We start from the raw sequence: 139,209 nt of genomic DNA on the forward strand, positions 1-139,209 counted from the left end.
GGCCCCCTGCCTTGGATTCTTCCGCAGTGACTCCTGCATTGCAGCGGGTTGGGCTAGATGACCCCTGGGAGTCCCTCCCCGCCCTACAGTTCTATGAGAGCGGGTGAAGAATCACGCAGGCTTCCTTGGGGGGAACGATGGGCAAGAAAGCAACGAAGACTCAGGTCTGAGTGCTACTTACACTCGCACGGACACCCGGGGTCGCGCAATTGTCATCTCTTGCGTTGAGCCAGGACCACAAGGACGCACTCATGACCCCCCTCGACCCTTTTCGACGTTTCTGCGATGTGGGGCGGGGGGGGGTTAAGTTCTGAAAGTCCTTTCCAGGGCGAGAGAAGAAAGGCAGCGCCGGACAGGCGAGCCCCAATTCCTCTCCCCCAAAGCGCGTGCAAAAAAACCGCGTCTGCAAGAGCCCTTCTAGATCCCGCGTTTCTAAAGAGGAAAAGGAGGCGGGGAAGAGGAGCTCCTAAACCTGCCCAAGCTCCTCCCCCGCCCCGCCCTTTCATTCCGAGCAACCGGCAGGTGAAGCAGCACCTGGGTGGCGCCGCCCACAGGTGGTCGGGCAGGAGAGACCGGCCGGGGAAGCCGAAGAATTAACCCAACGTCCCAGCAGGCCGCTTGGTTTGAGGATGGGCGCTCTCGCCTCTGTTTGCGTGGATTTGGCAGCAAGAGAGGAGTTCGCCTGGGACTTGGGATTCCTGCACTGCAGCGGGTTGGACTAGATGACTCTTGGGGATCCCTTCCGACTCCACAATTCTAGGATTCTATGAATCCAAATCATAGCCCCAAGTTTGGGCAAGTGCTGCGTTGCCCACTGTTATGTACTGAGTTGAATAGGATCCAAACTGCAGCAGTCTGATTGGTCCTAGAACAATAGGATCCAAAAGGCAGCAGTCTGATTGGTCCTAGAACAATAGGATTCAGAATGCAGCAGTCTGACTGGTCCTAGAACAATGCAGCAGTATGATTGGTTGGCAGGAACTACCCAATCATGCTCCAGATAGAAGTGAATCCACAACCTGATTGGCTTACAGTAGAATTCCGGAATTAGCCAATCATGTGCAGCCCATTGTGTAAATAATGTATATAAAGCAGATACTTTGAGGGGACTTTCATTCATTCCTCCCCACCACTATGAGCTGAATAAAGAGCATGAAATCACTTTGCGACTTTGTGAGTATATTTCACCCACAGTGGTGCAAAAGCTTCAATACACGCTGACAACTTGCCCCCCTGGCTTCTGAGTCTCCCAACCAGGTGGAAAACACCCTCCACCCCAGATCTCTTCTCTGGCAATCCCTTGAGTGAGGAAGATGGTCTTCCATAAACACGGTCTGAACAGTGAGTCCAATTGTGGTTGCCAATTCTGGATCCACACGTCCTTCGACAGTGGGGAAATAGGTTTCCAGGCGGGAGTTGATCCTGGTGTGGAGTTGCCACGCCTGCCTCCCTCTTTGCATGTTTCTCCCTTGCGTCCTGAGTTTGAGTGTCTTCAGAGCCCATGACACCGTTGGTAAAGGCTGTTCTCCAACTGGAGCGCTCGCAGGCCAGTGTTTCCCAGTTGTCAGTATTTATACTACATTTTAAAAGATTTGCCTTGAGACAGTCTTTAAACCTCTTTTGCTGACCACCAGCATTACGCTTTCCATTTTTAAGTTCAGAATAGAGTAGCTGCTTTGCAAGACGATAATCAGGCATCTGCACAACATGACCAGTCCAACGAAGTTGATGTTGAAGAATCATTGCTTCAACATGGGTGATCTTTGCTTCTTCCAGTACACTGGCATTAGTTTGCCTGTCTTCCCAAGTGATGTGTAAGATTTTTCAGAGACACCGTTGATGGAATCTTTCAAGGAGTTGAAGATGGCGTTTATAAGTGGTCCATGTTGGAAGAATGGCAGATGAAAGTGATAGACTATATGGAACTGGCGGAAATGACTGGCAGAATCCGAGACCAGGGAGAAGAGTTGGTGGAAGAAGATTGGAAGAAGTTTAAAGACTATTTGCAGAAACATTGTAAAATTAATGAATGCTAAAATGATGCTGGATTGAAATGAAGTGGCTTTAGCAATAAGGTTAAAAAGAATATGTAAAAATGGACTGATAATTAGATGAAAATATAAAGTTATAATATGTTAAGATATAGAATTAAGATAAAAACAAAGAGGGAAAGGATTTGCTGAATTAACTATGTGAATTGGAATACAAAAAAGGGAGGTGTGAGGAGGTCAGGAAACAAGTAATTGAAATATAAGATACGAAAAGATTGATCTGTTTTTAATTGTTTTTTATTTTTTCATGTATTTTGTATTTTTCTTTGCATTTTTGTATCTTTTTTCTTTTTCTTTTTCTTTTTCTTTCTTATTCTGTAACTCTCTTTTGTCTGTAAAATTTCAATAAATATCTTTAAAAAATATATAAGTGGTCCATGTTTCACAAGCATACAGTAAGGTTGGTAGGACAACAGCTTTGTAAATGAGCACACCCCCCCCGCAAAAGACCCTCATAAAATCACAGAATTGTAGAATCCTGCAATGCAGGAATCCCAACTCCCAGAGGAGCTCCTCAAGGGCTGCCCCATGGGAGATGGAGCAAGGCTCTTCTGCTCTGGAGGGTGGGACTCGAATTCTTGGTTCAAGTGACAAGAAAGGAGATTCTGACTAAACATCAGGAAGAACTTTCTGACAGTCAGAGCTGCTTGAGAGTGGAACAGTCTCCTTTGGGAGGTTGTGGAGGTTTCTAAGCAGAGTTTGGATGGCCCTCTGTCAGGGATGCTTGAGTGGAGATTCCTGTCTTGCAGGGGGTGGACTAGATGGCTCTTGAGTGCCCTCTCCAACTCTGCAGATCTATTATTCTGTGACTTGGAAGGTGTGGAGCAGAGCCTTTTCCTCAGTGGCCCCTGGGTAGCAGAGCTCTCCATGCTGGGAGGTCCTTGGCCTCTCCGGGAGGCCAAGGAGAGGCAGTGTGGTGCAGCGGTTAGAGGGCCGGACCAGACCTGGGAGACCAGGGTTCGAATCTCCACGTGGCCATGCAGCTCACTGGGTGACTTTGGGCCAGTCTCTGCCTCTCAGCCTATCCTACCTCACAGGGTTGCTGTGAGGACGGAATGGGGAGGAGGAGACTCACGTCCGCCTTGAGATCCTTGGAGAAAAAGGTGGGATATGATTGCCATAACGACGAAGGAGACCTGCGACGCTTCTGACACTCTCAGCTGTTCCCAACACTTCTGGATTTGGGGCCTGCCTCCTGTTTCCTTTGATTCTTATTACTACTGGTGGGGCTGTTTGATTTTAAACTGTCCCATTGTTTCCAGCGTTTGATATTCTGATTGCGAGGCTCCCACTGGGATGGAAAACGCGCGCTGTGAATACTTGCAAAAATAAATCCCTCTGATGACCAGCCCCCCCCCCCCCGGCCGCAGCCTGACCTTCCTCCTCTGTGCCATCACAGCGGCTGGACCTCCTCTGCAGCCTCCAAGGCCTTTTGTCCAGTCAGGGGTCAGGATCCACTTGGGGTCGTGATGCTGGTGGCCAGTTAGGGGGCTTTCTCACAGCTGGCCTGGGAGCCCCCTTCCCAAGAGGGGCTTGAGGTTGGGGCTTCTGGACTCCCCCTCAGCCAGGCCCAAGGCCTTTACCTTCTCCCACCCCCAAGAGTGGGCAGGGGAACGGTCACTTTTCTGTGGAGGAGAGAGTTCTGGCCACCAAGCTTGCTGATTCCTTTGAGGATGGGGTCCGTGGTGGATGTAGCCTGCAGCCTGTTCTCACAGAAGCCCGCAAGATGCCTGCATGGGACGCCTGCAAGGGGGGTCCAAGCCGGAGAGCCCTCTCCCCTCCTGGGGTTTGCAGCAACTGATAGTGAGCAGCATGGCTGCCTTCAGCTGCGAGGAAGGAAGGGCACAGCCATCCCGGCTAGGAGCCCTCCAGAGCCCCCTCCCAGTCCTCTTTCAGGTTGCTGGCCCTGGCTGCCTCCAGTGGCAGGACAGAGGATGAGGTGCCAGGAGAGCCGGTGCCAGCCCTTCCCAGTCCTCTTTCAGGTTGCTGGCCCTGGCTGCCTCCAGTGGCAGGACAGAGGATGAGGTGCCAGGAGAGCCAGTGCCAGCCCTTCCCAGTCCTCTTTCAGGTTGCTGGCCCTGGCTGCCTCCAGTGGCAGGACAGAGGATGAGGTGCCAGGAGAGCCGGTGCCAGCCCTTCCCAGTCCTCTTTCAGGTTGCTGGCCCTGGCTGCCTCCAGTGGCAGGACAGAGGATGAGGTGCCAGGAGAGCCAGTGCCAGCCCTTCCCAGTCCTCTTTCAGGTTGCTGGCCCTGGCTGCCTCCAGTGGCAGGACAGAGGATGAGGTGCCAGGAGAGCCAGTGCCAGCCCTTCCCAGTCCTCTTTCAGGTTGCTGGCCCTGGCTGCCTCCAGTGGCAGGACAGAGGATGAGGTGCCAGGAGAGCCGGTGCCAGCCCTTCCCAGTCCTCTTTCAGGTTGCTGGCCCTGGCTGCCTCCAGTGGCAGGACAGAGGATGAGGTGCCAGGAGAGCCGGTGCCAGCCCTTCCCAGTCCTCTTTCAGGTTGCTGGCCCTGGCTGCCTCCAGTGGCAGGACAGAGGATGAGGTGCCAGGAGAGCCGGTGCCAGCCCTTCCCAGTCCTCTTTCAGGTTGCTGGCCCTGGCTGCCTCCAGTGGCAGGACAGAGGATGAGGTGCCAGGAGAGCCAGTGCCAGCCCTTCCCAGTCCTCTTTCAGGTTGCTGGCCCTGGCTGCCTCCAGTGGCAGGACAGAGGATGAGGTGCCAGGAGAGCCGGTGCCAGCCCTTCCCAGTCCTCTTTCAGGTTGCTGGCCCTGGCTGCCTCCAGTGGCAGGACAGAGGATGAGGTGCCAGGAGAGCCGGTGCCAGCCCTTCCCAGTCCTCTTTCAGGTTGCTGGCCCTGGCTGCCTCCAGTGGCAGGACAGAGGATGAGGTGCCAGGAGAGCCGGTGCCAGCCCTTCCCAGTCCTCTTTCAGGTTGCTGGCCCTGGCTGCCTCCAGTGGCAGGACAGAGGATGAGGTGCCAGGAGAGCCGGTGCCAGCCCTTCCCAGTCCTCTTTCAGGTTGCTGGCCCTGGCTGCCTCCAGTGGCAGGACAGAGGATGAGGTGCCAGGAGAGCCGGTGCCAGCCCTTCCCAGTCCTCTTTCAGGTTGCTGGCCCTGGCTGCCTCCAGTGGCAGGACAGAGGATGAGGTGCCAGGAGAGCCAGTGCCAGCCCTTCCCAGTCCTCTTTCAGGTTGCTGGCCCTGGCTGCCTCCAGTGGCAGGACAGAGGATGAGGTGCCAGGAGAGCCGGTGCCAGCCCTTCCCAGTCCTCTTTCAGGTTGCTGGCCCTGGCTGCCTCCAGTGGCAGGACAGAGGATGAGGTGCCAGGAGAGCCGGTGCCAGCCCTTCCCAGTCCTCTTTCAGGTTGCTGGCCCTGGCTGCCTCCAGTGGCAGGACAGAGGATGAGGTGCCAGGAGAGCCAGTGCCAGCCCTTCCCAGTCCTCTTTCAGGTTGCTGGCCCTGGCTGCCTCCAGTGGCAGGACAGAGGATGAGGTGCCAGGAGAGCCGGTGCCAGCCCTTCCCAGTCCTCTTTCAGGTTGCTGGCCCTGGCTGCCTCCAGTGGCAGGACAGAGGATGAGGTGCCAGGAGAGCCGGTGCCAGCCCTTCCCAGTCCTCTTTCAGGTTGCTGGCCCTGGCTGCCTCCAGTGGCAGGACAGAGGATGAGGTGCCAGGAGAGCCGGTGCCAGCCCTTCCCAGTCCTCTTTCAGGTTGCTGGCCCTGGCTGCCTCCAGTGGCAGGACAGAGGATGAGGTGCCAGGAGAGCCGGTGCCAGCCCTTCCCAGTCCTCTTTCAGGTTGCTGGCCCTGGCTGCCTCCAGTGGCAGGACAGAGGATGAGGTGCCAGGAGAGCCGGTGCCAGCCCTTCCCAGTCCTCTTTCAGGTTGCTGGCCCTGGCTGCCTCCAGTGGCAGGACAGAGGATGAGGTGCCAGGAGAGCCGGTGCCAGCCCTTCCCAGTCCTCTTTCAGGTTGCTGGCCCTGGCTGCCTCCAGTGGCAGGACAGAGGATGAGGTGCCAGGAGAGCCGGTGCCAGCCCTTCCCAGTCCTCTTTCAGGTTGCTGGCCCTGGCTGCCTCCAGTGGCAGGACAGAGGATGAGGTGCCAGGAGAGCCGGTGCCAGCCCTTCCCAGTCCTCTTTCAGGTTGCTGGCCCTGGCTGCCTCCAGTGGCAGGACAGAGGATGAGGTGCCAGGAGAGCCAGTGCCAGCCCTTCCCAGTCCTCTTTCAGGTTGCTGGCCCTGGCTGCCTCCAGTGGCAGGACAGAGGATGAGGTGCCAGGAGAGCCAGTGCCAGCCCTTCCCAGTCCTCTTTCAGGTTGCTGGCCCTGGCTGCCTCCAGTGGCAGGACAGAGGATGAGGTGCCAGGAGAGCCGGTGCCAGCCCTTCCCAGTCCTCTTTCAGGTTGCTGGCCCTGGCTGCCTCCAGTGGCAGGACAGAGGATGAGGTGCCAGGAGAGCCGGTGCCAGCCCTTCCCAGTCCTCTTTCAGGTTGCTGGCCCTGGCTGCCTCCAGTGGCAGGACAGAGGATGAGGTGCCAGGAGAGCCGGTGCCAGCCCTTCCCAGTCCTCTTTCAGGTTGCTGGCCCTGGCTGCCTCCAGTGGCAGGACAGAGGATGAGGTGCCAGGAGAGCCGGTGCCAGCCCTTCCCAGTCCTCTTTCAGGTTGCTGGCCCTGGCTGCCTCCAGTGGCAGGACAGAGGATGAGGTGCCAGGAGAGCCGGTGCCAGCCCTTCCCAGTCCTCTTTCAGGTTGCTGGCCCTGGCTGCCTCCAGTGGCAGGACAGAGGATGAGGTGCCAGGAGAGCCGGTGCCAGCCCTTCCCAGTCCTCTTTCAGGTTGCTGGCCCTGGCTGCCTCCAGTGGCAGGACAGAGGATGAGGTGCCAGGAGAGCCGGTGCCAGCCCTTCCCAGTCCTCTTTCAGGTTGCTGGCCCTGGCTGCCTCCAGTGGCAGGACAGAGGATGAGGTGCCAGGAGAGCCGGTGCCAGCCCTTCCCAGTCCTCTTTCAGGTTGCTGGCCCTGGCTGCCTCCAGTGGCAGGACAGAGGATGAGGTGCCAGGAGAGCCGGTGCCAGCCCTTCCCAGTCCTCTTTCAGGTTGCTGGCCCTGGCTGCCTCCAGTGGCAGGACAGAGGATGAGGTGCCAGGAGAGCCGGTGCCAGCCCTTCCCAGTCCTCTTTCAGGTTGCTGGCCCTGGCTGCCTCCAGTGGCAGGACAGAGGATGAGGTGCCAGGAGAGCCGGTGCCAGCCCTTCCCAGTCCTCTTTCAGGTTGCTGGCCCTGGCTGCCTCCAGTGGCAGGACAGAGGATGAGGTGCCAGGAGAGCCGGTGCCAGCCCTTCCCAGTCCTCTTTCAGGTTGCTGGCCCTGGCTGCCTCCAGTGGCAGGACAGAGGATGAGGTGCCAGGAGAGCCGGTGCCAGCCCTTCCCAGTCCTCTTTCAGGTTGCTGGCCCTGGCTGCCTCCAGTGGCAGGACAGAGGATGAGGTGCCAGGAGAGCCGGTGCCAGCCCTTCCCAGTCCTCTTTCAGGTTGCTGGCCCTGGCTGCCTCCAGTGGCAGGACAGAGGATGAGGTGCCAGGAGAGCCGGTGCCAGCCCTTCCCAGTCCTCTTTCAGGTTGCTGGCCCTGGCTGCCTCCAGTGGCAGGACAGAGGATGAGGTGCCAGGAGAGCCGGTGCCAGCCCTTCCCAGTCCTCTTTCAGGTTGCTGGCCCTGGCTGCCTCCAGTGGCAGGACAGAGGATGAGGTGCCAGGAGAGCCGGTGCCAGCCCTTCCCAGTCCTCTTTCAGGTTGCTGGCCCTGGCTGCCTCCAGTGGCAGGACAGAGGATGAGGTGCCAGGAGAGCCGGTGCCAGCCCTTCCCAGTCCTCTTTCAGGTTGCTGGCCCTGGCTGCCTCCAGTGGCAGGACAGAGGATGAGGTGCCAGGAGAGCCGGTGCCAGCCCTTCCCAGTCCTCTTTCAGGTTGCTGGCCCTGGCTGCCTCCAGTGGCAGGACAGAGGATGAGGTGCCAGGAGAGCCGGTGCCAGCCCTTCCCAGTCCTCTTTCAGGTTGCTGGCCCTGGCTGCCTCCAGTGGCAGGACAGAGGATGAGGTGCCAGGAGAGCCGGTGCCAGCCCTTCCCAGTCCTCTTTCAGGTTGCTGGCCCTGGCTGCCTCCAGTGGCAGGACAGAGGATGAGGTGCCAGGAGAGCCGGTGCCAGCCCTTCCCAGTCCTCTTTCAGGTTGCTGGCCCTGGCTGCCTCCAGTGGCAGGACAGAGGATGAGGTGCCAGGAGAGCCGGTGCCAGCCCTTCCCAGTCCTCTTTCAGGTTGCTGGCCCTGGCTGCCTCCAGTGGCAGGACAGAGGATGAGGTGCCAGGAGAGCCGGTGCCAGCCCTTCCCAGTCCTCTTTCAGGTTGCTGGCCCTGGCTGCCTCCAGTGGCAGGACAGAGGATGAGGTGCCAGGAGAGCCGGTGCCAGCCCTTCCCAGTCCTCTTTCAGGTTGCTGGCCCTGGCTGCCTCCAGTGGCAGGACAGAGGATGAGGTGCCAGGAGAGCCGGTGCCAGCCCTTCCCAGTCCTCTTTCAGGTTGCTGGCCCTGGCTGCCTCCAGTGGCAGGACAGAGGATGAGGTGCCAGGAGAGCCGGTGCCAGCCCTTCCCAGTCCTCTTTCAGGTTGCTGGCCCTGGCTGCCTCCAGTGGCAGGACAGAGGATGAGGTGCCAGGAGAGCCGGTGCCAGCCCTTCCCAGTCCTCTTTCAGGTTGCTGGCCCTGGCTGCCTCCAGTGGCAGGACAGAGGATGAGGTGCCAGGAGAGCCGGTGCCAGCCCTTCCCAGTCCTCTTTCAGGTTGCTGGCCCTGGCTGCCTCCAGTGGCAGGACAGAGGATGAGGTGCCAGGAGAGCCGGTGCCAGCCCTTCCCAGTCCTCTTTCAGGTTGCTGGCCCTGGCTGCCTCCAGTGGCAGGACAGAGGATGAGGTGCCAGGAGAGCCGGTGCCAGCCCTTCCCAGTCCTCTTTCAGGTTGCTGGCCCTGGCTGCCTCCAGTGGCAGGACAGAGGATGAGGTGCCAGGAGAGCCGGTGCCAGCCCTTCCCAGTCCTCTTTCAGGTTGCTGGCCCTGGCTGCCTCCAGTGGCAGGACAGAGGATGAGGTGCCAGGAGAGCCGGTGCCAGCCCTTCCCAGTCCTCTTTCAGGTTGCTGGCCCTGGCTGCCTCCAGTGGCAGGACAGAGGATGAGGTGCCAGGAGAGCCGGTGCCAGCCCTTCCCAGTCCTCTTTCAGGTTGCTGGCCCTGGCTGCCTCCAGTGGCAGGACAGAGGATGAGGTGCCAGGAGAGCCGGTGCCAGCCCTTCCCAGTCCTCTTTCAGGTTGCTGGCCCTGGCTGCCTCCAGTGGCAGGACAGAGGATGAGGTGCCAGGAGAGCCGGTGCCAGCCCTTCCCAGTCCTCTTTCAGGTTGCTGGCCCTGGCTGCCTCCAGTGGCAGGACAGAGGATGAGGTGCCAGGAGAGCCGGTGCCAGCCCTTCCCAGTCCTCTTTCAGGTTGCTGGCCCTGGCTGCCTCCAGTGGCAGGACAGAGGATGAGGTGCCAGGAGAGCCGGTGCCAGCCCTTCCCAGTCCTCTTTCAGGTTGCTGGCCCTGGCTGCCTCCAGTGGCAGGACAGAGGATGAGGTGCCAGGAGAGCCGGTGCCAGCCCTTCCCAGTCCTCTTTCAGGTTGCTGGCCCTGGCTGCCTCCAGTGGCAGGACAGAGGATGAGGTGCCAGGAGAGCCGGTGCCAGCCCTTCCCAGTCCTCTTTCAGGTTGCTGGCCCTGGCTGCCTCCAGTGGCAGGACAGTGGATGAGGTGCCAGGAGAGCCGGTGCCAGCCCTTCCCAGTCCTCTTTCAGGTTGCTGGCCCTGGCTGCCTCCAGTGGCAGGACAGAGGATGAGGTGCCAGGAGAGCCGGTGCCAGCCCTTCCCAGTCCTCTTTCAGGTTGCTGGCCCTGGCTGCCTCCAGTGGCAGGACAGAGGATGAGGTGCCAGGAGAGCCGGTGCCAGCCCTTCCCAGTCCTCTTTCAGGTTGCTGGCCCTGGCTGCCTCCAGTGGCAGGACAGTGGATGAGGTGCCAGGAGAGCCGGTGCCAGCCCTTCCCAGTCCTCTTTCAGGTTGCTGGCCCTGGCTGCCTCCAGTGGCAGGACAGTGGATGAGGTGCCAGGAGAGCCGGTGCCAGCCCTTCCCAGTCCTCTTTCAGGTTGCTGGCCCTGGCTGCCTCCAGTGGCAGGACAGTGGATGAGGTGCCAGGAGAGCCGGTGCCAGCCCTTCCCAGTCCTCTTTCAGGTTGCTGGCCCTGGCTGCCTCCAGTGGCAGGACAGAGGATGAGGTGCCAGGAGAGCCGGTGCCAGCCCTTCCCAGTCCTCTTTCAGGTTGCTGGCCCTGGCTGCCTCCAGTGGCAGGACAGAGGATGAGGTGCCAGGAGAGCCGGTGCCAGCCCTTCCCAGTCCTCTTTCAGGTTGCTGGTCCTGGCTGCCTCCAGTGGCAGGGAGTTCCCCCCTCACTGCAGGACAGAGGATGAGGTGCCAGGAGAGCCGGTGCCAGCCCTTCCCAGTCCTCTTTCAGGTTGCTGGCCCTGGCTGCCTCCAGTGGCAGGACAGAGGATGAGGTGCCAGGAGAGCCAGTGCCAGCCCTTCCCAGTCCTCTTTCAGGTTGCTGGCCCTGGCTGCCTCCAGTGGCAGGACAGAGGATGAGGTGCCAGGAGAGCCGGTGCCAGCCCTTCCCAGTCCTCTTTCAGGTTGCTGGCCCTGGCTGCCTCCAGTGGCAGGACAGAGGATGAGGTGCCAGGAGAGCCGGTGCCAGCCCTTCCCAGTCCTCTTTCAGGTTGCTGGCCCTGGCTGCCTCCAGTGGCAGGACAGAGGATGAGGTGCCAGGAGAGCCGGTGCCAGCCCTTCCCAGTCCTCTTTCAGGTTGCTGGCCCTGGCTGCCTCCAGTGGCAGGACAGAGGATGAGGTGCCAGGAGAGCCGGTGCCAGCCCTTCCCAGTCCTCTTTCAGGTTGCTGGCCCTGGCTGCCTCCAGTGGCAGGACAGAGGATGAGGTGCCAGGAGAGCCGGTGCCAGCCCTTCCCAGTCCTCTTTCAGGTTGCTGGCCCTGGCTGCCTCCAGTGGCAGGACAGAGGATGAGGTGCCAGGAGAGCCGGTGCCAGCCCTTCCCAGTCCTCTTTCAGGTTGCTGGCCCTGGCTGCCTCCAGTGGCAGGACAGAGGATGAGGTGCCAGGAGAGCCGGTGCCAGCCCTTCCCAGTCCTCTTTCAGGTTGCTGGCCCTGGCTGCCTCCAGTGGCAGGACAGAGGATGAGGTGCCAGGAGAGCCGGTGCCAGCCCTTCCCAGTCCTCTTTCAGGTTGCTGGCCCTGGCTGCCTCCAGTGGCAGGACAGAGGATGAGGTGCCAGGAGAGCCGGTGCCAGCCCTTCCCAGTCCTCTTTCAGGTTGCTGGCCCTGGCTGCCTCCAGTGGCAGGACAGAGGATGAGGTGCCAGGAGAGCCGGTGCCAGCCCTTCCCAGTCCTCTTTCAGGTTGCTGGCCCTGGCTGCCTCCAGTGGCAGGACAGAGGATGAGGTGCCAGGAGAGCCGGTGCCAGCCCTTCCCAGTCCTCTTTCAGGTTGCTGGCCCTGGCTGCCTCCAGTGGCAGGACAGAGGATGAGGTGCCAGGAGAGCCGGTGCCAGCCCTTCCCAGTCCTCTTTCAGGTTGCTGGCCCTGGCTGCCTCCAGTGGCAGGACAGAGGATGAGGTGCCAGGAGAGCCGGTGCCAGCCCTTCCCAGTCCTCTTTCAGGTTGCTGGCCCTGGCTGCCTCCAGTGGCAGGACAGAGGATGAGGTGCCAGGAGAGCCGGTGCCAGCCCTTCCCAGTCCTCTTTCAGGTTGCTGGCCCTGGCTGCCTCCAGTGGCAGGACAGTGGATGAGGTGCCAGGAGAGCCGGTGCCAGCCCTTCCCAGTCCTCTTTCAGGTTGCTGGCCCTGGCTGCCTCCAGTGGCAGGACAGAGGATGAGGTGCCAGGAGAGCCGGTGCCAGCCCTTCCCAGTCCTCTTTCAGGTTGCTGGCCCTGGCTGCCTCCAGTGGCAGGACAGAGGATGAGGTGCCAGGAGAGCCGGTGCCAGCCCTTCCCAGTCCTCTTTCAGGTTGCTGGCCCTGGCTGCCTCCAGTGGCAGGACAGAGGATGAGGTGCCAGGAGAGCCGGTGCCAGCCCTTCCCAGTCCTCTTTCAGGTTGCTGGCCCTGGCTGCCTCCAGTGGCAGGACAGTGGATGAGGTGCCAGGAGAGCCGGTGCCAGCCCTTCCCAGTCCTCTTTCAGGTTGCTGGCCCTGGCTGCCTCCAGTGGCAGGACAGAGGATGAGGTGCCAGGAGAGCCGGTGCCAGCCCTTCCCCTCCTGCCCTGCCCACTGCAGGAGGAGGGAGTGGCAGGGAGTTCCCCCCTCACTGCAGGACAGAGGATGAGGTGCCAGGAGAGCCGGTGCCAGCCCTTCCCAGTCCTCTTTCAGGTTGCTGGCCCTGGCTGCCTCCAGTGGCAGGGAGTTCCCCCCTCACTGCAGGACAGAGGATGAGGTGCCAGGAGAGCCGGTGCCAGCCCTTCCCAGTCCTCTTTCAGGTTGCTGGCCCTGGCTGCCTCCAGTGGCAGGACAGAGGATGAGGTGCCAGGAGAGCCGGTGCCAGCCCTTCCCAGTCCTCTTTCAGGTTGCTGGCCCTGGCTGCCTCCAGTGGCAGGACAGAGGATGAGGTGCCAGGAGAGCCGGTGCCAGCCCTTCCCAGTCCTCTTTCAGGTTGCTGGCCCTGGCTGCCTCCAGTGGCAGGACAGAGGATGAGGTGCCAGGAGAGCCGGTGCCAGCCCTTCCCAGTCCTCTTTCAGGTTGCTGGCCCTGGCTGCCTCCAGTGGCAGGACAGAGGATGAGGTGCCAGGAGAGCCGGTGCCAGCCCTTCCCAGTCCTCTTTCAGGTTGCTGGCCCTGGCTGCCTCCAGTGGCAGGACAGAGGATGAGGTGCCAGGAGAGCCAGTGCCAGCCCTTCCCAGTCCTCTTTCAGGTTGCTGGCCCTGGCTGCCTCCAGTGGCAGGACAGAGGATGAGGTGCCAGGAGAGCCGGTGCCAGCCCTTCCCAGTCCTCTTTCAGGTTGCTGGCCCTGGCTGCCTCCAGTGGCAGGACAGAGGATGAGGTGCCAGGAGAGCCAGTGCCAGCCCTTCCCAGTCCTCTTTCAGGTTGCTGGCCCTGGCTGCCTCCAGTGGCAGGACAGAGGATGAGGTGCCAGGAGAGCCGGTGCCAGCCCTTCCCAGTCCTCTTTCAGGTTGCTGGCCCTGGCTGCCTCCAGTGGCAGGACAGAGGATGAGGTGCCAGGAGAGCCGGTGCCAGCCCTTCCCCTCCTGCCCTGCCCACTGCAGGAGGAGGGAGTGGCAGGGAGTTCCCCCCTCACTGCAGGACAGAGGATGAGGTGCCAGGAGAGCCGGTGCCAGCCCTTCCCCTCCTGCCCTGCCCACTGCAGGAGGAGGGGATCCTCGGGGCTTCTGGGAAATGGATCAGCTTTGCCAAGAAACATCCTGGACACCCTGCCGGGGGGAACGCCCTGCCTGGCCCCCCAGCTGAACACAAAAGGACAAGGACCTCTGGGCGAGGCAGGGGTGCCGCAGGGGCAGGATGTGGGGCTTTGCTTCATCTGCTGTACCACACCTTATTTTTCTCCACAGCAGCCCTGCAAGGAAGGCTAGGCGGAGTGGTTGGCCCAAGGGGGCCTTCATGGCTGGGAGAGGATTTGAACCCTGGTCTCCAGGTCTTGGTCCAATGCTCTAACCACTAAGCCACGCTGGCCCTGTGATTCCTCTGGAGCAAAGTGACAGGTGTAATGGCAAAAGGGTCACGCACGGACAATAAGAGCAAGAGAAAGCTGGTTTCTGAAAGCTGAGATGGGGCCATGCGAAGGAGAGAGGAAGGGGCTTGCGAGGAAAGGCCAAGGTTTTCCTGAGGGAAACTCTCTCTCTGCAAAAGGCAGGGGGCCAATATTAGCTCTGATTCCCATGCGCCTTGAGGGGTCCCTTCCAACTCTGCAGTTCTGTGTTTCAAAGTGGTTTGCAAGGGGCCCCAGAGCACAATCTGGAGGAGGTGCGCCTGCCCCACGGAGGGAAGCAGGACTGGGGCTGGTTGGCTTGAGGGGATGAGGCTCCCAAGGCCACAGGCGCCACCTGGAGTCCCGCAGGAGAAGTGCCGGGAAAGAAGGATGTGGGGGGGAAATTGGGGGGCAGTAGCGAACTGGGGCCCTTCCAGGATGGGCGGGTTGTTGTTTTTTAATATCCTTTATAAATGTTAGTTTAGAAAGCAATAAAACGCAACAGGGGAGAAATGGTGAATCACATTTTGATGGACAGTCGATTTAAGTGATATGAAAGAGTAGCGCATCTCATGCTTCACAGAAGGAACACAAACATAGGAAATGAGCCGAGAAGAAGGAAGAAGGAAGATGCACTTTAAAATGTCAGTATAGCTCCACAAAAGTCATGCCACATTCACATGGTCCATCTGTCTGTGAGACTGCAGCCAAGGAGTGTGGCAGCTGAGCCCTGTTAATATTGGTATAAGTTTGGGGGATGGAGTCTGAGGGTGCAAGTCAGCCGTAAAGCCTGGAATTTGTAAAAGAGCAAAATTAATTGAGGTTTGGCAAAACCCTGCCAAACAGGAAATCCCTGGATTTAGCTGAGGCTAAGGAGCCATGCCAGCCGGGAAGAGCTAGCCAGACGGGGGTCACTGGATGAACAAAGGTCAGTGATGGCCAGTCCATAACTCATAAAGAGGGCCATTAACAGAGAAATGGGGAAATCCCCTCTGGACCTGAGAGATGGCAGAGGCGAAAGGCCAGAGTTTCAGGAGGGAGGGGCAGAATTGCAGTAGGCAATGAGGTCAGCAAACAGGAAAAAGTGTCCCTTTTGCAATCAGACACGGTGTTTAGGATTTCTTGGAGCCAGAGGCTGCAGCAATGGGGGGAGCAGGACCCTGTGCACTCCCTCCATCTAGACACAGGTTGTATATATGTGTGAAAGAACCATATATCATAAAGACCCCTCTGTGCCTCATTGTCCCCAAAGGGAGCACAGACCCTGCGACTCCTGGACCCTCACATCGCTCGGAGACTGGGGTTGCATCATACGAGATCTCTTCACATTGCACCAGGCAAGACTCTTCCACACCATGGAAGCTTTTCCTGTGCAGCTTTGCTCCAGGCTGGGTGTTTTTGTTTGTGTGTTTACAAGCGCATTCTGCAACATGTCATGGATTTGTGTCTTTGTTCAATTTATATTCTGTCCTTCTTCCCAAAGGAGACCAAATAGCAAGTGCCAAGCAATCAAAACACCGTAGAAACAACTGCAGACTGGGAATGTCCTTCGCTTAAAAGGCTTGTTGAAGGAGAGGGGAGGGGTCTCCCATAGACACCAGAAAAGCAACAGAGGCGGCACCTGCCTAATACGCCAGGGGAGCAGAGGAGCCACCACCCAAAAGGCCCAGTTGGCACAATAGCAGTGCATCAGGGTAGATTTGTAATGGACAGGCCACGCTCCACACAGCTTTCTTGGTTGTTCTGTTATGCTTCCCCAGAACCACTCCATTCTTGCCCTCTTTGGGGCATTTTTGTGCTGCAGCACAACCAAAGGTGCAGGGGGTGGGTTGGATGACTCTTGGGGTCCCCTTCCAACCCCTCAATTCTATTATTCTTAGTGGGAGGAAAAAAACCACCACCCAGAGCATTTGTGGTATGAAAAGCTGCCGGATGTTGATAGGACGTTGCAGGACATAAACTGACTGGAAGCGAAGCAGTCCGTTTGCCCCAAAACCTTTGCAGCTGCAAACGGTATTGAAACCATCCAGAATGCCCTGGCCAGCCCGCCCCTGAGGTAAGGGGAGGCGACTGGCTCAGGTGGCAAGATCCCTGGGGGCAGCAGAACCCGATGTTGATCTTTATTCCCCCTTCTTCCTGGTGTAGATCTTTACTCACCCTTTCTTCGCAGGTGCTAAAATGTCTTGGGTCAACCCCATTAATTGCACAATACAAAGGGTCCAATAGTCACAGGTGTGTAAGGATGCTTACTGTTAAATTCTTGCCCAAAGGTGTGCAGTTATTGCTTCTGGCAGCAGAGCTGCCTCACCTGAGAGAGACTTCTCAGAGGAGAGGCTCTGTAGGATCATGGAATTGTAGGGTTGGAAGGATCACTTAGAACTCAGCTGCGTTAGTAAGGAAACACTCTTTGGAATATATTATAAATATGCAACACCAGGTGGTGCCAGAGAGTAAAATAAAAATTCTCTGTGATCTTCCATTGCATTCGTTGTTGTTGTTATAATGATTTAATTTCTGACTTATTTATAGCGTTTCTCCCCCTGTGTGTAGATCTACCCATAGTCTAACCCGCGCAGTACAAGACAGTGCCTATTTGGCTGCCAGCCGTAAGATAAATGTAGTATAAACACCAACAACTGGGAAACACTGGCCTGCGAGCGCTCCAATTGGAGACGGCCAAGAGAAGAACAACTACCAGACTTTTAGAAGACATCTGAAGGCAGCCCTGTTTAGGGAAGCTTTTAATGTTTGATGGATTACTGTATTTTAATATTTTGTTGGAAGCCGCCCAGAGTGGCTGGAGAAGCCCAGCCAGATGGGCGGGGTATGTATGTATGTATGTATGTGTATAAACAAACAAACAAACAAACAAATAAACAAATAAATATTATTATTAACAGCCTTTACCAAAGGTGTCTTGGGTTTTGAAGATGATTCCAGTGAGGGTTTGCCAAACGTGCCTTCCTCTTAGCACGTTTCTCCCTTTTGTCCTGAGTTTGAGCATCTTCAAACTCAACTCCTGCCCGGAAACCAATGTCCCCACTGTGGAAGGACGTGTGGATCCATAACTGGTCTCCACCGTCGCTTACGGACCCACTGCTAAAACCATGTTCATGGAAGACAATCTTACTTGGCTACGGATGATGGCCAAAGAAGAAGAAGGCGGCTTCTAGGCGTCAGAGAGCAGAGCTCCCAGCGGAGCCGGCACTGCAATCGGATGCCCCAGTTGCCTCTCTTCCGCTTGGCAGCTGCCACTGCCTTTGCCAAATTAGAAAAGAACTTGGAGGAGGAGGAGGAGAGGGTTTTGGGGGGCCAGGAGAGGGCTTTGGGGGGCCACTCGCCAGGATGGTTGTGCTTTGCCTCCTCAGTCAAGCAGCAATGCTTCTGCATGCTGGTTGCTGGAAGATACAGGAGGGGAGAGGGATTTCACGCTCAGGTCCAGGAAGGGACCCCAAGGGTCATCTAGTCCAACCCCCTGCAGTGCAGGAACCTCCACTGAAGCATCCAAGACAGGTGCCCATCCAACCTCTGTTGGAAAACCTGTAAAGAAGGAGAGTCCCCCGCCTCCTTCCCCAAACGGGTCTCCTTTGGCCAGATCCGGCAGGGTCTTCTCAGGTTCCCACTTTTCCGCCCCACCAGACGCTGCCCTTGTCTCCAGAGACAGGCAGATGCCAGCCAGATGGTGCAAGAGGGCAGGTGCCAGCGGGCTCTCCTGTGACGGGCACCTGCCCTGCTCTCCCAGCTGCTGCTGCTTCTGCCAACACACAGCCAGGTCTCCGGGGAGCTGCAGACAAAGCTTTCCCTTAGCAACTGCCTGCCTTCGAGAAGCCCATCACCTGCCCTTCCCCGGACAGAGGGGTTCGGGGGGGGGCAGCCAGGCCTTCAGGGAGCCCAGGGCTCCTGTTCATCCTCAGTTCATGGACCCAGCTCAGTCTGGCCCAGCCCAGCCCAACGATCAATTGCCCAGATTCAGGTAGGTAGCCGTGTTGGTCTGACGCAGTCAAAATAAATTAAAAAATTGTCCAGTAGCACCTTAGAGACCAACTAAGTTTGCTCTGGGTAAAAGCTTTTATCTGAAGAAGTGTGCATGCACACGAAAGCTTATACCCAGAACAAACTTAGGAGGGGGAGAGAGGCTCTGCTGTTGGCCAGGCAAGGCTTTTCTCACCTCCCTCCCCCCCCCCCCCCCGCCCTGGGAGCCTTTCCAAGACTATGACTTTGAGAACAGCAGAAGCAGTTGGGAAGAGAGAAGAGAAGTTCAGGGATACTTAAAAAAATATTATGTGGGCCCTTGTTTCTCAATTTTACATGGTTTTGTATCCCCACAAAACCCTTTGTCACAGTTTCTTCCTATCTATTCAAAGGGCCTTTGCTGCACGATACCAAATGTAAGAATTCACTGATAAATGTTATCTATGTACTGGCTCACTGGGAAAACTTCAGAAATTCATCTAGACATGTGAGCTCAGCTCCTCATCAGCCCCTCTGCCTGAGGGATAATCCCTGGCATCCTGATACCTGAGTGCCAGACAGGTAGCCATTCCAGAAATAACAAACCCAGATGAAGACAAAAGGGTGTGATGAACTTGGCTGGGAAACAGGGAAATGTAAAGATCTCTTTTGTGACACTTGATGGGTGTTTGTTGGAGGGCAAGGGGAACCATGGGGCAGGGTCCAGGATGCTCAGATTATGGCCACCACACCTCCCCTTTCGTGATGTAACCGTGATGTATTAGTGATGTAGTTTGGGGGGTTGTAACATGGGGATTAGCAGCTAATAAAAGTTTGGGTTCTCTTTTGTCCGGGGCTTCCATCTTGTTCCACCTGGTAGGAGTCCTGTCCCGACAGTCTTCAATCAAGACCAAGCCTACTGGCTGCTGTTTTGCTCTGGTCTTCCTGGCTGGTGGCCTTCGTTTTTTGTCCAAGGTAGCCCTCAGATTTCTCCGTTAAGACCCTGCGCCCAGATTCCCACTGGGTCCTGCCTTTGACAGGGATGATGGTGGCAGACCAGTGCCAGGCCGGGCTGGGTCTGCCGGATCAGAAGGGAGCGCCTTCTTGCCTGCCTGCCTGCCTGCCTGCCAGGACTCCTTGCAGCTCCTGTCCAGCAGCCAGAGCCCGGCTTGCTTGGCCATCTGCCTCCTGCCAGCCCCCTGCCAGCCTGCCCCCCCCCCCAGCTCTGCTCTGACGCCCTCCTGCCAGCTGCTCTGGCAGCAGCGGCTGTAATGAAGACCTGCTAAGCCGCTCTGCCCCTCCTCCAATCGCTGCATCCAAAGGGGCCGCAAGGAGACCAATTAAGGGGGAAGGAGGGAAGGAGAGAGAGAGACCGCAGGGGACGGATTCTGACAAGGGGTGGGGGCAAAGGAGGGCCAAGCAGCTGGCAGAGGCTCAGCAGGGAAATGTCCAGGCCTCACCGAGCTGAGGGAGGCAGGAGCCCAGCAGGTGTGAACAGGCGCCCACAAGTGTACATGCAATCACAGCCATGCGCCTTTAGTGCGCAAAAACAGTTGGAGGCAGCGATGCTTCTGAATCCTGTTGCTGGAAAACTCAGGAGGGGAGAGTTGCTCTTGTGTTCGAATCCTGCTTGCTGGTTTCCCAGTGGAGGCATCTGGTTGGCCGCTGTGAGAACAGCAGGCTGGGCTAGGTGGGCCATTGGCCTGATCCAGCAAATGCCCTTCTGATGTTCTCATAGAATCATAGACTGGCAGAGTTGCAAGGGACCCTGAGGATCATCTAGTCCAACCCCCTGCAGTGCGAAGGGACACGGTGCAAATGTTCCCCAGATCTGTCTGCATTAATAACAAACCCACTTGAATGATCTAGGAATCCATCTTGTAAGAGAAGGGTGCATTTATTTAATACACAGAAGGCATCAAAGTATTTCTTTTAACGCAGCCGTGACTGAGGGTGGCTCTGGGAAGATGGAGATTTTGTTTTTTAATATTGTGTTTTGAAATTGCTGGGGTCCTCCCAGGGAAGAGGGCGGTAGCAAAAACAAATGTAGTCTAGACTAGATTCATAGAATTGAAGGGGTTAATGTAGAGGATTTCCAGTCTGCAACCCAGGGGGTCCTGCCCTCTCCCAAGTGGGTGGGTGGGTGTTTGTGAGGCCAGAAGCAAAGGTTTCTCTGCCCACTGGACCTCCCTCTCCGTCGTCCCTCCAGCCAAGGAAGACGTATCCTCAGAGAAGGGCAGAATTCTACCCAGGCAAGGCCATCCAAGGACGGTCGAAAGAGGGCCAGAGAGGGAGGTGGGCGAGGGAGATTCCCAAGGGCCGGAGAGGGCTGCATGTGGCCCCCAGACTTAAAGTCCCCCAGCCTTGATTTAAACCAAGAAAACACCTCACCAAATTTAAAAGTAGCTGCAAAAAAAGTGCAGCACATTAAAATTAACCAAACCCAGACCGGAATGTCTTCCAAGATCTTCTTGAAGCCTGGCAAAGGTGGGAGCCACTATATATAGGAGGCATCTAAATACCTAAAGGATATTGACAAGCCGGACGTGTGCAGAGGAGGGCGGCCAAGGTGATCAAGGGTCTGGAAACCACATTTGAATGCTGAATCGCCTTGGCACGCCATTCGCACCCAGAGCTCACCATGGCCGCTTCCCTGTCCTGGGCAGAGCATCCTCCAGCCTGCTGGCCTTGCATCCCTCCTCCCTCTGCCCGCCATTTATCTGGTACCCTGAAAAGCATCAAGGCCAATGCTGCTGGTAATGAGAATGTGATGAGACAGGAGGAATGAAGGGTGGGGAGAGGGAGGGGGAGAGAGAGGGAGGGAGGGAGGGAGGGAGGGAGGGAGGGAGGGAGGGAGGGAGAGGGCTATTCCTGCAACCTGACAAGGAGCAGAGCAGCAAGTGAGAGAAGGCAAATCGTGGCTTGTGGAGATTTCTCCCTTCTCCACCTCTTCCTCTAATGAAAGCATTTGTTAAACCAGCCCGGCTTTTCCCAGGCATTATTGCCCGCAGCTTGTAATTTTGATTTTTCTCTTCCCAAATGCACCCAGCTTCCTAGCTACACTTTCTGAAAAGGGATCTCCCAGAAGCCAGAGCTTAGACACAAATCTTTCAGGGCTCTCTGGGGATATTGTGACACCGTGTCCCGGTCTCTGGGCAGAGAGAGACTCGGAGTTTTCCAGCTTTGGATTCCTTGGAGACTGTGGCACTTTTAGGATATCTGGTTTTATTTACACATATGTACAAGCCGAGCATAAGGTGGAGGGTTCACGGCATTGACACCCAAACAAATCTTGCTTCTCCTCCTCCTCCTCCCCCCTCTTCCTCTATATTTATATTTATTCCCCACCTTTTCCCCTGACAGGGACTCAAGGTGAAGAACTGCTGAAAAGATAGGGAAAAAACATAATTAAAAAACAATGAACCATCAATAGAATTAAAACTAGATATTGTGGTTGTTGCCCCCTGTCTGTCTCAGGAGACCCTGGAGGGGGTTCCTCTTTGGGGATGAAGTCAAACTGTGGGAAGGTTCCATAGCCTGCCGTGGTTGGAGATACGCTCTGTATAAATAATTACAATAAAAACAGCACAGCACCAGCCCTCTCGTTAAAAGCCGTCGGCTCCCCAAACCCTGTTGGAACAGGAAAGTCGTCACTTGCCGGCAGAAGGACAGCAAGGAGGAAGCCAGTCTGGCTTCTCCAGGGAGGGAGCGCCAAAGTCTGGGAGGAGCCACCACTGAGAAGGCCCTTGTTGCAGCCCAGAGCAAGCAGGTCTCTCTATCTCCGGCTCATCGGCCCTTGATCTCCTACCTAGCAGACAGGTGGGGGTGCAGGAAAGGCCCACGCATTAGCCTGGTGAGCCCCATCACTTGGCTGTAGCTCTCGCCAATTTGCATGCCACCTTCCCATCGTCAAAACCCTGCTCAAGGCAGCTTACAACACAACAAGATTTACATAGCTACAAAGTAGTCATAAATGAAAAACACATCGACAAGTGCACAACCAAATCGAGCAATTCCAACCTAAATCATGATTCATCGTAAGATGTAAAAATAAAGATACAAAAAGGTAATAAGAAGAGCAGCAAACGCCAACCCCCGGCCACCAGTATCAATCCTCCAGCCCAAGGGATGCTGACGAGGATGAGCTTAGTGGCCGGATGAGGCCCCTGTCTTACCAAGAGGCTTCTCTGACCCTCACTGGGCACAGGACCCCCCCAAATTGGAAGAGAATCAGGGCATCACCCAGACTGCCCACCCCTAATCCACAACATCACATCCATCTCTCTCTCTCTCTTATCTCGTGTGTGTGTGTGTGTGTGTGTGTGTGTGTGTGTTGGCATCCGTCTGCCTCAAAAGACAATGGAGTGTGCCTCCGAGGGTGAAATCACACTGCTGGAGAATCACAGTGCCTGCTGTGGCTGCAGAGATTGGTGACTTGCAACTGCTGCCTCCCAGGACTTTTTTGTTGCACTAGCAGCACCAAGGTCACCTCCCTGGGGCACAAGCCTGGGCCATGTGTCTGGGGGTCCTGGGCTGCCCAGATGACAAGACCCTGCCCCCCTCAGCCTCCCTGAAGACGTTGGGCACCAGCTTGGCTGCAGGAGTTGCCGGAAGGAGGAGTACAAGGCAACATCCAACTGCCTTAGGGACTCCACTCCCGCTTTCTGTAGGGTTTCTTCTCCTGAAGATGGGAGCAGAGGTTTAGGATCAGAGTTCTCCTTCTCCAAGATGGACTCCCTTCCCAGGTGGACGAGCCCCATCTGTCCCGTCCCCCCCACTCCTATCTGTGGCTGCCAGGTCCAGCAGCAAACCTCCAAAGCTGTGTGCCCCATATTGAATTGTGGGGTGAGCCAACTGACCCCTGAGCATGGGCCCACATAGGCCCACATGCTCTGGGTCTCAAGGAAGCATGCTGAGTAAGACTGGGCCACCGGCAGGTAACACAAGTAGCAGAGAGTGTGTGCTTGTGGCGGGGTGGGTGGGTGTGGTGTTGATGGGGAGATGCTGTGAGAAAGGAAAGGGAGGGGCACTTGCAGCCTTGGGGAGACTTGTGACCCCCCCTTGTGGGATTTAGCCACGGTGACACATTCAGAGGCTGGATACTTTGCACAGCCAGTTGGTGGGGAGGGAGAAGAGCCTTCAGAGGTCTCTCTGCTTGTGAGATTTCCAGAGGGATCTACCTGCCTTCTGTCAGGGACAGAAGAGCCTTTGATGGGTGCCAGCAAGAAACACCGCTCTGGTTCTCTCTCTCGCAGATGCAGCATTTTTGAGCAAGTCTTGGCTGCACGCCTTTCAAACTGGGCTTCTGAAGTGCTAGAAAATGCAGGTGAGCCAGGACTCTGGGCTCTCTCCATGTCCCTGTGAGGGAGCCAGCTACTCAAAGGAAGCTTTGCCTCTCCACACAAATGCAGAGCCTGTAGCTGGATCAGGCCAAAGGGGGCCCATCTGGTCCAGCATCCTGTTCTCCCAGTGGCCAACCAGAAGCTCCCCATCAATGGAGGTTTTTAAGCAGAGGTTGGGTGGCCATCTGTCAGGGGCGCTGCAGTTCCTGGATTGCAGGGGGTTGGGCTGGATGTCCCTCGGGGGTCCCTTCCCACTCTGCAGTTCTGTGCCTGTGAAGCACTGCTGTCTCCAACTGCAGAGGCAGAACAGAGCCACCCAGAGTCCTCTCCTCCTCCAGGAATTTGTCTCGCCCTCTTTTGAAGCCGTCTAGGCTGCCTCCTGGTATGGGACGCGGGTGGCACTGTGGGTAAAACCTCAGTGCCTAGGACTTGCCGATCGCATGGTCGGCGGTTCGAATCCCCGCGGCGGGGTGCGCTCCCGCTGCTCGGTCCCAGCACCTGCCAACCTAGCAGTTCGAAAGCACGTCAAAGTGCAAGTAGATAAATAGGGACCGCTTACTAGCGGGAAGGTAAACAGCGTTTCCGTGTGCGGCTCTGGCTCACCAGAGTAGCTTTGTCACGCTGGCCACGTGACCCGGAAGTGTCTGCGGACAGCGCTGGCTCCCGGCCTCTTGAGTGAGATGGGCGCACAACCCCAGAGTCTGTCAAGACTGGCCCGTACGGGCAGGGGTACCTTTACCTTTTAGGCTGCCTCCTGAGGGAGGGAGTTCCATAGCTGAACTCTGCACTCCCTCAATTCCAGACCTTGTGGGCATGAGTTCCTTACAGAAAAGGGGAAACTGGGATCTAGAGAGATGGTGGCCCCAGAATGGGGTTTTATTCTTTGCTGCTGGCACCGACAATCAGGAAGCAAACCCAAGACTGATGGGTGTCAGAGTAATAATAATATTATAATAATTTATTATTTATACCCCGCCCATCTGGCTGGGTTTCCCCAGCCGCTCTGGGAGGCTTACAGTGAATATGAAAAACAATACAGCATCAGGCACTAAAAACTTCCCTAAACAGGGCTCCCTTTGGTTGTCAGAAAGGGGTGTTGCTTCTGCTCCTCCACCCGGCTCTGGCTCAGGGAGGGAGCAGCAGCAAGAGCAGCTCCCCCAGCCATGGAGGCCTCTTTGCAATGGGATGGCTCAGGTCTTACTCCCTAACACAGGGGTCAGCAACCTTTTTCAGCCATGGGCCAGTCCACTGTCCCTCAGACCTTGGGGGAGGCAGACTATATTTTTTTGGGTGGGGGGATGAACGAATTCCTGTGCCCCACAAATAACCCAGAGATGCATTTTAAATAAAAGGACACATTCTACTCATGTAAAAACATGCTGATTCCCAGACTGTCTCCAGGCCGGATTTAGAAGGCGATTGGGCCGGATTCGGCCCCCAGGCCTTAGGTTGCCTACCCAGGCCCTAACACCTGAGAGAGACTTCCAGGCCAGGCCTCCTCCTTCTGACAGGGAGAAGATGAAACTGCAGAACACCTCCTTCGCCTCTGTCTTCACGCAAAGGGAAAGCAGCGCCCAACGTGGTGATCACAGAATGAACAATGCAAGTGGGGAGATACGAAAAGGAGTGGTAAGGGAACACCCAGCTTCTTTGAATGAATCCAGTCTCCAGGGCATGACTGTTAAAGTTATAAGTTTAATGCAGGCATAGGCAAACTCGGCCCTCCAGGTGTTTTGGGACAACAACTCCCATCATCCCTGACCACTGGTCCTGTTAGCTAGGGATGATGGGAGTTGTAGTCCCAAAACATCTGGAGGGCCGAGTTTGCCTATGCCTGGTTTAATGTATATAAAATGCTGTGATTGAATACCTTGTATTTAAAATGCTACAATGGGAAGTTTACCAAAGGCAAAAAAGGTTGCACTCTGGCAAAAGCGTCAACACAGAAGGCTGTTATTTTTCCATTAAAAAGAGATAAGCTACCTGATGACTCAACTCTGGAAAGGGGAGCTGCAGTGTTCTCACAGCAGGAAGCTGAAACTCCCGCCAGGCAGTCAGAGTTCCCCTTCTGCTTAGAGAAGAATTGGTCAACATTTGACAAATACAGATTAGCCGGCAGGAGTTTTCACAAAAGGAAAGAGATCACAGACAAAGGAAGGTGGTTAATTAGCTTCTGGGCTACGTTTTTGCTCCGCTGGTCTCTCTCTCCTTCCCTGGCCCTCTTTTCTCCTTTCACTGACAAGGCTGGCTGTCATTTATCTTCTAACAGCAAACAGGACAAATCAGGCTTTCTATAATTAACACGGGGATGCAAGCAGGCTCTTTCTCTGTGGCGGAAAATGGGCTGCGAAAATGAAGCTGCACTTTAACCGCTGGGAAGAGGGAGGGGAGGGAACATCCAAAGAGCCCTTTTCTCACGGAGGCCAAGCAGGATGCAAGCACAAGAGCCTCTCTCCTCCTGGGGCAACTGGGATTCAGCAACTGGAGGCAGAGCAGAGCCACTGAGCCTAGGAGACATCAGTAGCCCTCTCCTCTATCAATTCCTCATTTTGCAGGGGGCTTTTTGCACATCCCTGACATCTGTGGCTACAATGAATCCAGGTGCTCCGCAAAGAACGCCCCGAGAGGTGAAAAAAGGAAATAAATATTTTAGACCTTTAAAAGAAATAGCAATAAAGATTAATTTTAAAAACACACTTTGGGTACCCCAAACAAGCAGAAATATATATATGTATTTGTATATATTTATATAACACAGTCATGTAAGAAATACATGTCTGGCAGTATATAAAAGGAGATCAGCACCTGGAATGCTCCCAATTGCATCTGTTGCGGGAGATGAGAAATTTAATCCAGCAGGTCAGTTGGGGACACTCGAAATTTGGAACATAATCAAGGTTTGGGACTCTTCAGGGGCTGGGCGCAAATGAGCCGGCAATTAGGAGAACACAAAGCCTGCTCCCTTCCTTCCAGTCTGTACTCATAAGGATGTTTTTAAAGTAGGGTGGGTCAAAGGCAAACAATAAATAGAGAACAAATGGATTAAAAAAATATTAATGGGAGGAAAGGCCCAAGATGTTTGCAAAAATATATTGGGATACTAATGGTTGCAAGATCTAATTTACAACGCTCACAAGATACTGGATGTTCTGGGACCAAACGCTGCAAAATACCACGCTTTTTTAATCAGCAGAGGAACCACCTCCTCAAAAGCTACTAATTAAAAAAGAATTGCTTCAAGGTGATTTATCAGCAGCTTTGGACTACTTGGAAATCCTACTGCGCCGGAAAAAGGGGAGATGCTGGAAGGGCAGTTTCCCTCTCCCTCTCATAATGCTGGAATTCTTGGGCATCCAGTGAAGAGCCAGGACAGACAAAAGGAAGGGCTTGTTCACACAGTGCACAGTTAAACTGTGGAACTCCCTCCCACAGGAGGCAGGGGGGGCTACCAACTTGGATGGCTTTAAAAGAGGATTGGACAGACTCATGAAGGCTCCCCAGGGCTGCTAGCCAGAATGGTTCTGTTCTACCATAGGAGAGAGAAGAGGGGAGGGGAGGGGAGGGCTCTTGTGCTCAGATCCTGCTTGCAAGTTTCCCTTTGGGGCTTCAGGCTGGCCACTGGGAGAGCAGGATGCTGCACCAGATGGGACCCTGGTCTCATCCAGCAGGACTCCTCTGAGGTTCTTTGTGTGGACAAGGGAGATTTTGTTCACCTATGGTGCAAGAAAGGGAGGGGAGGGGAGGGGAGGTCTTGGGCCACAGTAGCCACCCAAATTGGTGAAATGTACCACGGACTGCAAGAAGATCCAACCTCTCCATTCTGAAGGAAATCAGCCCTGAGTGCTCACTGGAAGGACAGATCCTGAAGCTGAGGCTCCAAGACTTTGGCCACCTCAGGAGAAGAGAAGACTCCCTGGAAAAGACCCTGATGTTGGGAAAGATGGAGGGCGCAAGGAGAAGGGGAGGACAGAGGACGAGATGGTGGGACAGTGTTCTCGAAGCTACCAGCATGAGTTTGACCAAACTGCGGGAGGCAGTGGAAGACAGGAGGGCCTGGCGTGCTCTGGTCCAGGGGGTCACAAAGAGGCGGACATGACTATATGACCAAAGAACAACAACCAACATGATATTCTGCTAGATCCCTTTTTCTGTTTGATTAATTATGTAAAGAACTGGATTCTGACTAACCATGAAACTCATCCTGTGTGTCTAAATACTGGCTAAAAGCTGGAAAGACAATAAGAAGCCAAATAAAAGGAACTTTCTTTGTAGGCACAACCAAATATTATAAAACTGGCTGCTACGAGATAAAGAAAGATTTACCCAATAAACATTCGAACCTTGTAACATAACTCATGCAAAAATAGCTAACATTTTCGGGAGGAGGAAGAGACTCTGAGCCGTTTTAATTTTCCTTCCAGCTGAAGTATTGTTTTAATCTCTCCGTCTCTGTTTTCCACATTATTTTGGTTGCTTTCGGCGCCACTTGCAGTCCCTTTTTCTGGTAGTAAATTTAGCACAAAGCCACTTGTCTCCCTCTTTCAAAAGCCCCGTCTTCTCTTTCAAGAGATGGGCTCTGCACAGTCCCCCTCCCGGCCACGGCTGGCCTCAATCCAGAGGAACATTTGGCCCCAGTCACGTCTAACCACCAGGCAAAGGCTTCCTGTGAGCAGGAGGCAAAGTCCTGGGCAACAAGGGGAGGCAGGCAGGAGAGATGTTTCACCTGCCAGGCAATCAGGGCAGCAAACGGACCCTCCTGGCTCAGGAAAGGGAGTGAGAAACATAGAATTGCTCCTTCTTCCCCATGGAAGCCCTTGAGATATTTGAAGATGGCCCTCCTGTCTCTTCTCAGTCTTGTCTTCTGCAGGCTCCATGTCCCCGGCTCCCTCAACTGTTCCTCATAAGGCTTGAAGTGACAAGGAGGCAGCCTTCTGAGTTTAGCATGTAGAACTGGCTCAGAGAAGAAGGTAGGAAATAATTATGCAGAGGATGCAAAGCTATTTCTTTTCCTTTGATGGGGTTTCCAACTCATGTTAGGAGTTCCACGGTTGCTTATGCTTTTAATTAAAAGTGACCTTAGCATTTCACTTGGCTGAAGATCCCTTCTTAAAGCTCCATGCATTTTGCAAGTTGAACCTTTGCATTCTGAAATAATAAAAACTACCCATCATTTATTTATTGTGTTTCTTCCACGCCTTTTCCTCCAAGGAGCTCAAGGTCACATACATGGTTCTCCCCCTTCCTCTTTCAGTCCCCACGACAACCCTGTGAGGGAGCTTAGGCTGAGAGACGCAGTGACTGCCCAAGGTCACCCAGTGACTTTCCCGACCTAGTGGGGATTTGAACCCTGGCCTCTCCCAGGTCTTAGTCCAACACTCTAACCACTACACCTTGCTTCCTGGGGAATCACTGCCAGCCCTCTGCACACACACGTCTTGCCTTTCCCTTACCTGCCTTCCTCTACTCACCTGAGCACAGAGACGCTTTTCCTGCCCCCACCTGCCTCTCCCAGTTGGGGTGGGTCACAGCCCCTACTTCTGCCCTGGGGGCTACCAGGCCCCTGACCCCACCCTGAAGAGTCCCACCTGGCCAAACCCGCCCTTGACTGCAGAGACGGGAAACTGAGAAGCGGCTGGCTGCTCTTCTATTTGGGGTGGGACCTGAGTTATGGGTCCATTTATATGCTAATTTATATTCCATTTATATGCTACCTGTTCCCACCAAGGAACTCACGGCGGTTCACATGCTTCTCTCCCCCGCATTTATCTTCACAACAACCCTGCGAGGTGGGTCGGTGGCTGCCAGTGGAGCGGGACTGGGAGTCCCTCCGTACTGAGAGGGCATCTCTACACCCGTGCGTCGGTCAGCCGAGCCCAGAGTAAAGGGACACCCCCGGCCCCCAGCCCTCCGGGTCCCGAGCGGAGGCTTCGTGCCGGAGCTGGGACCCTTTCCGACGCCGGCGGGGCTCCAGGCCCGGGCAGAAGGCGCCGCGCCCGGCTCCGCACCCCGCCATCCGGCTCGCCTTTCAGCACCTTGGAGAGAGGCGCGGGGCCGGGATCCAGGCGCCACTTCGGCTCGCCGGCACCTGGGCGGAAGGCACTCTGCGCGGGCTCAGAGGCGCGCTCTCCGCCAGGCGCTCTCCAGAGTCGAGCTTTCTACGGGCGCCGACCCTTCTCGCCTCCGGATCCTGGGCGTCCCGGGCCTCCTTGCTTGAGGACCCCCGGACGCCCCCCTGGCCAGTCCGGGGGTGGTCAGCAGAGCCCGTCGCCCGGGAGGCCGCCCTGCGCTGGTCCCGGCAGCCGGCGGGGCTAATAGTACCAGGCGCCCTGGCCAAAGGCGAAGGCAAGAGGCAGCCCGACTGGGCCGTGAGAGCCACGCTGGGCTGGTAGACAAAGCAGGCAAGGCGGGAGGAGGAGAGGGGCTTGAGGCGGGGGAAAGGGTCGATCCCTGGGAGAGGCTGAGCCCCAGCTGCAGGGGGGCAAGGGCCGGACTCACCTCAAACAGGACATTGTAGAGTTGGGGAAAGTTCAGAAAGTTCATAGGGGGTGGAGCGGCTCCCCTATGAAGAAGCGTTGCAGCCTTGGGACTTTTTAGGGGAGAAATAATAGAATCAGAGAACCAGAGAGCTGGAAGGGACCCCAAGGGTCATCTAGTCCAACCCCTGCAAGGCAGGAATCTCAGCTTAAGCACCCAAGAGGTGGCGTGAGAGACTTTATAAAATTGTGCCAACATGAAGAAAGTGGAGAGAGAAGAGTATCTCTCCTCCTCCCATAACTCGAGGACCTCCAATGAAACTGCATGTTGGAAGATTGAGGGTGGATAAAAGAAAGTCCTTCTTCAGCAGTGCAATTAAACTGTGGAACTCCCTCCCACAAGAGGCAAGGGTGGCCATCAACTTGGGTGGCTTTAAAAGAGGATTGGACAAATTCATGGGCTATTGGCAGCTCCTAGCCAGGATGCCTGGGCTCTGTGCTCCACAGTCAGAGACAGCAAGGCTGCTGGAGCCTCAGGAGGGGAGAGGGCTCTTGCGCTCAGAGCCTGCTTGCTGGTTTCCCACAGGCTCCTGGCTGGCCACTGTCAGAACAGGATGCTGGACCGGATGGTCACTGACTTGATCCAGCAGCCTCTTCTCATGTTTTTATATTCCTGTGTTCCTCCATCCTAAATTTATGTATTTCAATCACGTCTCTCTTGCATTAGTCTCTACAGCCAACGGCAGGCGCTGTAACCTCCCAACGGTTTGACTTCTCCCTGAAGGTGCCCTCCTCCCTTGTCTCCATTGTCTGCACATCCAGCTAGTCCACATGAGGTTTAGAGAGCTGCCTGAGAGTGCAGCTTGTTCAGATTTGGTGGTGGTGCTTCTGCAAATGTTACAAGGCTTGGAAAGCCTAGAAAGGCCATGATAGAACCATAATGTAGGAGAACAAGGAGAGAATCCAAGGAGGCCAGATAGCAGCTTGGCTGGGAGTCCTGGAAGACCTGCTCCCTGCCTTGCAAGCCCTTTCCTACCTGGCCTGGGAGGGCCCAGGCTGAAGGACTGACTCCAGCTGCAAAGGCTGAGGCTGCTGAAGAGACTCTTGGGCTGGGGGATTGCTGGGGGGGGGTGTTGAGGGGGGTGTTGCTGCTGTTATTGATACCAATTTTGTTATTTATTTATTATGATTTATGTTGAAATTGTTCTATTTGATTGTGTGCCTTTTGGAAGTTTTGTTTATTGTTTATGACCACTTCTGTTATGCTTTGAATTGTGTAATTTCTTTCATGTTGTAAGCCGCCTTGAGCGTGCTTTTACCTATGGAAAGGCGGAATACAAAGAGAAGGGTGTCTGTATGGTGCCTTCGTGTGATGAGGTGAAGAGCTTGGGGAAGCCGCTGGCCTTGACCTGCTTTGGAGGTGGGTGCGAAAGCAGGATGGTGGCAGCTAAGAATAGAAACCCAAAGTAGCCCAGCAGCCCAGAAACCAAAAGCGCTGACCAGGTTCTCAGGAAACGGACGGCAACAGATTGTTTCTTGGAAAAGAGCAGCTTTGTGCTGCTGTTTGGATTGGGTGAAGGTTGAAAGGAGGACAGCAGGGTCCTCTAGGAAAGTTGCTAGAGAGAGAGGGCAAAGAGGCAGAGCTGAGTCTCTTTGCAGAGCTTTGCCTTATCAGCAACTATCTCAGCCAGCAGAAGGCAGATAGGGAGCCCAGGACACACACAGAAGCGTCTCCACAGCATTGGACATTGTGCATCATGCAAGATTTCAGAGGGGACTGGAAATATCTAAGGGCAGACAGGGCCGGAGAGTATGCCAGCTGAAAGTATTAAGGTAAATACCAGTATTATATAACCTGAATGAAAGGGAAAGCTGGGCACAGAGAACTACGTATCAAAAGCAAATCCCCTACCAGGTGTATTTAAATCTGAGCTGTTTACATAATGCTAGACCCCTATGGAAAGGGAGGACTTCAGGCGTGATAATATGGGGCCAAGAGCATTTTGCAACGCCTGGCTATCTAAATATTATGGAATCATAGAGCAAGGGTCATCAAATTCAACCTCCTGCAATGCAGGAATCTCTGCTAAAGCATCTTTGACAGATGCCCACCCAACCTCTGCTTCAAGACCTCCAAGGAAGGGGAGACCACCACCTTCTGAGAGAGTTCATTCCACGGTCAAACAGCTCTGGCCATCAGAAAGTTCTTCCTAATGTTTGGTTGGAATCTCTTTTCTTTGTCTGGGGCTTCCGCTCTGGGGCAACAGAAGACCAGCTGACTCCCTGTGCAAAGTGAATCCTCATTTGCAGGAGGTTTTGTTGGTGTGAACTTCTTCTGTCTTTCCCAGTCTCCCCCCTCCTCTGCCTCTCCCGCGTTCTGGATCAGCTGCACAAAGCCTCTCTCTCAGCCAAGCGTGTCAGTCAGCAAACTCCTTCCATTAGGGATTGCTGATCCATCCAGGCAGGTCAGCAAACTTCCCTTGATTGCTTTCCAGGAGAAAAGCTTGAAGGTGAGTCAACATCTTCTCCCCAGATGCTTCTCCGGAACCCAACAGCATCTAGGAAGGGGGCAAAGGAGGAGTGATGGCTGAGCTTGGGGAAGGCACCTGCCTTTCCAGACCCCAAATCCGAGGAGGAGACAGTGCTGGACCATGTGGACCACTAAGAACATGGGGTACACACAGAGGAGAAGCAGGTCTCATGGCACTTGGAATCCTAGAATCCTAGAGTTGGAAGGGACCCCAAGGCTCATCTAGTCCACCCCTGCATTGCAGGGATCTCAGCTCAAGCAGCCATGACCAATGGCCACCCAACCTCTGCTTAAAAACCTCCAAGGAAATAGACTTCACTACCTTCCGAGAGAATCCGTTCCATGGTTGAATGGCTCCTACTGTTGGAAAGTCCTTCCTGATGTTAGTTGGGGTCTCCTTTCTTGTAACTTGAGTCCATTGGTTCAAGTCCTACTCTCTGGAGCAGACTAAGCATATCCAGCTCCTTCAACCGTTCCTCATAAGGCTTGCTTTCTAGACCCATGATCATCTTGATCTCCTTCCTCTGCACACATTCCAGATTGTCAATATTCTTCGTAAATTGTGGCGCCCAGAACTGGACACAGGACTCCAGGTGTGGTCTGAACAAGGCGGAATAGAGTGGGACTATTATTTCCCTTGAGCTCCACATTGGGCAAACAATTCCTGCATTGCAGGGGGTTGGACTAGATGACCCTTGTTGTCCCTTCCAACTCTATGCTTCTATGACCCTGGGGAGTCCCTATCAGTGGCGATGAGGCGGCAGGACTGCAAAGTAGAGGAGGAGGCTTGAGAGCTGGGGTCTGAGGCTGGCTGGGCACAGGGGCAGCCACGATGTCCACTTCAAGAAGTGACTGCAATGGCAGTGGGCACCCAGTAGCCCCCTGGAGGAAACCGCTGGGTGGAACTGGAACCCTCCGTATCTGCTGCACAGGAACATCCTTCTGGTCAGAGGAAGAACAACTTGGTTCTAACAGGCTTGCCTTATATGTTGTAGAATAACGGAGACGACGGGAGGTTGAATGCAGGTGAGCTGTGCAGAAGCACGCTGGCAAGGATGCTCCAACAAGCTGCCGACTAGCTCTGCCACGGCTTCTTTTATTAGCAGAAGTTAACAATTGGAAACAGTAGTGAAACCACCCTGAACTTAACGTATTTCCATCTACGCACATTTCCAGCGTTAGCAAATACACATGTCAGCAGGTGTTTCCCTGAAATGTTTTCCCCTGATACTTGATTATGTCTGTGTCCCTGGTCATGCTCCAGCCAAGCGATATGTCTAGCAAACAATTTGTAAGAGGACAAATGGTCGGGGGGGACACCTTGTTTCCTAGCCAAGAAGGCAAAAGGTCAGGGAAAGCAGGTGCAATGCTCCTTGAGAGCCAGTGTGGTGTAGTGGTTGAAAGCGGTGGACTCGTAATCTGGGGAACTGGGTTCGCTTCCCCGCTCCTCCACCTGCAGCTGCTGAATGACCTTGGGCCAGTCATACGTCTCTGAAGTCTCTCAGCCCCACTCACCTCACAGAGTGTTTGTTGTGGGGGAGGAAGGGAAAGGAGAATGTTAGCCGCTTTGAGACTCCTTTGGGTAGTGATAAAGCGGGATATCAGATCCAAACTCTTCTTCTTCTTCTTGACATACTGCTGCATGTCTGGTGCGAGGTTTGCCTTTGCAAAGTGGAGCGTTACCTCCACAGTCTGTGTTTATCCAGGAGCAAATCAGTGATTCCTGCCTTGCAGGGGGTTGGACTAGATGACCCTTGGGGTCCCTTCCAGCTCTACAATTTTTCATTTTATGAAGTCCTGAAGAATTAAGCAGAACTTGCTGCCAAGTCTGTCTGCTCTGGTAAGTGGTGTCCCTCCAGCAGAAGTGTTGGGGCTCTGATATAAGATATACATGCCATGGAAGTGCAGATCCTGTTCACAGCACCAGTCGCCACACAGAAGCAGAGTGAGGTCCAAACCTTTTGCTGCTGTAGAAGCAACAGGCTGGGCGAGCAGCTTGGGATGAAGTTGTACACAGAAAGACAAGTGCCAGCATGTAGGCTTTTCTGATACAGATATTTAGAGATATAGAGAATCACTGTTGCTCTGACTAACACCAATGAACCAAAACAGAACACAACACAACCGACACCCATCAATCACAGCTCTCGTCAGGGCTGTGAGCCGTTACCACGGCAACTGGCACACTTGACCTGGCACCTGTGATTACCTCGTCCAGGGGGTGATTGATGCTCATGAAGGAAATTAGCCCTTTCCAGTGTCCAGCTACTCCAACCAGCCTCTGTCTGGCCCTCTTCTAGCTCAGAATACCATTTCCATGGAGCAGGCCTGAGCAGCTTTGCAGGGAACCCCCTTGTTCTGAACCCCAACACCTCCCAGAGACAGCTGGGCACACAGCAGCCACGGAAAAGGCTCTCTCCTGCTTTTACTCCCGTAGCAGACTGGTTGTGTGGCTCTGCCGTTCCCAGGGCAAACTAGGATTCTGCACACAGTTCTTGACTCCCGTCTCAGATGTGTGGAGCCACACACACACACATACATGTGGGAGGGAAAATGAACTAAGCGACACCTTAGAGAAGAGCAGATTTATGGGGGCCCTGTGAGCTTACAGAAGCAAGGGCAGCATCTTATGAAATAGCTCTTGCCGAGATACATTCACGATGCCATAAATCCGGCCGTCTTTAAGGTGCCTCGGGGCAATTACAGTTGCTGCAATGGACTCACATAGGTACGGTATTCCTCCAGAGTTCACCCCCATGGAAGGAAATGAACTCTTCACATGCACAGGGGAAGTCTATTCTTTATTGTTATTATTTCAGGTGTTATGTCTTAGGCCTGGCTGAAGACAAGCTCTGTATGAGAGATTATTATTTTGAAGAAGAAGAAGAATAGTTTGGATTTGATATCCTGCCTTTCACTCCCTTTAAGGAGTCACAAAGCGGCTCACATTCTCCTTTCCCTTCCTCCCCCACAACAAACACTCTGTGAGGTGAGTGGGGCTGAGAGACTTCAGAGAAGTGTGACTGGCCCAAGGTCACCCAGCAGCTGCATGTGGAAGAGCGGAAACGCAAACCCGGTTCCCCAGATTACGAGACTACCGCTCTTAACCACTACACCACACTGGCTCTCTTTTGGCTGATATGCATAATGGATTGGATTTTATGATGAAACATGTGTGCATAACTGTATCATCTCTCTCAATATCTATTCATGCAACTCTTTCAACTGTTTAATATGTGCAGATGCTTCTGTGTGTTGTCTGTCTGTTTGGGATGCCTCCTGGGAAGCGACTCATACTAATCCCACCATCTCACAGGAGCTGCCCCTGGAAAAACCTGAGGTTCCATTGATTGCAACGTCCCTCTTTGTATTAGAGGAAATGGAGCCAGGCCTGCAGGTGGCCAAGGCAAGAGCCAGTCCCTGCTGGCATCCCAGGCTGAAAAGGAGGCCGAGGGCAGGGCTGGGAAAGTGAATCCAGACAACGTCATTACAGAGGGGGCAGGTTTAGTCGTTGTCTGAGGACTATTCCTGCCTCCGGGTCTGGTCCTGACCGGATGGATACTAGAATCAGCAAGGGATACCCACATGACCTGAAGGTGCTGCTGTGCAATGCCAGGTCAATGATTCATAAGACCACTGCCATCCATGACTTGATCATGGATGGAGGACTTGACCTGGCATGTGTAACAGAGACTTGGTTGGATGAAGCAGATGGGCCTGTCCTTGCCGCTGCTTGTCCACCAGGTTTCTCTTACGCACAGCAACCCAGGTCATGTGGGCGGGGAGGGGGGGTTGCAGTGATTTTTAGGAAGTCATTAGTTTGCACCAGGCGTCCTATTGGGAAGACCCAGTTTTCCGAGTGCATGTTCTGGAAGTTGGGCAATAGGGGCAATACAGGATTCCTTTTGGTGTACCGACCTCCCCGCTGCACCAAGGATTCCCTGCCCGAGCTGCTTCAGGTCGTGGCGGATGTTCTCCTGGAGACACCTAGCTTGGTCGTCCTAGGGGATTTTAACATCCATGCCAACACGACCTTACAAGGGGCCGCTCGGGACTTCGTGGAAAGCATGGCCTCCATGGGGCTGTCCCTGAATAAGTCTGGCCCAACCCATAGCTGCGGACATGCCTTGGACCTGGTGTTTACCTCTATGGATGTTGGTGATCTGACACTAAGTAAAAGCGAAACGAAAGAAGTGCCATGGTCAGATCACTTCCTGGTGCAACTGGACTTCTCTGCAACCCATCCCCTCTGCAGGGAGGTGGGACCAATTCGGATGGTCCGCCCCCGCCACTTAATGGATCCAAATGGTTTCCAGAGAGTGGTAGGGGATGCTTTATCCCATGTTGATGGCCTTTCAGCTGATTCCCTGGTGGCCCGCTGGAATGTGGAGTTAACCAGGGCTATTGACTGTTTGGCTCCGAAGCGCCCTCTCCGATTGCATGGAGCCCGGACAGCCCCGTGGTTTTCCACGGATCTGAGGGCAATGAAACAATCGTTGAGACGGCTAGAGCGCCGGTGGCGGATAACTCATTCCGAATCTGACCGGACACAGGTTAGAGCTCAACGTCGAGCCTACCAAGTGGCGATAGCGACGGCGAAGAAGAATTTCTTCGCCGCCTCTATTGCATCTGCAGAAAACAGCAGCAGGAGACTTTTTCAGGTGGTTCACAATTTAGCGGAACCACCTGCAACATCGGGGCCCAGTACGGGCCACATGTTCTCCTGCAATGATTTTGCAAAGTTTTCTGCAGATAAAATCGCTCAGATTCGGGAAGAAGTAGACTCCACCGTGGGAGCAGGGCCGGGGCGGGAGAGTGCTAGAGTTCTGTCTAGTCAAGTTGAGTGGGATCAATTCCAATCTGTTACCTCCGAGGATGTGGACAGGCTGCTTGGATGAGTGAAACCAACCACCTGTCTCCTGGATCCTTGCCCATCCTGGCTTATAAAAGCTAGCCGGGAAGGACTGGGCGATGGGCTTCGTGGGGTGGTGAATGCTTCCCTCCGTGAGGGAGCCTTCCCAGACCCGCTGAAAGAGGCGGTTATTAAACCGCTTCTTAAAAAACCATCTTTAGATGCGGCCACGATGGCCAACTATCGCCCAGTCTCAAATCTTCCATTCTTGGGCAAGGTGATTGAGCGAGCGGTTGCCGAACAACTCCAGGCACGCCTGGAAGAAGCGGACCATTTGGATCCCTTCCAGTCGGGATTCAGGCCTCATCATGGGACTGAAACTGCCTTGGTCGCACTGGTTGATGATCTCCGGCGGGCTAGGGACAAAGGTGAGAGCTGTTTCCTAGTTCTGCTGGATCTCTCAGCGGCGTTTGATACCATCGACCATAACATCCTTCTGGACCGTCTTGAGGGGCTGGGAGCTGGGGGCACTGTCATACAGTGGTTCCGCTCCTTCCTCCTGGGCCGTGTTCAGAAAGTGGTGGTGGGGGATGAGTGTTCAGACCCCTGGGCTCTCACTTGTGGGGTGCCTCAGGGTTCTGTCCTCTCCCCCATGCTTTTCAACATTTACATGCAGCCGCTGGGAGAGATCATCAGGAGGTTTGGGCTGGGTGTTCATCAGTATGCGGATGATACCCAGCTCTACCTCTCTTTTAAATCAGAACCAGTGAGGGCGGTGAAGGTCCTGTGTGAGTGTCTGGAGGCGGTTGGAGGATGGATGGCGGCTAACAGATTGAGGTTGAATCCTGACAAGACAGAAGTACTGTTTTTGGGGGACAGGAGGCGGGCAGGTGTGGAGGATTCCCTGGTCCTGAATGGGGTAACTGTGCCCCTGAAGGACCAGGTGCGCAGCCTGGGAGTCATTTTGGACTCACAGCTGTCCATGGAGGCACAGGTCAAATCTGTGTCCAGGGCAGCTGTTTACCAGCTCCATCTGGTACGTAGGCTGAGACCCTATCTGCCTGCGGACTGTCTCGCCAGAGTGGTGCATGCTCTGGTTATCTCCCACTTGGACTACTGCAATGCGCTCTACGTGGGGCTACCTTTGAAGGTGACTCGGAAACTACAACTAATCCAGAATGCAGCAGCTAGACTGGTGACTGGGGGCGGCCGCCGAGACCATATAACACCGGTCTTGAAAGACCTACATTGGCTCCCAGTACGTTTCCGAGCACAATTCAAAGTGTTGGTGCTGATCTTTAAAGCCCTAAACGGCCTCGGCCCAGTATACCTGAAGGAGCGTCTCCACCCCCATCATTCTGCCCAGACACTGAGGTCCAGTGCCGAGGGCCTTCTGGCGGTTCCCTCATTGCGAGAAGCAAAGCTACAGGGAACCAGGCAGAGGGCCTTCTCGGTAGTGGCGCCCGCCCTGTGGAACGCCCTTCCAGCAGATGTCAAAGAGATAAACAACTACCTGACATTCAGAAGACATCTTAAGGCAGCCCTGTTCAGGGAAGTTTTTAACGTGTGATATTTTACTGTATTTTTGGTTTTTATGGAAGCCGCCCAGAGTGGCTGGGGAGGCCCAGCCAGATGGGCGGGGTATAAATAATAAATTATTATTATTATTATATTATAAGGCTAAAAGAGAGGCTCCACTGTCAGAGGCAAAATGCCTTTTGAAATACCAGTTGCTGGAAACTGCAAGAGGGGAGAGTTACTCTTGCGCTCGGATCCTGTTTGTTGGTGTCTGGTTGGCCCCTGCGAGAAGAGGATGCTGGACCAGATGAGCCTGGGCCTGATCCAGCAGGCAGGCTCTTCTTACACTCAGGAAGGAAGGTCTACTGAGACTGGCTGGATAATCTACTTGTGTTTCACTCCTGCGATTGGCTCTGTTTACAAACATGAACTCTGGATTGTTTTCACCCAAGACATTTTATTGTTTTTACAGATAAAGAGTACAAATAAACACAAATCGATAAAATCATACTGCATGTGCAGATTCTCCGAATCTCGAGACTTCCCCCTTATCCCATCCATGGAGTCTTATTTCTGAACTCTGGATTTCTGTCTACAGCCAAAGCCTTGAGGTGATGGAGGGAGCTCCCTGGTCAGCTACTGGTTCCCAGTGGCCACCAAATAAGCTCCGTCCTAGGGAGGTGGGAGAGTCACCCAGGGAGGCTGCCTGCCTGTGCTCAGCTGTTGTTTCCACTGCTGGGCTGCACTTGCCGCTCTCCTTCTGATTCCAGGCCGCCCACTGCTGCTGTTTGGAGCTGCTGCTGGGCTCCATGGCAAGGCCAGGAGGGGCAGAAATGCTGGCAGGTGAGCAGGACCTTGGAGCGCCTCACCTGGACTCCCTGCTGTGGCAAAGGCAGCATCCTCCTCTTTTCTCCCTTCTTCTCTCCTCTGGCTTGTTTGCTGTGAGCACGCCTGACATTTTGCCCTGGGTGGCTCTCAGGGGACCCGGCGCTCCTTCCAAGTCCTAAAATACCACCAGCCTCTGCGCCCTTTGAGGTGGAGCAGAGGGACAGAGGGCAGCTTGGAGAGAGAAGCCGGGAGCCCCTGGGCCCAGACTTCAGAGGGGAAGAAGAAGGAGGAGGGAGCCCAGAACCCGGCAGGTTCCAGGTGCTTCCCTGGATGTGAGCCAAGAGGAGACCTGGCGGCAGAGAAAGGTGGGAGAGGGAAGCAAGCAAGTGTCTCTTCCACCCACCCAGATAGGGGCAAGAAGGGGGGGGCAGGAAGGAACGCTGCTCCTTCAGCCTCTGCAGGATCCACAATTCAGTGAACGTAGAATGGATTCAGTATCGCAAAGGGACAGTTTAGACTTAATGCCTTTGAACTGAGTACATGCAAAGGTACATACAGTATTCATTTATGGCAAAGTCAACCCATCATTTGAGTCAATCTGCATCAGTGGAGATGCATTCAGAAGCACGAAGACCAAGGTGTTGGTGCCCAGGTGCTGCCCTGGGCAGAGTGGCAGGCTGGCACCCCCAGAGAAGACCAGAGATGGTGGCCCCAGAGGAGGCGGGGGGGGGAGCCTTCCAGGTCATCCGGAACTACAACTCCCATCATCCCTGGCAACTGGCCATGTTCCTGGGCTGCTGGGATTTATAGTTCAGTCACTGAGATAATGCTGATAAAACTGTATAATGCTGTTATACAAATCTATGATGAAACCGCCTTTGAATATTGTGTATAATTCTTGTTCACTCACCTAAAAAAGGACATTGCAGTTAGAAAAGGTCAAGAAATGGACAACCAAAATGATCAAGGGGTTGAGCGACTCCCCTATGAAAAAAGGCTGCAGCGCTGGGGACTTTTCAGCTTAGAGAAAGGGGAGGAAGAAGAGACAGGAGGGAGGTGGATAAAATCAGGCAACGCTCCCAGAAAGCGGCTGGAGAAACGTTTTCCTTCCTCTTTCAAGAGACTGGAACTTCCAGTGATGCTGAACGGTGGAATTTCCCCCAACTCGGACGGTTTTAAAAGAGGGTTGGACAAATGAATGGAGCAGGAGAAGGCTGTCAATGGCTGCTCGCTATGCTCTGCCTCAACAGTAGGGGGCAGCAATGCTTCTGAGTCCCAGCCGCTGGAAGCCCCAGGAGGCGAGTTCGGATCCTGATGTGGGTTTTCCTTATTTTTCAAATAATTTTTATTAACAAACCAATCAAATCACATTAATTCCAAATTACAAAGCCAAATTTTTAATTTTTTGTTGGGGTTACCCATACTTCGAGCTCAGAAAGGGATCCAAACATCTCTCTTGCTGCTGCTTAAATAGTATTCACAGTTCTGTCCAAATAGTATTCACAGTTCTGTCCAATCTTCTCTCTATTGTGTTCTTCATCTTCTTGTTGTTATCGTATATTCCTTTTTTGTGACCTCTGATAGTCTCCACAAGTGGGTTAAAAACAAACGTTGTGATGTGGGTTTTCCTTTAGGGTTTCTGGCTGGTCCCTGTGAGGACAGGATGCTGGACTAGCTAGGACCCCTTTGGCCTGATCCAGTCCCCTCTTCCATCAAAAGCTCCTCACACTCTGCTCTGTGGGGCACATTTCCTCAGCTAAATGGGGGTGCTTTTTCCTACAGTAAATATTTTTTATGTCTGCTGGCTGGTTTATGTGTGTTTGGGGAGGAATTCTTTTTTGTTGACTAAAAGTTGTCAATCAGTTGACGGAACCTATGAGAGCTGGACCATGAAGACGGCTGATCGCTTTTGAATTATGATGCTGGAGGAAACTCTTGAGAGTCCCATGGAGTGCAAGAAGATCCAACCTCTCCATTCTTAAGGAAATCAGCCCTGAGTGCTCACTGGAAGGACAGATCATGAAGCTGAGGCTCCAAGACTTTGGCCACCTCATGAGAAGAGAAGACTCCCTGGAAAAGACCCTGATGTTGGGAAAGATGGAGGGCGCAAGGAGAAGGGACGACAGAGGACGAGGTGGTTGGACAGTGTTCTCGAAGCTACCAGGATGAGTCTGACCAAACTGTGGGAGGCAGTGGAAGACAGGAGGGCCTGGCGTGCTCTGGTCCAGGGGGTCACGAAGAGTCGGACACGACTAAATGACTAAACAACAACAACAAAATTGGTTGATGCAACGGTGATTAGCTGTGACTTCCTGCCTGGCAAGCGGTTGGACTAGATGACCCCTGAGGTCCCTTCCAACTCTGCAATGCTAGGATTCTGTCAAACGCTGCAGCCCTGCAGGAAGCGCCCTTCCGAATGATGGAGGTTACCAAGTGGGGCGTGAATTCCCCCCGCCCCAAACACGCCAACACCAACGGGCGAGGAGGAAAGTGTTGACCCGGCTCCCGAGGCCAGCTCCGGGAGGGGCCTCCCCCCGACCTTGGCCTTCGAGCTCCGGGGACGCCGCTTCCTCGACTTGCTTCGGAGCCCGGACAGCGCCTCGGGCTGGGACTCCGTCGGGGGACCCCCACCCAGGGACTCAGGTTGGGGGACGCCCCTCTCCAGCGCAGAAGCACCTCCTTGAAGGGGGGTCTCCGAGGGAGCGGGCACTCCCGGGACGCGCTGTCCGCCCCACGCCGATCTCTGCGCGCTCACCCGCCTCCCCGCGTCTCCACGTTCGCGATAGGTTCCGGGGCTGCGCGCCCCGCTTCCCCCTCTCCCCCAGCCGCCTCTCTCTCTCCACCCTCCCCGGTCCGTCCGTCGCGGCGCTGGGCGCCTCCATTGGCTGCGCGGCGCGCTCTGGCTCCGCCTCGGCCGGGCTCTCCCTCCGCCGCCGCCGAGCCGCCGCGCATCTCTCGCCCGGCCTCGCCGCCGCCGCCGCCGCGCTCGGAGCCTCGCCTGCGCGGACCAGAAGGCGGAGACGCACCCCCGGGGCCACGCAGCAAGCCGGCCCGAGAGACCAGCGGGCGCCCGCCGCCTCCCCCCCTCGCCTGCCGTCCCTCCTCCGGTCCCTCCCGCCGCTGCCTTCGCCTTTGCCTAAATAAGGGCGCTCCTGCTGCCTCCGCCGCCGTCGAGCCAAGCCGGGCCCGTCCCGTCCAGCAGGAGAGGCGCGCGGGGCGCCGGGCCGGACGGCGGCTTCCCTCGGCCCCGGCGGGGCTCCCGGGCCAGCCGCTGTCGGGCGCCCCATGGGGCTGGGCGCCGCCCGGAGACGCCCCCTGCCCGCCGCCGCCTAAGCCCCGACACCTGCGGGAGAGCAGCGCCCGGCCGCGCCGACGCCGCCCCGGAGCCGGACTGCGCGTCGGCAACGCCGAAGGGCCCACGTCGCCCCAGCGCGCCCCTTCGAGCCCCGGGCGCGGCTGGGGGGCAGCCGAGGCCGGAGAGCACCCTCCCCTCCCCGCCGGGCGGCTTGACGGGCCCCAGCGCTGGGCCGCCCCTCGCACTCCGCGGACGGCCCCGGCTGCGCGTGGGGCGGGGGAGGCCGGGCACCCCCATGGGCTGACAGCATGCCTGTCCGGCGCGGGCACGTGGCCCCCCAGAACACCTTCCTCGACACCATCATCCGCAAGTTCGAGGGGCAGAGTGAGTAGAGGTGGAGGGGGTCTTGTCCCGGAGCGGAATCGGGGGCTGCTCGGTTGGGCGGGGGTGAAGAGGGGCCTGGGGGTGGTCAAGGGGAAGCTCAGGGCTCCCGCATTATGGGGGGCATGTGGGGAGCTCCAGGCAGGTCTGTGGCGGCCCTGTGTGTTGGGTGCTCTGGAGTCAGAAGTGGGTCCTACATTTCTTTATTGTTGCATTTATTTATTTTGCATGTCTGTCCCACTGTCCCCCCCCCCCTGTTCTCCTCACAACAACCCCGCGAGGTGGGTCAGGCTGACAGGCTGGGGCTGGTGGGAGGGGGCTGGGGGTGCGCATCCCTGTGAAGGGGTGCTTGCAGGAGCAGGCTGGGCCCCCGCTCCCTTGGGCTCCCAAACTGCCCAGGGAATGGGGGCCTTGCTGCTGGGGGTGCCCACCTGCCCTGGCGACGTGGGCAGCTCCATGTTTGCCGCAGGACGCTTGCCAGCTGGGTGACTGGGTGCCTGTGCTTGGCCACCTGGACTGGCGAGGGACCGGCCGGCCCTCTTGGCGTGGGGCCTGCCTGGGCTCAGGCCTAGTGGTCTGCTCTGCTTCCCGGGACCCCTCCCTCTCTTTCCGGTGTGGTTTGGGGTGCATGTCCCTGGGCCCCAGGGCAGGAGGAGGAAGAGGCGGCTTCCCACTGTGGGGTCCCTCTTCCTCCTTTCTGGGGGACCCACAAGTGCCGGCCTCCAGAGCGCCACTGCAGGCGCCCAGATTTCCATCTCTGGCCACGGGGATTTTGCACAGCAGCAGCGTGGAGCATATGGCAGAGTGTGGGCGTTTGTGTAGTGTTCGGGTGCCTGGGTGCCTCATGGTGTTTGTGTATCTGGAAAGGGGTTGTGTGCACGTGCAGGCACACACACGCAGTTGTGCAGTGTTGATAACCTGGTGTGTGTCTTTGTGTCTGGTGGTGGGGAGTCGCTGGGCTGATGCCAAGGGAGTGGAAGGGGGCCACTGAGCGGCCAAACCCTTTCCCCTGCCTTCCCTCTGCTGGCTATCTTAAGGAGGACAGAGCTTGGGGGGGGCACAGTAACCGGTGACCTCTCAGAATGCGCTGTCTCTCTCTGTGTGTGGCTATTTTCATGGTGTTCTGAAACCTTGAGCTGTCTGGTCCTCCCCAGAGTTAAGGCAACTCGGAACATTTCAGGGTGAAGAAAACTATGTGAGACTCGCCTCTCCTTTTGCGCCCATCATCCTGAGCTGAGCAGGGCGGAAGAGACCAGTGGCCGGGGCTGGAGGGGCAGCGTTGGGGGTAGGCTCAGAGGTGCTTTTTTCCTTGGGGGAGGAAGAAGAAGAAAGCAAGTCCATTGTGCAAGCAAAACCCCTTGCACTGACGGAGTTGGATCCTACCCGCCCATCCACATTTTGCTCGGTGCTTGTTTTTCTGTTTGTGCCCAACAATAAAATAGCATCTAGATCTGCCATTCCCTTAAGAAATGAAAGAGTGTCTCCTCCTGGGCCTAGGAGGGTCTTCCTCCCCTCTCCCCACCTGTGCCTAGGGCAGGACTTCCCCACATCTCAATCCTCCTGGCAGATGCCTGGCTGCCTGCTCTTTGCAAACCTCCAGAGGAGGTTCTTTGGCTTCCCTGGACAGCCTTGCTTCCCTCCCTCTCCCCTGGTAATTTAACCCCGCTGCCTCTTGGCTCTCCATGTGGCATCTCTGCAAAGGCTGCTGCAGTCTGTTTTCTTTCTTGGGGGCCAGCTGCGGCCGCTGCAAGCGCTCTTGCTGTCCTCCTCCTCGTCCTCCTCCTCGCAAGCGGTGGTGGCAGCGGAGGAGGGCGGCCTGCTCTCCTCCTCCGCTTAGGCCTCAGCTGCCTTTCAAGGCCAAGGCAGACAAATTGGAGAGGATTCAGGGAGGGAGAGATAAGGCGCTGGAAAGCACGTTAAACAGTTGGGGCACTGGGGCTGCTTCGCCTTGAGCAACCAGGAGCCTGATAACCATCTCCGAATACTTTGGGTTGTGGAAAAGCTGGATAAACATTGCAGTGTGGAAGGCAAAAGCTGGCCTGGGACATCAAAGGGGGGATTTTGAGATTTGCAGGCGGGGGAGGCAGATTAACGTGGCTGCACTGAATGAAAATGGCAAAGGGCAGATGGAAATTAAAGCTAGCAAATTTGGGGGTTCAAGGGTTGTGGCTACTCCCTTCCCCAGGTCAGGCTGGAGGCCACGGGGTCTCAGGCATACAGCCTGTTTTCAGCCCTAGAGCATGTGAAGAAGAGGGATCTCTTCAACATTTGCAGAGTATCCTTCTGCAAGGAGCTTGCCCCTCTTTCTTGCAAAACCCTGGGCTGGAGAGGAATGTCCTCCCAGCTGGAGCTGCTAAGCAGCCTGGGCTTTGGCTGAGCTCTGAGGCTTGATCCCTGGGTTCTGCGGAGAGAGAGACAGGGCCATAGCCAGCTTGCACAGGATCTAGGACTGAGCCACCAGGGCCACCTGGATCCTTTTGGGAAGGCTCAGCCTCGCAGCAGAAGGAGATGCTCAGGAAGCCTGTCTCTCCTGCCCAGTGGGCTCTGCTGGGTGGCAGATGGTCTGGGAGAGCCAGAACCGTGCTTCAGCTTGGAGGCTGTGGCAAATTTCCCACACCTGTTTCATAGATGGCTATGATTCTGGCCTGCCTCCGCTCTCTCCAGGGCCGCCACCTGCGCCTGGAGCGCTGCCCGTCCCGGCTGCCAGTTGGGAGAGGCGGCTCCTTTGCTGGCGGAGCTGGGCTTCTTAATGCCCCATTTAGGGAGGGCTGGCTGCCAGGTGGCCTGCGATCTGTGGTCACTTGGCCTGCAGTCAAGCAGGCTAACCTGGAGCAGAGATGGATTTGCTCATTACTCAAGAATATAACATGAGCTGTAAGGGTCTGGCTTCTTTGCAACGGTATATTTGAATTATGCAAACTGGATTTCCTGCGCTAACTTACTAACTTGGGGCCAGAAGCTTTGGTGTACCAGAGTGGGCTTCCCCTGGAACAAAGATGCCAGGAGGCTGCCCCCAGGGAGGAGGAGGAGGAGGAGGAGGAGACAAACCCTTGGAGAAACAAGACACAAAAAAGCAGGACAGTCAGGAGCCATGCTGTATCTCTGCAGCTACAAAAACAATTCCACACCCTCACCTCGGACACTGTTTCTCAGCCAGAGGAGCAAACACAGTGGTTGCCGACTTCAGAACGTACTGAGGCAGCAGTGGAAGGGACAGTGTACAGAACAATTCCTGCCACTCCCCAGAGAAGGAAGAGATGTGTAGTGGTGATAGGTGACTATTTACTGAGGGGGACAGAGGCAGCAGCGTGCAGAGGAATGACTCATGGTTTCAGTTGTCTCTACACGAATACACAGAGTATAGGAAGCAAGCAAGACGAACTGGAGCTTTTAGTATAGGATGGCACATATGACCTGTTAGGCATTACTGAAACCTGGTGGGATGAGACTCATGACTGGGATGCAGAAACTGAGGGGTTATGACCTGTGCAAAATGAATAGACCAAACAGGAAGGGGGAAGTAGCAGCATTATATGTAAAGGATGTATGTATACATTTGTGAAGAAATCCATGACCTGGAGCATGGAAACAGAATGAGAGTATAAGGGTTAAAATTGTAGGAGAGAGAAGCAACAGTGACCTTACTGTGAGGGTCTCCTATAGATCTCCAAGCCAGATTGAAGACTTCGATGATGCCTTCCGAGAGCAGATTAGCACACATTCGAAAAGGAGATATATAGTCGTGGTGGGAGACTTCAACTTCTCTGATATCTGTTGGAACTCAAACTCTGCCAAGAATGTAAGGCCTGACAAATTCCTCCATTGCCTCGCTGACAGTTTCATTTCCCAGAAGGTGGAAGAAGTAACAAGGGGGTCATCTGTCTTGGACCTGGTCCTCACCAACAGGGAGGAGGAACTGATAGATGAAGTGGAAGGACAGGGAAACTTGGGAGGAAGTGATCATACAGAGGAAAGAAAGATGGATCAAGTGGTAAGTCCTCTGGAGAAGATGGGTGACAGAAGGCAGAATTATTCAACTCCTACTTTGCCTCTATCTTCACCCAAAAGGAAACCAATGCCCAACCTGGTGATAACAGAATAAACAATGCAAGCAGGGAATTGCAACCCCAGATAGGAGAAGGGGTGGTAAGGGAACAACTAGCTACTTTAAATGAATTCATATCTCCACAGCCTGATGAGCCAAGAGTACTAAAGGAGCTTGCGGGTGTAACCTCAGAGCCTTTGTCTATTATCTTTGAGAATTATTGGAGAGGTCCCTACAGACTGGAGGTGGGCAAATGTTGTCCCCATCTGGTAAACATTGACTGTGAGCTTCAACAGTCAGTCTGTGAGCACTTAGAAAAGGATGCTGTGATTCCTAAGACCCAGCATGGGCTTCTCAAAAGTATGTCATGACAAGACAAGCCTCATTTTTTAATGGAGTTACAAGCTTGATGGATCAGGGGAATGCTGTGGACAGAGTGTATCTTGATTTCAGTAAGACTTTTGTCAAAGTCCCCCATGATATTCTCATGAGGAAGCTGGTAAAATGTGAGTTGAATGAAGTAAGGTAACTGTTAGGTGGATTTGTAGCAGGTTGACTGACTGAGCCCAAAGAGGACTCATGAATGGTTCTTCGTCATCCTGGGAAAAAGTGACAAGTGGGGTGCCGCAGATTCTGTCCTGGGCAAGTGGTTGTTTAACATTTTTATAAACGACTTGGATGAAGGAATTGAGGGGATGCTCAACAAATTTGCAGACGACACCAAACTGGTAGGAGTAGGTAATGCTGCAGAAGACAGAATCACAATTCAAAATGACCGTCACAGACTGGAGAACTGGGCACAAGCTAACAAAATGAATTTCAATAGGGACATTTCCTTTAGGCAGGAAGAATTACATGCAGAAATATAGGATGGGGGAAACCTGGCTTACTAGCAGTACATGTGAATGTCCCCAGTGCCATGGGCATAGCGGGGGCGGGGGTAGCTGCCCCCCCCAGATCAAGTAAAACAATAGAAATACTTAATTATCTGACCAATCGCGTCGTTCTGTCCCCCCTAGCAAAAATCCTGGCCAAGACCATGCAAATGCTTCGCCCCTTCTTCATAAGGGAATCCCTCCCCCCCCCTTGGTCATTTCAGTGTCCTTTTCTGAAACTTTTCCAACTCTACAAACCTCCTTCTGGAGGTGAGGCCACCAGAACCATCCACAGTATTTCAAATGTGGTTGCACCGTAGATTTTTTATAAGGGCATTATGATAGCGGCTGTTTTATTTTCTATTTATTTCCTAACATTCCCTAGCATGGAGTTTGCCCTTCTCGTGGCTGACACACGCTGAGTTTCTCTAAAAGGTGACAGAGGGATCCTTTTGGGAGAGATCTGGGCTGGATTTCTTTTGGGATTGTTTTGTCGTTTGCGAGTTTGCTTGTTTCCATGAGGATAGCTCTTAATTTGTGCAGGTGAGGTTGGGGGTGTCAGGGAGCAGGTGGGAGCAAACGGAGGGGGGGGGGCTTTTGTGGATGACTGCCAGTGATCTAAGAGCTGCCACATGGAAGGTGAAACAAGCTTGTCTTCTGTTCCAAGGGGAGGACCCAAAAGAGCGGATTCGAGTTGCAAGAAAGGAGATTCCAATTAAACGTTAATTTAAGGTGGTGGAGTCTCCTCTGTTGGAGGTTTTTAAGAGGAGGTTGGATCTGTCCGGAATGCTTTAGCTGCAACTCCTGCAGGGGGTGGGACTAGATGGCACCTTGGGAAGAGGGCACACAGTTGTGCCAATGGGGGAGGAGCAGCCTTGGCAGCGTGCTTAAGAGGAGGCTGCAGTCTGTGGAAGGGACGACTTCCATTTCAGATAATAGCGGGTGCCTTAGGAGAAGGCGTCGTCGAGTGTGCAAAGAATACGGAGCATCGCTTGGCACAGATTAGTCATCCCTGAACTCATTTTTAATTGGCCTTTTCGTGAGTCAGGCAGCCTGGGTCATCAGCCTGCCAGCTAAGCGGATCTGGGGTGCTTTTTGTTGTGTGTGCAGTGGGCCAAACACAGGAGATGAGAGCCCGTGTGAGAGCCAGGGAGTGCAGCATAGTGGTTACAGCACCAAGCTAGGACCTGGGAGACCAGGGCTCCAATCGCCTGCTCCCCTGTGGCCTTGGGTCCCTGCCTTTCAGCCTGACCTACCTTGCAGGGCTGTTGTTGTGGAGAGTAGAAGAGAAGAGGGAGAACCACACGCACGACCCTGAGCTCCTTGGAGAAAAAAGGGAGGGGGGTGTAAATAATAATAATAAATTTTATTTATACCCCGCCCTCCCCAGTCAAGCCGGGCTCAGGGCAGCTAACACCAAATATAAAACAAATTGATTGAAATACAACTTAAAAACAAGATTAAAATACATTAAAACATTAAAATGCAGCCTTATTTCAGCAGAAACTCAAAAACATGTTTGGGGATAAATGTAATAAACACATAAATAGCTTGTCGAGTGTGATTTGAAATGAGAAGCTATACTCCTCTGTTTGGACCTTGAGTGTGAGTGGTGCCCAGTGTGCCCCCCCTGCGCCCCCCCCCCCGGCTACACTGCTGCTGGGAGCCCTTGCTGCAAGTTGCTGTGTAGACCGTGGCTGAGCCAAGTGGGCCCAGGAGGGCTCTGGTGGAGGGGGGGCGGCTTCCTGGGAGTGCTTCATGCCCCCCCAGTGGAGCCTGTTCCTCCTCTCCTTGTTGGCTTAGCAGGGCTGTCCTTCCTTCCCTCCCTCTGAAGCATTAGCTGCAGCAAAATGGGAAGCCCCATTCTGAAAAGGTTAGGGGGCTGTTCCAGGTGCAGTTTCTGCCATTAGAGATGATGGTCTCAGGGTCTGGGGCGCTTCATTTGGGAAAAGGCAGTCCTTGAGGTCTTGCGGTCCTGAGCCACTTAAGGCTTTATAGCTCAAAATTGAATTAGGCCCAGAAACTAAGGGGCCCAGGCAGGATCAGTGTAATTGGTGCTGTTGGGCCAAGATTGGTGTAATATGCTCAAACTGTCTTGTCCCAACAAGCAACCTGGCCGCTGAATTCTGCACCAGCTGAAGTTTCTGGACCGCCTTCAAAGGCAGCCCCACATATAATGTGTTGCAGTATTCTAACCTAGAAGTTACCAGAGCATAGACAACAGTAGGATGGATGGCGGCTAACAGATTGGGGTTGAATCCTGACAAGACAGAAGTACTGTTTTTGGGGGACAGGGGCCGGGCGGGTGTGGGGGACTCCCTGGTCCTGAATGGGGCAACTGTGCCCCTAAAGGACCAGGTGCGCAGCCTGGGAGTCATTTTGGACTCATGGAGGCACAGGTCAATTCTGTGTCCAGGGTGGCTGTCTGCCAGCTCCACCTGGTGCGCAGGATGAGACCCTCCCTGCCCGCAGACTGTCTGGCCAGAGTGGTGCATGCTCTGGTTATCTCTCGCTTAGACTACTGCAATGTGCTCTGTGTGGGGCTACTTTTGAAGGTGACCCGGAAACTACAACTAATCCAGAATGCGGCAGCTAGACTGGTGACTGGGAGCAGCCACTGAGACCACATAACACCGGTCTTGAAAGACCTACATTGGCTCCCAGTACGTTTCCGCGCACAATTCAAAGCGTTGGTGTTGACCTTTAAAGACCTAAACAGCCTTGGTCTAGTATATCTGAAGGAGCGTCTCCACCCCCATCGTTCTGCCCAGACACTGAAGTCCAGCTCCGAGGGCCTTCTGGCAGTTCCCTCCCTGCGAGAAGTGAGGTTACAGGGAACCAGGCAGAGGGCCTTCTTGGTGGTGGCGCCCTCCCTGTGGAACGCCCTCCTACCAGATATCAAAGAGAACAACAACTACCAGACTTTTAGAAGACATCTGAAGGCAGCCCTGTTTAGGGAAGCTTTTAATGTTTGATGTTGTCAGAGCTGTGTTGTCAGAGATGTGTTACTGTATTTTAATATATTTTTGGAAGCCGCCCAGAGCGGCTGAGGAAACCCAGCCAGATAGGCGGGCTATAAATAAATTAACAACATTATTATTATTATTATTATTATTATTATTATTAATCCGTCGCTGTCCAGAGAGGGGCGCAGCTGGGCCACAAGCCGAAGCTGATTCCTTGTCCCCCCCCCCCCCGCAGGCCGCAAGTTCATCATCGCCAACGCCCGGGTGGAGAACTGCGCCATCATCTACTGCAACGATGGCTTCTGCGACCTTTGCGGCTACACTCGCGCCGAGGTCATGCAGAAGCCCTGCACCTGCGACTTCCTCTATGGGCCGCGCACGCAGAAGACCTCGGTGGCGCAGATTGCGCAGGCCCTCCTGGGCTCCGAAGAGCGGAAGGTGGAGATCTGCTTCTACCGGAAAGACGGTAGGGTCCCTGCTGGGGGGGGGGAGAAGGGTGAATCTGTTCCCCACAGCCCTCCGCTGCCACCTGTGCCTCCTTAACGTGCCCACTTCCTCTTGTCAAGGAACATTAGATTCTGCATTAATGTTTCCCCAGCGCAGAGGAGCCTCGCTTTGCAACCCTGATGAATTATGCAGAAGGACGCTGTGTTTGCTGATTTCTGCATAATGTATCCTGCCTTGGAAGCCGTGGCTGGGGCCACGTGGGCTGCATGGGGGCCACACAGGCTCCTTCTCTTGACCACAGGGCAGTCCTGCCCCGTCACTCTGATTTCAGAGATTCTCCCAAGTGCTTTGCAGCCTTGAAGTCCTCTTTGCAAAACAAGCAAGCTACAGATCTGGAGAGGCTAATGTGCGGCAGATGTGAATCTTCTGCTTGCTTGGCATCACGGCAGGTGCATTGAGGGTCCTTGGCTTGGTATATTTCGCAGCCTGTTCCTGACCACGTTTTAGGTGTGTGTGTGAAGTCTGTATGCAGTAAACTCGCAACTTATGTGCATCAACATGTGAGATTTTGGCTGGAAAAAGGAAGGGGGGGCAGGCATTCAGGGGCTCGGTCTGCAATCCCACCTGCCATTGCGCTCACCTTGGCAGAGCATTCCAAGGGGCAGGGAGAGTGTGTTTTGAATACACGTGATTTTGGCTTTACACACAACCCCCGGAACATAAGCTCTGCACAAGTTGAGAGTTGGCCGTACATAAAAGCATTTGTTTTTCTGCCAGTTGCCCTGCTTTGACTTGGCTAAAATAAAAAGGGGGCATTTTGAAAGGGTGGGGGCGATGGTGTTGCCTTTGGGACTTTGACACTCTTGCCCACCCCCTCTGCCCTGGGCCCTTTTCGTTCAGATTTTTGTTTATTTATTATTTATTAATTAAATGTGTATACTGCCCCATACCTGTAGATCTCAGGGCAATGTGACAGTATTAAGAAAGCACAATGCATAATAAAAATAAAAGCTAAGGCTAGCCACTGAGTTTGGGTGGGGGGGAGACAGGAGAGACGCTGCCTCTCGACTTCTTGAGCGATTTGTGTGCAGGGAGGCTGCAGGGGCTGCAGAGAGGATCTCGGGGCACCAGCAAAGCCTCAGCACCTTTCCAGAGCCTGCCCTCTGAGGAGTGACGGGGAAAACAACCAGAGTCTCTGTTGCCCCGTAAATGTGCAAAGGCGTTTGCTCGGCAGAGATAGGAGATACAAAATTCCTGGGACTTGGCATGCGACCAGAACTCATCAAGGAGGGAGGCCCTGTCCCTGGTGCCCTGTCGGTCTCCTTCCCAGCTAGGAAAAAATATTTCAAATTCTTCTGTGTCGGCATTTGGGGCAGCTCAGAGCTCAGGCTCCTCATGCCGGGCTTCCTGGGCGGACTGTGGGGAGGCCGGCTGGGAAGGGCCCCTTCTTGCCTGCCTGCCGGGGACCTCGGAGGGGGTGCTCTTCCCTCCCAGGTGGGCCAAGCGTCTGGCTTGGGACGTCCTGGGGGAATTTAGCACTTGGGAAGCGGAACGGCCTGTTCAGCCTCCGCTCCTGTGGGAGGCTCAGAACATCTAGAAAGCAGAATAAATCACGTAGGAAGCCCAGTGGCCTGGGATCTTTGTCCGGGTTAATACCAGCCGTGGTGGTAAATGGGTTTTCTCCATGTCAGACACCCAAATGACGCCTGTAGTCAGGGACTTTGGAGATAATAATAGAGGAATCGCCTGCAGGATCAGGCCAACGGCCCATCCAGTTCAGCGTATTGTGCTCAGTGGCCAACCTAAAGTTATTAGGGGTGCAAAATTCCAGCGCCCAGTGCTGCCTCACTACAGCTGTGCCTGCCCATCAGTGGGGAAACCCAGCCTGGAAAAGGGATCCCTCGTGTCAAAGCTCCCCCCCCCCATCCTCTGGCTTAATGGAAGGGCTTGTTGAATGTTTTGGCAGTCCCCGTGGAGACGCCAGGGGCATCCGCGGCCCCCGCCTAGGCGTCCACAGCCCTCCCAGGAAGCAGGCGGCCGCGAGGTTTATGTCTATTTGTGCCTGGGGGGACGGGGGCATCCATCACAGGCAAGCAGGCTCTTGAGTGGAGAGGCCTGGAGGCGGGGGGGGGGCACGTCGCTTGGGTAGATCCTGGCCCTCAGCTGGCAGACGGCAAACTGACTGGCTCCTGGAAGCTGCCTTGGCAGGGGTCTCATCCAGAGCAGGTGCTTATGCACCAGAGACGGCTGCCTGCCTGCCGTTGATGCTGCTTTGTGGTGGCTCTCTAGGGTTTCAGCGGGGCTGGGGGGCTCTTTCCCACCTCCCATGGAGATGGGAGCCTGAAGGTGCTCTGGCCCTTGGGTGCTGGTGGCCCTGCTGCTCTGAGTTGCCCACAGGAGGGAAGTGGTTTCCCGTAATGAGCATCTGGTTGGCCATCAGGAGAGCAGGATCTTGGACTCGATGGGCCACTGGTCTGATCCAGCAGCCAGGCTCTTCGGATGCTCTTATGGAGCCTCCAAGCCCAGAGGCAGTCTATCTGTGTCCCTAGGTTGCTTGGGGTATTTGGCTGCCGCAAGAACAGGAGGCTGGACTAGATGGGCTCCCTTGGGCTGCATCCTGAGTACCAGGTGCTGGAAGCCACTGGAGGAGAGAGCTGCTCTCGTGTTCAGGTCCTCCTTGTGGTTTCCCACATGTGTCTGGCAGTGTTAGAAACTCAGGTGTATAAGCCAGGTGCCAAGGGACTCCTTAAAGCAGGGTTACAGTCGCCAAAATGGAATGTCTACTTGCCATTTTGGGGCAAGACGGCTCTGAAGTCTTACTTTTCAACCAATGGGCTGGCTGTGATGGATTATCCATTAAACATCTGGCTAGTTCAGAGGACCACCTTGAGCTCGATTAAGAACTTTGAGAACTTAAAGAAGAAAAGTCCCTTGATCCCAGAACAGTCCACATCTATATCGGCCTATTCCGACTGTTTTCTGAATGGTGACCATTCATAGCGTAGGGATATTCTTCACAACTGTGAGCAGGGTGGAAGCAAAGGCAACAATTAACTATAACATTCTTCACTGCTCCTGCTGCACAGAAAAAACATTTTGGTTCCTGAAATTCGATCGGATTGTGCAGTTAAAATATAACGGATAGAATTCTACAGGATGTGGTCTTAGTGAGTGAAAACAGTCCAGATACAAGGGTCCTCAGATGGCAAAGATGTCTGGCCCTATCCTGGCACATGGGCATCTTCACTTGGTCGCAAGTGGCCAATAAAGGTAAAGGGACCCCTGACCATTAGGTCCAGACTCTGGGGTTGCGGCACTCATCTCGCTCTACTGGCTGAGGGAGCCGGCGTACAGCTTCCAGGTCATGTGGCCAGCATGACTAAGCCGCTTCTGGCGAACCAGAGCAGCGCACGGAAACGCCGTTTACCTTCCTGCCGGAACGGTACCTATATATCTACTTGCACTTTGACGTGCTTTCGAACTGCTAGGTTGGCAGGAGCAGGGACCGAGAAACGGGAGCTCACCCCGTCGCAGGGATTCGAACTGCCGACCTTCTGATCAGCAAGTCCTAGGCTCTGTGGTTTAGACCACAGCGCCACCCGAGTCCCTAAGTGGCCAATAGCCAGGGGCAAAATGTGGCTTGTGAAATGTGAACACAGCTGGGGGGGCACTGTGAGAACAGGAGGCTGGATGAGGTCGGACTCTTCTTGCATTCTTCCAGCCTCCGTCCAGCCTGGCCCCTTCGTGGGGACAGCAGCCAGCCTGGCCCCCTGCCCTTCAGCACATGCCTGCACACTCTGCGTGTGGCTCCTGCTTCCTGCTTTTCTGCTGCAGCAGCAGTTTCTCTCCCCCCCCCAAAAAAAACCAGCCTGGCCCAACTGCTGCTTTTGTTTACATCTTCCCCCAGGGGAGCCACATCTCATCCCAAGCTGCAGCTTCTGCAGCATGGAAGCCAGAGTCCCAGGCAGGGCGGAGGGGGCTGGGCTGTGCATGTGTCCTCTGCATCTCAAACTCCCCAAGACAGACCCAGGCAGGCTCCTCTCCCTGCCTGCTCCCTTTTTCAGCTGATAATCCCTCCCCCCCATCCTGGCTTTACCTATGCCCCCCCCTCGCACACACACTTTGCTCCCCGTATTCAGGCTGTTGCAAAAGCTGTGCAGAAACCACTCAGCCGCCTCCCTTTCCGTCTCCTTGGCCCAAACCCTGGTCCTTGCCCTGGTGCCATTCCTTGCCAGGGCCACGCCCCAAATCATTTTGCTGCCAAAGGTGCCCCCTCTCCCCCCACCAGCCAACCAGCCAAGGGGCACCTAATACTCCAAGGCTGGTAAAATTATTTTAACGGAAAACCCCCCAGTCAAAATGCAGCAGCGAAACATTTGATAGCCAGCCATGGGCATCCCTTTCATGACACCCCAAATCTGCCGCCTGAGGCAGCTGGTCCCCTCTGCCTGAGGTCAGGGCTGGCCCCATCTCTGGCTGGGACTGCAGCAGCCGGCTCCTGTCTGATCTTCTGGTTCCCCAAGGCCCACGTTCCAAATTCCCCAGGCGCAGTTTGCTGCTGGTGCCGGTCCAACTGTGGCAACATGCAGATTTCTGGACCCCAGGCTGGAGACCATAATTCAGAAACCTCTGCCTTAGTCCATAGTTCATTCCATATCCATTTCCACCTCGTCTGTTTTCCCTTCTTGCACGCTGGAAGGTTGAGCAAGCAGCACTCAAGCAATGAGAGTAGAATTGGAGCGCTGGAAGGGACCTCGAGGGTCATCTAGTCCAACCCTCTGGCAAATAGATAATCCGTTGCAGCAACAGGGTTTGGAACAGAGCTTGGGTGGCCACCCATTAGGGATCCTTCAGCTGCAATTCCTGCACTGGAGGGGGTTGGACTTGATGAGCCCTGGGGATCCCTTCAGACCCTGCAGTTCTCTGCTTCTGTGTCCTAAAGGTTCTCCCTCCTTTTCTCAGCCCCTCCTGAGCCAAGTGCTGAATTCTGCAAGCCTCTCTGCTTCTGTTGCTGCTCCTCTTTTCCAGAGTAACTTGTCTGGGGAGCGGCTGGGGGGGGGGCAGCAGCTGTTTTATAGGACTCTAACCGTCATTCTGGTCGGGGACCTGCCTGGTTAATTATTTTGCAAATCGATAAGTGTATTTTTAGGCATAATGGCAATAACAATTTTAGAAAGTGCTGTGCGGCGGAAAACGTCTCCAAAGCATTGTTCGCCTCAGCAGGCAGAGGATCCACAGCTTCAGAGGGGAGGGGGTGCCCTTCAGGACCCACCCCAAGGTCACTCTTGCCACAGAAAATGAATTTGCCCTGGGGAGGGAGAGGGAAAGGTACTCTGTGTGTGCTCAGAGGCACTCTCCTTCTCTTTGCTGCTCCTCCATCAGAATCCTTCCAGGCTGACCCCAGGCATTGAGGGGGGGGGACAATGGAGCCTTGGGGAGCCAGTCAGTGGGGCATGGGGGGGGTTGAAGAAAGGGGTCAACCAGTTGGGATCCGGATGGGTGGGGTAATTAATAATAATAATAATAATAATAATAATAATAATAATAATAATATTCCAGGCAGGTTTGCCTTCTAAACCCTGCAGCTCCTTGGCAGTGCCAGCTGTGTGGGGCTGAGCAGGAGCGCCAGGCGCAGGGAGCGCCCAAGTTCTGCCTGGGCTGCCCCCCCCCCGGCCCCTGCGCCAGGTGTCTCTTCTCTCCCGAGGCCTCGGCCTCCGGCTCACGTCAGCCAGCCCAGTTCCGGCAAGGCGGGTAAACAAAGCCGGAGCCGCCAGCGCTGTCTCCCAGCTGCCTCTCCCTCCTTCCCCCCCCTGCAAGATGGCCTGCGCTGGGGGGAGGAGATGCTCCCTCTTCTTTCCTCTCGGGCTTTATAAACGACCAGGATGGGGGGGCAGAGCAGAGTTATCCTGGCGAGGAAACTCTCCAAAGCCCTTTTCTCCTTCTCCATGAACGTGTCTCCTCCTCTCGTAAAGCCATCTAGCATGGTGGCCATCCCTGCCTCCTGAGGCAGTGAGTTCCACAGGTTAACTCTGTGCTGCGTGAAGAAGGACTTTCTTCCCTCTGCCCTAAATTTTCCAACAAAGGGAAAGGAAGGATGCCTCGCCTGCTCTGGGGAGAGTCCCCTTCTCTCTCAAGGAAAGGCCATGGCTGTGGGGCAGAGTCCCGGGTTCAGTTCCCCCTGTCAGGTAGGGGTGGGAGAATCTCCTCTGCCTGGACTCCTGGAGAGCCATTGCTGCCAGGAGACAAGGCTGAGCTGGAGGGACTCTCTGTAAGGCAGCTTCCTAGGATCCTGCCCCCCCCCCAGCCCCCCAGGAATCGGGGCGTCCCTTTACGGTCTGCCACAGCATGTCACAGTGCTGAGCTGGGGAAGAATATCGGGGTTTGTTGGGTTCAAAGATGGGGTGCAGAAGGGGGTTTGGGAAGAAGCACCTGGGTCTTGTTCTTTGAGCTTTGGGACCAGAGAGAAGGTCCAGCTGTTTGGGGGCAGGAGCAGCAAACTCCTCAAGGAGCCTCAGGGGGCGATGAACCTGGGCAGGGCGGAGGGGGGCGGCTGGCTTGGAAGAGAGGCTGCCGGGGCCTCTTCTCCCCCCCCCCCTTCTTTGAGGGGAACAGAAGGCAGGAGCTCTTCCCTTCTCCCCCAGGAGGCAGGGATGGAAGGAGGGAGGGGAGACAAGGCAGGGATAAGGCTAGCCAGGGTCTCTGCCCCACCCTCCGAAGTCTGGGAACTGCAGGAGGGGAGAGGACTCGGGTTCAAATCTTCTTGAGGGCTTCCCTTTGGGTGGCTACTGTGAAAGCAGGAGGGTGGCCAGATGGGCCCCTGTGGTAGGGTTGCCAGACGTCCCCGTTTCCTGGAATTACAAATCAGTCCCCTGACAAAATCCTATCGTTCCTAATGAAGTTGAAAAATGTCCCTGGATTCCTTGGGAAATATCTGGTAAGCTTACCCTATGGGCCTGATCCAGCAGGACTCGCCTTATGTTCTGTACTCCTCCCCACCCCAGCAGGTCCTTGTCCCCCTCTCCCCCTCTCCCCAAAGATGCCAGCCTTTCGTTCTTCTTGATCTGGAGAGCCCTGCCAGGTCGGCCATCAGAAATGTCTACACAACTGGGGGCCGATTTGCGCCAGGAGAGGACCCCATCCCTCTCCCACTTCCCCAGCTCTGCCCCCTTTGACCTCCCCTCCTTCTTCCTGGTCACTGACCGTATTAAAGATATTTGATTTGATTTGATTTGACCTCCCCTCCTTCCTGCTTATAGGGACACAGGTGGCGCTGCGGTCTAAACTGGGCTGGCAGATCAGAAGGTTGGCAGTTCAAATTCCTGTGATGGGTTGACCTCCCGTTGCTCAGTCCCTGCTCCTGCCCACCTGGCAGTTCGGAAGCACCTCAAAGTGCAAGTAGATAAATAGGTACCACTCTGGTGGGAAGGTAAATGGCGTTTCTGTGCGCTGCTCTGGTTCTCCAGAAGCGGCTTAGTCCTGCTGGCCACATGACCCGGAACCTGTACGCCAGCTCCCTCGGCCAATAAAGCGAGATGAGCTCTGCAACCCCAGAGTCATCCGCGACCGGACCTAATGGTCAGGGGTCCCTTTACCTTTTTACCTTCCTGCTTTGCTCCTGCCGTGGATGTCAGAGTGTGTCCACCTCTCCATTGTCTGGCTGGAGCTGGCCTTGCTTATCTCTGCCCTTTTGGTTGGTTGGTTGTTTCTTTAATTTATTAATTTATTGAATTTATATACCGCCCTGCACCTGGAGGTCTCAGGGCGGTTCACAGAATAAAATCAAAATCTAAAACCACAAAATACGCAATCAAAATAAAAACAACAGCCCAATAGCCCCCCCGAACCCCCCACATTTTAAAGGGGCAGAGGATGTTATCTCTCCCAATGCAATTTCCCCTGCTTGCAGGGTGCCAGACAGATGGATCCTGCGGCCCCAGAGGGAAAAGCACCTCCCTCCACTCATTAACTTTCTAAACATATTAACTGCATTCATGATTTTAAAGAAGAAAACTTTCCTTGGGAAACAGAAGCTCTCTGGCAACCCACCCAGAATCAAGAGAATCCCCAAGCTGGTTTGTGTGCCTTGCAGGGGGTTGGAGCAGCGGAATCCTGGAGGTCCCTTCCAACTCCACAATTCTGTCATTCAATCTGGCCCCCCCCAAAAAAGACTGAGCACGGGGTGCCCTCACCCCCCCATCTTCAGGCCTCTGTATGAACACGAACACCCCCCATGCTGGAATAAAGAAGGCAGAAGCAGTTTGCATTGATCCAGGAAACTTTGCAAAAGGCTGGCTGGGGGGCCTGTTCTCTCCCCCCCCCCAGGAGCCTGGCTCTGCTCAGCCAAGTCTCAGCTGCTCATTTATTCATTAGAGGCTGCAAGTGCCAATCTCCGCGGCTGAACGTGCTGCTGCCCCAAAAGCATTCCGGTGCATTAAAGCATTACTTCGAAATCCATTACAACAGATTTTGCATTAAAATGAAAATGGAAGGAGACCTCTGGTCCCTTGGCTAAGAAAGGCGGGGGGGGGGGCAGACCCAGCCTCTCCCGTCTTCCGGAAAGTGAGTTTGAGGGGCTTGCGGTGCGTTCAAATAGCACCCTCCTCCGCCTCCTCACATCATCTCCCGCTTCGCTTGCTGGCAAAGGGGCTAATTAGGAGTTAATTGTGAGAGGGTGCCAAGCCAGAAATGTCTGAGGGTGGCAGCTGTGGTGGTTGGGCTGCAGGAGGAGCAGGATCCTGCCTTGGGGGGGGGGGAAGGGGCAGAGAATGGAAAATACTGCTGTCTCTCTCTGGGGATGGGTGCTGTTCTTGGATGTGGGGGGGGGGCCTTTTGCCCTGGCCTTCTCAGCTAATACAACCAAGGCCCTCCTTGTGCGAACAATTCTCTTCTGGGAGGGGAGAGCCCCCACCAGCCCAGGCACCTTGCCACCCGTGGCATTTTGTAGCGCTGCGCTACTTTCAAGCCCTTTGAAAAGTGGGGGGGTGCCGGGAAGAGGGGGGGAGCATTTATCTCCAGGCTATTCCTGGCTGCTGATAGCAGGGGTCAAAGGGCAGCTGGTCAGGGCTCTGCCATGTGGGAGGGGGCAAGGAGGGCACAGGAGCCCCTCCCTCAGTGCGGCCATTCTCTTGCGGTCCAGAGCCCCTTCCAGTCACCTTCTCCAGGAGGAGACCAGCTCTTCCCCTCCGCAGAGGCCAGGACTCGAATTCGGCTCCCTCACATCCACTTCAAGGTCTGCCGGGGGCATGGCTGGTGGATTGGCTGCTGCTGGGTGTTTTGGGCGGGAGGAGAGCGTTTGGTGCTTCCTTTGGGACTGCTTGTGAGCCCCCCAGCCCCGCTTGCCCCTGAGTTCCTTCCAGGCTTGTGCCGGAGCGGCCTTGGCTGAGTGTTCCTCCTCCTCCTCCTCCTGGAAGGGCTTTTGGCAGCCAGGCCACCCTGCTGACAGCTGTGTAAGCTTTGTGTCTCCGGAGGAGCAGCGTCTGGGCTGCGCAGGGCTGGGGAGGCCGGCAGGAGGAGGGAGGCGGCCTCGCCAGGGCGGGAGGGCGCTGGCAGCTGAGATTTAGCGGGGGCAGAGAGCCACTTTTTGGGGGTGCCAACAGGCCCAGCTGTTGTGGAAGCACCATAGGCGGTGGCATCTTTGGGGTCTATGTCTACAGCACAAGACTGCCTGCACGGACTGGCAGCCAGGAGCCTCCAGGGCTCAGGAAGGGAGACATGGCCCAGCCATTGGAGACTGGAACTGAGACCTTCTGCATGCAGCGCAGGTGCTCTGGAGCTGAGCTGCCATGCGCACGGATTCAGGGGTTGCCAGTTTCCAAAGGTGGGGATCAGAGGCCTCCAGAGAGGTTCCCACCCGGGTTGAGAGGAGAGGGCTATGGATGGCTCCCAGCCAGGAGAACTCTGCTCTGCCCCCCCCCCAGGCAGAAATGCTTCTGAATCAGTGCTAGAAACTCAGAGAGATCAGCTCTGCCCCAAATGGCCCCTTCAGCCAAGGTTGCAGTCGCCCAGAGAGAATGGAAAGTGGCCATTTGGGGGGCAAGAGGCCTCTGAAGTCTTATTTTTCAAACGATGGACTGACTGGCATTGATTCTCAGTTAAGCATCAAGGATCACCTTGAGCTCAGTTAAGAACGCTGAGAACTTCAAGAAGAAAAATTCCTTGATCAGGAATTAGATATGTTGGCCTCTTCCTGCCCTGCCTATTTTTCTGAATGGTGACACAGACCATTCATAACGTAGGAATATTCTCCACAACTGTGAGCAGGGCAGGGCGGTGTGGGAGGCGAAGACGAGCGTCAGCAATTAACTACAGCATTGTTCCCGGCTCCTGCTCAGGCTGCGCAGAAAAAGCAATTTTGGTTCCAGAAATTCATTCCGATTGTGCAGATAACTGATCGAATGCTACAGAATGGAGCTTTGGTGAGTGAAAGCAGCCCAGATCCTGTGATCCTCAGGCAGGCACCTCCAGGTGGTGGAGCTGTCAGGCCCCATCCTGGCACCCGGACATCTTCTCTTGGTCACAAGTGGCCACCAGCCACTAATTTCAAACACTGTTCCGAATTGCAGTTGCTGGAAGCCCTGGGAGGAGAGAGGGCTCAGGGGCTCAGATCCTGCTTGCAGGCTCCGCGTTGGGGCATCTGCTTGGCTGCTGTGAGAAGAGGAGGCTGGTCTAGAGGGGCCTCTGGCCTGATCCAGCCGGCTCTTCTTCTGCATAACCTGATAGCTGCGCTGTGCAACTGTTAATGGAGAAATCTGAGGGCTCCCTTGGACAAAAACCAAGGACACCAGCCCGGAATACCCGAGCAAAACAGCAGCCAGTAGGCTTGGTCTTCATTGAAGACTGGAAGACTGAAGAAGCAAGATGGAAGCCCCAAACAAAAGAGAACCCAAACTTTTATTAGCTGCTAATCACAGGTGCCGCTGTGGGTTAAACCACAGAGCCTAGGGCTTGCCGATCAGAAGGTCAGCGGTTCGAATCCCTGTGACGGGGTGAGCTCCCGTTGCTCGGTCCCAGCTCCTGCCAACCTAGCAGTTCGAAAGCACGTCAAAGTGCAAGTAGATAAATAGGTACCACTCTGGCGGGAAGGTAAACAGGGGGAATGGCACTCTGCATGCGCTCAGGGGCACTGCTGCCTGACTCCTGGCATTTGGGGAGGGACTGGCAACCAACCAACAGGCGCTCCACATCTGCTAAATGCCCCCTCTTCCCCAATACTACCTTGGGCCCCTCCAGACAAGTGGATTCTGCAATGCATTTTTGACACAACCACGGAGTGCAATGTGTTTTGCAATGCATCCTCAGAGGCAGGAACAGAACAGGAAAGAGCATAGGTTTTGTGAAATAAATAAAAGCTGACACCAGTTTTCATCTTTTAAAATCTATTGCTGTTGAAACGTTCTTCCTACTCATAATCTTATAGTGTAATCTTTCTTTGCAAACGGCTTTGAGGCTTTTCTTAAACATTCAAGCAGTGTATAAATTTAATGAAGTGAAATAATGATTGGCGAAGATGGTGCTGGGAGGAGCCCTTTGTGCTGGGGACTCAGTTCTGGCACGGGAAACTTCCAGGGGGGGCCCTTCAGTGTTGCCTCTTAGCTGAAGAGAGAGGGGCACCTGAGTGCTGGGGTGGGGCAAGGGGTGTGTGTGAAGGGGGTGCTGTGCCAGCAGCTTGTGACCCCCCCCCAGCACAAGGAGGGCCTGGGCGAGGGAGGGGCCTTCTGCACTCAGCACCAGCCTGGAGGACCTGCACTTTGTCAGCCCCCGTCCCCTGCCTCATCTTCTGACCTCCCCCCCCCAGTCCTCCAGAGCAGCTGGCTCACTTCTCCAACAGGGATATTTATAGTGTCAAGAGGGCCTGCGATAGGGAGGGGGCAGCACTCTTTTTCCGGCACCCTGGGGGGGGAGAAGCAGCAGCGCTCTGGGGTGTGATGGAGAGGAGCAGGAGCTGGGGGTTGGCAGCTGGGAGGGGACACAGCCCCTGCCCCTCCCCTGCCCCATTTTGAGAGGCTCTCTTTGGTCCCCCTCCCCATGCTCTACTAGCTTTTAGACTTCATGGAATGATAAAAATGTAGAGTTGGAACCCCCAAGGGTCCTCTAGTCCACCCCCTGAGATGCAGGAATCTCAGCCCAAGCATCCATGACAGATGGCCAGCCAACCTCTGCTGAAAAACCTCCAAGGATAGAGAGGCTACCACTTCGCCATGGAACGGCTCTTGCCATCAGAAAGTTCTTCCTGATGTTTGGTTGGAATCTCCTTCCTTTAACTTGAAGCCATTGGTTTGAGTCCTATTCTCTGGAGCAGGAGAAAACCAGCTTGCCCCATCTTCCATGTTCAGCCCTTCAGATATTTGAAGATGGCTATTGTGTCTTCTGAGGGACACAGGTGGCGCTGTGGGTTAAACCCCAGAGCCTAGGACTTGATGAACAGAAGGTCAGTGGTTCGAATCCCCGCAATGACCGGGTGAGCTCCCGTTGCTCTGTCCCTGCTCCTGCCTGTCCCTGTGCTTTCGAACCTAGCAGTTCGAAAGCACATCAAGTGCAAGTAGATAAATAGGTACCGCTCCAGCGGGAAGGTAAACGGCATTTCCGTGCGCTGCTCTGGTTCGCCAGAAGCGGCTTAGTCATGCTGGCCACATGACCCGGAAGCTGTACGCCGGCTCCCTGGGCCAATAAAGCGAGATGAGTGCTGCAACCCCAGAGTCGGTCACGACTGGATCTAATGGTCAGGGGTCCCTTTACCTTTATTGTGTCTTCTCTCCATCTTCCTTTCTCCAAGTTAAACATCCCCAGCTCCTTCAACCATTCCTCATCAGGCTTGGTTTCCAGACCTTTGATCATCTTGGTCTCCCTCCTCTGCCCACCTTCCAGCTGGTCAACATCCTTCTTCAATTGTGGCACCCAGAGCTGGACCCTGGACTCCTGGTGTGGCCTGACCAAGGCAGAATAGAGCGGGAATATTACTTTCCTTGATCTGGACACTATATTGCTGTTGATGCAGCCTAGAATAGCGTCTGCCTTTTTTTGCTGCTGCATCACACTGTGGACTCCTGTTCATCTTGGTCCACTGAGACCCCTGGACCCTCTTCACACACCCTCCTGGCAAGCCCTGTATGGCAAGACCACCCTGCCAGGCCCACCCAGTCGAGCGCCCTCTTCCCCACAGGGGAGGGATGGCTTAGTTGGTAGATCCTGAGACCCTTCATCTCAAGGTCCTGAGCCCCACTGTCACCAAAAGGATTCCTGCCTTGCAGGGGGTTGAACTAGATCAGGCATCCCCAACCTTCGGCCTTCCAGGTGTTTGGGACTACAATTCCCATCATCCCTGACCCACTGGTCCTGTTAGCTAGGGATCATGGGAGTTGTAGGCCAAAACATCTGGAGGGCCGCAGGTTGGGGGTGCCTGGACTAGATGACCCTCAGGGTCCCTTCCAACTCTGCAGTTCTGTGAAGCCCCCTGAACAGGGCCAGAAGGCGCCAGCTCCCTCCCACTGGGGCTTCCTGGGCTTAGCACCAAGAGTTGCCCAGCCTTCCCATCTTCCTTGCAGAAGGGAATGCAGGAACTTCATTAACTCCTCTCCTCCTCTAATTAAGTAGCATACGGTAATTGCTTTCTGGGAGATGAGCAAAAGACCCCCCCCCCTGCAAGGAGCTGTGCTGTCTGCAACTGATGCTCCTCAGAAGCCTGGTCACTTGGGCGCCCCCTAGTGGCACAGGCAGGACTCTTGCAGGGGGTGGCCAGTGTGTGTGTGTGTGTGTTTTGCGCCTCTTCCAGGGGCCTGGGATGCTCAAAGCAGCGACTCCTGGGTTCTACTTATCCACAGCTCACTTCAAAGGTCCACACTCATTGTCTCTCAGATAACAGAAGGCAGCCAGATAAGCTGATATGAGATGGGGGGGGGCAGAAGGACTTGCAGCCTGAATGGAGGCTTGGAGGTTGGAAGATCAGGGGAAGCTCAGAAATCAAGATGACAAGAAATTTAAAAAAGAATGGAAAATGTTTATTATGTATTTGCAAAGGTAAACAAGCTAATACAGTGGCAGGATTTTAAGAATACTTGTAATTTTAGAAATAGCACAGGTAATTGGAGGTGAAATAATAATAATTTGGAGAAGAAATTATATGCAGTTGAAAAGAAAATTTAAGGAAGGCGGGGGGGGGAGTCACGGGATTTGGAGAATCTGATTTTATGGATTTGATATTGTTTGTGTGTATTTTTTCTTTTTTGTGGTTGTTTGTGGTTTGTTTTTGTTGAAAATGTAATAGATATTTTTTTTAAAAAGAAGGTTGGAAGAATCAGGGCAGAATCTAAAGTCCTCCTTTATGCTGCACAGAGCAAAACTATGGATTCGACCAAGGGATGGAGGCGGGGGCTGTGAGGGTCTGCTCTCTGGCTGGAAGAAGCCTTGCTTCCAAATACCACTGGAAACCACTGGAGGAGAGAGTTGCTGCCGGACCCAGATCTTGCATGTGGGGCTCCCCAAATGGGCATCTAGTTGGGCCCAGGCCTGATTCTGCAGGCTCTTCTGAGGTGCTTAATTTTTCACACCATTAATGCATGGTTAAATTATGGATTCAAATGACAGGAGAGGAGATTCTGGCGCAACATTAGGAAGAATTTTCGGAGAGCAAGAGCTGTTAGACGTGGAACAGATCCCCTTGGGAGGTGGTAGACTCTCCTCTACTGAAGGTTTTTAAATGGAGGTGGGGGAATGGAGGCTGGGCGCTCACCTGCCCCTTCCGAGTAGACCTGGTGGCTCTGCTATGGGGCAAGCAGTGCTTCTGAATACCTGAGGTGGCCGTCTCAGGAGGGGAGAGCTGATCCTGTTTGTTGGCATCTGTTTGTTGGCATCTGTTTGTTGGCATCTGGTTGGCCCCTGCGAGAAGAGGATGCTGGACCAGATGGGCCTGGGCCTGATCCAGCAGCCAGGCTCTTCTTACACTCAGGAAGGAACTGAGACTGGCTGGATAACCTACTTGTTTTTCGCTCTTGAGATTGGCTCTAGATTTCTGGCTACAGCCAAAGCCTTGAGGTGATGGAGGGAGCTCCCCGTCAGCTACCGGTTCCCAGTGGCCACCAGATAAGCTCCGTCCTAGGGAGGTGGGAGAGTCACCCAGGGAGGCTGCCTGCCTGTGCTCAGCTGTTGTTTCCACTGCTGGGCTGCACTTGCCGCTTTCCTTCTGATTCCAGGCCGCCCACTGCTGCTGTTTGGAGCTGCTGCTGGGCTCCATGGCAAGGCCAGGAGGGGCAGAAATGTTGGCAGGTGAGCAGGACCTTGGAGCGCCTCACCTGGACTCCCTGCTGTGGCAAAGGCAGCATCCTCCTCTTTTCTCCCTTCTTCTCTCCTCTGGCTTGTTTGCTGTGAGCACGTCTGACATTTTGCCCTGGGTGGCTCTCAGGGGACCCGGAGCTCCTTCCAAGTCCTAAAATACCACCAGCCTCTGCGCCCTTTGAGGTGGAGCAGAGGGACAGAGGGCAGCTTGGAGAGAGAAGCCGGGAGCCCTGGGCCCAGACTTCAGAGGGGAAGAAGAAGGAGGAGGGAGCCCAGAACCCGGCAGGTTCCAGGTGCTTCCCTGGATGTGAGCCAAGAGGAGACCTGGCGGCAGAGAAAGGCTCCCAGGTGGGAGAGGGAAGCAAGCAAGTGTCTCTTCCACCCACCCAGATAGGGGCAAGAAGGGGGGGGCAGGAAGGAACGCTGCTCCTTCAGCCTCTGCAGGATCCACAATTCAGTGAACGTAGAATGGATTCAGTATCGCAAAGGGACACTTTAGACTTAATGCCTATGAATGGAGTACATACAAAGGTACATGTTGTTGTTGTTTAGTTGTTGAGTCGTGTCTGCCTCTTCGTGACCCCATGGACCAGAGAACGCCAGGCACCTCTGTCCTCCACTGCCTCCCGCAGTTTGGTCAAACTCATGCTGGTAACCTCGAAAACACTATCCAACCATCTCGTCCTCTGTCGTCCCCTTCTCCTTGTGCCCTCCATCTTTCCCAACATCAGGGTCTTTTCCAGGGAGTCTTCTCTTCTCAGGAGGTGGCCAAAGTCTTGGAGCCTCAGCTTCAGGATCTGTCCTTCCAGTGAGCACTCAGGGCTGATTTCCTTCAGAATGGAGAGGTTTGATCTTCTTGCAGTCCATGGGACTCTCAAGAGTCTCCTCCAGCACCAGAATTCAAAAGCATCCATTCTTCGGCAATCAGCCTTCTTTATGGTCCAGCTCTCACTTCCATACATCACTAATGGGAAAACCATAGCTTGAACTATACGGACCTTTGTCGGCAAGGTGATGTCTCTGCTTTATCACAAAGCATTTATCGCAGAGTCAACCCATCATTTGAGTCAATCTGCATCAGTGGAGATGCATTCAGAAACAAGAAGCCCAAGGTGTTGGTGCCCAGATGATGCCCTGGGCAGAGTGGCAGGCTGGCACCCCCAGAGAAGACCAGAGATGGTGGCCCCAGAGGAGGCGGGGGGGGAGCCTTCCAGGTCATCCGGAACTACAACTCCCATCATCCCTGGCAACTGCCCCCCCATTCTACTCTGTGACTGTTGCTGCCCTTGGCAAATTAGAGAAATTCATGGGGGGGGGGACAGCCTTGTAGGCTGTTGGAAGAGCACGCCGAAGAAGGCTGAGAATGGCTCCTGGCCAGCGTGGCTGCGCTCTGCCTGCACCCTCTGAGGCAGCACTGCTGCTGAATCCCAGTTTCTGGAAACTTCAGGAGAGGAGAGTTGCTCTGGGGCTCAGATCCTGCTTCTGAGTTTCCCATTTGGGCATCTGGTTGGACCTTGTGAAAACAGGGGGCTGAATTTGGTGGGAGACACTTTAGCTTCATCCCGCAGGCTCTTCAGATGCTCTTAAACATCTGGCAGACCAAACGTTCCCCATGCCCTGCTGTCTGGGGTACTTTTTGTAAACTCTGTAGGGTTGCCTTTTCGTCAAATAAACATTTCTTAAATCTGCTGCATGGTTAATGGTGCTGCGGGGAAGGGACATCTTTTCTGATGTTTCAGATTTCAACCAGTTGACCAAACCAATTAGTTGATGAAACTGTGATTAGCTGTGATTTTCTGGACTAGATGATCCTTGAAGTCTCCCTCTGACTCCAAAATTCAGGGAGGCAACAATTCTGCATTTCTCTGCCCTGAGCTCTCAGGGCTGCCAATGGCAGCACTAAGGCAGGGGCGCCACCTTGTGGCCATAGTGCAGAACTGCACCACTGCAGTGCAGGACGGGTCTTCTATGCTATCCGTGGCTAATAGTCGGCTCACTCGCGGGATCATCACTACCTAGATTGAGGTTGAATTCTGGCAAGGCAGAAGTACTGTTTTGGGGGGACAGGAGGCGGGCAGGTGTGGGGGACTCCCTGGTCCTGAATGGGGTAACTGTGCCCCTGAAGGACCAGGTGCGCAGCCTGGGAGTCATTTTGGACTCACAGCTGTCCATGGAGACACAGGTCAATTTCGTGTCCAGGGCGGCTGTCTGCCAGCTCCATCTGGTACGCAGGATGAGACCCTCCCTGCCCGTGGACTGTCTCACCAGAGTGGTGCGTGCTCTGGTTATCTCCCGCTTGGACTACTGCAATGGGCTCTATGTGGAGCTACCTTTGAAGGTGACCCAGAAACTACAACTAATCCAGAATGCAGCAGCTAAACTGGTGACTGGGAGCGGCCACCGAGACCACATAACACCGGTCCTGAGAGATCTGCATTGGCTCCCAGTACGTTTCCGAGCACAATTCAAAGCGTTGGTGCTGAAATTTAAAGCCCTAAACATGGGACAGTGTTCTCGAAGCTACAAACATGAGTCTGACCAAACTGCGGGAGGCAGTGGAAGACAGGAGGGCCTGGCGTGCTCTGGTCCAGGGGGCCACGAAGAGGCGGACACGACTAAATGACTAAACAACAACAACAACAACAACAACAACAAACAGCCTTGGCCCAGTGGACCTGAGGGAGCGTCTCCACCCCCATCATTCAGCCTGGACACTGAGGTCCAGCTCCGAGGGCCTTCTGGCGGCTCCCTCCCTGCGAGAAGCAAAGCTACAGGGAACCAGGAAGAGGGCTTTCTCGGTAGTGGCGCCCGCCCTGTGGAATGCCCTCCCACCAGATGTCAAGGAAATAAATAACTATCTGACTTTTAGAAGACATCTGAAGGCAGCCCTGTTTAGGGAAGTTTTTAATGCCTGATGTTTTATTGTATTTTTAATATTTTGTTGGAAGCCACCCAGAGTGGCTGGGGAAACCCAGCCAGATAGGCATGGTATAAATAATAAATGATGATGATAATTGTGATGATTGGGCTTGCACGTTCCTATGACCCTTGTGAACAAAGCTGTGGGGAGTCTCGTACTCCCAGCAGGGTCACCCGAGGCGTAAGGTCAAAGGGGAGGTCAAAGACAAAGAATGACCCAAGAAGTCCTCAGTGGCAGAAGAGGCGGATGATAAGAAGCGGTATGTTACAACAGCTGTGAAGGTCGTTGTGATACGCATGCCATCAGAACAGAGCCTTACTGTGAAGACTGTGTGTTGGTCAGTGTGCCCTGATCTCCAGACATAAAGCAAATTCATGCACAGGCATCTTCCAGAAACCCATCCAAAAATCTATTTATTATTTTCATCGCCACAATCCTACACATTGTTGAAGGGAAACTCTCCGCCGAGGTAGAAATCTTAGACTTCAAACGCCGCTGTGGACTTTTCATGTGAACAGTTACTTTTTAAATATACCAGAAAAGGTTCCCAATTCTCCTTGACAGAGTCTTGATTTGTGTTTCTTTTTGGTGCCCTCAGTTTTGCCCTCTCCGTCTTCCATGATTTCCACCAGCCCTTCTACCTCTGAGGGGATTCTCTCATCTTCCCCTTCTGCACAGATTCCTTGCTGCTGTGGCTACATGCATAAATAGAGTCGGCGCTTTCTTTGGGATTTCACTGCCCAGTATCCCCAGCAGGAAGGCTTCTGACCTCTTGGGAAAAGCCACTTAATTTCCCCCCTTCATTTCATTATATATCATGTCCCAATAGGCCATAAGGGATGGCCACCAACTCTGATGCTTTTAAAAGAGCATTGGGCAAACCCATGGAAAAGACGGCTGCACAACGTTTTTAATATTCTGTTGGGAGATAATAATATTATTATATTGCCAGGGGTTGGTTTGGATGACCCTTGGGGTCCCTTCCAGCTCTGCAGTTCTGACTCTGGGGCTGAGCTGCTCTGCCTGGACGTCTCCTTGGGCGGGGAGGGGGGGTTGGGCTCGGAGTGTCTTTAAGCAGATTCCCAGAAGATTGCAAGATTCCAAATCCCTTGAAAATGAGGTCAGTACAACTGTCCTCCCCCCCCCCGCCTGCCATGCCTGTGGAGGCCTCTGCCCTCCCCTGGAGGGGGGCAGGATTGAGCCCTGCATTCTCCCACCCCCACAGAAGGAGAACCCCACCTTTCCTCTCTGCTTGGGAGGAACGTCGCAAGTCTGCTGCCACGTAAGGGGCAGGGGAGGGTATCTGGGCAGCGAGACCTGGGCCTTGAAGAGGGCCTGGCACCCCCTCTGCCCGCTTCCCCCAGCCGCTGGGTGACGAGAGTGTGGGATAATCCCCCTGCAGCCAGCGGAGGAGTGGGGAGGGGGCTCCCTGCGCCCAGAACCTCACGCCTGCCTGCGGGATTAGTGCTGCAGCTGTTAAGAGCTGTGCCTGGATTAGGGCTTGCCCTACCCACTCGCTGGGTTCCTGGCGCTGCCATCCTGCGGGCACATTCCTTGCCTCTGACGCTGCCAAGTCTGCCAAGTCGGTGGTGGCCCCCCTTACTCCCGCAGCGAGGTTTGGTGCCAGGAGCGGATGGCCTTCCATAGGATTTGTGGGCATCCGCTTGGAATCATAGAATTGCAGACAGACGGGCCGTCATCCGACCTCTGCTAAAGGACCTCCAGTGAATCACAGAATCACTGACTTGTAGGGTTGGAAGGGGCCTTCAGGGGGCATCTAGCCCAACCCCCTGAAATGCAGAAATCACAGCAAAAGCTCTCCTTTCTGGTCACTTGGGTCCTCCCCTCCAGAGCAATGCAAAGCAAGTTTTCTCCATCTTTCTCTGCACAAGACATGAGAAGCTGCCTGTCAGGCTGGACCAGGATGCCAGCATCAGTCTGTGGGATCCGGAAATAAGGATCATCAGTCAGTTATTTCCCCTTAGAAGGAAAACTAAAGAAAATGGACAGACTCCCCTCCCCAAACAGCTCCCTCTTAAACTGGAGATTTAATAATATTCTCTGCAATTATTTTCCAATGTGTTCAATATATTTCTTTGTTTTCTGTATTTCCTCTCCCTTATCCTCTAGTAGCTGGCTGCTTTTATTGCTCCTTTTTTATAAAATAAAAAAAATGGTTTCATTACATTTCAAGCAATTACTATAAATATTTAAATTTTAATCCTTTTTTTAAAAAAAAAAAAAGAAATGACACATGTCTGTTTGGGAGGGTGTTTGGATTGTGGCAATTAATTCTTGTTGTTTTAATAGATTTTGTGGAAACAAAAAATTTTTTTCCTTCCAGTAGCACCTTAAAGACCAACTAAGTTAGTTCTTGGTATGAGCTTTCGTGTGCATGCACACTTCTTCAGATAGATTTTGTGGGTTTTTGTGGATTCTTAATCACTTGTCAAGCACCCTGTGACAAAGGGCTGATTGCAGATGAATAATCTGGATAAATAGGTAAATTGGAAGAAAGGGGAAAGTTGCATTTAAAGCACACCCACCCAAGAATTTGGGGACCTGAATTTGTCTAATCCGCTTTTCAAGCCTTCCAGGTTGGTGACTGTTAGGGCTGGGCAATATATTGATATATCGTGTAAAACCGGCTTGAAGTCCATATCATGATATCAGTCTCTTAATGGCCTCTCGAAGGCAGTGCTAGAAGCTGAGCTAGAAAAGCTAGGAGCCGAACGGCACCTTAAACTTGGGTTTCGGTTGCTACAACTGAATGCCCAGGCACCCTGCCGATCAGTTGATTCACCAAGCAGTGCAACACCCATAAATGCGTTTCTTTGGGTGCCATGCTGCCCCGCAAGTCAGCTGCCTGGCACAGCCGCATCGCCAGCCAGCCAGATGGAGATGGTAGTCGCCAAACCTGGCAAGCAGACATCCCGGCTTCCTCACAAAAGGCTGCTTGCCTGTTGCAAAATCAATGTGACTGGCGCCCAGTTACCGTATTTTTCACTCCTTAAGACGCACCCTTTTCTTCCTAAAAAGTAAGGGGAAATGTCTGTGCATCGTATGGAGCAAATGTGTGGTCCCTGGAGCCGAACTGCCCAGGGGCAAAAAGCAGATTGTGCTTTTTTGGGGGGGGGAGAGGGAAGGGGGTGTTGAAACAAAGCCGCTGATCGTTTGCTGATCGGGAGAGAGATAAGGGACGCTAGAGATAAAGGAGGCAGCCTGGGAGGGGGCCTCAGTGGCACAAAAACGTGGTTACAAAGCATGGATCTACATGGATCCTCAGGATTTTTGCATTGGGTCACCCCAAATTCACCATCTGATCACATGTCTGTGGCCACAGCAGGGACCACAAAAATCATACATCCACTGTTTCGTTCAGAGTATTTTTTTTCTTGTTTTCCTCCTCTAAAAACTAGGTGCGTCTTATGGTCAGGTGCGTCTTATGGAGTGAAAACTAGGAGTAGTTCTGAATGTTGCTCCAGGGACATGAGGGACCGGGGGGGCGGGATGCCAAGAATGCCAGGGGGCCCTAGGTCTGCCTCTGCTTCTCGTCTCCAGAGAGAGAGAGAGAGAAGAGGTGCTCTCTCTGCTTTCTCGGTGCTGCACGGCATTTTACAAACTTCCTCTTGTCTCTTCCTTTCTGAAACCTAACCCCCCTTTCTCTTCTGCTCCTTTGCCCCCCCCCCCAGGGAGCTGCTTCCTGTGCCTGGTGGACGTGGTGCCCGTCAAGAACGAGGATGGCTCCGTCATCATGTTCATCCTCAACTTTGAGGTGGTGATGGAGAGGGACCTTCTGACCAGCCCCGTCAAGAACACCAACCACTGGGTCTCCCCAGCCGCCTGGCTGCCCACAGGTAGGGGGGGCCCTATGTGTGGGCGGGGGGTGTCACCCTCCTGCAACCCCCTCTCCCCTCCCCTCCCATCCCAGAAGGCTCTAAGGGAACCCATACACAGGTGGAACATGGGGTGGTCTCAGGGCCAGACGGAGGTCTGATGTGGCCCTCAGCTCCTGAAGGTAATGGGGCCCTTTCGATGTCCACCTGTCCTTTGTCAACAACAAATTGCCACTATTTTTTGTGTTGAATAAATGCTATATGGCAGGGGTAGGCTACCGGATCTGGCCCAATCGCCTTCTAAATCCGGTCCACGGACGGTCCGGGAATCAGCATGTTTTTACATGAGTAGAATGTGTGCTTTTATTTAAAATGCATCTCTGGGTTATTTGTGGGGCATAGGAATTAATTCATCCCCCCCCAAAAAAAAATATAGTCCTGCCCACCACATGGTCTGAGGGATGGTGGACCAGCCCCCTGCTGAAAAAGGTTGCTGACCCCTGCTATATGGTAATTTATGAACCTAATAGGTATGTAAAGCCATTTGCACATCACAAAATATGTATTTTATCAAAGCAATTGTTGGACTGAGATACAATTAAGAAGAAGTATATTAATAGTGAAATACAATTAAGAAGAAGTATATTAATAGTGAAATAATTGCCAGTGATATTTTAGGGAGCAGGCTAGCAGGCGGGGCCCATGACTTACCTCATAGGAGTCTACACAACACAAAACACAGTTGATGTACTGTGGTGCCTCGCAAGACGAAATTAATTCGTTCCGCGAATTTTTTCGTCTAGCGAATTTTTCGTCTTGCGAAGCACGAAATCCCATAGGAATGCATTGAAAATCAATTAATACGTTCCTATGGTCAAAAAAAGTCCAAACAAAGCCAAATTTGGTACAACAAGAGTTTATTAAGTGCTCTTTAAAGTCACACATACTGTAAAGAGCATTTCAAAATTCAAACCCAGAATTTTTTTTAAAAAACAGCAGAGTGGCCCAATGGTCACAGAAAATCATAAAAATGCAGGGGGAAAAAACAAGCTTCCAGATTCTTGCAAACCCCTCCCCAACTGTTCCCCCAGCCACCCAGCACACAGAAATTCAAACCCAGAAATTTTTTTAAAAAACAGCAGAGTGCCCCAATGGTCACAAAAAATCATAAAAATGCAGAAAAAAACCAAGCTTCCAGATTCTTGCAAACCCCTCCCCAACACCAAGTCCTTGAATTCCAAACACCCCAACCCAAAATCCAAAACCCCTCAAAAAAGTTTTAAAAGCTTAGCTTACCAAATGGCTGCAAAATAAGTTTTGGAAAAGCTTCAAAAATCACCAAAGGCTTTAAAAACCTCAAAAAAGGCTACTATGTACACTGCGTTCTATGAGTTGCTCCTCGAAGTCAAGTCACAACTGTATTAACGGTGTTAAGAAAAAGGAAACAAACTTGCAAGACGTTTCCGTCTTGCGAAGCAAGCCCATAGGGAAATTCGTCTTGCGAAGCAGCTCAAAAAACGGAAAACCCTTTCGTCTAGCGAGTTTTCCGTCTTGCGAGGCATTCGTCTTGCGGGGCACCACTGTATGTAGGTTTTGTTTATCTTATATTTTGGAAATGTACATCCAGTGTTTCCCTTTAAATTTTTTTGGGGGCTGCCAAGAGAGTGGGGCCCTAAGCTAGAGCTTGTTTAGCTTATACGTCAATCCAGCCCTGGGTGGTTTAGAGGAGCCCCCCCCCCACTGCACCCTCCCGCTGGGGCTCTTGCCCACCCTGGGCTGCCCAGTTCCTCCAGGGATGCTGTCTCAACCTGCCTGCCCGCTTCCTCGCCCTCGGCTGCAGAGGGGCTGCCCACCCTTGATGGCTTCTCTGCCGGAAAGTGACATTTATTTGGTCAGGTGAAAAAAAAGCAGAGGTGGAGCTCTGGGGAGGGGAAGGGTTAGTGACTTCACAGGACCGGCCAATCCGTCCTGTGCCCAGCTGTTTCCTCCTGCAAATGGGCAGAGCTGGTTTCTCTGGAGTTTGGCCCTGGGGAGGTGGCAGCGAGGGGGCTAAGCTCTGAAAAGCGGCCCTGAGAGCTAGAACAAAGGTTCACAAAGAGCAAATTTCTCTTTCCTTCTTTTTGAAATATTTTTATTCGTTTTTATCATTACACATTTGCACTCAAACAATTTATATAATCATTTCATGAGATTCTCTGAATCTTGTGACTCCCCCCCCCCCATCCCCTACATGGGTCCTTGTAACAGAAATCTACATATCCGTACGTTCTCCACAATTTTCATTTTTCAAATTATTCATAATCTTCGTCACTTTACAAGTGCTTCTTAGAGTCCAACTAAACTTTTGATTTGCTTACAATGGTCTCCTAAGTAAATTACATTTCCCCCCCATTCTTTTTCAAAGTCCTTCTTGATTCCTGCTTCTCTCGGTTAGTTTTTCCATTTTGGCAAAGTCCAGCCGTTCAGCTTGCGATTCTTCCTTAGTCGGGATTATTTCTGACTTCCATCTCTGAGCTAGTAGCATCCATGCAGCTGTTGTCGCAGACATAAACAGTCTTTTCTGGTCTTTTGGAATCTCTGTACCTATAATTCCTAATAGGAAAGCTTCTGGTTTTTAAACAAATTTTAACTTTTTTTTACTTTTTTAATATACATTTTTATTAGTTTTTTAACATATCATTTTCAACAGTAATTAAACATACTTTTACATCTTATTCAATTTTTTTGAATTCCATCAATCCTGTCTGAAAATTTTCCAATCTAGTCTCTTAGTATGCATTTCTTATTTTCCCTGTTACATTTCAAACTCATAACCAATATCTCTATCTTTTCCTACTTTGAAACGCTTCATGTATTTCTCCTTCCAAAACTTCTTGTAGTCCTACTAGCGTAATTTGTGGATTACAGTTGCTCTTCAAATAATTCATATACTTCTTCCAATCTTCTGTAAATCTCTGGTCCCGCAGGTTTCAAATCCTTCCTGTCATTTTGTCCAATTCTGCGTAATCCATTATTTTCGTCTGCCATTCTTCTTTCATCAGAATTTCTTCTTGTTCCCATTTCTGGGCTAGCAATACTCTTGCCACAGTTGTTGCATATAAAAACAATCCAACATCTTGCCTATTAATGTCCTGACCTATAATACCAAGTAAAAATGCTTCTGGTTTTTAAAAAAATGTATATTTCAACATCTTTTTCATCTCATTATATATCATTTCCCAGAAGTTCTTTACTTTTTTACATTCCCACCACATATGATAAAATGTTCCTTTTTTTCTCTTTACATTTCCAACATTTATTATTTGTCTCATATAATGTTAACTTTCTTTTTTCATTTCATTATATATCATTTCCCAAAATGATTTTGTTACCTTACACGTCCACCACAAGTGATAGAAATCTCAGAACCCTACAGAGGACAAAGAGCGTTCAGCAGAAAGGACTAGAATCTAGAATGCTTGAGTCAAAGGGACCCCCAGAGAACATCTAGTCCAACCCAGGGCAAGACCTGAATCCCAGCCGAAGTATCTCTTGATGGGGAATTTCTCAGGCGCCCTCTGGGAAGGGTTGCAATGGGGCCTCATCCAGGGTGAGTTGGGAGGGGCAGCCCCTAACACCTTCCTCCAACTTTTAACCCTTTCCAGGTCGGGGCAAGTCCTTCCGCCTGAAGCTCCCGGCACTGCTGGCGCTGGCGGGCAGCAAGCAGTCTCTCCCGCAGGATGACCCGGACGAGGCGGTGGTGGTGGTGGACTTCTGCAAGCAGAGCAGCGAGTCGGTGGCGCTGGAAGAGGTCACCTCCTCGCTGGACAACAACTGCCTGGGGTGCGGGGAGCCCGAGGACCGGCAGGCGCTGATGGAGCGCCAGGGGGGCGGGGCCTCGGAGCCGCCCGTCACCCACTCCTCCCCCCGGGCCGAGAAGACCCGCCTCAACCTGGACGCCTCCTTCTCCAACTGCAGCCTGACTCGCACCCGCTCCCGGGAGAGCTTCTACAGCGTGCGCAGAGCCTCCTCCGTGGACGACATCGAGGCCATGAAGGGCGAGGGGGAGAAGGGCCGTGGGCACAGCCGCCACGCCAGCACAGGTAGGGAGCAGAGGAGCTGGGGGGGCTCAGGGTCTTCCCTGCCCCTCAGTCCCACGGCAGAGTCAGGGTGCTCCAGTCTCTCCGACTATGTGGGTCCTTCGGCACACTCGGCGTGGAATCTCCCTAGCGCAAATTAAAGCGCTCACAATCGGTTCCACATACACAATCCACCGGTGCCAACTCCAGGCGGCCCTGGGGGACCCCCAAAAATTGTCATGGGTGCTCAGCACCCATCTGCGGGACCTTGGGCATTGCTTCCCGTCCGAGGCTTCGGGGGGCCTTGGAAGCAGCGCCTGAGGCCTTGCAGGGCCCCCACTTCCAGGGGCCACGAGGTCACATGACATCAGCATCACTGGGCACCCATGATCTGGGGCCCAAGTTGGCGCCCCAACGCAATCAATAGATTTAATTAAATATATATACTTAAATGGACAAGTAGTAGAATTCTAGAGCTGTAGTGTTGGAAGGGACCCAAAGGGTCATCTAATCCACCCCCTGCAAGGCAGGAATTTAGATTGATGATGATGATAATTATTATTATTATTATTATTATTATTTATTATTATTTATATCCCACCCATCTGGCTGGGTATCCCCAGCCACTCTGGGCAGCTCCCAAAAGAACACTAAAAACAGAATAAAACATCAAACATTGAAAACTTCCCTAAACAGGGCTGCCTTCAGATGTCTTCTAAAAGTCAGAGAGTTGTTTATTTCCTTGACATCTGATGGGAGGGTGTTCCACAGGGCGGGTGCCACCACCAAGAAGGCCCTCTGCCTGGTTCCCTGTATCCTCACTTCTTGCAGGGAGGGAACTGGCAGAAGGCCCTTGGAGCTGGACCTCAGTGTCCGGGTAGAACAATGGGGGTGGAGACGCCCCTTCAGATTTAATGCACCAACAGTTGTTTGTGCTTTCGCTAGCAATGCATGGCACAAAAAGTAAATTGCAAAGAGATGAAGATGTTTTTCTCAAATGTTGCCAAGGGCCAAGAAAGGCATTGTGGGCCAAGGGTTGGAGCACCCCGGCACAGTTAACCTCTGGAACTCCCTGCCACAGGAGCTGGGATGGCTTTGAAGGAGGGTTGGGCAGAGGAGGAGAGGACTGTTGGCGGCTCCTGTCCAGCATTGTTAGACCCTGAACCGCAGGAGGGGAAAGTGTTGCTCTTGTGCTCAAATCCGGCTTGTGGGTTTCCCATGGGGGCAGCTGAGTGACCCCTTTGAGAGCAGGAGGCTGCACTCAGTGGGTCCCCTTGGGCCTGATCTAGCCCCTTCTAGTCCGTCTCCCTGGAGGCTCAGCTGAGCCTGGGACTCGGATCTGAGGCTCCACTGTGTGTTGGAGGGCAGAGAGGGGTCCCGAGGGACGGAGAAGGAGGCCAGCAAGCTCTCTGGGGTTTCCCACCTGGCCTCTGTGTCCCCGGCAGGCGCCATGAACAACGTCCGCAGCCACCTGCTGAACTCCACCTCCGACTCGGACCTGATCCGCTACCGAGCCATCAGCAAGATCCCCCAGATCACCCTCAACTTTGTGGACTTCAAGGCAGAGGCCTTCCTGACGTCGCCCTCCAATGAGAAGGAGATCATTGCCTCCAGCAAGCTCAAGGATCGCACTCACAACGTCACCGAGAAGGTCACCCAGGTAGGCTGGCCGAGCGGGACCTGGAGGTGGTGGTCAGGTGTGGGCAGAGACACCCAGGGGTGGCCTGGCATGGGCTGGCAGAGGTGCCCAGAGGCCCCAGCCGCTGTCTCTGAGAAGGGACAGGGACCCTTCCAGCTATTTATTCCATTTGATTTTGATTTAATAGTTCTGCATTGCAGGCAGTTGGACTTGAAGACCCTTGGGGGGGGGTCTCTCTCTGATTTTTGATTCTGTAGCTAAGTTAGGGCCCCATGGAGGCTGCGGAGGAAGAGATGAAGGCATTGTTAGTCTTTATTACGTTTTATCACGATTTAATATTGCTGCACTCCTGGGGGCTGCCCTAGATGACGCTTGGGATCCCTTCCGACTCTGCTATTCGACGATTCTAGGATTTGTATTCTGCTTTTCCAGCAACAAACATTGAGCTCACAATGATCACAAGAGCAAAGGGGGGGATGTAAGCACCGTAATGTCAAAGGCAGTAAAACAAAGCAGACAGCTGCAACAAATTATTAATCAAAACAATGCGAATAAGTAAAATCATAATTCAAAATGAATGCGGGCCCTGCCTACGCTGAGGTCTACATGGCACCTCAGTGGATCGGGCCCCTGCGCCCAAGCGTTGACACTTCCCTCGGGCTCAAAGTAATCCTTGTGGGTCTGGAAGGGAGATGGGATGCCCTCTGCATATGTTTGTGTATCCTCTATGAGAAAAGGTGTTCCAAGCATTGGAGGGTTTCTCTCCCAGGTTCTGCTCTTCCTTTCTGCATCTAAGTGTTAAACTGTGGGACTCCCTGCCACATGAGGCAGCGATGTCCACCAACTGGATGACTTGGAAAAGAGTATTAGATAAATCCATGGAGGGGGAGGGGGCTATGGGGGGCTCCTATCCAGGATGGCTCTACTCCAGGAGTGAAAAGTTGCTCTTGTGCTTGAATCCTGCTGGTGGGTTTCGAGCAGGAACATCTGGTTGGCCCCTGTGAAAACAGGACAAGATGGACCCCCTTTGCCTTCAGCCAGGCTCATTTGATGTTCTTGTGGAACCTCCAGACCCAGAGGCAGTCTATCTCTAGACCATGGGTAGGCAAACTAAGGCCCAGGGGCCGGATCCGGCCCAATCGCCTTCTAAATCTGGCCCACATATGGTCCGGGAATCAGCGTGTTTTTACATGAGTAGAATGTGTGCTTTTATTGAAAATGCATCTCTGGGTTATTTGTGGGGCATAGGAATTCATTTTTTTTTCCAAAATATAGTCCGGCCCCCCCACATGTTCTGAGGGACGGTGGACCGGCCCCCGGCTGAAAAAGTTTGCTGACCCCTGATCTAGACTGAGGTTCTTAGGAGTATTTGACCACAGTGAGAACAGGATCCTGGACTGGGTGAGCCACTGGCCTGATCCGGCAGGCTCTTCTTAGGTACATAGTAGCTGGGAAATTCTCTTCTGCTGCCTCTCATTGAGGGCCATATTGGGGGTGTCAGAGTTGGCTTGGCTACAGGCAGGGGTGTTGTGTGTGTGTGTGTGTGATGAGGGGGTCCTCCCCCCTTCCTGCAGCGGAGGTCTCTGCTCCCCCCCCCGAAATCTCTGGGTGCCTCCTCTGCCTTGCGGCACATGCTCTGGCAGTCTGGATCAGGGACGATGTGGAGAGCAGCTGGGAAGAAGAAGCCTGGCCACCAGAGGATTTGGCAACGTTGAGTCTGGAGAAGAGGAGACATGAGAGCCACCTTCAAATATCTGAAGGGCGGAGCTCGCTTCTTTTCTGCTGCCCTTTCCAGAGGGCAGGATCTGAACCCATGGCTCCAAGGTGCAAGAAAAGAGATTCCGACTAAACATCAGGAAGGACTTTCTGACAGCAAGAGCCATTCAACAGGGGAGCAGACTCCCTCACAAGGGGGCGGACTCTCCTCCATTTGAGATGGCCAGGCAAAGGTCCGGTGGCTAATAATAATAATAATAATTTATTTATACCCCCCCCCACTGTGGACAGCTCCCAACAGATTGAAAACAGAATAAAACATCAAACATTTAAAACTTCCCTAAACAGGGCTGCTTTCAGATGTCTTCTAAAAGTCAGATAGTTGTTTATTTCCTTGACATCTGAAGGGAGGGCGTTCCACAGGGAGGGCGCCACCACCGAGAAGGCCTCTGCCTGGTTCACTGTAACTTGGCTTCTCGCAGGGAGGGGACCGCAAGAAGGCCCTCAGAACTGGACCTCAGTTTCCGGGCAGAACGATGAGGGTGGAGATGCTCCTTCAGGTCCACTGGGCCGATCTCTCACGGATGCTGTAGTTTGGATTCCTGCCTTGCAGAGGGTTGGACTAGATGACCCTGGGGTTCCCTTCCAACCCTACAGTTCTGTGATTTCCTTCCTGCCTCTCTCTGGTTAAGGGAGCTGGGTGTGGCAGAATTGGGGAGAGCCCAGTGGAGCCCCCACGCCTGCCTCTTCCTTGCACCACTGCCTTCCCCGCCCCTCCGGCATGAGTTTTTGCAGACCTTCTGCCAGCGGTGAGGTCATCGCACGCTCCTTCTGCCCAGGGGTGAGATGTCTCCTGTCCCAGGTTCAAAGCCAGGGCTCAGCCTGGGTGTCTGCTTCCCGGGCCGAGAACGCAGGGGTGTCTCTGGGCCACGTGCAGAGTGCCTCTCTTGCCACTGCTTTTCCGTGGGATGAGGGAAATTAGAGTGTCCTTCAGAGAAAGTGCACATCTCTCCTTCCAGGAAATTGATGGAAGGAAGATCTGCGGCCAGAGAGGGGAAACCATATTAAAATGCTTGGCGGGATTTATAGATGTTTTCTCCCTCCGTCTCGCTTGCAAGAACCTTCCCCGTAAAATATGACCCTCCCTCTCCCCGCACGTCCTTCGCGCGGCTGCCAGGCTCCTCGTGAGAATCTCCAGGCCGCGAGGAGGGCGGAAGGAGGGAGAGCAGGTCTTGCTGCTCTTCTGCCATCTTAGTGGAGAGACGGAGAGCTCAATCCGAAATAAAAGGAATCCGCTCGAAGCAAGTGACCCAGAGAGCCGGACGGAGCTTGGCTCAAGCTTCTCTGCAGAAGGGGCTCCTCCTCCTCTGGGGCTGTGAATCGGCGCACGGATCCGATCCAAGGTGCTAGGAAGCAGGTGGGGGCAGTTTCTGTGCTGGGGGGTGGGGAATTTAGTCCCATTCAGACTCAAGGTTTCGTTGTTATTTAGTCGTTTAGTCGTGTCCGCTTCTTCGTGACCCCCTGGACCAGAGCACGCCAGACCCTCCTGTCTTCCACTGCCTCCCTCATGTTGGGAACCTCGAGAACACTGTCCCACCATCTCGTCCTCTGTCGTCCCCTTCTCCTTGTGCCCTCCATCTTTCCCAACATCAGGGTCTTTTCCAGGGAGTCTTCTCTTCTCATGAGGTGGCCAAAGTATTGGAGTCTCAGCTTCAGGATCTGTCCTTCCAGTGAGCACTCAGGGCTGATTTCCTTCAGAACTGATAGGTTTGATCTTCTTGCAGTCCGTGTCTTCTTGCAGTCAAGAGTCTCCTCCAGCACCAGAATTCAAAAGCATCAATTCTTTGGCGATCAGCCTTCTTTATGGTCCAGCTCTCACTTCCATACATCACGACTGGGAAAACCATAGCTTTAACTATACGGGCCTTTGTTGGCAAGGTGATGTCTCTGCTTTTTAAGATGCTGTCTAGGTTTGGACTCAAAGTTAGGATCCTCTTTTCCATCCTTACCTGAAGATGCCGTAATATTAGAGGCTACCGTCCACACACTTTCTCTGTGCAGATACTGGTGGTTAGGTAAACTTCTTTCTAAACTAAAAATAAAAAAATTGTCCTGTAGCACCTTATAGACCAACTAAGTTCTGGGTATGTGCTTTTGTGTGCATGCACACTTCTTCGGATACATGGAAACAGAAGTCCCCAGACCCTTATATATAGTGGGAGAGTGGGGAGGGGTATTACTCAGAAGGGCAGCAGGAGATGGGCAATTGGCTCAATGGGTCCGGTCAACCTGTTAACGACTGCAATTAGTCCTGAACTTAGCATGTGTAATGAGACAACTGTTTAGCAGAGCTTCTCTTTCTTTCTCTGGAAGTGGTGAACAATCAGGAAGGTGTTTTAAAGATGACTCACCAAACTTTAAATTCTCAGTCAAAAGGTTTTATTCCCAGACCAGCATTAAGGTTGCAAAAGAAATGGGTTGACTGTTAACAGTGAGCCAAGACTATCAAACAAAAGCCTTATCTCCTCCAGCACATTGTGAATCACAGCAACAGGACTCACAGGCAGGACTCTTCAGACAGACATTTTGCTATCGGGTATCTGCAAACAGAGTGGTCTCCTTTTCATTAGCACTTCCAGCTGACACCAATTATGGTCACAGTGCCACTCCCAAATGTAAAGGGAAAAACTCTGGAACCTGTCAGAAACTTCAACTTGTTTCTTTGCAGAATGATTCCCTAACACAGGGGTCTGCAACCTGCGGTCCATGGGCTGGATGCGGCCCACAAAGACCATTTTACTGGCCCCGGAGCCGCCCCCGAACCAAGCTTAGTGAGTCCTCCGCATGCTGCGCTAAACCGGTGCAGCACGGGGACTCGCCGAGCAGTGCCAAAAATCGCGTCTGCGCACACACAGATACCGGAAATCGCTTCTGTGCATGCTCAGACGCCGAAAATCGCTTCTGCACAGGTGCGACTTTTGGCATCTGGGCATGCGCAGAAGTGATTTCTGGTGTCGTGGACATACGCAGACACGATTTCCAGTGTTGTGCTGTGCCAGTGTGGCCCACGGACGATCTTTGTGGGAGTGATCCAGCCCATGGCCGGTAAGCCTTGCTGACCCCTGCCCTAAAACATAAGGAGTCAAACCCAAGATCTTGCATGCAAAGGAGACACTCTAACCACTGATCTACGGGCCCCTAGAGCTCGTGTTGCCCTAATTCTGCCTGCCATTTGAAACCCTTTTTAATGCTGGATCCTGGCCTGGGACCTGGGGCAGGTCATGAATAAATACAATAATAGTTGTAACTAATAAACAATGAAAACACTTAGGGGAAAGTTGCCCACCTCACACTCCTCCTCCTCTTCTTCTTCTTCTTATTATTACTACTATTATTACTACTATTATTATTTACCCCACCCATCTGGCTGGATTGCCCCAACCCCTTCCACCCTGATAAGGGCAAAGAGGAGGAGGAAGCTGCCCCCCCCCTAAGAGGGCTGTCAGTGAGAGAATGCAAAATCCCATCAGAAGCTCAATGGCCATCTCTCTTCCTCGCCCCCCCAGCCGCCCCCCAGCACCCTTCCTCTGGCCCCTCCCAGGGTCCTGGCTCTCCGCCCCCCCCTGCAGAACTTGTCCAGACAGAATGAGGCCACTTCCTTGCGCCCTGTGGTGGGGAGGGGCTGTGGTGCGCTTACCAAAGTGTGCGTCCGCCGCCCCCCCTCGCGGCAGCCAGCGATGGGTCCATCAAGAGCTGTGTGCACATTGGCCTGATGAGGCTGGCATCCTGCCAGGGCCTGGCAGGCTCAGCTCCCCTGAGTACCTGCACTCAGGATGGGCAGAGAGAAAGAAACAGGCTGGTAATTAAAGCATCTCCCCTCCGAAGAAAGGTTGGCACATTTGGGAAAAGGTGATTAAGGGGGATTTGATGGAGGGGTTTTCAGATTAGGCCTGGCGTGGAGGAAGCAGAGAGAGAAGCCTTTCCCTCCCTCTCTCCAAAGTCCTGAACGTCCTGGGAAGCTGAATGCCAGGAGATCCAGGACAGAGGAAAGGAAGACGTACTGTATTTTTTGCTCTGTAAGACGCACCAGACCACAAGACGCACCTAGTTTTTGGAGGAGGAAAACAAGAAAAAACATATTCTGAATCCCAGAAGGCAGAACAGCAAGAGGGATCGCTGCGCAGCGAAAGCAGCAATCCCTCTTGCTGTTCTGGCTTCTGGGATAGCTGCGCAGCCTGCATTCTCTCCATAAGACGCACACACATTTCCCCTTACTTTTTAGGAGGGAAAAAGTGAGTCTTATAGAGCAAAAAATACAGTACTTCATGCAACACGGAGTTAAACTGTGGAACTCACTCCCACAGTTGCTGGAAGCCACAGGAAGGGAGATGATGGTCCTGTGTTCAAATCCTTCTTGAGGGTTGCCCACAATAGACACCTGCTTGGCGCCGGTGACAAGAGAAGGCTGGACTGGGCAGGCCATTGGCTCTCCTTAGGCTCTTATGGAGCCTCCAGGCCCAGAGGCAGTCTATCTGGGCTACTGGGTTCTTGGAGGCATTCAGCCCCTGTGAGAAGAGGATGCGGGGCAGAGCCGAGTTTCCGCCCCAGGTGCCCCCTGCCCCGGGAGGCACGCCTGGGCCTCGAGGCCCTTCCCTGATTCTGAAGGGTCTCCGGCCTGGTTCCAGGTGGGGGGCGGCTGAGATGGGAAAGGCTCCATGTCATTCCTTGTGGCTGCAATGCTTGTGTTGCAGGGGGTTGGACTAGATGGCCTTTGGGATGTCCCTTCTGAGTCTACGGTTCTACAACGAGAAGGTTCATTGGAGGTTTTTAAGCAGAGGTTGGGTGGCCAGAGCTTTGTCAGGAATTATTCAGCTGTGGCCCGTGACTCCTGCATTGCAGGGGGCTGGTCTAGATGGCCTTTGGGGTGTCCTATGATTTTGTGCCGCTTCAGGGTGGAGCAGTGGCAATGAGGACGGCAAGTTGGAGGGGAGAGGGCCTTAACAAGCCCCCTCCTCGCCTCCCCAGCCCCAGGGCGTCTCTCCAGGCTCCTCATCCCCTCCAGACAGCCTTTGCCTCCCTCTGTCCTTGCTTAATCGAAGTGCTTATGGTGGGTGGTGGGAGCCGGGGGGGGGCATCCCGGGGCCTGACATGCAGAAGGTCCCCCCCCAGCCCCCACTGGCATCTCCAGACTCCAGGGAAGGCTGGGAAAGTCCAGTTTCTGACTCCCCTAAGAGCCCCTGAACACCGGCTGAGTTGTTCGAAAGAGGAAGGAGGAGGGCTGGAACCTTCCTTTATTTCTTCGGCGGCTGCAGAGCCCCTGCTCCGCGGGACGAAGGGGGCAGCTTCAGCCCCCCCCCCCCCGCCCGGCGTCTCCGGAGAGGGTGGAGGCAGAGCGACGCCCGACCCAGGGGAGAACGGCGGGCAGCTGCCGGCCCGTGTGCGGACAATGCAGAGCAACTTGGTGCTCTGAGGCTGCTTCCTCCGACGGGGCTGCGCTATGATCCAGCCGGGGCTGAGGCGAGCCTGGCCCCAGATGTGGGGCTGCTGGTGCGCGCCCCCTGGGGATGTGGCGAGGCCGCGCGGATGATGGATGGATGGTCTTCTTCCTGCCTCCCTTTGTCAGGAGAAGACCCCGAAGGGCTGGAGCGAAGCCCCTCTTCCGTGGGGCGGGGGCTGCTTGCGCACGCGCCCTCTCCGACTTTATGGCCCCATAAGTCCCGGCTGGCGGGCGGGCGGAGAGCGAGCGAGGGAGAGTTGGGGGCTGGGGGTGTCTCCGCCAAGCAGCCGCATCGGATGCCCGCAGCGCCTCCAAGGTGACCCCCGTGCCGCAGAGGGGAGCCCGGCCGAGGTGCGCCCCCCCCGGCCAGGGACTGGACCCCGCAGCGGGAGAGGGGAAGGATCTCGGGGGCCGGAGGTGCCTCTGGAGAATAGGGGAGGGCGGTGTGCTCCTGCCTTGTGCCTCAGTTTCCCCGACCGCACTCGGGGGAGGAGGAGAACCCCGGGAGCCAGTCAGGGCTCCGGAGCGGACTGATTCAGGAGCCGGGGGGTAAAGAGGAGGGATGGGGAGGGTATACATTCAGGAGCCCCCACCCCAGCACAGATCTCCCCGAGTGGGGCTGGGTGCGCGCTCGCTCTCGCTCAGTCTCCCTCTCCAAATGCTCATTGCCGCCGGAGCAGATGGACTCTCCCCTCCTTGGAGCAGAGCTGGGTGTGAGGATGCTCTGAGAGCAAGGAGGAGCCCGGGGGGGGCGGGGGGGGAGGCTGGCAGTGAGTGGGCGGAGGCCAGCCGGGGCCTCCCCGTGGGTGGGCCAAGGAGGGAGGGAGGGAGGGAGAGAGACCCTGGCATCTGTTCCCATCTGCTCAGCCTCCGCTGGTGAGGTGCCTGGCTGCCTCCCTCTCGCCCTCCTCGCCACCCCCCACGGCAGCGGAGGGGCGCGGCGGCCAGACCCCCCCAGCCCCCTCCCCCTGAGCCCCATGCCCTGAGCCAGGATCGTCGCTGCAGCGGGCATGTCTCAGGGCAGGAAGGACAGCGGCGTCGCGCAGCCAGAGGGCAAGAACGCGCGAGTGCGCCGGGCGGTGCGCATCTCCAGCCTGGTGGCGCAGGAGGTAGGGGGCTGTGGGGGGCGGGCAGCCCGCCAGGGGGCTTTCCAGAGGGGAGGGAGTCTGGTTCTTTCGAGGATGGGGTAGGGCGGGGAGAGCACTCTGCATGCGCTCAGAGGCTCCGGTGGGAGGTGGTGTGGGGCTCATGAAGTTCTGGCGAGTTCTGGGTTGGGAGGGAGGGGAGCCCCCTGTGCTGTTCTTTGCCCGAACCCCTGCACTTTGGGGGGGCACCCAGAAGGAGGGTCTTCAGGGCACCAGGAGCGAATTCTGCTGGGTCTTCTGCAGACACCCTGGCCCTGGCCTGCCCTTTCCTGACCTTGTTTCCTGATCTGCATCCAACTGTTGCTCCCAAATATTTATGTGACACCAGCTGGACACTCAGTGATGCCTGACCCAGCCGCCGATGCCACAGGGAGCCATAGATCCCTATGCGCCTGGAGGGGGCTGGCTGAGGGGACCCCTGCTGCCCCCCCAGGCAGAAGAACTGCTTTGGGGGTTGCAGAGGAAAGGGGGAGTGAAGAGTTTGGGGGTTCAGGATGAAGGCTTTCTGGGGCAGCTGGGCAGGTCATTCTCTGGAGCAGAGAGTCTTATTACTATCATTACTGATTGGTATTATTTATTATTGCCTTGTTATTATTAGTGCCTTATTACAGAACATGCCATGAGGGTGGGGAGGGGGCTTTAAATACCGATCCCCCCCCCATGAAAAACAGAGAAGGGACGTTGGCGCTGTTTTGTTGCAGAGGTCAGGCATGTATTCCGAGACCATCCCTGATTCTTTGGGTGCTGTTCAGCTACATCCTACTCAGTGTAGGTGCATTGATACCAATGGACCTCTCTTCATCATGGTCATTAATTCAAATGGGTCTACTCTGAGCAGAGATTTGCTGAATGTCGCCTTTAGCGTCAGTGCGTGCAAACTGGAAGGGGAAGCAGGGAGACTGTGCATTAAAGTTCCTTTTAGCCCCCCATGGCTGGCGATGAATCCCCCCCACACATCACCATGCAGTCCAAAAGTGTTGCTAAACCAAATTTTTTTTTGGGGGGGGGGGAGTCTTGGTTCCCCTCCTCCTTAGTGTCTCTCTTCCTTTCCCTGATGTAGCCCTTCCAGCCACCCGGCTCTTTGGATCTCCGCTTGCAATCAGATCCTGCCCCTGGTTCTCCAGAGTCCCCCCCCCCCTTCGATTAATGGGCAACTCCAGCAGACTCTGCCTTGTGCCGGGGGCTACGATCCTGCAGGGAGGCTGACATTCATCTTTTGGACATGACCAAGCAGCAGGTTCAGTGGGGAACGGCAGGAGCAATTACTGGGGAGGGGGCTGAAAAAAGTGCCCCCTCCCACCTTTGCTCCATCTACATTGCTGTATTTTGATACATTTTGTGGAGGGAGGGAGACTGATGGTGTTAGGACTACTTGATGCTTATGCTGCTCCTAATACAGCTCTGTTGAGCTTTAGATCACAGGGGGTTGGACTAGATGGCCCTTGGGGGTCCTTTCCAAACCTACAATTCTAAGATTTTTTTAAAATAAAAAATATGTATTTAATTTGTGTGCTGCCAGTAGTCTAGGCATTTTGCTGTGGGGGTTTGATGGTAGCCGCCCCCCCCCACCTGGTGGCTTCCAGATGCTTTGGGCAACAGTTTCCGCCCGTCCCGGCCAGGTCCACATCTGGAGCACAGCTGTTGCAAGTGGCAGCCCCAGACGTCTGGAGAGGCAGGACACTTGTCCTTGCGGTTTGGGGACCCTTTGACTGGGAGCCACTTCGGAACTAACTTTGGTTTGGGAACATCGTAATAGCAAAAAATCGCCATAAAAATGTCTGCTCAGAATTAGGGGCGCAGGAAGCTGCCTTCTCCCAAGTCCGGCTCTGGGGCCAGTCCACTTCAGCATTCCCTACACTGACCGGCAGCAATGGCTCTCCTGGGTTTTGGACAGGGGTCTGTCTCCCAGCCCTACCTGGGTTGAACCAGGGCCATCTGCATGCCAAGCAGGTGTTCTGACACGGAGCTCTGGCCCTTGAGCTCTTTCCAGAGATTTCTTTGCTTGCTTGCTTGCTTGCTTGCTTGCTTGCTTGCTTGTGACCCGGAAACTACAACTAATCCAGAATGAGGCAGTGACTGGGAGCGGCCGCCGAGACCATATAACACCGGTCTTGAAAGACCTACACTGGCTCCCAGTACGTTTCCGAACACAATTCAAAGTGTTGGTGCTGACCTTTAAAGCCCTAAACGGCCTCGGTCCTGTATATCTGAAGGAGCGTCTCCACCCCCATTGTTCTGCCCGGACACTGAGGTCCAGCGCAGAGGGCCTTCTGGCGGTTCCCTCCCTGCGAGAAGGCAAGTTACAGGGAACCAAGCAGAGGGCCTTCTTGGTGGTGGCGCCCGCCCTGTGGAACGCCCTCCCACCAGATGTCAAAGAGAACAACAACTACCAGACTTTTAGAAGACATCTGAAGGCAGCCCTCTCTAGGGAAGCTTTTAATGTTTGATGTATTACCATACAGTGGTACCTTGGGTTACATATGCTTTAGGTTACATATGCTTCAGGTTACAGACTCCGCTAACCCAGAAATAGTACCTCGGGTTAAGAACTTTGCTTCAGAATGAGAACAGAAATCGTGCTCTGGCGGCGCAGCGGCAGCAGGAGGCCCCATTAGCTAAAGTGGTGCTTCAGGTCAAGAACAGTTTCAGGTTAAGAACGGACCTCCGGAACGAATTAAGTACTTAACCCGAGCTATCACCGTATTTTAATATTTTGTTGGAAGCCGCCCAGAGTGGCTGGGGAAGCCCAGCCAGATGGGCGGGGTATAAAAATTTTTTTTTAATATTATTATCATCATCATCATCATTAATATTATTTTTATTTGTTGGGGTCCCAGCTGGACCCGCTGCTCTTATGGTCATCTCTCCTCCTCGGAGGTTTCCAAGCAGAGTCTGGGATGCTTTCGTTGCGATTCCTGCCTTGTGGGGGCTCGGACTCAGTGGCCCTTGGCATCCCTTCCGGTTCCAGGGGTCTCCCAGTGGAGTCTCCTTCGTGGGAGAAGAGCTTTAAACAGAGGTCCTTTGGTCAGCGGTCAGGGATTTGCCAACCGCCATTCCTGCCTTGCTGGGTCTAGATGGCCGCTTGGGGTCTCTCCCAAGTCTATGGTTCTGTCTTTCTGCAAGGTGTGGGGAGGGCCTGGTCTGCTCCCATGTGGACTCTGCCCCCCAGGCCAGCAGCAGGACAGAGAGGCTGGTGAGAAGAGACGGCGTTGCCCCCAGCCCTCCATCTCCCACCTTGAAGTTGGAACCAGTTCAAGCTCTGTGAGGTTTGCATGTGTCCAGGCAAACCTCTTCAAGATGCCCCCCACTCGGGATTTGGCACATTGCACAAGGCAAAGGACCCCCCCCCAGTCCAAAAAGGGCTCCCAGAGAAGCAATTTCATTTCCTTAAAAAAAATAAATGTCCAGTTCCTGTGTCTCCCGCTTTGTTCTGCAAGGAGTTCAAGGAGGTCTCTCCCCCCCCCCATTTAAATCCCCACAATTTATTCTGGGTGTTATTTATTAAATTTTCACCCGGAGTTTTCAGGGTGCTCCACAGCACAAAAACACAGAATGAAACCACAAAGGACACTATAAAAACAAGAACAAAACAAACCCATAATTTCCCCCCTCCCACAAAGACATTGAAAAGGACATAGACTGTTGATCAGCCAAAGGTCTGGCTGAAGAGGAACGTTTTCGCACAGAAACCCTGTGGGGTAGGCTAATATAATAATAATAGTAATAATAATAATAATAATAATGGTCTGAGAGGCAGTGACTGGCTGCAGGTCACACCCAGGGATCTTCATGGCTGAGAGGCGGAATTCGAACCCTGGTCTCCCAGGACCTAGTCCATGACTCTAACCCCTACACCACACTGTCTCTCTCACTGGTTTCCTCAGAGCTCAGCCCTCGGCCTCCCCTCTGTTCTCTCGCTCCAATCAAGGTGCTTCTTCTCCCCTGGGGAGCCCTGCGGCCAAAGCCCTCCTTGGGGGGCGCTGGGGGTGTGGGGTGCTGCCCCCCAGCCTAGCCAGGTAGCCCTCCAGCCCCTTAGGAAATGCCCCTTCTGTCAGCCGCAGGCTCTGGGTTCGAGAAAGGCTCCAGCACGCCCCCTGCTACTGCTTTGCCTGAACTGTGAATCCTGGAATGAAAGGCGCAAGCAGAAGGAAGCACTTTGCCCGGCCGGCCCGTCTTCCAGGATTTTGCCCAGTCCTCTTTTAAAGCCAGCCAGCTTGGTCGCCATCACTGCCTCCTGTGGCAGGGAGTTCCGTAGTTGAACTCTGTGCCCTGGGATGGGCAGGCAGAGACGGTCCTCTGCTCCCTTTCTCCCTGATGCTCCACCAACCATTGCAGCTGAATTCAAGAGGCCTCACTGGGGTGCAGGTCTAGGCTTTCTCTGCGTTGCCATAAATCCACTCTGCTCGCACTCAGAGGCACTCTCTTCTTCCTGAGTCAAGCCCTTGCATGGAAAGCGGGTTCCGGAGCTGAGCCCTGCGCCACCCCCAACATTACGAAGAGGGCAAAGGCCCCACTTGACCAGCCCTGTGAGGCCAGGGGCGCAGGATGGGGGGTGAGAAATGGGGGGCAGCTTGCTTGGGGGTGGGAGGGGACTCTGGGAAAGACCATGCTGTGCCCCTGCACTTGTCCTGCCCCCCCCTGATCTCCCGTTCCCTCCTGTGTCCAGCTGTGGGGCAATTCAACAGAGAGGCAGTGTTGCCTAGTGGTTAGAGCACTAGGCTCAAGTCCCCACTCAGCCATGGGTGACCTTGGCGTGGGCAGTCGCTGCCTCTTGGCCTAGACTACCTCACAGGGTTGTTGTAAGGATAAGGGAGGAAGCAGGAACACAGTGGCCACTTTGAGCTCCCTGCAGGAAAGGCGGGATATAAAAATTCATAAGGGTTGTAGCGCTGGAAGGGACACTCAGGGGCCATCTAGTCCAACCCCCTTGTAAAATGCAAGAAATAAATAAAGTTTTGCTGTGCCCACAGCAGACAAGGAGCAACAGAAGCAGGCAGAAAGGGGGCAGAGGACGCCAGGGGGCTCGTTCAGAGGAGCCCCCCCCCCAAGTGTGGGTCATTTTGACTGCCTTCAGTTTCTAAACCAGGCCAAGTAAATTGGGTGGGTCCCTATATCTATCTATCTATCTGGTGCTAAATGTCAGGTACGGACTGTGGTTTTTCCTGGGGGGACGCTGGGGTACTCATACCCCTAAACATTTTATGAATCTAAGTTTGGCCTCACTGAGGGCCAGTATTTCAATATGAGTAGGAAAAGGAGAGCACCTCTCAACATTTTTAGGGGAAAAAGCACTGGGTTCGGAGGAGCCTCTTCAGCACAGAGGAAGCAATGCAGTGGAAGTGAACGATGCCCTGGGGGGGGGGGTCCCACGGAGAATGGCCCCTCCCAGGCCACCACCCAGGGGTCAGTGGAACCCCCAAGAAGGACCCAGCCCCACTGATCAAGAGGGTCTGTCAGGAAGGCTTGAGCACAGCCAAATGGTCTGTTTCAGTTCCTCTGGTGAGCTGGCGAAAGGCCTGCATGTTCAGGAAGGAGGAGAATGAGCGCCCTGGAGATCCCGCCATGGAAGTTCGTTCCCCTGGCGCAAGCCGTGCCAAGGACCCCCCTGAACCCCCCTGGGCAAGGCCGCCGCCCTCAGTCTCCACTTCTGTAAAATGGGAAGAGGAGCCCCGTGTCGCCAGTGGGAGCCTGACCAAGGCTGCAGGTTCAAGGGGTACAAGAGGATGGCTGCCATTCCAATCCTCATATTCTGAGGGAGGGCTAGATCGGGTTAGTGCCAATTTTGCGCCACCCACAAGTGCGTTTGGCAACTCCTGCATTCCTCCAGCTTCCTGCCATCTCCCTGGCTCAGGCACTCAGGAAATCAGCCGTAGAGTTGTAGAGGGGCTGGCAAGGGTCATCTAGCCCAGCGAGAGAGAGACGGCCTTCCCAGGGCGCCCCTTTGACTGTCCAAAGGCTCCCCGCCCCCTCATCAAGATATTCCTAATTAATTGATCAGGAATTCTGCAGCAAGAATGCCCAACGGTGCCTTGGGGTCTGGAAATGTGCATTTTTAATCAAATACAGCTGGCGCTTTTTCCCAGGCTGCTGAATCCTGTCTAATGGCAGATCCACCTGTCAGGGATTCTTCAGCTGCAATTCCTGCGCTGCAGGGGTTGGGATGGATGAGCCCTGGGGGGCCCTTCCTACTCGATAAACCTGTGCTTCTTTGATTGTATTGGGGGGGAGACTCTGGAGTGGGCAACCTGAGTCTGTGGGGGGGGGTGTCTCTAAGCCATGGAGAAAGAGACCTGGTGAACTGGACTCTGCCAGGTTGTTTGGGGGGGTAAGGGGGGTGTCCTGCAAACCTTCCGTGAGTGAGTTTGATTCAGAGAACTTGCTTTCAAGGAACATGCCCCCCCAAATACATCCAGCCATAGCCAAGCCCCCTGCTAGACGCCTGGAGGTGCTGACCCCTCTGAGCTGCCTTCCGGTCTGGAGGGGGCTCTGGAGGGACCCCCCCCAAAAAAAGGCCATTTCCAAAACTGAGTTAGGTGGAAGACCTGGGGAAAGAGATGCAACACACACAGTCATGGCTCCCCCCTCTCCCACTGTCTCCCTTGTGGGGAGGAGAGATTGCTCCTTCCTCCCCCCCCCCCACATTCCCCCGTCCAGCTTTGCCTCGCTTTCCCAGCAAAGGCCAATATTTTGTCCCAATTTGGTGCCCAAAGGAGGCCAGTTAATTTTAGCGCATCTCTCCTCAGCCTGGGTGGCCCCCTCCCCCTTGGACCTCTGCCCCCCTCCCTCGCTAAAAATGGAACTGGAGCAGACAGGGAACATTTTGCCAGCCCTTGAAGAGGCAGCTCAGCCCAGGAAAGGACCCCCCCACCAACAGGGGCCCCCAGCTTCATCCTACAACTGGGCCCCATGCCTGCCCCCTTCTTCCTACATCCTTTTAGACCAGCGGTTCTCCACTTGTGGGTCCCCAGATGTTGTTGGACTACAACTCCCATCATCCCTGAGCTCTGGCCTTGCTAGCTAGGGGTGATGGGAGTTGTAGTTCAACAACATCTGGGACCCACAGGTTGAGAAAGGCTGTTTTAGACTGACTGGAGGGGGGCACCATATCACTGAATGTGCCAAGCCCACCCCCTCCCTCATAAGACCACATTTTGTGGACACCCCATGAAACTGAACGTGAGAAAATTCAGCACCAATAAAAGAAAGCCCTTCTTCCGTCTGAGTTTAACTATGGAACTCCCTGCCACAGGAGGCAGTGAGGGCCACCAACCTGCATGGATTGGAAAGAGGGTTCAAGAAGATTCCTGCATTGCAGGGGGTTGGGCTGGATGACCTTTGGGGTCCTTCCCAACGCTATAATTCCATGATTTTAAGTTCATGGACGAGGAGGCGGCTTTCAAGGCCTGCTAGCCAGGATGGCCCTTCTCTGCTTCCAGATGGTGGTGGCTGGAAACCGCAGGAGGAGAGAGCATGGCTCTCATGCTTGGATCCTGCTTAGAGGCTTCTCAAAAGGATCCGCTTGGCCGCTGTGAGAACAGGATGCCAGACTAAAAGGACCCACTGCTGACCCCATCCAGCCGGTTCTTCAGGGGTACAGACATACCTCGGGTTACAGACGCTTCAGGTTGTGCCAAAACCCGGAAGTACTGGAACAGGTTACTTCCGGGTTTCAGGAATTGCGCATGCGCAGAAGCGCCAAATCGCAGCCCGAGCGTCCACTGTACTTAGGCTCTTATGGAAACCGCAGGAGGGGAGCGTTGTTCTTGTGGCTGCTTCCCGGACGGGGCCTCTGGTTGGCCTCCGCAAGAACAGGATGATGGCTTGGGAAGCCATTAAGAACCTCTGAAGAACCACCGGTGAGCCATTAAGAACATCGGGAAGAGGTTTCAGGCCGCAAGAGCTGTTCCAGTGCAGGATGGACGGGGTGGACGCTCCTTCCTTGCGGTTTTTGAGCAGAGGCTGGATGGCCATGGGCCCTGGACGCCTTTCAGGGGTTGGTCTGGATGACCCCTGGGGTCCCTTCCAACTCTATGGTTCTGTAAGAGTCTGTTGCATTGAGCCAAGGGCCCAGCTGTGAGACTGAGCCAGCCGGGCTCTGCCCCCTCTGTGGCTCTCAGCCAGCCGCTTGGAGGGCCGGGATGAGGGGAAGGTGGCTCTGGGGGTCAGATCCTGCTTGTGGGTTTCTTCGTAATGGGCCAGCCCTGAAGAGGAGGCAGGACCAGATGGGCCATTTTCACCATTTCTCCACCGGCCGTTCCTCGCACACTCAGGAACACTTATTTATTCATGGGAGGCTTTCGAAAGTGCCCTCTTGGAAAAGTATCGCATCCGCATCAGACGATTTGAACACCATCCCATTGGATTTGGAATATAAGCCATGGGTTTTCGAAAGAACTAATGACGGCGATGTTCAGATAATAAAAGCATATGTGCCGTAAGGCAGCTCATAAAAAGAAGTTTAAAATAAACATCAGGAAAGGAGGTCTGGGAAGTCAAGAAGAAGGAAAATTGTACACGACAATGTTTTGGAATCTTTTTGGAGATTTGATAAAAATGATAGGTCTAGAAAGCAACCCATGGGGTCTGCAGCGTGGCAGGGGGGCTGAGACCCACAGGACCCCCCCTCGGCCGAGCCCACAGGCCTAATGGTTAGAGCGCTGGGCTGGGACCTGGGAGTGGAGGGTTCGAATCCCCCCGGGGTGACCTTGGAGTCAGTTGTTGTCTTCAGGGTTGTTGTGAAGGTGGAATGGGAGGAGGGGAGCCATGTGCCCCCCCCCGGAGATCCTTTGAAGGTAAAGGTGGTATATAAAGATAAATAATAATAGCAACAACAAGGCACCCTTCCACATCCTCCTTCTTGGCATCTGCCGCCCCTCCTGCCTCAGTTTCCCTGCTGCTGAGAGCAGACCTGAGCATGCGGAAGCAGGAACCACGATGTTCCACCCATCCGTTCCTCTATTTGTTGTTGTTTAGTCTTGTCCGCCTCTTCGTGACCCCCTGGACCAGAGCACGCCAGACCCTCCTGTCTTCCACTGCCTCCCTCATGTTGGGAACCTCAAGAACACTGTCCCACCATCTTGTCCTCTGTCGTCCCCTTCTCCTTGTGCCCTCCATCTTTCCCAACATCAGGGTCTTTTCCAGGGAGGCTTCTCTTCTCATCAGGTGGCCAAAGTCTTGGAGCCTCGGCTTCAGGATCTGTCCTTCCAGTGAGCACTCAGGGCTGATTTCCTTCAGAATGGAGAGGTTTGATCTTCTTGCAGTCCATGGGGCTCTCAAGAGTCTCCTCCACCACCAGAATTCAAAAGCATCAATTCTTTGGCGATCAGCCTTCTTTATGGTCCAGCTCTCACTTCCATACATTACTACTGGGAAAAGCATGGCTTTAACTGTACGGACCTTTGTCGGCAAGGTGATGTCTCTGCTTTTTAAGATGCTATCCTCTATTTATTATTTGCTTATTAAAACCATTTAGGGGTCACTGTCTGTCCAAGGGTTCCAAAGTGTTTTGCAGAATAAAGTAACGACACTAAACTGTTAACTGCTTATAAACTCAAGTGTTAAAATATCAGGGGGAGGTGGGAAGGGATCCCGTCTCAGAGAAGGAAAACTCTGATCCTGAATCTCCACTGTCCTGCGGGGAGAAGAGAAGGCTCACGAGAAAACCCTACAGAAATCCAGACTCCCACGTCTGGCTCTGCTTTCCTTTGGGCCACATCAGTGAGGCTGAGAAAGGGGGTCTTGTCGTCTGGGACCCCCATGCGCACGGCCCAGCCTTGCGCCCAGGGAGGTCACTCTCGGCTGCTCACACAGCGGTTTGGCTTCACCCCTGGAAGCGCACTCCATTGTCTCTGGAGGCAGATGGATCATAGAATGGTAGAGTTGGATGGGACCCCTGGTGGCCATCCAGTCCAACCCTCTCAGTGCAGGAATCTCATCGAAAGCATCCCTGACAGGCTGCCATCCACCTTCCATCCCGCCGTTGAGCAGCTCTTCCTGCCGTCAAGTCCTTCCTGAGGTTGAGTCAGAATGCCAGCAACAACAACATTAAAATATACATGAAAGCTAAATAATCAGCAACAAGCATGCTCAGAGCCCTTTTCATGTGTGGGTGGAGAGGTTTCTTTGTACATCCAGCCTGCCAGGTAGGCCAGCTGCAGATCCTGTTTCTGATGGGAAGAGCAGTTTGACTCCCTTGGGAAGGGGGAGATTGTGTGTCTGTCTGTCTGTCTGATTCTTTAGCCGCAGTTGCTGCATTGGGGGGGGGGGGACACACGACTAGATGGCCCCTGGGGGAACCTTCCGAGTCAACAGTTATATCATTTGATCCATCTCTCTTTCCAGAAGGCGGTGGAGTCTCCTTCATTAGATCAGTTGGGATTCTTCCACTGCGATTCCTGCCCTTCAGGGGGTTGGGCTAGATGACCCCCAGGTCCCCTTCCCACAACTCTTATGATTCTATAGTTAGGAGGGACTTTTCCCCAGGAGGTGGGGAAACAAATCCCTTCCCCTACAGGATATACCTTGACTCGCTTGCTTGGGCAATCAAACGACATCACATTTCTGCAGGGGGGGGGGCTCTTTGTGGCCTGCTCAGCTCCTGAAAGCCCTGCTGAAAAATCTTTTTTTGTGTGCCCCCCCCCTTAGCATTAGAACTCTTTCACACACACGCCAGCCTGTCTGGTACCAAAATAACTGTGCGCAAACACACGCAAGGTGGGTGGGGAGCGAGGCTTGGCATGTCTTGCCTGGCGGGGAGGGCTTTCTCTTGCCCCGCCAAGGGGGCCTGTTTTGGGGAATGGAGAGAGGATGCCCACACAGCTGCCAGGGCTGCCACCCTCCTCCTCCTCTCCCCCAGGGGCCAGGCTTCTCCGGTGCCTTGGCAGTGCCAGGGGGCAGCTACCAACCCGTCCGCCCTGGCGAAGGGTTAACAGCTGGGGAGGCTGACCAGCCTGGCTCCTTCTGGCGCTGGGAGACAGAGAGCAGGGCAGGCTGGGTAAAATTTCCGCCCCAATAATTTTCCAGCCTGCCTCTCTCTCTTGCTGCCGCCTTGCTCGCCTCCCCAACATCCGAGTCTGGCAGCCGCTCTGGGTGGCTGCTCTGCCCGCTCCCTGCGCCCCCTCTTGCAAGGGGTTCTCCCTCAGGCCGGCAGCATGCCCAGCGCCCCAGGCACCAGAGGGTCGCCCGCCCCCTGCCCTCTGGGTGCCCCCCACTGGGCACGCAGCTGGGGCTGAGCGCCATGCAGGCGGCAGCGCCTTCGCGAGAGGATGCTGGCTTCCCTCCTACAGCTGCTCCAGGATTTCTCGGGCCCCCCTGCCGCCACCGCCGCTGCCCCCCAGCCCGGAGCGCCCCCCATGCCTGGGGCTTCCCTGTGTGGCACCTGCCTGTGCCTGGACAGCGGCAGCGGCGCCAGAGCCAGGGCCCAGGATGGCGAGCAGGGAGACAAGGTAGGCGCTTTCCCCCGGGGGGGGGTGGGAGGAGGGGAGGGTCTCCATTTGTCCTCTGTGGGGCAGAAGTGGGAGGGTGGGGTCCCCTCTCTGGTTTATTTATGGCAGGAATAGGTGCTGGGGGGCTGAGTTATCGCTAAACTGGGATGAACGGGGCAGGACTTCTTCAGGCAGCAAATAGTTAAACGGTGGAACTCCCTCCCACAAGAGGCATGGGTGGCTTTGGAGCCATAGAGTTGGAAGGGACCCCTGAGGGTCCTCTAGTCCACCCCCTGCAAGGCAGGAATCTCAAGTAAAGCATCCCTGACAGATTAGAGGGTTGGACGGATCCAGCCAGGATGGCGTCTGCATCCCAGCTGCCAGAAGGGGAGAGGGCTCTGGGCTTGGATCCTGTTTGCTGGGCTGAATCCAGCAGGCTCATAGCTGTCATCTTTTCCCTTTTCTTGCGAGGAATCCTATTCAGAATAAGGGAATTTCCCTTTGAAAAAGGGAAACATTGACAGCTATGAGCAGTCTCTTTTGTAGTTCTTACGGCTGCATAGAGGGATGCTCACTCTTTATATGCTCAGAGGCACTCTTGGCTGCGGTATGGACTCAGCTTTGGGGCTGAGCTAGGGGAGAGGGAGCTGGCCAGACCCCAAGGGATCCGAGTCGGAAAGCCGCTTGGAGCTGCTGTTCAGGAAGGTGGATTTGCGAGGGTCCCCCGACATCCCGCTGCGCTTCGCTGGGGAGAGGGGCTTGGGTGTGGGGCTGAGGATGAAAGGGAGCGGAGTGACCCCCCCACCTCCAGCCCTTCCTCGTTCCTGGTGGTTGGGGGGGCAGAAGGGGGCCGGGGGGGCACCCGCTCTGGCTCTTCATGGAGCAGAGGGTCAGGTGGGGCAAAGCTGTTTGGTTGCACATCCTTCCTCCGGGGAGCTTTGAGCTTACGTAAGTCTTCCGAGGTTGCACCATCACGTGAGAAAGGCGCTCTGTGTGTGCTCAGAGGCACTTGCTTGCTGTTTTTTGTCGTTTTTTAAACATCGCTGTGGTTTAGGGCTCTGCTGTGACCCTATCTCTGGTGCTGGGATCCCATCCTGATGGGGGTGCAGGTGCTGCCTTGTGGGTGGGGAGGGGGCTTCAGGTGGGAGGGGGAGGCAGCGGAGGAGAACAGACCAGCACCCAGCAGAGACACCTGGGGTCTTAGCAGAGAGGTTAGGGGGCTTCTGGGCTGCTTTGATGTCTCCCTGAACAAGGGCTTGTCCCTGCTCCTAGCAGAGTGGGGGGCGCTGTCGTGTGTGATGGATTGCACTGCAGAGAGAGGAAGACACTCTGCCTGTGCTCAGAGGCACTCTTGCTGTGTCCCATGTTCCATCTCTGACTGGGAGCGTTGCAAGGAGGGTGTCTTTGGGGTGTCTTGGGCTCACCCCGCCTTCAGAGCCGGGAGGAATTAGCTGTCCTGCCCGTCTGGAGGGCACCCTGGCATGGGATGGCCAGGAAGGTTATAAATAGAAGGTGCTCCTGGGGCAGCCGGCTGGGGAATCGGAGGCAGCAGCAGCAGCAGGGAAGGGGGGGGCGCAGCAAAGCATGCTGGGAACAAATAGCTCAGGGTCTCCCTGGGTGGGGGGGCAAGCAGCTGGCTCTCCCCCCCCCCCGTTTGTGGTGTGTGTCTCCCCACCTTAGCCTGAGACAGCTGGCAGGAGGAGGAAAGAGGCGCTGAATCTGCCAGCGATGCTTCAGCTCCTGGGTTGGACTAGATGGCCCTTAGGGGTCCCTTGCAAAGCCTGCCATTCCTTGAATGGGGACTGAGGCCCACGGATGCATCGCCCACGGAGACTGGGCATGGGGGGAGCCCTCCTTTTTCCACAGAGGCCATCCTGGGGTGAGGAGAAGGAGCAGGGGCTGCCAAGGATGGAAAAATCGCAGAGCTTTGAGGGAACCCCAGGGGCCATCCAGCCCAACCCCCGGGCAGAGCAGGAATCTCAGCTCAAGGATCCCTGGCACGCGGCCGCCCAACCAGCCAAGCCATGCTCCCTTATCTGAGCTGGTGACTTTTCTCCTTCAGTTTCTCGGGGGGGGGGGTGCTGTTCCGGCCTCCCGGGGCCTGGATCCATCACTACTGCGGTCCCTCCCCTGCAGCCAGGCCACGGCCTCTGTCACATCTTATCGTGAGAGCAGGGCCTGATGGGAGAATCACAGAACTGTAGGGTTGGAAGGGTCCCCCAAAGGTCATCCAGTCAAACCCCCTGCGGCACATGAATGGCAACCGAAGCGTTCCTGACGGATGGGCATGGAAGCTGACTCTGTTGGGGTCACTGGGGGGCACCTTTCCGGGGAGGTGATTCTGCCTCTCTCTCTGATGGCCCCCATGTCTCTTCCCTCCGTCCCCAGGTCCTGTCTCTGGGCGCTGACGTCCTCCCAGAGTACAAGCTGCAGGCGCCCCGCATCCACAAGTGGACCATCCTGCACTACAGCCCCTTCAAGGCGGTCTGGGATTGGCTGATCCTGCTGCTGGTCATCTACACGGCCATCTTCACGCCCTACTCGGCCGCCTTCCTGCTGCACGACCGGGAGGAGCAGGCGCGGCGCTTCTGCGGCTACTCCTGCAGCCCGCTCAACGTGGTTGACCTCATCGTGGACATCATGTTCATCATCGACATCCTCATCAACTTCCGCACCACCTACGTCAACTGCAACGAGGAGGTGGTCAGCCACCCGGCCAAGATCGCCATCCACTACTTCAAGGGCTGGTTCCTCATCGACATGGTGGCCGCCATCCCCTTCGACCTGCTCATCTTCGGCTCCGGCTCCGAGGAGGTAGAGTCGCAAAAAGCCCAGCGTTTCGGTGCTGCTCCCGTTTGCAAGGGCCCTTTAAGCTGCCACCAGGTCACGGAATGTCCCCAAACACTCTTCCTGCTCCGGGGAAGGCGAGGGCGATAGAAAGCGGAGGGTTTGGTTTCTGTGAAAAGGATGGGCAGTGCCTTCGGTGGCTGCAGGACAGGCAGGAATTCAACAGGTGTAGAGTTTCCCTATTGTGTAGACATCCTAGGAGAAAGAAGTGTCCAGCTGTCAGATCTCTGTCATGGAAAGGTCCTGAACTCTTGTCTTCATATAAAGTTTGGAAGTGAGGGCTGCAGAGGGTGGGGGGCAGATGGCAGGTAGCCCCTCCAGGTAGCTGAGGATGGAGAAGGAGAGAAGGACAAGTCCCAGGCTCAGTCCCCAATGGCCTCAGGATTCATGGCAGATGAAAGAAAGTCCTTCATGCAGTGTAAACTATGGAACTCTCTGCCACTGGAGGCAGGGATGGCCACCAATGTGGATGGCTTTAAAAGAGGATTGGACAAATTCACGGAGAAGGAGAGGGTCGTCAATGGCTACCAGCAATCATGGCTGGATGCCCCAATGCTTCTGAATCCTAGTTGCTGGAAACCACCGGAGGGAAGAGGGCTCTGGGGCTCAGATCCTGCTTGTGGGTTTCTGGCTGACCACTGTGAGAACAGGGTGCTGGACCTGATGGGCAGTTGGCCGGATCCAGCAGGCTCTTCTCAGGTTCTTATTATCCCCTGCCTAAACCCTGGAGGGGCATTGCTGGCAGTCAGTGCAGGCGACCCTGAGCAGCCGGATGGGCTGTGTGGTAGGCTGCAGTTTTGAGACACGTCCTTCAGTCCTGGTGTTCCGCGTTTGAAACTGAATAGGCGCCAGTCGCATTTTGTGACAGGGAACCGGCCTTTTGCGAGAGATGTTTGGTCACCGGGTTTGGCTACTAACATCTCCACCTGGCCGGCAGATGCTGCTGCTGTGCTGTGGCCATCAGCTGGCTTGTGGGGTCTCAGGGCACCAAACGCCTCTTTTGCTGCTGCGCTGCCCCGTGATCAGCTAATCCGTGGGGCGCCTAGGCATTCAGTTGTGGGGAACAAAAAGGGTTATGGTGCCGTTTGGCCATTCGGTTTCCTATCTCAGCTTCCCTGCCCAGGAGGCAGGGAAGTGGCGGCCACAGGAGCCTAAGGAGGGGGGGCTGGAGGGGGGTGTCTGTCCTTTTCACCCCCTGCCATCTCAGCTCAACCCGTCTCCCCCGTCCCCGTCTGTGTGGGGAGTTCATGGCCTCCATCGGCCAGGACCAGGAGGGATTTTGCTTCGGATGCGAGGCTGCAATCTTGGCACCCCAAAGAATGTCTCTCGCCCCCCCCCCAGTTCCTGCACATGCTCACAGGGCAGCTGGAGAGGCAGGAGCTGGCGAGGAAACTGGGTCTGGCCCCCAGGGAGGCCCCCCATCCTGTGCTCCAGGTGCATGGGGGGGGGGGAGGCGGAGGAGAATTTGTGAGGCTCAGGTGCGCCAGCAGAGATGGCGGCTGCCTCAGAGGAGCAGCTGTGGGGGCACCCGTCTGCTCCTGGCTGCGGAGAGCAGGCTGGGAGGTGGGGGGGGGGTCTCTGGACCCAGGGAGAAGCGCACCTGGGGGGTCCGCTCTTTCCGCTCCTGGGGGGGGGGGAAGACTCAGAGCAGCCAGGGCTGTGAGTCCTCCGAACGGGGCTGGATCACATTTGGACCCAGGGTGGGTCACCATACAGGATTCCCCGTGGAGCATCCCGTTGGCCACAGAGAGAACAGGACCCTGGACTAGGTGGGCCATTAAAGGGTAAGGGTCAAGGGACTCCTGACCATTAGGTCCAGTCGTGGCCGACTCTGGGGTTGCGGCGCTCATCTCGCTTTATTGGCCGAGGGAGCCGGAGTACAGCTTCCGGGTCATGTGGCCAGCAGGACTAAGCCGCTTCTGGCAAACCAGAGCAGCGCACGGACACGCCGTTTACCTTCCCACCAGAGCGGTACCTATTTATCTACTTGCACTTTGACGTTCTTTCGAACTGCTAGGTTGGCAGGAGCAGGGACCGAGCAACAGGAGCTCACCCCATCGCGGGGCTTCGAACTGCCGACCTTCTGATCGGCAAGTCCTAGGCTCTGTAGTTTAACCCACAGCGCCACCTGCGTCCCTAGGTGGGCCATTGCAGTGGGCTAAATGGAGCCTCCATGGACAGAGTCAGTCTACCATAGTAGCCACCAAGAGTGGGAGACGGCTGTTGCTCTGCCATCCCGCTTGGGCTTCCCCTTGGCTGGCCACTGTGGGGGGCAGGAGGCTGGACTGGGGGGCCCCCCTTGGGCCTGATCCTGCTGCTGCTCTTCTGAGGTTCTTATGGGAGCTCCTGACTCTGAAGGAGCAAGTGAAGAGGAAGAAATGGACGGGTGGGAGATGGGGAGCCCCTTTTGCCCCGAAGTCTCCTAAGGGAAGTTTGCAATCCCTTTGGCATCTTGGAATAACAAGAGGGATGGGGGGGCAGTTATTTATACAGTCAAACCTCGGTTTTCACACGTCTCAGCTGCCGAACGTTTTGGAAGTAGAATGCTGAAAAACCAGAAGTGAATGCTTCTGTTTTCGAACGTGCCTCAGAAGTCAAACGGCTGCCTAGGCGTGTTTCTTATTTTTCCCCATTTAACTTGCTGACAGCCCTTTGAACCCTGGTTTTCGAACGTTTCGGAAGTCGAACAAACCTCCGGAACAGATTATCTTTGAAAACTGAGGTTCAGTTGTATGTTGCTTTCTGGGCCCCCAAGAAACCAGCATATGAAAGCAACCCAATTTGCAACAGAGTACAGTGGTACCTTAATTCATTCCGGAGGTCCGTTCTTAACCTGAAACTGTTCTTAACCTGAAGCACCATTTTAGCTAATGGGGCCTCCTGCTGCTGCCGCTGCATGATTTCTGTTCTCATCCTGAAGCAAAGTTCTTAATCTGAAGCACTATTTCTGGGTTAGCGGAGTCTGTAACCTGAAGCGTCTGTAACCTGAAGCGTCTGTAACCCGAGGTACCACTGTATTAAGGAATCAGCAAACCAAAATTTCTAAGGCAGTGGAATCAAAGCCCATGTGTGGGTTTTTTTGCAGAGGAGGGGGTCCAAAGGGGCATTTTGCCCCACAGGATCTGAATCCTGCATTTGGTCAGGCAGAGAGCTTGATGCAGATCGTCCCCCTTGTGTCTCTTCTCACTCACATAACTGTCGGGTTGGAAGGGGCCCCCAAAGGCCATCTATTCCAACCCCCTGCAACGCAGGGATCGCAGTGACACCGTTTGATGGTTCTGTGACACGTAACCCAATTTGGAGTGGCGGCGGGGGGGGGTTGTTGTTGCTCCTGCCCTCACAGCCCCTCTCCTCCCCCCCCCAGACCACCACCCTGATTGGGCTGCTGAAGACGGCGCGGCTGCTGCGCCTGGTGCGAGTGGCGCGCAAGCTGGACCGCTACTCGGAGTACGGGGCGGCCGTCCTCTTCCTGCTGATGTGCACCTTTGCCCTGATTGCGCACTGGCTGGCCTGCATCTGGTACGCCATCGGCAACATGGAGGACAAGACCATCGGCTGGCTGCACTCGCTGGGCAGCCAGATCGGCAAGCCCTACAACGAGAGCACCCCCCACATGGGGCCCACCATCAAGGACAAGTACATCACCGCCCTCTACTTCACCTTCAGCAGCCTCACCAGCGTGGGCTTCGGGAACGTCTCCCCCAACACCAACCCCGAGAAGATCTTCTCCATCTGCGTCATGCTCATCGGATGTGAGTGTGGGGCGCGAGGGCCGTGGGGCAGGGCGGGGGCAGGCGACGGAGGCCAGGCGCAGTTTGGCTCGGCCGTTCTCCACCCCCCAAACACACTCAGGGCGTCCCGTCCCCCCACTCTGCTGCTAGGTGGGTTCCCCGGCAAAGATCAGCCTCTCCCAACCGGGTGCCCTTCCAGATCACGGAATCTCAGCTCAAGCATCCATCCCCTTCGGAGGGATCCTGTTCCACCATCAAATGGCTCTTCCCAATGGACCCCTGCGGCACACGCACCAAAAGACGCCCATTCATTGGGATTGTCAAGTGGCAGAGAGTTCCAGAGGTTCCCTGCCATTCTGGGCCAGAAAGCACCTCTGCAAGCAGCCTCTGCTCAGATGCACAAGGCTGGTGGACTGAGAGAAGCTCTTTGAGGGAGGAGATTGAAATTATTATTATTATTATTATTAATTTGACTTCTACACCACCCTATACCTGGAGGTCTCAGGGCGGGTCACAACAAGACCACAACATATAAAATCAACTCAAGAGCAATAACCCAATAACACCCCCCCCAAAAAAGCCACATTTTAAAAGGGTATGGGATGTCAATGGGATGTCAATAAGATCAACCAAAGGCCTGGTTAAAAAGGACGGCTTTTGCCTGGTGCCTAAAGGTGTGTAATGAAGGCGCCAGGCGAAGTTCCCTGGGGAGAGCATTCCACAGACAGGGAGCCACTGCAGAGAAGGCCCCGTTCTTGTGTTGCCACCCTCCGGACCTGGTCCTTGAGGTATTGAGGGAGGGGCAGATGGTGTTTCAGGAGAGGCTGAGGGCCTTGCTGGGCAGGTATTTCCACCTTGCATGTGGGAAGAGTTGGGGTGGAGACAGACCCTCACACAGCGCCCCCTTTTCTCCGCAGCCCTGATGTACGCCAGCATCTTTGGGAACGTGTCGGCCATCATCCAGCGCCTCTACTCGGGAACGGCCCGCTACCACACCCAGATGCTCCGGGTGCGAGAGTTCATCCGCTTCCACCAGATCCCCAACCCGCTTCGCCAGCGCCTGGAGGAGTACTTCCAGCACGCCTGGTCCTACACCAACGGCATCGACATGAACGCGGTGAGTGGGCCGGGCCTCTCCATGCGCAGCGGCAGCTGGGGGGCGGGGAGAGCATTGGGATCGCGAGAGCAGCCAAGTTTCCTTGCTCACTACGACCTGTGAGATCACCTTGCCCCACATGCGCCCCCTTGAACGCTTCGATCAGTGGAGTGGGCACGCTGTGAGTGCCACAAAACACCGGTTTTCCACATTTGTATGCTTTCAGTTGTTTAGTGTGGCAGCACCGGTCCTTGGGAACTCCCTGCCTCTTGACCCCAAGCAGGCGCCTTCCCTGTGTTCTTTTTGGCACTTGCTAAAAACATTCTTGCTTCAACAAACCTGTAGGGATGCTTAGAAAGGTGGTGAGAGTTTTAACCTGTCTTAGTATTTTAACTTTTTGTATGTTTTAAACTATGGTTGTCTACTTTCTTGATTTTATTATCTTTTTTTGCAAACCACCTTGTGGGGTTTTTTATTTTATTTTTACAATTAAGAGGTATATCAATTTTACTAAATAAGTAAAACAGTAAATATTGGGGGCGAGAACTTATTTATTTCTAAAAATGTTTGTACACCTCTGTGTCACTGAAATTATATCAAAGTGGTTTGCAATGAATTTATTTTTTTTAACTATACAATAAAAAGTTATGAGCAGGCATTGGTCAGCTGCTGGGGAAGAATGCCTTCTTAACTGTCTGCATAGGTCTGGCAGAATAGAAAAAGTTTCAGCAGGAGTTTATAAATTGGCACAGAAGGCGCCTGCTGGATCTCCAGTGGCAGGGAGTCCCACAGGACTGAAGGCTCCATTTCAAATGAGCCTCACCGACTTGGGGAATGCCCAGCAATGCTCCTGTGGATGATCTCAGTGATATTAGAAGGGTCCAGGCAGCTCTTGAGGTTCCCTGGACCCAAGTTGGAACAGAACATCGGATGTTTGGCCTGGCTGGGCCGGGCCTGAACATATGTGTGTTTGTCTTTTGCCTGGTACAGAGGTCCAATAGGCCCCATTTTTTTTGCCTCTAGCCCCACCCACCACCGTCACACAGCTCCCGGACTGCTTTCCACGAGCAAATGCAGACCTCAGCTGGCAAAGGTCCCTCCCTCTCCACCACCGTCCTGGAGCACAGGGCTGTTTTTGCGGAGAGGCTCCTTCCTCTGCTGATTCGAACCCGCCTCTCTCTCCCCCCGCAGGTGCTAAAAGGATTCCCCGAGTGCCTGCAGGCGGACATCTGCCTGCACCTGAACCGCAGCCTCCTGCAGAACTGCCGCCCTTTCAAGGGAGCCACCAAGGGGTGCCTGCGGGCGCTGGCCATGAAGTTCAAGACCACCCATGCCCCCCCGGGAGACACGCTGGTCCATGCCGGAGACGTCCTCACCGCCCTCTACTTCATCTCCCGAGGCTCCATTGAGATCCTGCGGGGGGACGTGGTCGTGGCCATCCTAGGTGAGGAGGCGCAGAGGGGGTCCTAGGGCAGATATTAATATCACGTAGCAATCGGATGAAGGAAAACCGACTCCGCTTGGAATAAAAATTGTCCAGGCCAAAATATGGTCCCAAGGCTTTGCTTACGGAACTTTCTTCAAACAGACACAGAAACAAAAGGTGCTACAAGCTACATGCTTCTCCAGGCATAGGCTCAACTTACAAATATAAAACTACTTCAAACACACCAGGAATTGTAGGTCTGTCTCACCCCTGGAGCTGCTTTCTCTTCAGGCGGGGGTAGGGGTTGGACTAGATGACCCTTGGGGTCCCTTCCAACTCTACAATTCTATTCAAGACTCATTTGCTTGCCTTTTTTTCTATGGTGGCTTGAGAACAAAGACAACTCCCTCAAAATGGAGATTTGTAACTGAATAACCCTCCCAGGTGATCTGAGGTTAAACACCTCCTGCAAGAGCTAGCAGAGATACATCAACAATTGATTATCAACTTGTTAGGCACCATGCAAGCTCCAATGGAAATTTCCATGTTCCCTTCAGCAATACACATACAGAGCTATTTTCCATTTCAATGTTCAATTAAACAGTTATACTTAACATGACAGGAGAGATTGGAGGGCTCCAGGAGCAGAAGACCCACTGAATTTTGCTGTGTTTTATCTGGCTTATCTTGAGTCAGAATGCCCCCACCTCATGTTTCCAGCAGGATTTTTCAGGCCCTCATTAAGTCAGAACGTGAGGGGCTCATAGAATCAGAGGGGAGGAAGGGACCCCCAAGGATCATCTGGTCCACCCCCTGCAATGCAGGAATGAGAGCCAAGGAACCCCTGGCCTCCAGCTTGAAACCTCCAAGGAAGAAGAGTGCAGCATCTTCTGAGGTCGCCTGTTCCACGGTCAAACGACTCTCCCCATCTGAAAGATCTTTCCAATGAAGAATTCTTTACAATTCTGTGATTTGGCAATTCTTTGGATCTCCAGGCAGGGCTCAAAGAGAAGGCAGTCTCTGAATCCCTGGAGAGCCATGGCTGCCGGTCAGTGAAGACCGCACTGAGTGAAACAGACCAGGGGTCTGCCTTGGGGCCAGAGAGCAGCTTCTGACTCCCCGGTGATGATGATGATGGTGGTGATGAGGATGATTTTATTATTTTATTTTTATTATTTATACCCCTCCTATCTGGCTGGGTTTCCCCAGCCACTCTGGGCAGCTCCCAACAGAATTAATGATGATGATAATAATAATAAAAGGCGAGAAAACATTGGACATTAAAAACTTCCCTAAACAGGGTTGCCTTCAGATGTCTTCTAAAAGTCAGATACAATGGACGCTCAGGTCGCGATTCAGCGCTTCTGCACACACGCAACCACCAAAACCCGGAAGTAACCTGTTCTGGTACTTCCGGGTTCGGTGCGGTGTGCAACCTGAAATCATGCAACCCAAAGCGTCTTTAACCTGAGGTATGACTGTAGTTGTTTCTTTCCTTGGCATCTGATGAGAGGGCGTTGCACAGGGCGGGCGCCACCACTGAGAAGGCCTGAAGAAAGGTTGCAATGATAGAAGTTTAAGGAAGGATGCCTGGTGTGGGGAAGGCGGACAGAGAGACTGTTTTCTCCCCCTCTTGTAACAGAACTCTTCATGCAGCACAGAGTTCAGCTGTGGAACTCCCTCCCACAGGAGGCACAGGGAGGGCCACCAACTTGGATGGCTTCAAAAGGAGATAAGACAAATTCATGGAGGAGGAGAGGACTGTCGGAGGCTGGGCTCTGGGCAGATTGAGGACCAGGCCGTGTGTCTGGCGATCTCCACCAGGCAGCAGGGACCTGCCTCCTTGCCAGCAAAGTTATTCATGGCAGCACAGATGCTGAGGGCTCTGCCTGCAGTTGGAGGCACCGAATACGGGAAACGGCAGGAGGGGAGAGATCCTGCTTGCTGGTTTCCCACAGGCATTTGGGTGGCTCCTGTGAGAACAGGATGCTGGACTCGATGGGACACTGGCCTGATCCAGCAGCCTCTTCTGATGCCCTTCTGCAGGGGGACGGGCACCTGAGCAGAGCTTGCTTCCGTGAGAAGCCCTGGCGGGTCTCTCTGCCCGGTTTCCTCCAGGGGAAACCAGGCCTCCTTCCTCCGGCTCCAGCTTCCAAGGTGGCCGGAGCCCAGGAGAAAGAAGCCACCCTCAGATAAATCTGGGCCTCCTGTTTGCCCGGCAGAGACGAAATCCACCTTAATGAGTCTCTGCTGTTCCTTCTGAGACGCAGCTGCCTCACCTGGGACCGAAGCAGAGCATCCCACGATATTTATAGGCAGCTCTTCTCGGCTCCCTGAACCCGCCTTGCTCAAAGCTGCCCATTTCTCCCCACCTCGTTCCTGCCCCCTGCGACCTGCCTGAGACTTGGCACCACCCAGGACTGCCTGCTGCCCTCAGCATCTAGGCTGCCACGAATAGCTTTGCTGGCAAGGAGGGAGGTCCCTGCTGCCTGGTGGAGATTGCCAGACACACGCCCCGGTCCTCAGTCTGCTGTCACTTTGCAGAGGGTTGGACTGGATGACCCCTGGGGTCCCTTCCAACTGTACAATCCTAGGATTTTGTGACATGCTGGGCCAACTCCCCGACCCCAAACGGCTCCTTTCCTGCAGAAGCCATGTGGTCGCCAGGGCACAGGAAGGCTGGGACTGTGGCCCCAGCCAGCACCAGCAGCAAGAAAGCTTTCAGGGAGCAGGTGATGGGCAGAGAAGAGGCCCAAACGCAGCTGCCCCAGCAGTGTAGAGTTGGCAGGGACCCCCAGGGGGTTCTCCAGACCAACTCCCTCCAATGCTCGGTGACCCTCAGAGTCCCTTCCAGCCCCACAAGAAGCCTCTGCAATGCTGGAATCACAAGCAAAGCTGCCACAACCAATGGCCATCTGACCTCTGCTTAAAAACCTCCAATGGATCATATAATTAAAGGAGGGGAACCTCAGGGGCCATCTAGCCCAACCCCCTGCAATGCAGGTATCTCAGCTCAAGCACCCCTGGGAGAGGGACATCCCACCTCTGCTCCAAAGCCTTCAACTAAGGAGAGGAATGTTTTCGCCTGGAGCCTAAAGATTTATAATGAAGGCACCAGGCGAGCCTCCCTGGGGAGAGCATTCCACAAAGAGGGAGCCACTGCAGAGAAGGCCCTGTTCTTGTGTTGCCACCCTGCAGACTTCACATGGAGGAGACACATGAAGAAGGGCCTCAGAAGGTGATCTCAGGGTCTGGGTACGTTCATATGGGAAGAGGCGGTTCTTGAGGTATTGGGGTCCCAAGCCGTTTAAGGCTTTATACAGGGGTCAGCAAGGTTTATCTTGCCTAAGCCGGATTGTTCCCATGGAGATCCCATGGAACAATTTTTGGCGTCTGCGCAGATGCAATTGTCAGCGCCGCGGAAGCGAGTCGCTGCGCTGCGCTGGTTTAGCGCAGCACGCAAGTGGGCAGCTCAGCTTGGGGGCAGCTTGTGGGCCGGTCAAACGACCTCCGTGGGCCGCTTCTGGCCCATAGGCCTTAGGTTGCTGACCCCTGGCTTTATAGGTCAAAACCAGCACTTTGAATTGGGCCCAGAAACTAATCAGTAGCCAGTGCAGTCGGACCAGGATCGGTGTAATATGCTCAAACTGTCTTGCTCTGGTGAGCAACCTGCCCGCTGAATTCTGCACCAGCTGAAGTTTCCAAATCGACTTCAGAGGCAGCCCTACGTAGAACGCAATCTAACCTTGAGGATACCAGAGCATAGACAACAGTGGTTAGGCTCTCCCTGTCCAGATAGGGGCATAGCTGGGCCACCAGCTGAAGATGATGGAAGGCACTCTGGGCCACTGAGGAGCCACTGAAGCTGAGCCTGGGATCGTGGTCACAGAGGGAGAAGTGGGTGGACGAGGGGCAGAGGGGGTTTTCTGGAGGAACAGCAGAGCCAGCTCTGGGTGCGAGAGGATGACAAGGAGGGCAATCTCCTGTGTGGCCTTCTATGCGCCTCTCCCGGCTGCGCAAGGGCTCAGTCCCCCCCCCCTTCTCTTCCTCCCTCCTAGGGAAGAATGACATCTTTGGGGAGCCCCTCAACCTGTACGCCCGGCCCGGCAAGTCCAACGCAGACGTGCGCGCCCTGACCTACTGCGACCTGCACAAGATTCACCGCGAGGACCTCCTGGAGGTGCTGGACATGTACCCCGAGTTCTCTGACCACTTCTGGTCCAACCTAGAGATCACCTTCAACCTGCGCGACGTGAGTTGTTGCCTCTGGGAGACCCGAGGGGGGTGGGCTTCTGCGGCCGGCCAGCTCAGGGCCAGAAAGGTGGGGGTCCTGGGAGACCCCCCCCGGTACGCTTCTCACGGCCACCCCTTCTCTTCCAGACCAACATGATTCCGGGGTCGCCCAGCAGCGACGAGATGAACGGCGGCTTCAACCGCCTGCGGCGCCGCAAGCTCTCCTTCCGCCGCCGCACCGAGAAAGGTGAGGAGGTGGGGGTTGGATTGGATGACCTCAAGGGGTCTCCCAACACCCGCTGTGCTCCCTTTCCCATGGGTGCTCCTGTAGCGGCTACTTCTGGGTCTCTCAACTGGGAGGAGCTTTCTCCCCCTCCTCATTTAAACCCCACAACCCTGTGAGGTAGGCGAGGCTGAGAGGAGGCTGTGACTGGCCCCCAGGTAGGTGGATCTGAACCCTGGCCTTCCCCAGGTCCTGGTGCCTAACACTCTAACCACTGCACTGCACTGCCACTCACTGGATCTGGCCGGCCAATAACCTTTTCTCCTTCTCCGCACAGATGAGGAGATTCCGGGGGAAGGCAAAGCCCAGCCCAAAGTGCTGCACGTCGGCCAGAACTGCCAAGCTCCGGGGGCTCCCCGCGGACCCCCCAAATGGGACCCCTGCCTCAGCAGCTCCGTGGCGTCCAGCCCACCCTCCAGTGACGAGGAGGAGACCCCCGTCCCCGTCTCCAGCGCCCCAGAGCTGTCGCCTTTCCACCCCACGGACCCTGCCGGCCAGCCCCCCTCCCCTGCAGCCGCGGACCCCAAACGCAGCAACGTCTGCAACCCACTCTCAGGTAGGACAGGATCAGAGCCGTAGCCGCGTGATCTTGCGCCCCTGGCAGAACGGTCCAGATTGCGCCCCCTCCTCCAACCCCCCCATTCAATTCGCCCTCTTTTAAAAACCTTTTCTTATGAGGCAATAATCAATATTTATATCGATGGACATATTTTTAGCTGATTTTGCACACACACACCCCATCGCCTGCACCCCTGGCGGGGGCCCACCTCACCACCCCCATCTGCAGCCCTGGACAGGATGAAGCCGGGGGGGCAGGGGAAGTCCTGTTGCCGCAACCCCCAAATTAGCAGCCTAGAGGTTGTGATTCCCACCTGCCTTCTCCTAGTCTGAGATGATCAAAGCAGCTGGTTTGTTTCCCTGACAGAGCCCCTCCCCCCCCCAACTTCCTAATCCCAGGACCTCGTGAGACCAGTGCAGCCCACACTTCCCAGGCAGTTTCTGTATGAGTTACTCTGAGTGTAAAGAGATGCTCCCTGAATCTCTCCCAGATCCCTGAGGAGGGTGCTGGTCTCTCACAGCTCTGATCCTATATTCCCAGGAGCATTGATACAGGTATCCTAAAACCCTGAGGGTGGCAATCCCACACACCTCATGGATTTTATTCGGCAGGAGAGGAAATTCAAAGTACCGTATTTTTCGCTCCATAAGACGCACCTAGTTTTAAGAGGAGGAAAAGAAGGGAAAAAATATTCTGAAAGAAACAATGGATGTATGATTTTTGTGGTTCATGCTGTGGCCACAGACCTGTGATCTGATGGTGAATTTGGGGTGACCCAATGCAAAAATCCTGAGGATCCATGGGCTTTTACCTCCCCACTCCTAGGGTCCCTTATCTCTCTTCTGATCCCACCGATCAGCTGCTTCCTTTCAACACCCCCTTCCCTCTTGTTTGCCTTCGTGTCTTTTCCTTAGCTGGAGCAGTTTTTTGCTCCTCCTTTTCTTCTAATTTCTCTCCTTATTGCTTTAGTCTTCCTGTCTCCTCTCTTTGCAAGTTTGCTGTCTTTACCTCCCCCCTCCCAGGCAGACTCCTTTATCTCTAGCATCCCTTATCTCTCTCCCGATCAGCAGCTTTGTTTCAACACCCCCTTCCCTCTTTAAAAAAAAAAAAAGCATGATCTGCTTTTTGCCCCTGGGCAATTCGGCTCCAGGGACCACACATTTGCTCCATAAGATGCACAGACATTTCCCCTTACTTTTTAGGAAGAAAAAAGTGCATCTTATGGAGTGAAAAATACAAAAATACGGTATTGGTTTTGCAGAGCTAAAAATATACCCCCCTTCACAGCATTTAAACTGGAAGTAAGGAACTAAGGCTGTGTAATCTTAGCCAGAGCTAGACATAGACATAAATAAGGCATGAAAAATATAATGTTCAGTTACCTGAAAGTCTTGCACAGGATTCAGCAGAGAGCAATAAGTTACTAAAAATACATGGTTGAGATAAAAGATGGTGCCTGTGCCTGGGAGATCAGACCTTGCATCTGATCCCAGGCTACATGACGACAAATAGAGTGTTCTTCAGGCGGAAGTACAAAAGGTTGAGAGCCCTTATCTTTTCCCTGCCTGTGCAAACAAAGGATGTCACTTCACAGAACGCCCTCTAGGAATTAAAGGACTCTCTGGGTCTTAACCCCTTCATGTGCCTGTTTAGCAAACATAGTTGTCAATTATTTTTCCAGTATAAACCCAATTACACAAATTAGTTCCAAATTAATACACAATTAATGCACAAGCGCCGAAAACCGGAAGTAACCAGTTCCGGTACTTCCGGGTTCGGCGCGGTGTGCAACCTGAAATCACACAACCCGAAGCGTCTGTAACCTGCGGTATGACTGTACAGAGGAAAAGCCGGAAGAAGGTCAAAGCAGAAGACAAAATAATACCAGAGCACCGCAACTCTCAAACCAAACTGTAAAATTTCTGGCTGGAGATGTTAGTTGCCAAACCTGACGACTAGACATCTCCACTTCCTTGCAAACAGCCGGTTGCCTGGCGCCAAATGCGCCCGGCGCCCGGCTAGTTTTGAACGCTGTTGGTGGCCCCCTGCCAGGGATTCTTCCGATGACTCTTTGGGATCCTTCCAGCTCCCCCACTCTCTGGCTTCTCTCCCTTGTCCTATCCGCAGGGGCCTTTTCAGGCGTGTCCAATATCTTCAGCTTCTGGGGGGAGAGCCGTGAGCACCAGTACCAAGAGCTGCCCCGCTGCCCGGCCCCTGCACACACCGCCCTCAACATCCCGCTGGGCAGCAGCGCCCCCCTCGGCCGGAGGCAGCGCTGCGAGCTGGAGGCTCGCCTGGACCTGCTCCAGAAGCAGCTCAACAGGTATTGGGGGGGGCAGGGGGAGCTCCCATCAGGGCTCCCTCGGGGGAGGGGCAGAGGTTTCCCCCTGCCACTCTGGGCAGCTCCCAACAGATTGGAAACAGAAGAAAACATCAAACATTAAAAGCTTCCCTAACAGGGCTGCCTTCAGATGTCTTCTAAAAGTCATATAGTCGTTAATCTCCTTGACATCTGGTGGGAGGGCCACAGGGAGGGCGCCACCACCAAGAAGGCCCTCTGCCTGGTTCCCTGTAACCTCACATCTCGCAGGGAGGAAACCGCCAGAAGGCCCTCGGCGCTGGACCTCAGTGTCCGGGCTGAACAATGGGGATGGAGACGCTCCTTCAGGTCTACTGGGCTGAGGCCATTTAGGGCTTTCAAGGTCAGCACCAACACTTTGAATTGTGCTCAGAAACTTCTTGGGAGCCAATGTAGGTCTTTCAGGACCGGTGTTATGTGGCGTCTGCAACCGCTTCCAGTCACCAGAACCTGGTGTGCCTTAAAAATAGAAGAGCAAAGAGCTCAAAGACAGGGGGCACGTAGCAGCACCCATAAAGGAGGTGATGATGATGATGATGAATGAGGAAGTGGGAGAGATTGGGGAGATGGAGATCCAAGCGGCTGGGTTCTATAGCCTCTCTCTGTAAAGTTTGAAATAAAAAAGGACAGTAAAAAACTTTTCCTTGTCTTTATACTTTCCTGGGCAACCAGCTGGGAGCCGCTGACAGCTGTGGTTCCAGCCCTGCAAAGGGGTTAGACTAGATGTCCCTTGGGGGTCCCTTCCAACTCTACAGTTCTGTGTTTCTCTGCTCCCTCCAGGCTGGAGAGCCGCCTCACCGCGGACGTGTCGGCCATCCTGCAGCTTCTCCAGCGCCAGGCCGTGCTAGTGCCTCCTGCCTACAGCGCCGTCTCCTCTCCACTGCCTCCAGTGGCCCCGGGCCCCGGGCTGGCCCCAGGGGAGCCCCCCCTGCCCATCAGCCCCACCCGGCCTCAGGCGCTCCACACCCCAGCTCAGGTGAGGGGAGGGAGGCAGCCAGGCAGGCAAAAGACTGGTCTTTGCAGCCTGACCAGCTTCAGGGATTTGGGCAAGGCTGGAGGAAGCAGAGGCATGTCTGCCTCTAACGCTGGTCAGAGAGGAGGGGAAATGATGTCACGCAAAGCCCTCTCTACCAGTTGCCTTTCTATGGTATCAGGCTCTGCCTAAGCAATACAGCTCAAATGACTTAGGACTCAGCTACATTAGTCAAAAAACAGCCTTTTTAATGCATTATAGACATGCAACACCAGATGGCGCTGTAGAGCACAAAACTTTTCTATGCAATTTCACATAGCGGTTTTTTTCTTTTGTTATAACTGTAGCCTTATTAGACTTTACCAATTGGTGGGCTCTGCGTTGCTCCCGGACGGGAGGAAGGAAGTCAAATGGCACTGAGGGTTGGTTCAGAGAAAGAGTTCTTTATTTCTGCGCTCCGGAGCAGCAGAAAGGCACTTGTGTGGTCAGTCCACAGCAAGTCCAAAGAAATGAGAGATTACATGCAGTATATATATCCTCCAGGCACCCTCTCCCCCAGGAATCCATCCACGTCAGCTTATAGACGCAGGTTGACATCACAGATGTTCCTGCTCCGGTACTTTTAACCATAAAAGGGTGTTCCTTCCTGTATTCTTGACCATATAAGGGTATTCCTGTTCCTATGCTCTTATCTTGGAGCAAGAGGTCACCAACTCCAAGAACACACTCTGGCGCTGTTCCCGGACTAGGTCTGTGCGTCAGAGTGTGGTAAGGTAAGACTCAGACATGTCATCGCTATTCCACTGGAACAGCCAAGGTCATCCTTTGCCGTGACTGATAAAAGAGAGAGCTTTGTTTATACAGCTGTGTTCTTGTTATGCATTTGCTCAACAGCTCGAGTTAATGCATTTTATAAATGCTCTCTTGGAGAAAGAAGGAAAAGGGGTTTTTTGAGTCAGTTTCAAACTGACTGCACAGAAACCCATTCCTTCATAACAATTAGTTATTTATAGCGGTGGTTTTCCTGTGTGTAGATCCACCCTTAGCCGCTTCTCATGGTAACTAGCAAGAACATGCATTTGTTAGGTTAGGCTGCTAATCTCCCACAGGGGAACAAGATGCTGGACTAGGCGGGATCCTGGTCGGATCCAGCGGGCTCTCCTGACGTTCTTTAGTGGATTCCCCACTGCCCAGGAATTTGCAGTGCAGCTGTTGGCTCTGAAAAGACACCAAAATGTGTTGCGGGGGGGGGGAGAGAATTTTAGGATAAACTCTGGTTAGAAAAAAGTGAATGGAGATAAAAATTGAATTAAGTGCAGGATGATCACATCTTACGTGGGACTTTGGTTCCAGGGGTCTCGTGTGTGTGCCCCCAACCCCTTGGAGCCCCCCTGACAGCTATTGGGGGAGAGGATCCTCCCACCCCCAGGGGTCCCTCCTCCTCCTCCTCTTCCTCCTGGACTGACTCTGTCTCCTCTTTTTCTCTCCCCCCCCCTTCAGGTTTCCCATTTCCCGGGACCCTGCATGGACTCAGCCCAGCCCCGGGACGTGGTGCTGCTGGTGGACCCGCTGCCCCCCGCCCCTCCTCGGCGCCTTTCGCTCCCAGGGCAGCTGCCCGCCCCCCCTCGGCCGCCGGCCCCTCCGGACCTCTCCGCGGACTTGCACAGACACTGCTCGGACCCCGGCAGTTAATGGACTTTGCAGAGGCGGCCCCAACGGAGGGCCTTTTTGGGAGTTGGAAGCGGCCCCCCACCCGTCGCGGTCGGAGAGGGGGGCTCACCTTGAGCCTCAAGGATGGCGGTGATTGGCTGCCCAGCGGGCGTGGCCAGAGGAGGGGCAGCCCCCCCACCCGCTGTGATGTTAGCTGGCCTAACAGGGGTGGGTCAGTCGCCGTGGTGACCACCAGGCGATTGGCTGGTGCGGATGGCGGCGAGCGGACTGGTTGCTTGCAGGAATAGCGGTTGTAATAATGACGCATAACAACTATTATTAATAATACTGATAAGGGTTAGAATCCCCTCCCTTGTGATCCCCAAACATATCAGGCCAGCAGGACATGCAGAGCCACCCGTGGGTCCAAGGAGGGGCCGGGGGGAGGGAGGAAGCCGGGGGCACCCAAGGGGTCCCGGGAGAAAGTGGGTCTGCATTGGGGGGCAAGAAGAGGGAGGCTCCCCCTGTTTGGCCCAGGTGGGTCCTTCTGGGGTCTCTCTTAGCTTAGAAGCACAGAACAGTAGCATCAGGAGGGATCCCCCAGGGTCATCTAATAATAATAATATTAAAATTTTATTTATATCCTGCCCTCCCCAGTCAAAGCCGGGCTCAGAGCGGCTAACAAGAGTAAAATAATACAGCATTCTAAAATCAATTCATTATAAAATCAGTTTAAATCAAATTGATGGCAACCATTGGGCTAGAGTTCTGTGAGGATCACCAAAGGAGGGGGTCGGACTGTGCCTTGTCCAAAGGCCTGGTGGAACAGCTCTGTCTTGCAGGCCCTGCGGAAAGATGTCAAGTCCCGCAGGGCCCTAGTCTCTTGTGACAGATCGTTCCACCAGATCGGGGCCACAGCTGAAAAAGCCCTGGCTCTGGTTGAGGCCAGCCTAACCTCCCTGTGGCCTGGGACCTCCGAGATGTTTTTATTTGAAGACCATAAGGTCCTCCGTGGGACATACCAGGAGAGGCGGTCCCGTAGGTACGAGGGTCCTAAGCCGTATAGGGCTTTAAAGGTTAAAACCAGCACCTTGAACCTGATCCTGTGCTCCACCGGGAGCCAGTGCAGCTGGTATAGTACCGGATGAATATGATCTTGCAGGGAAGACCCCATAAGGAGTCTCGCCGCGGCATTCTGCACCCGCTGGAGTTTCTGGGTCAGTCTCAAGGGCAGCCCCACATAGAGCGAGTTACAATAACCCAGTCTGGAGGTGACCGTCGCGTGGATCACAGTGGCCAGATCAGGGCGAGAGGGATAAGGAGCCAACTGCTAGTCCAACCCCTTGCAATAATGGGGAGGGGGTCTGCCCCCATCCCCCGCTGTGGGTGCCCACTCATAGCCATTGACCCTTGTGGGGGACGGACACCTAGAGCCAGCCCTCTGGAGGGAGGGTGGGTGGCCCCCATGAAGCCCCACTTCAGACGCCAGCCCTTCCCATTGACCCCCAGTCTCACCAGTCCTCCCAGTGAGTCCATCTTCCGTGGGGGGCGATGGGGAGGAGTGCCACAGCAGGTAGGTTTTGAGCTGTGGGCTCTCACCAGCCCCTCTCCCAGTGCAGTGTGGGGCTGCAGGGGGGCCCACAGAGCTAGGAAGGAGATGGGGGGGCAGAAGAGAGGGAGAAACTGAGCAGGGAGAGGACCTGGAACAGAAAGTGACCCCCCCACCCGACAGGAGTCAAAGGAAAGTGAGTGGACCTCCCCCCATAGGCTCCCCACCAGAGGTGAGATCCCCACAGGAGAAGCTTAAGCTGTGGGGCAGCCCCTCTCTAAAGGCAAGTGGGGGCTTGTGCACAGTTCCCAGGTTTGGCTGTCTGAAAGAGCTTCTCCCTGCCCCCCCCCCCCGCTGATTTCCTCTCCCTCCCCCTGTGGGAAAACTTCCTGATCTTCCTGTCCTTTCATTTCACTGCATATAGGGAGCAGGGCTGCATCTCATCTGAGAGACCCCTACTTTTCTCTCTGCCCCCCCATAAGATCCACAGCCCCCAGAAATAGGAGTTGGGGCAAGGAGGTTGTGCTGGCTGCATCTCCCGCTTGACTCCGACGAGAGGGGGAAGCATTGGTTAAACTCTTCCCCACAAACAAGACACTTTCTTCCAAAGTGGGGGCAAGGGCGTTTCTTTTTCCATCAGTGAGGGGCCCATTTCCTTGAACGCCACGGGTGCTCCCAAGGGCCCTGCGCCCTCCTGCCCTCCTGGACCCTCCTGTCTACATGCACGTGACACCCCCATCTCCCCCCCACACCTGCATGCTGTACTCAGCATTAGGAACCGGTGCCCAATAAACTTCGAGTTGGATGCCTGCCCTGCCCTGCTTTCTGTGTGTTTGATCCACCTGCATAGGGAGGGGCGGGGGGGGCTTGGGATTTGGCAGCCTCAAAGAGGAGGCAACCCTTGAGTTCTGCAAATGGCACTGGGGTGGGGGCGGGGAGTAGGACCAGCCATGCAATGCAAACTCCGAGTGGTTCCTTTGAGACCAGATTTGTTTCATGCTATGCAGGAACGCAAGGGACGCGGGTGGTGCTGGGGGTTAAACCACAGAGCCTAGGACTTGCCGATCAGAAGGTCGGCGGTTCGAATCCCCGCAATGACGGGGTGAGCTCCCATTGCTCGGTCCCTGCTCCTGCCAACTTAGCAGTTCGAAAGCACGTCAAGGTACAAGTAGATCAATAGGTACCACTCTGACGGGAAGGTAAACGGCGTTTCTGTGCACTGCTCTGGTTCGCCAGAAGCGGCTTAGTCCTGCTGGCCACATGACCCAGAAGCTGTACGCCGGCTTCGTCGGCCAATAAAGCGAGATGTGCGCCGCAACCCCAGAGTCAGCCACGACTGGACCTAATGGTCAGGGGTCCCTTTACCTTTAAGCAGGAACACTAGGGAAGGGTTAAAAGAGAATCTGTGGAGGAAGGGGCTAGGGAGGGCTAACAGCCCAATGCTCTGTCCTCCATCCTGGAAAAAGTGACAAATTGGGGGGGGGGGTGAAAGTTCTGTCCTGGGTCCATTGTTGTTCAACGTCTTTATAATTGATTTGGATGAAGGAATTGAGAAGATGCTCATCAAATTTGCCCCCAAAAAGGTGAATGCTTTTCTCTGCTGCATCAACAGAGGTCTTGTGTCCGGGTCAAGCGAGGTCATAGTCCGTCCCCCCTCTTCTGCCCTGGTCAGACCACGCCTGGAATCCTGTGTCCAGTTCTGGGCACCACAATTTAAGAAGGATGCTGACCAGCTGGAAGGTGGGCAGAGGAGGGCAACAAGATGATGGAGGGGCTGGAAACTAAGCCTGATGAGGAACGGTTGAAGGAGCTGGGGATGTTTAGCCTGGAGAAGAGGAGACTGAGAGGAGACAGGAGAGCCACCTTCCCATATCTCAAGGGCTGCCACATGGCAGATGGAGCAAGCTTCTTTTCTGCTCCAGAGGGCAGGACTCGAACCCATGGCCTCAGGTTATGGCAGTCAGAACGGCCTCCCTTGGCAGGGGGTGGACCCTCCTTCCTTGAGGGTTTTAAAGCAGAGGTTGGATCCTTTCACGGAGATTCCTGCTTTCCCGGGGGTTCGTACAGCAGTAAGTAACCAAACAAACCCCTGTGTTGCAAAGAGAATGTCAGCAACGTCTATGCAACACAATGACCGTGTACATACGCAGTAGAGAATCTTTATAGAATTCCTTCAAATCATAAATTCCTTCCAACCAGTAAATTCCTTCAAACGGGGGGTTGGGCCAGATGACCTTTGGGGTCCCCTTCCAGCTCTACAATTCCACTCCCACAAGAAGTCCCCTCAGAAGGCTTCGCCTGAAGGGGCAAGGGCTTTGCGGCCAAATTGTGTCACCTGTCACATATTTGATTGATGGGCTGCATTTATATCTCTCTTTTCCTCCAAGCAGCATACCTAGCTTTCCTCCTCCCCATCTTATCCCACAACCACCCCAGGAAATAGGTCAGGCTGAGGCCTTACTGGCCCCCAAGGCCACCCACTGTTCTTCATGGCTGAGTGGGAGGATTTGAACCTTGCCCTCCCAGGTCCTGGCCTGACTCTCTAACCGCTGCACCCCATAAAATTGCATTTGCCCTTTGGGTGACCATTTGCTCGGTTTGGAGAGGTCCCCACAGACCCTCTTAGTTTTGCACCCCACCCCAAATAGTTTGGCATTGTCAGGAAACCCCCGCCTTAAAAGGGGGTCCCAATATCAGGGGTGAATCTACTCTGAAATAAATGGACCTTCAGCTTCAGGCCCCAGAAGCAACTTGAGTTCACGTTTCTTAACAATTTGGGAACAGGAAGACCCAGTTTGAGTCACACAACTCAATCCGAGAGTTTGAGAGTCAGTTCAAGCTTCAGGGGGCCTCTACCTACAGGACTGCCTCTCCCGGTATGTCCCACGGAGGACCTTAAGGTTCACAAATGACAACACTTTGGAGGTCCCAAGTCGCAAGGAGGTTAGATTGGTCTCAAAAGGGACAGGGCCTTTTCAGTACTGGCCCCGACTTGGTGGAACGCTCTCCCACAAGAGACTAGGGCCCTGCGGGACTTGGCATCTTTCCGCAGGGCCTGCAAGACAGAGCTGTTCCGCCTGGCCTTTGGTTTGGATTCAGCCTGACTCTTATGTTCCCCTCCCCTTACGGTTTTGATCTATGGGCTACTTTTAAAATGAGGCTGCATATAAAATTGCATTTTAACTTGTATTTTAAATTGGGTCCCCCCCAATTATGTTTTTACTGTAATTTTATTGGTGTTAGCCGCCCTGATCCCAGCTCTGGCCGGGGAGGGTGGGGTATAAATAAAATGTATTATTATTATTATTACTATTATTATTATTATTATTAAAATGTAGGTCAGTCACTGCCCCATAGGGATTCTTCTGGGAGATTATTGAGCGCCCCCAGGTGTCTGAGGTAGGGACTGCCCAGATGGATTGCAAGACTCTCTTCTGAGAGTTAAAATCCATCGTCTGCTTGGGAAAGACTCTGAGGTGGACTCTTCTGCGAACTTGGCAAACAGGAGAAGGAGGAGACAGGAAAGGGATTTCGCTCCCCCCTTCCAGATGTGTGAAGCTGGTGAAGAAAACCACTGGAGTCACCGTAAGACTTTTAATTAAATAGTTATCAGGATGGATCCAAGAAGTTAAACTGTGGGACTCCCTCCGGCAGGAGACCGTGGGGGCTGGATGGCTTTAAAAGAGGGTCAGACAAATTCATGGAGGGCTCTGCTCTGCCCTCCACACTCAGAGGCAGCAACGCTTCTGAACAGCAGTCGCAGGGAGCCACAAGAAGGGAGAGGGTCTTGAGTTCGAAACCTGCTAGTGGGCTTCCCTTTGGGGGCACCTGGTTGGCCACTGGGAGAACAGGGTGCAGGACCAGATGGGCCACGGGCCTCATCCAGCACATGCTCTTCTCATGCTCTTAGTCAACTAGTTATTTTATGACCTTTACATATAACTAAGTGGACATTTGGAGCAGGAAAAATCTCTTGAGTCCAGCGCCCAGTGCTCTGGGGAGCCCCACAAACTGAGCCTGTGGGCATCAGGTCCTCCTCCCTGCTCTGTGTCCCCAGAGGACAGTGCTCAGTGGTAGACCCTCTTGGCACACGGAGGTTCTACTTTGCTCCTGTGAGTAATAGCTGCTGGCACACCTGCCCCCCTCCTCCTCTCTAGCAATTTGCTCAAGCCACTGACACACACGGTATTGCCAACTGTTAACGGAAAATCCGAGGGCTCCCTTGGACAAAAACAAAGACACGAACCAGGATTACTTGGAGGAAAACAGCAGCCTGTAGGCTTGGCCTTTATTGAACTGTTGCAACAGGGTGCTCCCCTCACTTGCAGGAGAGAGGAAGGACAAAGAAAAATGAATGCTGTGCAAGGGCTTATAAAGACTTTTGAAATTCCCCTCCAGTAGATCAAGACCACCCCCCAGAAACATCACACCTACATCACAGAAAGGAGGGGTTGAGGGAGGAGTTGTGGTGGTAACCTGAGTGTCCTGTCACCTGGCTGGTTCCTGCTTTCCCCCCTCCCCATGAGTACTTTCCAGGTGACAGAGGGGAGTTTGCAGTTTCCTGCCCCCTGAGTTAAGATCTGATCATTGTCCTTTGTTCCAGTCCGTGCTGAATCCACTCCCATATGCAAGTTCTTTGGGATCTTGATGGTCTTCTGTCTGGGACCATCAGGGTTGGCATAGCAACTGGGCAAGGCTCCTGTGGATGTGCTGGGATAGTGAAGGGATTATGGCTGGCCTGTATCAAACCTTCCCCATTTTGTAGTCCTTCCTTCATGGAGTAAAATAAAAGTGGAACAGTGCAAATCCGATGTATGGTTGATTTTCTATGAATTTATAACAGAAGCGTGGTGTATGTAGTGTGTGAGTGTGAGTGTGTGTGAAGTTTGTACAAACTGAATGATTGGGGGGGGGTTCCTGCTACACCACATCCCGTGGCAGCAAACTCCACGGCATGGATGCCTCTGGTCAGGGCCTGTGAGGACAAGGTGCTTGGCTAGATGGGCCTGATCCAGCACATGCCCTTCCTGCATCCTTCTCATCTGGAGAAGGCCTTCCTGCTGGCTGTCTTTACTCTCAAACAGGTGTGTGGTGTGGGAGGATGACCCCCCCTCAAAAAATCTCCTAATATGAAACTGATTTTGTGCCACAGGAAATCAGTTGCCTCATGTTAGAGGGGCAGCCCCCCTCCTTCACCCAGGTGCCCTCCTGTCTGGGTCTGAGGTGCACAGGAAGCCTGAAGTCGGGAGGGTGGGCTTTGGTGCAAGCCAGGAGTGCCGAGGAGGAGAGGTCAATGTCTGGGGTTGGGATTTGAGGGGTGGAGAGGAAGAAGATGGGGCCAATCCTGCCTGGGGCTGGGCTACTCCTGCCAGTAGGTGCCATTGTAGCTGAAGGGCTCCTGGGAGACGCAGGGCATGGGATCAGCCGGGGTCCAGCGCTGGACATGCACCCCAGACCTGTCCCCAGGCTCAGAGGGCCGCACGATGACGGTGCGAAGTGAGGCCACAGAGGGGTCTTCGTCGAAGAAGTTGAAGGGTCGCAGGTAGAAGCCCACCATGTTGCCCGGCGTGGACGTGTTGGGGATGTCCTCCGAGTGGGGGATGTGGAGGAAGCCCACCGTCACCCAGGCCACCAGGTCCTGCCGGAGGGAGAATAATAATAGTAATAATTTATTATTTATACCCCGCCCATCTGGCTGGGCTTCCCCAGCCACTGGGTGGCTTCCAACAAAACACTAAAATACAATAACCTGTTATAAACATTAAAAGCTTCCCTAAACAGGGCTGCCTTCAGATGTCTTTTAAAAGTAAAATAGTTGTTTATTGCCTTGACATCTGGTGGGAGGGCGTTCCACAGGGAGGGTGCCACTACCAAGAAGGCCCTCTGCCTGGTTCCCTGTAACCTCACTTCTCGCAGGGAGGGAACCGCCAGAAGGCCCTCGGAGCTGGACCTCAGTGTTCGGGCAGAACGATGGTGGTGGAGAGGCTTCTTCAGTTCTACTGGGCCTTTGAGGCCGTTTAGGGCTTTCAAGGTCAGCACCAACACTTTGAATTGTGCTCGGAAACGTCCTGGGAGCATCACGGAGCATGAATCTGCCTGCCCTGGCCTGGATCTCCGTGTGTGCTCCCCCCAAAACCCCAAGTGAGCCGCCCTGCTGCTCCTCTTCCTGCCCCCCAAGCCCAGGCCGCCCTCACCTGGTTCTCCAGGCTCTCGTCGTTCTGCAGGAAGTTCTCAAAGCTGACCGTGGGGCTCCAGGGGTCATTCTGGATGTAGAGGCTGCTGCTGGTGTCCTCATTGTCGTGATGCTTGGTCACTGCTAAGGGGTATCTGCCAGAGGGACACGACCCCTCAGTCCCGGGGCATGGGGCCAGGGCATGGGTGCCCCTGAGCCCACCCCATCAAAGAGAGGCCAACCCACACCCAGGCGCCCAACACCTCCTGCCCGCTGGATCAGGGGTCAGCAAACTTTTTCAGCAGGGGGCTGGTCCACTGTCCCTCAGACCTTGTGGGGGACTGAACTACACTGGGGTGTGTGTGAAGGAATTCCTCTGCCCCACAAATAACCCAGAGGTGCATCTTAAATGCAAGGACACATTCTACTCATGTAAAAACACGCTGATTCCTGGACCGTCTGCAGACTGGATTTAGGTGGTGATTGGGCCGGATCAAGGAGGCTCCCTTCTCCCCATCGGTTCCACAGGGGGGCAGGCTCCCTCGAAAGTGGGGGGCTCTCCTTCCTTGGAGGATTTTAAGCAGATATTTAATCAGGGATTCTAGAGCTCATGGAGGAGAGATCTAGTGCCGGCTCCCAGCCAGGAGGGCTCTGCTCTGCCCTCCACACTCAGAGCCAGAGATGATTCTGAAGGCCAGGAGGGGAGAGAGGCTCTCTGCAGGTTCCCCATTGGGCTATCTGGCCGGTGACAGTGAGAACAGGGGGCTGGAGCGGATGGGCCCCCCTTGGCCGCATCCAGCAGGCTCTCCTTAGGTTCTTAAACCCACAGGCAAGCGGGATTTGGGGGTGTTAACCTGGAACCCCCGTTTGCTATGTTAATTACTCAGTTTGGGGGGGGAGTACAAAATGCAGAATTTCCGTTCCAAATGGGCACAAAACGAATACATACCTTTGGCACCAGTTTGGAGGAGATCCTAAATTTTGGGGTTACAGGTTAATGAAGCTCAATCCTGAATAGCTCCCTTGGTTAGAGAGTGGGGCTGATAATTCCAAGGTTGCAGGTTCCATCCTGATGTGGGGCAGCTGCATATTCCTGCCTTGCTGGGGGTTGGACTAGTTGACCCTCGGGGTCCCTTCCAACTCTAGAGTTCCATGATTCCATGAAGCAGGAGCCCAGATCCGCCTGCCGCTCCCTCGCCCGACGGCGGGAGTGAAACCGTCTCGTCCACTCCGGAGAATCTCCAGGCGTGGGCGACCTGCCGCTCCCTTCGGCTGGGAAGTGGGGTGGGGGCTGCCCTCCCGCTCGGCGTCCCAGCTCACCTGCCTGCCCCGCCCGCCCTACCTGCCGGGCTCACCTGCTCCAGGTGATGCCGCGCTCCTCCTGCCACCCGCGGGGCAGGACGCGGTCGGCGTGCGAGCTGAGCTGCAGGCGGTAGCTGCGCCGGTGGCCCCAGCGGTTGGGCTTCGCCGGGTTGCCGAAGAGCAGGTAGCGGGGCAGCGGCTTGCCGAAGGGGAAGGCGGCCTGGCGCTCGCGGAGCCGCGGCTGAGACTCCAGGCGCGGCTGCACCAGCGGCTGGCTCGGCTCCCAGGGCAGAGAGATGTTCTCCAGAGCCACGTCCAGCGTCTCGAAGCTGTTCTCCAGGCCTGCAGGGGGGAGAGCAGGGGGGACGGGGGTCAGGAGAACCGGCAGGGGAGGGGGCTCGCTAAGGCCAAGGAGGGCGCCTGGCACGGCAAAAGGGGCCAGCCCCAGGGTTCCTCCTCTGCCCCGAGGGGCATGCAGTTTGCAGCGGGGCCAGGAGAGCCGGCGGGGCAGCTCCAGCAGCAGCAGGAGGGAGGGAGGGAGGAGTAATAATTTGACAGAAAAAGGTTCCCCTCTCACAACAAGGGTTGCCAAAGGGGGGAGCAGGAATCCTTGGGGGCGCAACGGGGCAGGGGGCGCTGCAGGTGCAAATGACCAGGCTTGGAAAAGCTGCCTGCCTGCCTTCGAGCTCCTCTGCCGGGGGTCAAGGATGGGGCTTGGCCGCAGGAGCCCCCTCCCCGCTTGGCCTTCGAGAGTCCAGCGTTATCTCCCGGGGTGGCCTGAGGACAGAACGAGGCGCCTCTTGCCCCCTGAGACTCTGGACCTGGGCGAGGGGCGAGGAGAACGGCTTGCGAGAACATCACAGCCGCCCCCTCCCTTTCCCCGATGGGGGGGGGGCGCCTGGCTCTTCTTCAGACGTGACCCTGATGGCAAGGGATGCTCGACAGCAGAACAGACACCCTTGGGAGGCGGCGGGCTCTCCTTCGTGGGAGGCGTGGAGTCACCCCCTGCGGCGGGTTCTGTGATTCCTGCATTGCAGAGGGCGGACTACATGACCCTGGGGGTCCCTTCCGCCTCTACGATGCTATAAAAGCAGCCACAGCTGCAAACAGGGGCAATTTCTCGGAGCTCGGCCTGTTCCGTAACTGGAAAGGGGGAAGGGGGACTCTTGCGACTGAGGATGGACGGGGCTTAGGGCCTCCCCGACTCTCCCCGCGCCCCTTTCCGGGAGCGAGCGAGCGAGGGTCCCACCTGCGACGTCCAGGTCGACTTTGTAGTGCACCAGGTGCGTGTGGATGTTGCCCAGCAGGTGTTCCTGCAGGCGGTTCCCGTAGCGGAGCCCCTCCGGCGTGTAGAAGGAGGCATGCACGTAGCCCGTGGCGTGCACCTTGGTCTCCAGCACCCCGTTGGGGTAGAGCAGGAAGTCCCAGATATAGTCGTAGTTGTAGACGGTGGAGGTGGTGCGCAGGACCAGCGCGGCGCCCTCGAGGCCCGCGTAGAAGTGGGAGCCGCCGAGGAAGTCGCTGTCGAAGTGGCGGCGCAGAGGGACCCCCGTGGGCAGCTCAAAGATGCAGAGGGCGCGCGGGAAGCGCACGGGGCCCGGGGCGTCGTACAGGTGGTGGGCGTCCAGGAAGGTGGCCCCCTCGGGGCAGTCGACGCCGGGCGCCAGCTCGTGCGTCACGGAGCCCATGCCCCAGCCCACGTCGATGTACTTGGTCTGCATGGCGGCCGGCGTGTTCCCCCCGTAGATGGCGATGGCTTCCTGCACGCTCACCTCGTAGGCCACGCGCTCCCCGTTGAAGCGCACGTCGAAGAGCTGCAGCCCCGTGGACGTGCGCAGGCGGAAGGCCAGGCTCCAGCCGCTGTACTGCACCAGGTTGCCTTCCACCCAGTAGCGGCGGCCCTGCGGCTCACAAATCTTGGCGCCGTGCGCGTCCGTCGGGGGCCCCGCCGAGAAACTCCCCCGCGGCACGAAGGTGGAGAAGAGGCTCTCGTCCGGGTGCGGCGGCAGAGGCACGACGGGCACGGCGCCCGAGGCGTGGAGCTGGGCCAGCTCCTCGGCGCTGCTGAAGTATCGCCCGTTGTACCACAGCTTCTGCACCTGCCAGAGGCTCGGGTCGAGTGCCCGGTGGTCGAGCAGGACCTCCAGGCCCACCGGGTGCAGGAAGAAGCCCTCCACGAAGCGCTGGAGCATCAGCCAGGTGCGGCGCTCACCCGAGGCCAGGCCCCGCGGGGCCACCTCCGTCAGGGTCAGGCACCGGTCGCCGCAGTTCCCGAAGCCGAAGCCCGAGGCGTCCAGCAGGAACTGCTGCAGCGGAGCCAAGCTCTCCGCCAGCCGCTGAGAGAGCAGCCCAAACTCCAGCTGCGACATCGGCCGTGCCGCGAAGGGCGCCGGCTTCCCCCAGGGCCGGTAGGAGGTGGGCGCGGGCAGGGGCCACACCACGTACTCGGTGACGTTGGGCTGCGCCTCGGCCCCGAAGAAGACCACGGCTCTGGCCTGGCGTCGGGGGCGGCGCCCCCCGGACTCCAGGTACCGCAAGGCGCGCCCTTTCTTCGGGGTCAAGAGCTCCACCAGGAAAAGGCTGTTCTTGGCCAGGGAGGGGGCTGGATCCGCCTGGAGGCCCAGCTCGGGCCGGCCCAGCAGAAAGTCGCGGACGGCGCGCAGCTCCGCCGGAGTCAAGTCGGAGAAGATGGAGACCCCCTCGTGGCGCTGCGGGGGTTGGCCGGAGGCGGCCGCGGCCAGGAGGCCAAAGACGGCCAAAGCAGACGACCACATCTCGCCCTGCGGGAGAAAGAGGGAGGCGTCAGAAAGGGGGGAGGCGTCACGCAAGTGGGGTCGGGGCAGGAGCCGGGGCCCCAGTCTTTCTCCAGAGTCTGACTCTTCTTCTTTTTTAAAAACTTTATTCCAAAACCGAAAAAGAATTACAAACATCAAATTCAAAATCCATATTCGTTTTGTAATATAAGCCTATTACATAGTTCACTAGATTAAAATATATCTAACTGCTATAGACTTCCCTTTTGCTATATATAAATGTAACGCAATTAGAAATATTAGAATTTTTAAATAAATTCCCCTATACCCCCCACTCCCCTTCACCCATGTGTGATCTCAATATTTTCTTCTTCTTCCATCTTGTCTTCCTTAGTCTTGGCTACACTGAGTGGCAGCCGCAGCTCTCGGGGTCTCCAGTGTGGGAGATGCCAGTCCAGCAAGGATGTTCTTGCTACTTAGCAGAGACTCAGACCATAGAAAACGTAATTGGTAGAGTCGGGTACATGAAAAGGGAGAGCCAGCTCGCATCCTAGCCGCCTTAATAGACGGCTCCACAACCTTCTTCAATTTTGCTGCTGGGGGGGGGTGTTTACCGCTACTCAGCCCACAAATGTGGGTGCCTGGAGGGATAAATCGAATGTGTATATCGTCTCCTACCTATTAAAACCTGCCCCGCATCAAGCAAGGGTCTTGCTCATCCCAAGTTGGAGATGCACTTGCCGAGTGACCCCTGGAAGTCAGGGCCCTGTCCCACTCGAAGTCGTCAAGAGCCAGCAGAAAACTCTGGTTTTAATTAACAGTGAATGATCCGATCCAGTTTGGACATGGAAACCTCCGTACAAGTAGCTATCGCACGAATGGGGGTTTTGGGGCAGCGGGGGGAGCAGTGCCCACAAAGGGAGGGCTAGAGAGTCTTTAACCCTTCCCTGCCTTGCATGCTGCCCCCCCAAGTCTGGATCAGCCCCACCCCCGCTACTTGCGGTGGGAGAAATTCTCCCACTGGTGGCACCGCGAAGCAGAGCTGAGCAGTTCGGCCAGACGCTTTGCTCGACAGCGAAGCTCAGCTTTGGGGCCGCCCCGACGGAGCCGAGCGCAAGGCTTTGCAAGACCTCCTCTCCCGCTTTGCTGAATGTGAACTGCCTGGCAGCCAGTGGCGTAGCGTGGGTTGTCAGCACCCGGGGCAAGGCAAGTAATTTGCGCCCCCTAACCCGTGGATTTTAGCACTGATTTTAGCACTGCGAGTGCGAGCCCCCCCCAGATGTTGCGCCCGGTGCGGCTGGCCCCCCTGCACCCCCCACGCTACGCCACTGCTGGCAGCGCCTCCGGATCAGAGCTGAGCCGCTGCGGCCGGAATCTCCCGGGGTAAAAGTCTGTGGACTTCAATCTGCTGTAAAGCGCAGAACGAGGGTTTTGTTTTCATCTTTTAGACAACTTATCTGAATTCAGATATTGCAACATCTCCCTTGTTTTCTTGCTTTACTTTGATAGCGGGTGAAACGGAGTTCTTGGGGAGGGTCGTAATGGGAAGAGGAGGCCTGGAGGGTCTCAGGGAATCTTAGAGTCGGAAGGGACCCCAAGGGCCATCTAGCTCACCCCCCGCCACGCAATGCCTCGCCTCTCCCTCTCCCAACCTTGCAGAGAATCCGCTCTGACGGCAGGGTCGCCACTTTGCAACGGGCCACGAGATATTTTTGGAGGGCCTGCCTGACTCTTCGCTTTTTGCGGAACTCTGAAGTGCTATAGAAATAGCAAATATATCCAGGAAGGCGTCCCCCCCCCCTGAGCACGTGCAGAGTGCCTTTTCCTCAGCCCTGAGTAATAGCTGGAAGTCTTTGAACCCGAAAGCGTGACTCCGAAGCAAGTGGGATCCCCAGACCATGTCCCCCTCAGATGCCTCCAGGGTCAGACCAGCAGCGGGGGGAGAGAAACGGGGTGACAGCAGAAGGGGGAGGCCCAGGGGGGTTTCGGAAGGGCCTGCAAATCCCAGTGTTAACAGGGCAGCACTAGCATATTAGAGAAAACCTGTCTGCTTGCATGTCAGGAATGAGCCCCGTCTGGGACAGAAAACCACAGACTCACGTGCCATGTGGGGCATCGTGGACTTGGCAGGAGCGAAGGTGCCCTCGTTCCCTGGTCTCCTTCCTAAGGAAACCAGACAAATGCCCTTCCTGGAGCTTTGACCCTCCTTGCCCCTCTGTGCTGCCCAGGGTGGGGGCACCTCTGGAGCAGGGGTGCAGCCCTGGCTCTGAGTTGGATCCCCGGAGCCCCCTCCCTAGAGGTGCCCCTTACCTGTCCAGCTCCTGGGCTCTGCTCTCCTCTCAGGGCTGCTTAGGCTGGGTGCTCCTGCGGGCAGCCCTGAGCTATCATACCTGGGAGGAGGAGGGAGGGGCGGGGAAGGCTGGCCGAGAGAGGCAGCGATTGGCTGCTGCTGGGCAGTGGGTGGGGCTGAGTAGCAGGTGCCTGGAGGTGGGGGGGGGTGCTCCCAGAGCTCCTGGGAGCTGGCAGGGTGCAGGGCGGGCACCCAGGCCTGGCAAAAGGTCAGAGAGCCAGGGCGGGCACCCCGGCCTGGTAAAAAAGCTGCTCAAAAGTTCTTTTCAATGCCTCCTGTGATCCAGGGCTCAGGATCCACCCTGGAAAAATGTTTTGGACCTGAAAGGGGGGCGAGGAGAAAAAGGAGAGCCCCCACCCCGCGAGGGTGGGGCAGCAGCGGCAGCAGCAGCAGCAGCAGCTACAAGAGGGTGGCCTCCCAGGGCAGCGGGGTCTCCTCTCTCCCGTGGTTTGGATCTTGCCCAGGACGATGGAGGGCCCCCTTCCCCAGGGGGCTCCTAGGAAAGGGCAGACCCCGGGGAATAAGAACATCGTAGGGGCATAGAACCAAGGGGTCATCTCGTCCAACCCCCTGCAGGGCAGGAATCGCAACTCAAGAATCCCTGGCAGGGACGTCACTTCTTCCTTCGCGGTCGGAGGAGGAGAAGGCAAGATGATCCTGCCGGTGGAGGTTTCCCCGCTGATCAAGTTCGGCCGGTATTCTGCACTGCTCATTGGGATAGTCTGCGGAAAGAAAAGATAGGACTATTGGAAGCCTATTGCTGAGGAGGAAAGGAGAACAGAAGCAGAGGAGGAGGAGAAGCGTCAAGAAAAGGAACGAACTGCAAAAGCACTGGCTGACGCTAAGGATGATTCAGTGCTGAAATAAACCTGCTGATCTTCATCTTCACCTTTTAATATCCAATGTATGACGTTTTGAAGTAGTTGATCTCAAGTGTCAAATACAAACTTATTTACATCAATAAACAGTTGCTGGGGGGGGGAGAATCTGACTGTCAGAAAGTTCTTCCTGGTGTTTAGTCAGAATCTCCTCTCTTGCAACTTGCTCCCTCCTTCACGTGACATCCCTTAAGATATTGGAAGGTGGCTCCCGTATCTCCTCACAGCCTCCTCTTTTCCAGGCTAGACATATCCAGCTCCTTCAATTGCTCCTCATAAGGCTTAGTTTCCAGACCCCTGATCATCTTGGTCACCTTCCTCTGCCCACATTCCAGCTGGTCAACATCCTCCTTAAATTGTGGCTCCCAGAACTGGACACGGGACTCCAGGTGTGGTCTGACCAAGGCAGAAGAGAGCCAGACTATGACTTCCCTTGATCTGGACACTAGACTTCTGTTGAGGCAGCTTGGAATAACATTCACCTTTTTTGCTGCTGCATCACGCGGTGGACTCATGTGAAGCTTGTGGTCCACCAAGACCCCTAAGTCCTTTCCCCACGCAGACTGAGTGCGGTGGCAGACTGAGATGGCAGAGGGGGCCCACGCAAGCCCCCTGACTTGTTCAGGGTGAGGTGAATTCTCACAAAAGCAGGCTGCCCCCTCCGGCGGTGTGGATTTTGTCTTGGAGACAGACCACCATACGGAAGGAGTCAACTCAGCAGCTCTGCATTTCCTCCCTTTTGCCCGGACTGCCACTTTTGGAGGGATACAACCTCACTCCTACCACCCACCTGACCCCCATATCAGATCCAAAATAGAAAAAACTAGCACTTTTACAGGCACCACATTATACCCCTTCCACACTGGTAAGAAACTGATGTTTCAGGGAGGCAGCAGCTACACTTTGGAACTCCCTGCCACTTGACATCAGGCAGCGGTCTTCGCTGGACTCTTTTTGCTACCTGCGAAATTTCAATGCAAAGGAAACACAAGGCAAATTGTGGGAATCGTCCGTGGAAGAGACTGAGAAGGAAGTGGCTTCTCCTTCCTTGTAGGTTTTGAAGCAGAGGTTGGCTGGCCACCCGTCATGGATGCTTGGGCTGAGATGCCTGCGCTGCGAGCGGGGGGCCTAGAGCAGTGTTCCCCAACCTTGGGCCTCCAGCTGTGTTTTTTTTAAATGATATTTATTAAAGTTTAACAATTACAGAAAAAAGAAAAACAAACAATAAAAAGTTACAATACTTCAAAAAAAAGAAAATACAATAAAAAACAACAATACAGCAAAACAATACAAAAGAAAAAACAAAAACATTTAAAAAACACAAACATTTTTTTAAAAAACCCATCCAGTATTTTCATATATTTATCTTTCATTTACTTGTTTCCTTGACTTCCTCACACCTCCCTTTTTTGTATTCTAATTCAATTAGTTCTTTCAGCAAGTCCTTTCCCTCTTTCTCAAATTTTGTTCCATAATTTATCTAACACAATTTAACCTTAAATTTTACACTTTGACCCGTTAACAATCTATTTTTACTTAATTCTTTATAACATTTCTGCTAAAGCCATATAACTTCTTTCCAGCATCCTTCTAACATTCATTTATTTTACAATATTTCTGTAAATATATAAATTTTTTCCAATATAATTTTTTTCCAATCTTCTTCCACCGACTCTTCTCCCTGGTCTCGGATTCTGCCAGTCATTTCTGCCAACTCCATGTAGTCCATCAGCTTCATCTGCCATTCTTCCCAGGTGGGTAGATCTTGTGTCTTTCAGTACTTTGCAATGAGTATTCTTGCTGCTGTTGTGGCATACATAAAGAAAGTTCTATCCTTCTTTGGCACCAATTGGCTGACTATGCCCAGGAGAAAGGCCTCTGGTTTCTTCAGGAAGGTATATTTAAATACCTTTTTCATTTCATTATATATCATCTCCCAGAAAGCCTTAATCCTTGGGCACGTCCACCAAAGGTGAAAGAATGTACCTTCAGTTTCTTTACATTTCCAACATTCCAAATGATAGATTTTTGCAAGCTTGACTGGGGTCATGTACCACCTGTATATCATTTTCATAATATTCTCTCTTAAGGCATTACATGCCGTAAACTTCATACCTGTGGTCCATAACTGTTCCCAGTCAGCCATCATAATATTATGTCCAACATCTTGTGCCCATTTAATCATAGCAGATTTCACCGTTTCATCCTGAGTATTCCATTTCAACAGCAAGTTATACATCCTTGACAAATTCTTAACTTTAGGGTCTAGCAATTCTGTTTCCAATTTTGATTTTTTTCCACCTGGAAGCCTAGTTTTTTATCCAAATTAAATACCTCCTTTATTTGATAATAGTGGAGCCAGTCTCACACTCTGTTTTTTAATTTTTCAAAACTCTGCAGTTTTAATCTGTCTCCCTCTTGTTGGGTCTCCAGCTGTTTTTGGACTACAATTCCCATCATCCTTGACCACTGGTCTTGCTAGCGAGGGATGATGGGAGTTGTAGTCCAAAAACAGCTGGAGGCCCAAGGTTGGGGAACACTGGCCTAGAGGACTCCACAGTCTGTGATTCTGTTAACAGTGACGTGTCATTTGCAGACCACAAACAGGAGAAGTAGCAACAGCAGGGAAGACCAGTTGTGTTTGATGGCGTGGTGTTTATTCTGCACAAATAGTATTGCCACGGGACGTGGGTGGCGCTGTGGGTTAAACCACATAGCCTAGGACTTGCCGATCAGAAGGTCGACGGCTCAAATCCCCTCAACGGGGTGAGCTCCAGTTGCTCAGTCCCTGCTCCTGCCAACCTAGCAGTTCAAAAGCATGTCAAGGTGCAAATACAGTGGTGCACCACAAGACGAATGCCTCGCAGGATGAAAAACCCGCTAGACGAAAGGGTTTTCCGTTTTTGAGTTGCTTCGCAAGACGAATTTCCCTATGGGCTTGCTTCGCAAGACGGAAACGTCTTGCGAGTCTTGCGATTTTTTTCGCTCCCCCCCCTTTTGCTAAGCCGCTAAGCCGCTAATAGCCTTTTAGCCGCTAAGCTGCTAGGCCTTTAATAGCCGCTAAGCCACTAAACCGCTAATAGCACTAATCCACTAAGCCGCTAATAGAGTTGCTTCGCAAGACGAAAAAACCGCTAGACGAAGAGACTCGCGGAACGGATTATTTTTGTCTTGCGAGGCACCACTGTAGATCAATAGGTACCACTCCGGCGGGAAGGTAAACGGCGTTTCCGTGCGCTGCTCTGGTTCGCCAGAAGCGGCTTAGTCATGCTGGCCACATGACCCGGAAGCTGTACGCCGGCTCCCTCGGCCAGTAAAGCAAGATGAGCGCCACAACCCCAGAGTCAGCCACGACTGGACCTAATGGTCAGGGGTCCCTTTACCTTTAAGCAGGAACGCTAGGAAAGGGTTAAAAGAGAATCTGTGGAGGAAGGGGCTAGGGAGGGCTAACAGCCCAATGCTCTGTCCTCCATCCTGGAAAAAGTGACAAATTGGGGGGGGGGGTGAAAGTTCTGTCCTAGGTCCATTGTTGTTCAACGTCTTTATAAATGATTTGGATGAAGGAATTGAGGAGATGCTCATCAAATTTGCCCCCCAAAAGGTGAATGCTTTTCTCTGCTGCATCAACAGAGGTCTTGTGTCCGGGTCAAGCGAGGTCATAGTCCGTCCCCCCTCTTCTGCCCTGGTCAGACCACGCCTGGAATCCTGTGTCCAGTTCTGGGCACCACAATTTAAGAAGGATGCTGACCAGCTGGAAGGTGGGCAGAGGAGGGCAGCCAAGATGATGGAGGGTCTGGAAACTAAGCCTGATGAGGAACGGTTGAAGGAGCTGGGGATGTTTAGCCTGGAGAAGAGGAGACTGAGAGGAGACAGGAGAGCCACCTTCCCATATCTCAAGGGCTGCCACATGGCAGATGGAGCAAGCTTCTTTTCTGCTCCAGAGGGTAGGACTCGAACCCACGGCCTCAAGTTATGGCAGTCAGAACGGTCTCCCTTGGCAGGGGGTGGACCATCCTTCCTCGAGGGTTTTGAAGCAGAGGTTGGATCCTTTCACGGAGATTCCTGCTTTCCCGGGGGTTCGTACAGCAATAAGTAACCAAAGAAACCCCTGTGTTGCAAAGAGAATGTCAGCAACGTCTATGCAACACAATGACCGTGTACATACGCAGTAGAGAATCTTTATAGAATTCCTTCAAATCATAAATTCCTTCCAACCAGTAAATTCCTTCAAACGGGGGGTTGGGCTAGATGATCCTTGGGGTCCCCTTCCAGCTCTACAATTCCACTCCCACAAGAAGTCCCCTCAGAAGGCTTTGCCTGAAGGGGCCAAGGGCTTTGCGGCCAAATTGTGTCACCTGTCACGTATTTGATTGATGGGCTGCATTTATATCTCGCTTTTCCTCCAAGCAGCATACCTAGCTTTCCTCCTCCCCATCTTATCCCACAACCACCCCAGGAAATAGGTCAGGCTGAGGCCTTACTGGCCCCCAAGGCCACCCACTGATCTTCATGGCTGAGTGGGAGGATTTGAATCTTGCCCTCCCAGGTCCTGGCCTGACTCTCAAACCACTACACCCCATAAAATTGTGGGATGTAAACACAGGAGCAGTCAATGACAACATTCCTAGAGTGTACATGTTAGAACATGGGGAGGGATGTCTGTCCAGTAAGCAGGTAAACTTCCTGGGGACGGACTTCCTCCGCATGTGACCAGAGGTGGGTGTGGCCTCACCTCTGCAGGTAAATGATAAAAGCACAGGGCAGGCAGCCATTCTCTCTCTCTGCCATTTTCCTTCGAAGAGGAAACATCTAAGATGCCCTCTTGGCTCTCAGCCAAGAGAGGACAAAGGGACTATCTTGCTATAAGAAAGATTCTGAGTGTATTGTAACCTTTTTCAGCCTGTCTGCCTTCTGGGATCATATTGTGAACAGAACGTGAGTAAACTCTTTTATACTTTTATGAAGACTGTGTCGTGTCTTCTATTTTAAGAGGGAACAAAAGGGGAAATGACCAGAGTAATTATTATAGAGGTTCTAGCGAACCTGTGCAAGCGTTACCGTTGCGAACTTAAAGGGGAATGTCTATAAACTCTGCTGATATTTTGGGAACTTGTTAGCACAATTTGGATAAGGATATAATTAGTCAATATATCCTCTCCTGCACCCCAGAACATTCCCACAAAAATTGCATTTGCCCTTTGGGTGATCATTCGCTCGGTTTGGAGAGGTCTCTTGGGAACTCCCCACAGACCCTCTTAGTTTTGCACCCCACCCCGAATAGTTTGGCATTGTCAGGAAACCCCCGCCTTAAAAGGGGGTCCCCATATCAGGGGTGAATCTACTCTGAAATAAATGGAGCTTCAGCTTCAGGGCTCCAGAAGCAACTTGAGTCCATGTTTCTCAACAATTTGGGATCAGGAAGACCCAGTTGGAGTCACACAACTCAAACCGAGAGTTTGAGTCAGTTCAAGCTTCAGGGGCCCCCTACCTACAGGACCGCCAGTTTGGAGGTCCCAGGTCGCAAGGAGGTTAGGGCCTTTTCAGTACTGGCCCCGACTTGGTGGAACGCTCTGTCCCAAGAGACTAGGGCCCTGCAGGACTTGACATCTTTCCACAGAGCCTGCAAGACAGAGCTGTTCTGCCTGGCCTTTGGTTTGGACTCAGTCTGACCCTTATTTTTCCCTCCCCTTATGGTTTTGATCTATGGGCTACTATTAAAATGAGGCTGAATTTTAAACTGCATTTTAAAATCCATCGTCTGCTTGGAAAAGACTCTGAGGTGGACTCTTCTGCGAACTTGGCAAACAGGAGAAGGAGGAGACAGGAAAGGGATTTCGCTCCCCCCTTCCAGATGTGTGAAGCTGGGTGAAGAAAACCACTGGAGTCACTGTAAGACTTTTAATTAAATAGTTATCAGGATGGATCCAAGAAGTTAAACTGTGGGACTCCCTCCGGCAGGAGACCGTGGGGGCTGGATGGCTTTAAAAGGGGGTCAGAGAAATTCATGGATGGCTCTGCTCTGCCCTCCACACTCAGAGGCAGCAACGCTTCTGAACAGCAGTCGCCGGGAGCCACAAGAGGGGAGAGGGTCTTGAGTTCGAAACCTGCTAGTGGGCTTCCCTTTGGGGGCACCTGGTTGGCCACTGGGAGAACAGGGTGCAGGACCAGATGGGCCACAGGCCTCATCCAGCACATGCTCTTCTCATGCTCTTAGTCAA

General features: G+C 54.4%; 3 protein-coding genes and 1 pseudogene across 3 annotated transcripts in view; 2 read left to right on the forward strand and 2 right to left on the reverse strand.

The window, feature by feature from the left end:
• Positions 1–42,725: 42,725 nt before the first annotated feature.
• Positions 42,726–119,358, forward strand: KCNH2 (potassium voltage-gated channel subfamily H member 2). Its single transcript, XM_053409698.1, has 15 exons — positions 42,726–42,999; positions 51,118–51,348; positions 73,209–73,373; positions 76,997–77,434; positions 78,856–79,070; positions 101,219–101,644; positions 105,042–105,429; positions 106,326–106,525; positions 107,696–107,948; positions 111,989–112,182; positions 112,311–112,410; positions 112,724–113,002; positions 115,133–115,328; positions 116,145–116,340; positions 117,838–119,358. The coding sequence occupies exons 1-15, from the start codon at positions 42,924–42,926 to the stop codon at positions 118,027–118,029; spliced, it is 3,549 nt and encodes a 1,182-aa protein (XP_053265673.1). The 5' UTR covers positions 42,726–42,923; the 3' UTR covers positions 118,030–119,358.
• A 5,118-nt stretch (positions 119,359–124,476) lies between these two features.
• LOC128424002 (amiloride-sensitive amine oxidase [copper-containing]-like) lies at positions 124,477–132,153 on the reverse strand. Its single transcript, XM_053409747.1, has 5 exons — positions 132,074–132,153; positions 128,260–129,790; positions 127,064–127,352; positions 125,731–125,863; positions 124,477–125,174 (listed from the first exon to the last, which is right to left on the reverse strand). Exons 2-5 carry the CDS (start codon positions 129,782–129,784, stop codon positions 124,896–124,898), a joined length of 2,226 nt encoding a protein of 741 aa, XP_053265722.1. The 5' UTR covers positions 129,785–129,790; positions 132,074–132,153; the 3' UTR covers positions 124,477–124,895.
• Positions 132,154–132,728: 575 nt separating this feature from the next.
• LOC128424037 (ATP synthase subunit e, mitochondrial-like) lies at positions 132,729–132,980 on the forward strand (annotated as a pseudogene).
• Positions 132,981–138,873: 5,893 nt separating this feature from the next.
• The window catches only part of LOC128424003 (amiloride-sensitive amine oxidase [copper-containing]-like), a 6,052-nt gene continuing 5,716 nt past the window's right edge, over positions 138,874–139,209 (reverse strand). The window contains exon 4 of the mRNA XM_053409748.1: positions 138,874–139,209. This exon is cut by the window's right edge and continues 589 nt beyond it. The gene's annotated coding sequence lies outside the window, so the exon portion shown is untranslated.

The sequence above is a fragment of the Podarcis raffonei genome, chromosome 12, assembly GCF_027172205.1.
Source record: "Podarcis raffonei isolate rPodRaf1 chromosome 12, rPodRaf1.pri, whole genome shotgun sequence".
In the NCBI taxonomy this organism is placed as follows: domain Eukaryota; kingdom Metazoa; phylum Chordata; class Lepidosauria; order Squamata; family Lacertidae; genus Podarcis; species Podarcis raffonei.

Coding starts and splice junctions, on each gene's coding strand:
- KCNH2 (XM_053409698.1), top strand. CDS start 42,924: ATGCCTGTCCGGCGCGGGCACGTGGCCCCCCAGAACACCTTCCTCGAC. Junction 106,526..107,695: donor ACGGCATCGACATGAACGCG/GTGAGTGGGCCG, acceptor CTCCCCCCGCAG/GTGCTAAAAGGATTCCCCGA. Junction 116,341..117,837: donor CGCTCCACACCCCAGCTCAG/GTGAGGGGAGGG, acceptor CCCCCCCTTCAG/GTTTCCCATTTCCCGGGACC.
- LOC128424002 (XM_053409747.1), bottom strand. CDS start 129,784: ATGTGGTCGTCTGCTTTGGCCGTCTTTGGCCTCCTGGCCGCGGCCGCC. Junction 127,353..128,259: donor AGTCGACCTGGACGTCGCAG/GTGGGACCCTCG, acceptor TCCCCCCTGCAG/GCCTGGAGAACAGCTTCGAG. Junction 125,175..125,730: donor ACGAGAGCCTGGAGAACCAG/GTGAGGGCGGCC, acceptor TCCCTCCGGCAG/GACCTGGTGGCCTGGGTGAC.